The 144179-nt window shown below is 41.8% G+C and overlaps 5 protein-coding genes across 14 annotated transcripts; 1 reads left to right on the top strand and 4 right to left on the bottom strand.

Moving 5' to 3' along the window:
• Positions 1-2340: 2340 nt before the first annotated feature.
• Positions 2341-3517, bottom strand: LOC143327138 (somatostatin-1B-like). The gene is made up of 2 exons (XM_076741338.1): positions 3184-3517; positions 2341-2820 (listed from the first exon to the last, which is right to left on the bottom strand). The coding sequence occupies exons 1-2, from the start codon at positions 3286-3288 to the stop codon at positions 2593-2595; spliced, it is 333 nt and encodes a 110-aa protein (XP_076597453.1). The 5' UTR covers positions 3289-3517; the 3' UTR covers positions 2341-2592.
• Positions 3518-6487: 2970 nt separating this feature from the next.
• srm (spermidine synthase) lies at positions 6488-9745 on the bottom strand. The gene is made up of 8 exons (XM_076739992.1): positions 9521-9745; positions 9007-9127; positions 8807-8899; positions 8530-8683; positions 8346-8429; positions 7924-8069; positions 7641-7763; positions 6488-7529 (listed from the first exon to the last, which is right to left on the bottom strand). The coding sequence occupies exons 1-8, from the start codon at positions 9649-9651 to the stop codon at positions 7512-7514; spliced, it is 870 nt and encodes a 289-aa protein (XP_076596107.1). The 5' UTR covers positions 9652-9745; the 3' UTR covers positions 6488-7511.
• Positions 9746-11641: 1896 nt separating this feature from the next.
• Positions 11642-20860, bottom strand: exosc10 (exosome component 10). The gene is made up of 25 exons (XM_076742177.1): positions 20664-20860; positions 19916-20052; positions 19534-19657; positions 19339-19443; positions 18960-19119; positions 18732-18840; positions 18569-18644; positions 18369-18479; positions 18038-18181; positions 16799-16989; positions 16452-16608; positions 16107-16255; positions 15882-15932; positions 15635-15746; positions 15447-15494; positions 15280-15355; positions 15091-15200; positions 14907-14999; positions 14750-14818; positions 14548-14653; positions 14402-14475; positions 12293-12473; positions 12121-12185; positions 11957-12033; positions 11642-11866 (listed from the first exon to the last, which is right to left on the bottom strand). Exons 1-25 carry the CDS (start codon positions 20787-20789, stop codon positions 11836-11838), a joined length of 2682 nt encoding a protein of 893 aa, XP_076598292.1. The 5' UTR covers positions 20790-20860; the 3' UTR covers positions 11642-11835.
• A 5435-nt stretch (positions 20861-26295) lies between these two features.
• On the bottom strand, positions 26296-56731 carry cntn3a.2 (contactin 3a, tandem duplicate 2). Of its 4 annotated transcripts, none has more exons than XM_076740576.1 (24): positions 56484-56691; positions 56179-56262; positions 53297-53434; positions 52339-52474; positions 47991-48166; positions 46961-47056; positions 46612-46815; positions 45605-45707; positions 45081-45265; positions 43752-43888; positions 42157-42286; positions 41503-41653; positions 41069-41196; positions 39088-39257; positions 37574-37691; positions 33330-33488; positions 31846-31995; positions 31575-31645; positions 30700-30934; positions 30082-30191; positions 28424-28610; positions 28041-28153; positions 27725-27893; positions 26296-26543 (listed from the first exon to the last, which is right to left on the bottom strand). In XM_076740576.1, exons 3-24 carry the CDS (start codon positions 53349-53351, stop codon positions 26446-26448), a joined length of 3081 nt encoding a protein of 1026 aa, XP_076596691.1. In that variant the 5' UTR covers positions 53352-53434; positions 56179-56262; positions 56484-56691; the 3' UTR covers positions 26296-26445. The 4 variants fall into 4 exon arrangements, with proteins under 4 accessions (XP_076596691.1, XP_076596690.1, XP_076596689.1 ...); XM_076740575.1 differs by lacking the exon at positions 56484-56691 and adding an exon at positions 55045-55130 and having other exon boundaries at positions 56179-56412; XM_076740574.1 differs by having other exon boundaries at positions 56179-56731.
• Positions 56732-70746: 14015 nt separating this feature from the next.
• Positions 70747-120723, top strand: chl1a (cell adhesion molecule L1-like a). 7 transcript variants are annotated; one of them, XM_076741725.1, is made up of 30 exons: positions 70747-70838; positions 88213-88388; positions 88946-89054; positions 89211-89398; positions 89520-89642; positions 91928-92098; positions 92463-92501; positions 92700-92805; positions 92918-93099; positions 93218-93352; positions 93964-94104; positions 95372-95483; positions 96241-96407; positions 97204-97369; positions 97935-98059; positions 98292-98396; positions 100464-100661; positions 101079-101149; positions 101254-101476; positions 102377-102492; positions 103890-104094; positions 105073-105195; positions 108071-108253; positions 112773-112811; positions 113241-113303; positions 113758-113871; positions 114197-114358; positions 114744-114923; positions 116167-116239; positions 120210-120570. In XM_076741725.1, exons 2-30 carry the CDS (start codon positions 88307-88309, stop codon positions 120418-120420), a joined length of 3912 nt encoding a protein of 1303 aa, XP_076597840.1. In that variant the 5' UTR covers positions 70747-70838; positions 88213-88306; the 3' UTR covers positions 120421-120570. The 7 variants fall into 7 exon arrangements, with proteins under 7 accessions (XP_076597840.1, XP_076597841.1, XP_076597842.1 ...); XM_076741726.1 differs by lacking the exon at positions 113241-113303; XM_076741728.1 differs by lacking the exons at positions 70747-70838; positions 113241-113303 and adding an exon at positions 85938-86082 and having other exon boundaries at positions 114744-114875; positions 120210-120723.
• The last annotated feature ends 23456 nt before the right edge of the window (positions 120724-144179 follow it).

The following is a 144179-nucleotide window of genomic DNA, read 5'->3' as shown; positions in this document are numbered from 1 at the left end:
TGAAACGGTGCCATGACCTCGTGCTAACCCATGTCTTTGCACCTGTGAAACAAACACATTTCTCAGCCATTATCTCCTATTCATCTTGTTCGGGATGATAATGAGACGGTAACCCAGTTGAATAGAGCGTATGGGAAACCACTGAGTTTTGCCTTTCCTCTGGCTGCGAAGAATTTCTGTGTGCTCTGGCGGTACTTCATTATCACCGTGCGTCTGATCGTGTGTGTGTGTGTGTGTATCCGTCTGCAGCTAATCTCACATACTACTGGACCCATCGGCTCAATTTTTTTCTGCACATTAATGACTGTCTGCTCGATGGCCTCCGGTGATTGCGGTGAATCACAGTTTTTGAGAAACCTATTTTATTGACTGCTCTGTTTTATACCTGCTGACCTCTCATTCCTCTTAACCGGCTGGTCGGGGTTGCAGGTGATCAACAGCCGCTTCAGTCTGGAGTCTTGTTTCTGTCAGGACAGTGTGTGTGGCGGTCACGTTCGTGTCGGAGGTTTCTTTTGTTGGCATTTTCCATTAGAAACTGACATTCTCCATCGTTACTCCCTTTCATTCCACTACTCTCATGCACACATGCTGGACACACAGGCTGCACTGCACTCCCGGCTCCCCACCCACATGCCCCAGACACGCCTGGTGGAGATCAGCACTCTACTGAGAACTCTCTTCTGGTTGTAGGTTTTTTAAGAATTCACGCATTTGGTGCAGGTCTTTCATTGGATTATTGCCCAGTGCCTGAACTCTGCTAAGTCAAGGGCATTAATTACTGCTGGCAGGAAACCTAAAACAGAACATTTACCATGGCAGAAATTTGTCTTTTACAGATCTACTGTGAACTATTTTCTATCTCTCTCTCTCTCTAGTTATATATGTCTACACACACACACACACACACACACACACACACACACACACGTATATATATAAAAGAGGGAGGCAAAATCAAAGACATTTCACCTTAGCTAGTGTAGAACAAAGAATATGATTGTCAGCCATTTGCTTCCATTTACTGCAGTCCTCTATTTAATGCAAAGTGTTGTTTGCTGTTTTGTTAGTTTTTGCTCAGTGGTTTGATTGGTCATTTATTCACAACTATAAAAAACACTGTTTATTTGAACTGGCTCAAACAGCAGGATATTTCACCTGCATATAATTTCACACATGAAATCCATCAGTTCACAAGCAGGGAATGTGGCCCCCGACTTGAAAGTCGATATCTGATTGTGGCCAGCACCCACTCCACGCTCTACCTCAGGAAGTGGTTAAAAAACACACATATCACACCGGTCATACATGTCAGAGGGGCTACGAGCGTGTGCAGTAATTGTAGTGTGGCTGATCGAGGAGCGGGTAGCCGATGCAGGCTCTCGTTTGCTGCGAGAATCGAAGACCGGGTCAGACTTGGAGCACTTCATTATCTCCACATGCATCAGCAGCAGCTTCGTCTGTGCTTTCACTCTCAAACACTGAGGTCACGTTCACATCAATACTACACGTCGTTTTTTGACCAGCACTGATCTTTCGACCCGTCACTGTTTTCAGTCTTTAATCATACAACAGGGTCCCACCTTTCAGGCTACATTTACAGTAACTGCTGCTGAGGTCCACTGACAGCACTGAGTGAATACGGGGGAGGCTCGATTTATTTACTTTCCTATCTTACTGACATATTTAACAACCTGTGATTCACTGAGGTGTCTCCCTCAACTTGTGACTAGGAATTAATAAGGACCACAAATAAAACATGTACCAAGACTGCGACATCTTTGACACTGCAGACTCTCACCATCAAGTTGGGTTAAACAAATATTTTTATAGACATTTATATTAGTAAAGCACTGAGGCACAACAGCATGATTTTGATTTAGTTTCATAATTCAGTGTTTTTCATTAATAAATTAGTAGTAGACTATTAATTTAAGGACCTAATTTCAGCACTTCTAATGTAATTGTTTCTTCATTGGAATATTAGATGTGTTTTTATGCGATATTTCTTTCCCCTTGAGCACTTTCTTTGCCTATAAACTAGAAATTTATACAGCAACAAGTACAAAGCAGAATAAGTAAGATTATACATTATGAACGGAGAAACTGACTGATTGGCTTTTGATAAATTAGTAGATCTAGAAATATATTAGTGCAGGAACGGCAAACCATAATATATTTCCAGAATTTTAGAGTAGTAAATGTTTCAATCAACAACAAATATGCAGCCATCTTTTTTTCATAAAATTTGACTTTGCATTTATACTTTAGAAGCAGGTGGCAAATATGTCCTTTTCTTTTTCTTTTTTTTGTTGAACAAAAGCAATTAACTGTGGTACCATCTCAAATATTATATCCATGCTTTATTGTTGACCCTGAAAGAAAGTGTTACATACATAAATACGTACAGTGTATACATAAAAAGATACATAAATAATTAATATTCAAACAGACACACTGTCTCAGTGAAGTCCATCGATGCTGCATGTCTGACAGGTGTAGATGATATGTACAGCTGAGGTCTACTGCAGTTCATGTGGAGCTGGGAGGGAAGGAGTACAGTAGGCAGGCAGAGTCGGGCGGTTTTGGGCACTGTTAGCAGGAGGTGAAAGTTTTCCAGAAGAAGTTTTTACAGGGGGCTTTGCGGTCTCGCTGGGGCAGTGATAGCCTGTTGTAGACAGCCCTCTCTTCCAGACGAGACTCCAGCGGCTCCTCGAGATCCACAGGTGCCGCTTCCCTCGGCAGCATGTTGCTGTCCAGAGCTCCATCCAACAAGCCGGACACCAGCTTCAGGATCAGCTCCTTGCGCTCTTTGCTCAGTTCCTGAACAAAAATCAGAAAAGAAGAGAACATATTACTGAAAAGACTAGAACATAGAAAATGTTAAAATCTCACAGGGAAGCTCAAGTCTCAAGAATTATTATTTTTTACTTTACCATTTAAGACTGTATGCATTGACAAGATGAATTAAAAGATGGATTAACTTTCTCCTGAAAATTATTCAAAATACAGATGAGAAATATCACTGTTTACTTTTGTTGATTTCACAAGCAATCTTTTTAAACTTCTTATAATTAATAATTCAAACAATTTTCCCCCCCACACAAAAATGGTCTGTCAATCTTAGCAGTTGAAATGAAGTGCAATGAACTCTATATGAACAATCAAAAAAATCACCCGTCTCACCCTGTTCATATGGATGGGGCTCCTATCCTCCACAGGAGGCACGGCGGCTGCTCTAACGCTGAACAGAACCCCCATGAGAGCTGCTAACACCACCAGGAGCTGCATACTGTGACAGGAGTGCAGGTGACGGACCAGAGCTACAGTCACAGGAGCAGGAGGCTCACGGAGATAAGAGTGTGTGTGTGTGTGTGTGGGAGAGAGAGAGAGAGAGAGAGAGAGAGAGTCTGAGCAGCTCAGTCTAGCCAGAGATCCAGAGGAGAGTGGTGGAGAAAGTGCACTGCAGTTGGTGGCAGCTGGTCACAAGATATGGAAACCACTGATGTTTCTTCTGCTCTACCTCCAAAGTCCCTCACTCTTTTATACGCCTCTCCCCCTGTCTGCCACTGACGTGGAGGGTGGTGGGTGTATGACGGAGGGTGGAGGGTGTATGTGTATGCGTGCGTGTGTTGGGGCTGGGGGGGGGGGGCAGGGGGGCGTTGTATATGTGAGCATGGGAAGGAGGGGAGATGAAGGGTTCAGGACAGAACAAATGGAACAATTCAACAGTTAACCTTTTTGACAAATTGTGAGGTGGCTGCGTCCATGCGATTCACCAGAGGGAACATCTGCAGCAGACGTCGACGTCACTGGGCTAAAACCAGGCTCTGACATCAACAAGTAACTAATGTATCGACAGTTATGATAGACTATCTCAAACAAGACCTCTTCAGGCAGGTGGACAGACAATTCCACAACTCATCAACGGTGTGCAGGATCACCGGATGTAGCCTGACCGTCCTCATACTCAAGATCCTGAAGCTGCAAACAAAACAATCTAAAAGAAATACAAACAGACAACAAGCTGTTGATTAGTGTTTCACACCGTGCTCCTGTCAACATCTGATTCCTGTCACTGGGCTTCTATGTGCCTTTTTCACACCTGCAGATTACAATTGAGCTGTCTGACACTCGCCGCGACTTGAGGAAGTGTCTTCAGGAAACTCACACCACCAATCTACTGGAGTAAACGCCGCTCTTAAAAAAAGAAGAAGCAGTAATTCTTCTTCAGCAATTTAGAGCGAGATGTTTGTTGGCACTAATGGCTGGTCCACTTGAACATAGATTAAATAGAGTTGATTTTTATTTACTTGTTTGAATTAAAAGTAAAACAATGGCCTTTGGTTCAGGATAGACATTCAGTGGCAGGTCTGAGGAATAGACTGTAAACCAGTCCAAGAACCAGAATAATGAAAATATGTTTGTCGAAGCTGTTTAAACTATATCGCACCTGAATTTAGAGAAGAAGTCATATTCAACTGTGGGAGTACAACATATTCCAGTTAGAGACAGTTTAGAGGCTGGAGCTGCAGTTCAATTGAATTCACACCATATGTAAGCTGCTGAGATTTTCTTTCACACTCCCAGTGCACATTTAATACGACTAAATGACCTTTTTTTTTCTTCGCCAAGTCTTTCCTACACAATTTTCTTTGGAGCTTTGCCCTGGAAAGTGTTTATAAGATTCATATAAGATTAACTGAAAATATTAATGAAGCAGAATGCATTACAGTTTCTACTCCTTATGCCAGCAGCATGATGACATTTAAGGATTCATTGTCTGACATAAAACAGGGAATATACAAAAACATATGCTGCAGCTTGAGGACTTATTTGTGTGTCGTATTTCTGAGTATAATGGGCTGCGTATGTAGCCAAATAACATCACTAAATGTAACCACAGCTTAAAAAAAGAAAAGAAGTGAGTGAGTGACGTCTTAACTCCTGCAAAACCCAACTGTACCGGTCTGCAGCCAATGAAGTAAACTCCTCACCAAAACTGATTATGGAGAGCTGATTACAGAGGAAATTGTTTCAAGTGTTTGAGAGGCGGCCCCCAAATGTCCATGTTGCTGAAATAGCTCAATTAACAGAGTTTTCTGTTGTGACGTCTTTAGATGTTGCTACCGGCAGGGAACATACAGTACTTAAACTCCGTTAGGTCTTGGTAGATATGTTCAAATGGATTTGTGATGCTTTCAAAACAGTGTTTGAGCTATTTTCTTCATACACTGCTGATCTGAAGAAGGCCCGGAGCCAGTCCAAAGATTAGCTGACTGTTGAAACGGCTGTATATTGGCAATTCTGTGAGTTTCACGAATCTACAACAGCTCACCTCCTTAAAAGTATCTGCGGTCCAGCCCACAAGAGACTTCAAACAGTGGAAAACGTCAGCGTGACGACTGGTATAGGTGTCCCCAGATCTGTGTCAGATGTGCGTGCAAGTCTTCATTTTCACTACATCTGCTTCATGTATGGCCTCCAGCACTGCAACAACGTTCTACGTTCTAGAGGTCACAAAGGATCACATACTCACAGATCATCTTAGGATTTTGTGTTGAGTGTTTTATATATTGAAGAGGAAAATCTGTTTGACATACATAATAATTTTAAAGTGATTCATCGTCTTAATGAATGTTATAGATATATAAACATGAGATTTAACATTTCTTATTTCTCCTTCCGTGGACATAAGTTTCATTTCCTATATTACAGCATGTGAGCACATGAACAACCCTGTAGTGCAGCTAACAGTGCAGCCACCATAACACACTATAAAGCCAGTATGACAATAATGTACTGCATTGTTGCAGGTTGGTCACATTTTAATATAAAACCAGTAAGGACTCTGGTCTTACTCAACAAGAACTAGAGTTGATGCAACTGAGGGCAACAGTGACACTTCACATCACCAAACACTGACTGATCCAGACAGCTGAATGGAGCCGAGGGGCTTCAAGGGGCTTTTCATTAAAATTCAAAGAAAACCTCAAATGCTGTACAAAGATATATCCTCTGAATATGCATTTGGTGAATGTGAAGAGCGCAATTTAAATGCATTCCTCTAACCTCGACAATGTGTGAAACTGGTTTATACATTACAAATTAAAGGACGCCATCTTGTGCCTGAATACTGAAACTGCACTCGAACCTTACTTGCGTTACAGTGCCGCTCACACCAGCTACAAGACTATGTTCAGGCTTAAATGTTTGCAGTGAACAGCAGCTGAAACATGTCACATATTAACCTGCATTTGGTTGAAAAGTCATGCTGCAGCAGATAAAGATTAGCTCAAAATTGTAAGACGATGGACCTTGAACAGATGATCACTTCCTAACTTTAAGTGAAAAAAGCAGAATCCGTTTTTTAATTTTTTGTCACAAAAAGACATAAAACGTACTGCTGCACCTACATGTCATTTTGTGGAAATAAGGAAGCGTCTGCCTGAGCGAACCCGTCGGTGGCTGAATGCACATAGACCTCAAATAACCGTTTGATGTTACCAATTTATTACAGTTCTTATAAAAACACAAATTCATTGCACAGGTTTGACACTATTTCTCAACAAAGACTGAATGTGGATTTCCAACTAATAGGCAGTAGCTAAGATGTTTGATGATATAATGACTCAGCATACAGGCTCACTACAGTACAAGTTCGCACCGCTCGTCAGTTCCCAACACCGCAAGTTAGAATTGCATAATGAATTCACATTTTAAAGACATCTTTCGCATTGCAAATCTCCAATGCCATACATCATTTTATTTCTTAAACACCATAACATTAAAGTCGTTCATAACATATTGATGGTCGAAGCTGAGCATCAATTAAATTCAGCTGGTGAAATGGGACAATTTTCTCAACTGTTGAGCTTTCATCAAGGACACAATCTGCCTGGTTCACTATGAGAGATACATAACAGGTTTTCTTTTTCAACGATAAACAACCAATTTCAGGCACTACAGGGTTCATGTGTAGAGGACACATCAGTATTGTGGATATACAGTCATGACAGATGGCAACAGTGTTTCCCTATGAGCACAAACATTACAAATAAAAGTACAGCAATACATTACATAAACATACTCTATATGGTAGTAATATATTGCATAATGTGTAGATGCAGTGAATCCAATAAACAGTACAGTTTCAGAGTGAGGTCAGGTTTGATGGCAATGCTCTTCCCACAGCAAAAATGAAATCGTTCTTCACGAGATGCTGATAAGACAATTACAGAACAAGAATTAAAAACCAAAATATATCAGAAAAATAAACACCGAGAGCATGTAAGACTGGAAGGAAGGAAACAGTGGAAGGAACATGAACACTTTGTCTGTAGAACTCAGCAAGTTCCCACCCGCTGATTATTAGTCGCCCCCACCCATAAACTCCTTAGGCGGTTCAGTGGTGCTGAGCTGTGAGGAGAAGATGAAGAAGCCATAGAGCAAGGTTGTTTATTTGTGGTCAGAGGGCCAGGTAGAGGATGAACATGGTGGCCTGTTGGTGCTGGTCATGCTTCACTGAGCACCTGTCAATGGTCAGGAAGACACGAGTGAAAGAGTGAAAAGCAGCAAATATTTAACAGCTTTGAACTGCACTCCAGCATGCAAATCACAAACGAATCTAGTTTAACACCTACCTTTCTTGCGAACTCGGGGAGGACGAATGATGCTTTGTGAATTTCAGGGTTGTAATATTTAAGGTTCATATTTTCCATTTCTTCTTCTGACAGTGCTTTCACTGGTTCCTTGAAATGCGTTTCCTAATTTAAAAAAAAAGAAGAAGTAGAAGCGAAACGTCTGTCAAGCGGACAAGCTTCTGTGCTGGAAGGGTTTTTACAACAAGCCAGTCCCATTCACGGGCAATCTGACAACAATCAGATGTGTGTGGGATGGCAAATGGAGAACGACTCGCACACTTACGGGATTTTTACTGCAGAGCATGAATCCAATTTGGCCACTGGGATAAGTTGGGATGGTGCTGTAGGCATATTCCACCACAGGGAATAGAGTCTTGCAGAAGGTTCGCATCTCCTTTATCAGCTCCAAATGGAGCCATTGACACTCTCCTGTGAAATTGACATAAGCAGAGGAAAGGCCATGTTCATTTCCCATCTGCCTTTTTGTTGCCATTGTTGAGGTAGTTGGAAAAGACTGTATAAGTGGGACATAACAGCTCCACAGGAGTTAATAAAAGCCCTAAGTAATAAACAGACTGGAAAAGGGGCTGTAAATGGTTATTTAGAAGCACAGTTATGGCTTCTACTTCAGTCAGCACTTGACTAAAATTACTCATCAGCCTTTCTCAACTTTTAACACAAAACTGTTGTGAAAGATTAAGTTACCCTGGGAACAAAGAATTCCACCATTTCTCAATGCTGCCTTCATCAGCTGATAGTAAGACTCCTTGAACAAACTCTCAGCAGGTCCTGTAACAACAACAACAAAAAAAAAAACAGATGTCAGAGCAGGACTGCTTCCTCTGACAGATGGTAAAGAAGGATGCTACAATAGAAACGTGGCACTTACCGACAGGGTCTGAGGAATCGGTTATAATGACATCGAAGGCATCCTGGTTCTGCTTCATGAATTCAAAGCCATCTCCAACATGGAGGGTGAGCTTGGGACTGAAAAACCCTTTGGCCATCCCTGGGAGGAACTTCTTTGATACGTTAATGACATCCTACACAGCAGACAACATCGACACTGAGACGAGCAGGCATCACTCTGGCGCAGCATTAGGAACAGTAATCAGTATAGCTCTCTAGAGAGACGCTAGAATCCTTGACAGTGTTGTTGCTCCCACCTCATCTATCTCACACAGAACCACCGACTCCACCAGCGGATTCTTCACCACTTCCCTCAGCACACCGCCATCTCCGCCGCCAATAATCAGCACCTGTGAAAAGAGATAAGTGCTGACTGTCAAGACAGGAAACATGTCTCATACTGAGTGTGGCCATACTGCAGATGCATGAGTTTCCCAACAACATATCTGAGTGATACCTTCTTGGGAGAAGGGTGGCTGCACAGTGGAAGGTTGGCAATCATCTCCTGATAAGCAAACTCATCCCTCTCTGTGCACTGGATCACTCCATCCAGCACCAAGACATTTCCATAGGTTTTACTGGAAAGTGACGTTACAGCAAAGTATGAGTCACATTTGAAGGCTTGAAATCTCTGATGTTAAACTGACTCAGAATATCTTGACAGCATTCATTCATAGAAGTTGAACAGGATGTGGCAGCAGAAAAAAAAATGCTACCGTGATTTTCGTTAACCTGTCAGTGAGTTACAGTTAGGACTTATCTTTACTAACGTTACCACCTTGGCTAGCAGTACTTTATTCGTTACCTTGCTCGGTTGTCTGTGAGCTGAAACTTGACGCAAACGAAACAACTCACAAGCAGATACCCGCTGAAGAAACTTGTGAAGAGCCCAGGAGCCTCAGTTTGCTCATTCATTTCTAGACGCTAACAGCTAGCAACGTTAGCCAAGTTATGTAGCTAAAAGTACTCACCTCTTGAAAACCATAACATCTTGAAATTTGGATTTCTTGTTGTAGAGGACCTCTTCCACTTGGAGGCTCATCGCTTGCCCGGGCCATAACGTGCATTTCTCCGTAAACCATCCATCTTTAATGTGGTCCATGTCGGCTACCGACGGCCACAAGTAATACTAACGTGTTTGTAAGTGTGGCAATGTGAGTAAGTTACGACATAGATCTGACACTTTACCGTTGTTTGACAGCTAAGCTTGATGCCTCGCATTACAACGAATGGGAGGCTGCTGACGTCAGCCACTTGCCGTTATGTGAGCCAATTGGGTGGCAGAATGTACCGGTTCGTGTATAGTTTGTGTGACTTTGCACGGCGAGCGCCGTCCATGGCGCCGCCCTGTAGCGAGAACCAAGCATGAAGAGCTCGAAGCCGAGCGGCTGCCTGTGTGCTGAAGCCCACGTGAAGCTAAAGTACGGTGGCGTATCATTTTCACTGCGCATGCGCAGACCAAGAGCCCAGGCCGCCATATATTTATTTATTTTTAGGTAAGGTTTCATTGGTCCCTCTGCTTAATTAGAGAAAAAAAAATCTCATATCCTCCTAAACCTTTTTTAAACTGGCCTTTTAAGTACTTTTAAATCATCATTATCCATTTTTTTTAGCTCAAGTGCAGCTATTAATTAATTAGATTCTGAACTCCACTGTACATTATAGTTGACGAAATAAAAATTCATAACAATTTTACTCGACAATTTGAAATGACACATATAAAAAACATCACAGAAATATGGACAATTAAACAAAGTTTGTTAAGAAATTTCTCATGTGATCATTTTGATTAAGCCTGGTCTGTTAAATTTCTGAACACACTGCCTGTGATGAAAACATTTCTAGGTAACACTTTATTGGAAGGGGTGTGCATAATAAGGCTGGCATGGCATCGTGACTGAATGTTCACGTATGTTGCCTTTAAGTGACATTTGGTCTGTTAACCCTCATCCCCATTAAAATGACATAATTGACCAATGACATTTAATGACAAGTCATTAACATGCAAAAAGGCTCCTTAATGTTTATGACAGGTGTAATGTCTGTCTTGTGCACACGCCCTCAAATAAGCTGGTACCAAATTTTGACATGGCATGACTGGACTTTTGAAATCTCTACAAATGTAAATTTGACTTTGAAACAATCCGGATTTGACCTCTAATTTATGGCGCGTCATCCTCATGGTGAGTCATTTAGGTTGCTGTGACTGCCACAGCTGATTAAAAGATATGACGCACGCAACTAATGTGATGAGCTGGAAGGATGATTAATCACTACACCCTCCACTTTATATTTAGTTTGATCCAAGCAGTTTGCACACACACCAGTGCGTAAAGACCTGGTGCTGTTAAAATAAAGTCTCCAGAATGACCAGAGCCAGCTGACAATCACAAAGTCAAACTGAAACAGGTTACTGTGTTGAAAAAGCTGAGCTGAAAATCACAAGCAGCTGTTAAGTCATATGTTCTGTACAAATTTATAGCTGTGGTCCTAACCTGACTCAGCAATTCTGAATGGTGTTACACAGAGGACAGATCCTATTTAGGCTGTTATATTTCATAAAATATGCATCCATTTCTTGTTTGCCCAAGGCTGGCTCATGATGCTTACTGAACAGACAGGTCACAACCTTCCTGCAGTTGACTGCAACAGCAAAGAAATCGTAGGTAATTGTCAGACCAGAACAGAGAATAGTGGTTGCAGTCTGGTCTGAAACATGAGCGTCATTACCTTAATTGTTAAACATTATCACTATTAAAGGCACAGGTCGAGCAGACATGTTGAACATGCTGAGGTGTATAAATATAGCAGTTGAGAACTGCTCCAGGTTAAGTCAGTTACTTAAAATATTATTACATATTCAATACATTTGGATTGTTTAAATCATAGCACAGTATCAGATTTTATATGCTGATCAGGTTTTGTTTGTGAAACCTTAAATAAAAGCTCCAGCAGTCAGATAGATGTGGCAGAACACTTGAATAAATGTGCTAAGCTGCTTTCCAGCACTGTAAAGCATCAGATCACTGCACATACTTTTGGGACATATTCAGCAAATGTCCACATACTTCTGGCAAAATAATGCTTGAAACTCCTCTAAAATCATCTTTAATAAAGAGGTCTGTGCGTCCACATATTTACAAGGTAAACACTTTGAAACTCATGAAATATTGAAATACTGAATTTCACTGGTGAGAAGGAGAAACAGGGAACAATGTATCTGCAGGATGAAAAAAAAAAAAAAAAAAAGCTTTGAAATAAGACAGAAAATAGCATCAAAGAGATTTCATCTTTTGGGCCAGTTATGCCGGAATCCTCTGCAGAGAAAAGAAAGACAGGATGGTTAAAACACGGATGTTTGCACAGGAAACAAAAGCTCTTCTGTGTTTTGTCCACTGCGTGTTTACCTATCGGATTTTCCTGCCAGGAACGACATACTTCGGCCTCCAGCTCCAGAATTGGATTTTTGTCCCTTGGAAATTTTCTGTTGGACAAAAAATGTTAATTTACCAAACAGTAATAAAATAAATATTGTTTTAAAAAAAAAAAACAACAATGAGCAAACAAAAACCTTTTTCTTAAAATCATGGGCTTGCTGGTTCGGATCAAACTGTGTGCTCTCCTTTGATTTGGCACCTGTAAAGACAAAGGCAGCGCTTCATTAATGTGCGACAACTGTAACTGAATGTAAAGTAAGACTTGATCTGTCTGACGTGATTAAAAGAAAAACCCAACGCACATACCAGCAAAGACTTTGAGGTCTGACTGACTGTAGTCGAAGGGCTTGAAGCTGTCTTGGGGAGGCGCTTCTGTCTTCTGGGGCTTCTCTGCAGATTTCATCAGCTTCTTACTCGGTTTGGGAGTCGACTCTCCAACCTCACTGGCAACCCTCTCTCTTTTCTTTGCGCTGCCTTTTGCAGATTCCTAACGAAATTGATCGGCAACTTTATAATCAGTGCAACACTCAAAGCAAACATTTTAATGAATGAGTTCTTCACTGTGTGTATTTTTGTTTAACTACATAATGAACAGCGCTGGATGACTGTAACCAGCTATGGGACAAGTGGTGTGTGTGTGTGTGTGTGTGTGTGTGCAGTTTTCTTGTATGCGTAATCAAACAGCTCCCTTTTTATGAGGACTCTGGTAACCATTAAAATGCATGAAAGAACACATATCAAGGGAATCTTTGAGGAATTAAAGGAAATTATGAAGACATAATGAAACGAGCTGTGTTTGCCTTTGCTGCAAACTTAGCCAATATACTTCTTTGTACCACACTCACTCACTACGCAAGTCAACGGTTGATTCATTAGTGATGGAAACAGTCCTGCCTTTTTCTGCCATCTACAGGTTGAAATGTTTCCATGTTTGGACAAGAACTCCACTATAAGTGTCTCATCTGGTCAACTTGCGGTGACTCTGCTTCCCTCTGTTTGCATAAGACCGTGCTGTCAGTTATTTAATCCAGTTAAGGTTGGGTAAGTCGAAATAGCTTCATATTACATAACCACAGTCACGGCATAAGGTGTGAATGACGGCGGTGTCACCGCACAGAGGTTTCACCTTCAGGATTTCTTTGCTATTACAAACTTTAAACTAAGGTTTTAAACGGAAAACACGTTTTCTTCAAAGAGTTACCATCCTTATTTAGGAGTCTGAACGGAGGATTTTTATTTCTACAAGATGCTTGCTAAAGATATGTTTGTGCTTGCACATCAGACAAATTGTGTTTCCTTATGATATTATCTCCCTGTGATCTTTTCTGGTTTATTCGTCTGATTTGCTTAATTTGACCTGATGGCAGTTCATCACTTTCTGATGATTAACTGTCACTAACCAGTGATGTTGAAAACCAATCACAGCACACAGCCTTGATGATATCAGTCGTGATACCAGCGCAATAGAAGCTTTGGAAAACTGCAAAGCTTTCTTTCAAACTCAAATCAGACGAGAAATCTTCACTGCCAAGGCGCCGGCTGAAACTGACAGTCAGCCGGCAGAGCCAATATTTGCCTGCAGTTGGCAGGCTGACGAGTGTTACTTTCAAGTGCTGCTGCCAACACTTCTGACTCTAATGCATGCCACCAGACGGTGCCAACGGCAGGGAGCGCCTTAACACCAACTTTTTACTTAAGCCATCAACACACAGTGGATTACTGTGGTGCACGCCATGACAGTGTGCACCAGCGATTGATGGCTGACGGCTCACGCGGTGAAAAGCAGCGACAGGGAAGCGGGGACAGAAGAGACGGCGACCGTTCTTTCTGTTCTCGCACCGTGAACACAAGATGAAGCACAGGGACTATTGTCTCACTGAGCATTTAGAACAGAGAGGAAACACCATATGGCGGCGAGAACACTTAATAGTAACCAAGCGGGAAGTTGCCGAACGATACCCCAGTGAGATGGAGCTAACAGGAAGTGGGCTTTTGGGAAGACGGTGGCTGTTGCTGTTCCTCAGGAGGAAAAGAAAAGCGTTTGATGAGTGGAGGATGTGTCTCTAATGCTCCACTCCCACGCAGTGTGTTCTTCTTCCCCAGGCACACCATGTGACAGATATAAATATTAAAAGGCCACTAACATGCCGGTGGTTCACTCGCTTGTGAGTCACCGCGTTTATGCGCAGAAATGCCAGCCATGTCTCGAGAAAATGGGGGCCACTGCAGAGGGTTAAACTGGCTATTAAAGCACTATCTTTAATATGGTGTGCCAGGCTCTTGGGTGAATATAACTCATGTTTTTCGTAGATTTATACTTTCCCAATAGGGAATTCAACAGTGAAGTTGACAGAGTGCAAAGCCTATCTGAAGCGGCACAGAGGAAACGGAGGGACAAGAGTGCAAATGACTCACCGCTGCTTGCTGGCGAACAGTGGCAACGTTCTGGAGAGACTCCTGGTAGCTCTGTTTAGCCTTGTTTCTTTCCTCTGTGGAAATCGACACCATGAGGAAGAGTACTTTCAAAAAGTGTCAATTTAGAGCAAGTTAGACCCCATTACCTGCCACTTTCTTCGCATGATCCTTTGCTTCTTCCTTCACTTTCCTCTTGGTCTCTATCTCCTTCTGCTGCTGCTCGATGCTCTGCAGTTTCCATCTTTTACTGATCTGTAAGCGTCAGACGGCGCAGCCACGAACATTCGAACATGTAGTTAACGCAAATAACTCTGGATGTGCACGAACTGGATGGAGCTCTTTAATTACCTCGAATATTTTTGAGGATGGGTCAAACTTGGCATTCTTGCTGATATGCACATCACTGGAGGGTAAATACTGAAATCAAAAAGAGGGGAGTTGAAGGCTGAGTCCGGTTGAGTAAAATGCAAATAATACTGAAGGTTAATGCCTGGTCATCTCTCACCATTCTGAAAGGGTTTTCAAAAGACTCGATGATACGCCTGGCTTTCATTTGAGCCACAGGGAGGGACTCCTGGTCATTCCTTGTTTTCACCTCCTTCAAAAGGCAGCAGAGATCGCACATGAGGCGCCACCGACACGTATGAACTGACTGGCTGAATAAAGTCAACTCAAAAAAGGATCTGTACCTCAAACAGTGTGATTTTAGCTGCTGCCACGAGGCCGCTTGTTTTCTGTACATCAGCATCTATTTTGGGCTCATCATCTGAGAAGAGCACCCCTTGTTTCACAGGCAGCTCTGAAACCACATAAACGTGTTTAAGGCACTGATGATGTGTTTAAGCGTAATACACGACATGTACGATGATCAAGCTTACCATCAGGAGAAAAGGGGTGAAGCTCGCTCTCAGAGACCCTGGATGTATCGTGAGGACCAAACAAAGTGACCTCTGGCTGGAAAATGACACAAGACCACATTCATTACTGAACTACTGAACACACAAACTGAAACAAATCCATCTGGTTTAATCAGTTCTTGACCAACCTTCTTTATGGGTGTGAGTCCCTTCTTCTTTTGAGCTGCAATCTCAGCCTGTGTGAAGCGTAGAAAACATTGCCATGTTTGACTGATTTAAGCGCCTTTATTGACAAGTGACTTAACAACACAAACATTGAAATTCCATTGACAAAAAAAACATTATACCCCCTCTGCTGCCAGCCATCTTTTCTCACCTTAAGGAGAGGCATTTCTCTGGCCTGCTGCACAAGCAAATGGAGCTCATTGACCTGCTGCCTCACCAGCGGGGGTACAGGGTTACAGCAGGCAATGATGCCTTGAGGCTCTCTGGGAAGAAAAAAAAAAGAAGAAATATTGGCTTGGAGTTATGAATAAAAACACTAAATTCCAACTGCACTGAAGCGAGAACAAGTAACACTAAAAAACAAATGAAAATTGAAGTGGGAAATTGAATCCACTTACTTCGGCAGCTCCTCTGATATCTTGATCATCATATGAGTGGGCAGGACGTATCTGAACATACAAATAACACTTTATTGAAACAAGTGAAGGCAGATGTTGAAAGACATGAATGATTCTGAAATCAGGAGACAGTCATGAAAACACGTGGGTTGCAAAATCTTTCCAGGTGCGAACTATAAATAAGATTTCCAGAACAGAAAGTCCATCCCTTTCCAAAGAGCCTACCCGGTGCTTTCATCTTCCTGCCTGGCCAGCTTGTCCCTCCAGGCAAACAGCAGTCTGAAGGCAGTGAGCTGCTGGGTGTTAAAAGACCTTTTCTGCTTCCTCTGCAGCTCCAGATATGACTCCTCTGTGAATATAGGCTTCACATATTTCTGTATGGGGGGGGGGGGGCGGCACAGGGTGAATCGTGACAAATGCAGGAGATTGTGGTGTGGAAATGTAAAAATGTGAAAGCAATAAAAGAAACCGTGAAATTATTGGATAGAGAATAGTGGAATAGGAGTATAGAGGTTGATTGTGAAGTGTCAATTTAATCTTCATGATGTATGAAGTGAGGTTTGTGCTCACCTTCAGGGAAATGTCTTTGCTCTTGTTCCAGACACTCTGCAGAAGGCCGGGCTGCCCATGGTTAAAGTCCAACAGCTGCGCCCTCACACAGTCGTAGATGTACAGGAGGTAGTGGGTGTCTGTCCGGGCGTACTGCACCATCTCATCTGGCAAGGGGCTACAGGGCCAAAGTTATGTCACACTTTGTTATTTCAACGGCCCAAATCAATAATAATTCCAAGTATTTCAAGAGTAATGTTCTACCCAATCCTAAACACATGATGGGCTTTCTGGTTAAGAGATTAAAAACCACACAGTTCAACCTAAACAGTAATGAGCATCGAGCGGCCCATCAGTCATCTCCGTACCGAATCCTCCAGTCAGCCAGCTGGTAGCGTTTGTCTGAGCTCACATTGCAGAAGTGTGTGAGCAGGTGGTCGAGGGAATGTCTGGCCAGGTTCAGAGCTCGGCTGGCCTGATGCGTGTCAAAAAGTCTGACGACATACAAGCCGAAGTCCCTCTGGAGCCACTCGATGTCGGAGTCTGCGCCGTGAAACACCTGAGGCCAGGAAAGAAAGCACATTCGGCTGAGACCTCTTTGGTGAGGGGGCCTAAATTAAAAATAATAATCAAAAACTGGGGCCACACCATGGGAGAGTTTTCCATTTGGAAAATTTTCACAATCTCAGAAGTTCAAGCCCACACAGCACAGTTTTTCACAGGTATCCTACAGTGCGTGAGTCATAGCGGCTCCCACACACCACAGGACCCCTGCAGACTTTATTAAACACGTTGTGGGGCTGTGAGGCACCTCAAAGTTTTCAAGATTATATCTCTGCAAACTTCATATTACTCAATTGGTGACGATTTCTTCTCCAGGTTACTTTAGACAATCCAGATGCAACTGGTTCATACGCTATTCTGAGCGTCTTCAATTTCTTCTGCTTTAACAGCACATCCCCTCGAGGCCATTTTAATTAGATTTGTGAATGCCATGACACAGCTTTACAACACAGACCAACACAGCAAGGGGAACAAGTAGTCAGACAACCAGGCACGCTTTCTTGAAATACCCTCACTTAAATGATCTAAACCACTTATTAGAAAGTAAAACCCAAAAGGATTGCACCACAAATATCTGTCATAACTGTCTACTGCACTGTAGAACCGCCTGTTTTCTACATACTACTGTATGTCCACCTGGTCAAAGTTGAACCAGGGGTAACTCTGAGAGATCTAATGATTTTCTACATCTGACAGCTTCTGCATTTTCAAAAGAGTGGCTTATCTAATGCGATATGTGCTGATTTCAAGTCTGTGGCGTGGTTGCTGTGTGTGTGCATCTTGCAGCTGCCACATCCTCAGATTTTAGTGGTAAAGCTCCTGAATACATTGCTCATTCATAACGGAATGCACACAGGAAAGTTGGCAAGAACTATGAGATGAATCTAAGATTGAACAGAGATAAAAATAAAGCACATCCCTGTTAAAAACAGACAGTTTGCCCTTTCAAAGACAAATCTGATTAGATGTGCAATCTCATCCTCTCTTTAGACAGTCTATAGAACAGGATACAGGAACAAATGATTGGTATAGTGTTCCATTACCTTGACAATGGCCGGGTCAGTGAACGCCTCATTCAGGACATACATCTCACTGCGGAGCTCCAGGGTGTCGATGATGAAGTCCTCCTCTCTGGTGGAGATCTGCATCAGAGAGGTGAGGCCGAGGAAACTCCTGTAGGAGTGGTGCTGTGAGGGAGAACAGAGCGTCAGCAAAACATCTGCTTACACACTCAAGAACCCACAGGCTTTACCACAGCTTCAAATTGCTTGCTGCTTGGCTGTTGTATTGGATCACATTACATTGTACAGATACAGTCAATATCATATTGTGCCCAACCCGTTGTACATCTAAGAACTTCTTCTCATCTCTTACCTCAAGGTCCACTGCAAATTCAGACAATTTGCACAGCTTCTCATTCAGAGCCACCAGATCCTCCAGCGTGTCGATGAAGGAACACTTGGTCTCAGTCACTGGTTTGTACATCTAATGATAATAATAATAATAATCCACAAGCGACAGATTTAGTAGAAGCCAAAGCAACAATGAAAAATCATGAGATCACTGTGTCTTACCTGCGGCTCTGGCTTAGACAAAAGGCTTTCTGGTATTGTAAGATGGTCCAGCTCATACTGGTATGGGTGTGCAAACCTACATGGATCAGAATCATACATTTAGATGGACGACAAGAAACAGGAAAAGACAAAATGTTAATGTCGCACAAGGGACGCATCTTACATGTCTTCAACGTGTTCCTGAGTTCTCTGCTGGTGAATGAAGTCAGCCAGGGCAGCCGGGACATCGAGGTCCTCTGGTCTCTGTTTACGGATTTGTTTGTTGGTGAAGTCTACATTTGGAGGACAAGAGAGGGAATATGTTACGAATATGAGAGAGCTGAGATTATAACAAGTGACTGTTAAAACAACAACAGATGGGAAAAGCATGGGAGTGAAAAGTATGTCTTACAACAAGGAAGAGGCTTTTGTGCATTGGGCTTGATGAAGATCTTGGGAATAAACGGTGTGTTGCTGTTGTCAACTTTTTCCTTGAATTTCAGCTGAGGCCTCGCGACATTCTTGGCGTGGAGCAGCCGGAACATCTCTGATCGACTGCCAGAGCCCGTACCCTGATCAATAAAAGGATTGTTTACCACAAGGTGTGAAGCACTCGTGTGAATATTTATCAAGTGTTTAAAAAAACAAAACAAAACAAAACAATACAAAACAAAAAAACGCTCTAGTGCTTTAGTGCTTTAGTGCCAGGACTGGCACATAACGTTTCAGTTTGAACGCAGCCCAAAAAACTGGCATCTGCAGTATGAGAGCTGAGAGGTTAATTAGCCAACCTTGCGATTCCAGCTGGAAACGACAATCTTGGGCGGCTGAAACCCTGCAGGCATGACAGGCTGCTGACTCCTGTTCACCCCATCAGCTTCGTCAAGAAGAATCCCCTGGAAATCAGATCCACAAGATTGGTTAGTTTGCAAAGACTTTTTCTCCCACCCCCCCAAAGAAATCGGTACTAAAGCCAAAGGTCATACCACTCTTTCAAGGATGACGTCGTTTGAGTCCACAACCAAGTCAAACCTCTCCTCCAGCGCTGTGAGCTTGTTCCGGTCTCTCATGTGAGATCTGCAGCCGTGGTGCTGCATAATCTGACTCATGCTGAAACAACGACACAGCGACAAGAATCAAGCTACTCAACAAACCCAATCTTCTGTTTGCATGCGTAAGGCTCAGTCAGACTTGCTTCCACACTCAGCATCAAAACAGGATGTGATGTCATGGCTGTGATAAAGGTAATCAGGAAATACTTTGAGGAGCAATCATGCACAGGCTTTGCGTCTGTTTCATGGATGAGAAACAGGTGCAAGTCTAACTGAGCCAAAACTCAAAAGAAGTAACACACTTATATGTGGTTACCAGTGCAAAAGCCGATCTCCTTGACTCTCACAGAACTCCTGGAAGCCAGGGAAGCTCCGATAGAAATCATATTCATCTCCAGCTTGAGGCAAGGCGGCGGATGCTTTGGTGGCAGATAATACAGCACCCAATCCATACTGCAGAGGACAGACAGGCTGAGCTGTTAGTAAATACATCTTTCAATATGAACATGTGTAGTTTAATTATACATTTAGAGCGGAGACACACCGAATATATAATGCTGACTTGGCTTTTTAGTTTCATGTCATGTTGGGATTTTCAACACATGAAGGTTATTCCTGTACAGTGAAGCATGGCGGTAACAAAAGTTTACTTGTATGAATGTGATGGTTAAAAGATTAGCTAGTTCACATTTCACTAACAATGACATTCTTTTCATGGTGACTTGTTTTAGCTCTTTTAGAAATAACAACTATCAAGCTAGGTGGCTTTGAAAAGTAATTTTCGAATACCCTAATTTTCTTGCAGACCATGAAAACAGTTACTATGAGACAGGCATATTTTAAGCTAACTTAATTAGCTCTGCTCTCGTAATATCGACCGCTACCTTAACACTGAATTTGATAAATATCAACTCACATGCTGTACAAACATTTAGTAAGCTGTGTGTGTTTTCTATCACTACCTAACTTCTACTGTGACTGCAGCTCGAAGCCAACAGGCATTTCCACGTTGCTCACCTGACTGCTAGCCTCAACTCAGGCAGCAGCTACGTTAGTTCACTTACTTTAACAAAAGCATCCACGTCTTTAAAACCGGGACACAACTCGGTTTTTTCCTCGTCGGTGGTGTCTGAGGCGGTATCCTGAAGGCTACTGTTTGCAGAATTATTAGTCTTTGAAGAAGCCATCATCTAGTTTGATACTGTGTACATGTGAGCTACAGCGAGCAGCCTTTTCCTCACTGGTTCCTCCGGAGCTACTCGGAAAGCCGAAGCAGAGACAGCGCCACCGAACGGCTTGGAGTGGAAGGGCCGCACAGGCACGGCTATGGTCTGTACAATTTATTGAGATCTTATTGCAAGTATTGCAACATGATCTGATGTTAAATGTTTGAATCTACATCTGAACGTATTCCTAAAATCTTCTTTATTTTACATATCTACAACATTTGAGTTTTTTTTCCTTTGTTTTAATGTTTAATATGACCACTAAGACTGAGATTCAAGTCAAGACTGACCATGAATCTTGCCATTTTCCCACTGCATTGCAAGACTCTGGTTTGGCGAGTGTACCCATTCAATGCAGTGACACTGCAGACAGCCTTATCTCCGGTCTTGGCTCACGCATGGAGTGCTGCACCAGGACGCCGCTGCCATGAGGGGGCAGTATTGACATTTGCAATCTGCACCTACGGCATCTGCACTGTGTTGCGGGCATGTAGGGAGAAGTGATATACACCAATCACGTCTTAGCCAGTGTCTCTAGAAGAGCCGTCTAAACCATATCTGAAATCAAAGCATTCTGCTGTATTTCAGCGATAGAGGTTACGCTAAGGATATAAAAATCATGCACAAGTCCCTTGCCCTTTGTGTCTGGTGTAAAAAGAAGTAACGGTAGCCTTGTGTTGTGATTCAGTGATCAATAGCATGTGAAGAGGCATTGGTGGAGTATTGACACATCAGCTCATTATGGATGATCTGTGGTGTGTAGGGAGAAACCGCTCTTTTCTTCACTTCCCATTCCTATTGATCTCTTCACAGGGTCCTCTGCCTCTTATTATCTTAAAAGCATCTCTGCAACACTGGCTTAATCAATATTTCACAGCAGCTTCCCATGTCATTCCGTTGTTTTAGTGGAAAGACTTCAGCAGGTACATATAATGCAAGAAATGCATCAGTATTCTTTGCAAAAGCTACAGTGCAAAGCCAAATGCTTGATACATGTTAGTTTGAGACTCCTTCAGATATTGCAGGTAATGTTCATGCTCAAAACATCACATACTCTCTGGTGATAGCCCTTATTATAAAACCAAATGTATATGCTGCAAAAATCATTGCAAACGTGTTCTTTATCCACTGAATAGGACATTACTGTTGCCTTTTATTCTCATTTATATGCTTTTTCACAATATTATGCATTTTATAGCTTTGATGGCATCCCAAAGCACCACTCACATTCCTCCTGCAGTAAAAGACAGTAAAACTGCTGATGCTGAAAATGACACCGCACCACACACACATAATTCAAAAGAAGAAAAAAATCCAAGAGAAAATCCTCAGTGAATTGTTTTTATTAACTCCCTCATTTAGAAAACACGAATGCACCAAACGATATCATACATGCACAGCTTCAGCATATCAAGATCAGCTGATGACTTTTCAATGTGAAAACGTTACTGCCACGATCTCACGGAGATCACCTGGACATCAAAATACTGAGGAGTCGCAGCAGAAAGGCCAAGCGTTGTCACCCAGAGCAGTCCTTCATCAATCTCTGTGGAATTACAAATTTTGGGCAACTCGTTTATTCATTTTCTGATCAATTCTGCCCCTTCTGATCTTGAAAGCAGCATGAAAATTGTATTGGTATAAAAAGACAAAAAGTACAAGTAGATAGTGCTGCTTGTTCTATCGACTGTGCACTGGCCGACTACCCTGTAACAGGTAGTGTTTGTGTCATTGCACCAAAAGGCTGTGTGTGATAGCAGCTGCTAAGAAATGTTACTCTATGCTCATGTATTTTTCAGATTCTGGGTTTGACTGAGAATTACATTTGGAAGTAGGACACCACGGTTTGGTCTCCCAGTTGGGGGCACTGCTTCAAATCACAACAAAATACATACAGTATGTACAGTGTACTGTATGAAGGCAAGCGAGATCTCATCACACTGGCTCTTGAACCCGCTGACCCTGGCTCTTACAGGTTATTTTCAAGCAACACTTGACCTTTGTGCAGAATTTTTCGAGGAACCAAAGAAAAAATCAGGAACCATATCAAACATTAAAACAAGAGGAAATCAAAGTCCAAATCCAAACATCTCCACAGTACTGATACGTTACAAAACAAAGAGGTTGGCAATGCTTCTATGTAGCCAAGACACAAGTTCATAAACTGCAATGTTGTCTTTTTTCAGTTCAGTAAAATCGATAAATCAGCCAGAAAGATGCATTTCCCGTGTAAACATTTGTTATCTTAACAATGACATTCTGTGATGAAAGGATGTGTACAGATTAACCACACGTAAAGCCACAAAAACAATGTAACAGGATTCAAAGACTGCTTTCTGGAAGTTATTAACACTCATCGGGGAGGAAAACCTTTCGTCTTCACATTTAATACAAACTGTACCCTGCAAGGTGCACCTGACCTGGCCTTCCATTCTGGAGCTCCTTTGCACTGGCAATCCATGCAAATGTGATAGAAAAACAGAAATTTCAACTCAAACTCATTTTTGTCTGCCTCCCATACTGACCTTGTATAACTGCATTTGAATGTCTGCAGTGTTTCTGATGCCTGAAGCCCTGAACCATAGTACAAGAAACAAGTTTAAACTATTTTTTTTCCCCAAATAGCAGAACGTTCCTCTTGAAAACAGTTGTTCATGACACCATAAGGTAAGGCATTAACCACACAGACACACACATGCGCGCACGCACGCATGCACGCACACACACACACACCCTTGAATCTTCCTGGTGTCAACTTGATGGAATTGTCCTGATTTAGTCCTCTCTAAATCCTGATATATTAGTCTTGCGTGGGTGTCATTAGAACCATTACTCCTATGCCCTTTCCCATAGAATCCCCTCAGGCCTGCTCTAATTTACTAAGATATTTTAATGTCTGCTAAATCACGGCACATATCAGGCTCTCCATTCGTCAAGTCGGACTGTTAAATAGACCCTTGTGTTGGGTGCTGACAGATGTGTGATCTATCTGCTCCTGCCACTATAGGGCTATTGAAAGGTTGGATGAAGCAGGTCTGAATACCTGAGCAGTGGGGTTTCGCTGAAATACATAAATAAACAATGACAACACATACTACACAAAAAGCCAATACAACTGACAAGAAAGGACAGATTCACAAAGTATTAAATCACAGCTGACCATACATTTTGCCAAATAATGTCTAAGCTGGTGGCTAGATTTCAATTATCAGACTGGCACAATTGGCAGCACTTTAAGCCTCTCATCTCGACGGCGATGGCTGATGATGCGTGTTGACTGGCACAACTACTCTGTGTTGCCCAGATGGATGAAGACTAGGGCTGCAAACAATGATTATTTGCATTTAGTCAAGAAAAATGCACAATCTCCCCAGAGCCCAAGGTGCTTTTATCGACACTCCAAACTCATGGCCACTACGAATTCTGGATTGTGATTGGTGGCTGGGGACCCCTTTGAAACTAAGCACTTCTGACACAGGTGTTTTATAAATGAACGCACTAGTGTTGAAAAGTGATGTGACAAAATCATCTGAACTCAAGGTGAATGTAACATTTTCAGACCATCTTTCAAGCACATCTCAGTTTTCATCAGCAGATGGAGTCCACTCAGCTGAGTGACTGAAGTGAGGAACATTTGAGCAAACTCCATCTGCTGATATAGATGATGTCTAAAAGCTCTGGATAAAGCTAGTAAGTGGACATTGAGCTGAGATCATTTTGTGAAACTATTGTTCCAGAGGTCAAGAATGAATTTTCACACTCTAAAAGAATCACACTGCTTCTCTCTGCTCTTGTAGTTTGACGATTTGAGTGCGATCAGTGAAACTACCCTTTAAAGGAACATTTGAACGTTTTGGTAAATATGCTTATTTGCTTTCTTGCTGAGAGCTAGATGAGAAAGTCGGAAATGGGACACATTATCAGACAACAAACATACTGTTTCACTTGGTTGTAAAAACACGGATCTATAAAACCTCTGCAAGTCAGGGTTAAGCACCTCCACCCCTCCAGCAGTCAGAAAGGTGTGGGGGAGGGGGTTTCCGAAGCCGTTCGACTATCTGACATGCACCTCTGATGAATTATATCGCGTCCTTAGAGACGCACAGGACATAACTTGTTAATCAGTGAGCTTCCCAGGTGCTGCAAGGCGCATTTGTGAACGTTGGACAGAGCAGGGCTAACTGTTTCCCCCGTTTCCTTTATGCTAAGCTAAGCTAATGGACCCCTCCCTCCATAACTAACACACAGATGTGAGAGTGGCATCAATATTCACATCTAACTCTGCAAGAAAGTGAATAAGATTTCTTCTCCAAAAGTGGAGCTATTCCTGTCAACATGATTTTACAGTTCGTGGGGGTTTTGACTCTCCTGCAGGTCTGCATAATCAGACTTCATTCTACCGAGGGTCTGTAACCAAGCTAAACTCTCAGCCCAGCCTTATGAAATGAACCCCTTCCTACTATCCTACTCCTACCAGTTACCACTGTAAAAAACAGCACAAGTGGGATAAAACATGTTACTTACTCACTGATTGGCTTTTGGCACGTGGCCACAGTATAAAGTGGGATAATACCCTCCGAGTGGAGTCCATGGAGTCAAATGGATTGCAATCGAACGTACATCTTGTCGAGTATGTTTGGCATTTTTTCCTTGATAGATGACTTAAATGATACGCTGTTAATTATTTTCTGTCAACTGACTGATTGTTTCAGCGTTAGTGTTGAAGGAAATACACTGGCAGTTCTATACCTCTCCCACCACTGCTGTGTACAGGCAGATGTAAACTTTGAATGCAGAGAAAAGTCCAATGCATCAATCAGCGGCGAACACAATAACTGGTGTGAGGCATTAAAACCTGTCGGAGCCCTCATGGTACATTCAGCTCTCCACAATCAAATGATAAAAGTAATTGGCTAACACCGGCACCGTGAGCTGTTTTATGAGTTTCATCTGGGACACAACCAACTTTTAATGGAGCGCAGAAGGATGAAGGTGGCTGCAGTATGTGCTGAAACACTGAGTATCACTGACTAGTGTCTTTAAGTGACGGCGTTACAGGAATCTCCAAAGGCACGGCCACGGGTGAATGAACATGTTCCGACTCGCCAATTCAGATGTAGAGAGGAAAAGTGAAAATATTCCAAAATACAAAACACAACTTCTCATCACGGCCCTCTGCAAGGTACACCAAGACCTTCAGTAAGAAGAAACAGTGAGGAATAAAATGTTGAGGAAAGAATGTAGCTATCTTAGCAATAACAACGAGAAGGCTGAAACTACTTTGGCACATGAATGGAAGTAAGGCATCTGTATCATTCGAAAAAAGAGTTGAAATGGAGCATTGTTCCCTACCCGGCAGAAACGTCAAAACAGACCCGCGTTAAGAAAAAAAAAAAAAAAAAAAAAAAAAAAAGCCCAAGCCTTTACTGTTAACGAAGAGTCTCTGACAGCACGCTCCAACTTTGTGCTGCCTCATACCCGCAAACTAACACTGCAAAATAGTATGTGGTCACCTCCAAAAATGAGAGAGAGAGAAAAAAACTAAATCAGCGACTTTCACAAATTTAAGAAAAAAGAACCAATAAGAAGTTTGAAAAACACAGCAGAGTTCGTCATTGTGTCACGAAGTTGACCTGAATGTTGATATTGCGATGGCGAGGAGCAGGGAGAGGGGGAAGATGTCCAAACTCCTGGCTCTTGAGCCGCGGGCACTCATACCTACAACACACACACACACACACACACAAAAAAATGATAAACTACTGGTAAACCTGCTGGAAGAAGCAGACAGCTTGCAGCACACCAACACTTCGACCTGAAATACTAACTTTCTAACTGAAAAGAACGTCAAATCCTGTGCAGGGGTGGATGACCTGACTAAGCCGTTTTGGTGCCTAAACTTAACCAAACTGTGTCTGCTTTCAGGCTTTCTGGCAGAAATCCCCGAAGGGAAACTTTCCCATCAGCATGTGCCGCAGAGGTACTTAAAATGTGGTAAAAACTAATTTATGTCCCAGCTTATGACTGCAACTGTAAAAAATGTATTAGGGTTGTAAAGGGACTACGAGCTTGATGCAGTTTGCTCTCTTCACTAGTCTCTCATGCATGATTTAAGTGACTCACTTAACTCTTAGGGATCACTAAGTATTTTCCTGTAATGACATAATATCCATATGAAACAGTTTCCCTGGTAGAATATATATTATTGATGCACACCTGAACCACATCTGCACATCCGATGTTTCAGAGCTACTAGTTAAACACAGCGCTCTGTTTGACCTGCTAATGTGTTTTGCCCACATCTTTTTCTTTGCAGTATGAACATCTTGGGGGGAAAAAAAGCCTATTTTTCAAATGAAATTTAAAAGAAAAGCCAATGTGGAATTCTATCTCTCTCAACTGCTGTTTTCAGGGATTCAACACAGAATATCAACAATGCAAATTAGCATTTAGAGCAGAAAGAGGAGCCCCCTGGAGTCCCACAGGACAGTAATAGCATCTAGTAAAAGAGGAAGTCAACCCCTGCGACAGAGATGGATTGCACTGCATATTTCAGCAAAATATAAGCCTGGAGGAGCTGAACGGGGGCGGCTGGTGACGAATGTAATGGTGAGTCAACGGAGGACAAAATGTTTGTGTCCGGTTTAAGAAGTGCTAAGTGACTTAATTTCAGCATGGATAAACAATACAAAAGCACAAGTTGAGAGAGAGAGAGAGACTGAGTGAATATACTGTACATGTCAAATCTCCCCACTCCGCTGTGCTCCTCTTCAACATGGTGGCGTCAGCATATTTCAGTGATACGGCGTACAGAGGCAATACAGAAAATATATATAGCCAACCCCAGATTATTCCTCGAACTTTCCATTTTTAACCACGACAACCCTGAGCGAGCTTACTTAGTTGGTGGATGCGTACGGGGTCGGAGGCCGGGCCCAGCCCTCCTTCACTCAGCGTCTGGATGTGGATGATGTAGTCGTCCTCTTCCTCGGCGAGGGTCAGCTCTGCTGTTGAGTTGGGTGTTGTGAGTGTGTTTACCTCTTTGTGTCTCTGTCTCCTGTACGACAGCTGAATGGGGGGGGTGGGGTGGGCAAGGTGAGTGACACATTGTAAACATGCAGTCTAACAGGCTGGCTGCTTAGAGGGGCAGGGTCCACTCTTTCCCTCAGTCGGATACATAAGAGGAATAAACATAACTGACAAGCTAACACTCACCTGGTATCCTGTGACTTCTGCTTCTGATTCCATCGCCACCACAGGTTCCCAGTAAAGAGACAGCTGTGAGCCAATTAGGGTCCATTCAACATTCAGCGGCGGCTGGGCTGGTGCTGCACGATATAAAAACAATTCATGGCTGTATGTCAGCACAGAAACACGTCACTGTCACATCATTATGTAAGAATGATCACATTTCTCTCATGAGAAAAAAATGCTTCCAGGCTTCCAGGAATGAGACCAGAGGTAGAAATTGTTTCCTTTATCTTTCTCCTGCTTTGTAGGGGTGACTAAGAATAGACTTTTCACCTCTGAATTATAATCATTGAGGACAAAAAATCAAACATTCGAGCAGCAGGGCGTCCTGGGTGCTGCAAACTTACGGGGCTTTTTTGTGGTGACATTGATTGCGGGGAGGAAGGGGCCAGTGCCCGCTGTGTTGAAAGCGCTGACCGTCAGGAAATACTGCGTGTTTCCTGCCAGGCCGCTCACTGTGACCGAGGTCTGGTTCCAAGGCACCCTCACCTTCCCCATGGTCTCTGGTTTAGTGTCGTCCTCCCAGTAAACCACCTGTTTGACACGGAGAGCATGCCATCTGGCATTTAAACCCCGATACATGGCTTTGGATCAGAGAAAATGTTTTTCACATACAGCACAACAAAATATCTGCAGTTGTTTTTGATGTCTTGGGGGAATGCGATGTTGTTAAATGATCGCCGCTGGCAGAATCCTTTAAGGAAGATCACATTTCCTTTCCAGAGGGATATTTGATCTGACATTACAAAGTCTTTGCTAATGGACTTTTACAGCTCCTACAAATGTTTCACTGTTGTTCAGACACTACTGAAAGAGTGACACATCAGAGAAGCTATTAAGCATCCTTTTCCTAATCAACTAATCTATTGATTCTTTTCATCATTAATAAATGATTGAGTCATTATAATATAAAAAATACGCACAGAAAACGCCAATTGAAATTCCCAAAAGTGCACGATGACACCACAAAACCAACCAGCAGTCAACAACACAAAGGTACTGAATTTACAATCATCCAGCAATAAGCAGCAAATGCTCATATGTGAGTAGCTCGGACCACTTTGGTGTTTTTGGTTGATGACTGAATTGGTGGTGCGTCACACGGCGGCATGTACTATTTATTTTTCCACTAATGAAAATGGAACAGAAATATTCCTGATTGATACTAACTACAATTACCAAACCTAAAATAAGTGAAAATTTTGTTATCGCTCCTTCTACCCTTCAAACTGAGAATAAATGACAAAACAACATCCACCCCGCCTCCACCCATCTACTTTTCTATCATCATTATTCAGCGTGAGCTGATGTTGACATCGCCGGGGTAGCTCAGATCCGAAATGTCACGACGGCTTATTTTCCCTGATGGGAATATTGAAACAACTTTGATTTTACTGAGCAAAAGAATCACAACAACATCTTTGAGTAAAGCTCTTTGATCACCCTGATTATTAAGTGCGAATTATGCAGGTGAGGCAATCAGGCTGTCCCAGTTTTTGAAGGTAAAGTAGAATGAAATCTACTGTTTTGGGTTGAAAACGCTTAATATTCCTATTTCAATTAGCGAACAATGACTAAAGACTGAAGACTGATTCCCGCGGTGCTGCTGTGCTCCACTGTAAAAACACTTAAGTCTTAATCAGCTTTCAGCATCATCCCACGGGTTTTCGGTGCGGTACGATAGCGTTTCTTGGCGTTCTGACACGAGGTGTGGTATAGTATTGCAGCACAGACTATCATGCAGCTCTGCATCATGATACCCCATACAGCAACTGACAGCACCATGAAAAGACTTCTCTTGAAAACTCGGTGACATGTTTTCCTGTCGCCTCGATACAAAGAACTGTATAATTTTGGCTGTAACAGTCGCCCAACTCAGACAGCCATTTCCATGGCGACGGGGAGTTTGGAAGTGATGGTTTTGAGGTACAACAGGGGTGATGACAAGCATTTGAATTGTGTTGTGTGTGTGATTTCTATTTCCATTTAAAAGGGTAAAATGTACCTCATAGCCCAGAACCCTTTCAGGGGTGAAGGAGAGAGCCTGCCAATTCACCTCAATCTCAGAGGCTGAGACACTTCTGGCCCAGACTCCCGCTGGCATCCCACTTGGCTCTGAAAACAGACAACAGGAGACTGAGCATTGCTGCCTTCTTCCAACAGCACAGAGACGAGCAGAACAAATCTCTTCGATTTTTACATTTATAACAGTGTGCCATTCTTGTTGATCCCTACTTGGATGAATCATCACACACAGGTGCTGCTGGTAAATAGACCAACACTACACTACAGACTGACCCCCTCTCAGCATGCTGAGAGGCAGCATAGATCTAAATGCCAACCGGTTTTCACTGTGGCATAGCTATTCAGAAGAGCAGTGATATTTGCAGGCAATCAGCCTATCCTAACATAAATGTGCTGCAATCCTTTTCCCCCAAAGTTTCCTACCCATTTTTACTTGTAAAAAGATTTCCGCCGATTTATTTTCCGGCATGACTCTTCCTTTTCATGCAGGAAAATAAATGCCACTTCCTTGAAAACCATTTCCATGATCCTTGCCCTTTTCACAAACAGAAAAATGTTTGTAGCTTTTCAAAGATCCCACTCACGTTCATTCCCTTACCTATCTCTGCAGAGTAGATGGTGACCACGGGGCTGAAGGGACCCTGCCCTTTGCTGTTGTAAGTGCCAACTTTGACATGAAACGGAGAGAAAGGTGCGATGCTGTCGTTGCGGTACACGTAGCGCGATGCGCCCGGGGCAGAGGTGGCCACGTGGGTCCAGCTAACTTCTCCGAAGGCGCGGAAAGCAATGATGTAACCAAAGCTTTCACCATTCTGTAGTTCTTCGGGGACAGGCTGAGAGTGAAACACAAAACTATAGTGATATTAAAACATATACAAACCACTCACGTTCACCCCGCTGCTGGGCTGACACAATCACCACCCACTCACATGGTGCCAAGAGAAGAGCTTGACCCACAAATTGCTTTTGTGACCCACCTGACGAAATGAAATGAGCAGTAAAATGCCATTTAAAAAAAAATCTAAAGCTCATTACAGAACGTCCGTGCAGCTTTTAAAATGAAACGGTATTCCTGATTTTAATGAAATGAGAAAACTGAAATAATGAGATAGCTTTAGCCAGCTAATGACTTCTTTAATATCAACATGATTTTTCAACTACCCAACTTGTTTCAGATTTGACTAAACAACAGCGACTGACCGCAGATCAACGCCTCATAAGTGACAATAATTGTCAGACTCAGTGTTCTGCTTGTGTACACATCGCTGCTGCCTTACATGCAGACTCTGTAACTAAGAAATTACAACGACTTCAGCGCCAGGCTTCAATTGACCCAAAATTTATGATACCCACGAGCCAAAGAGAGAAGGGGTTTTGATTTAGTGAGAAATATTAAGCACCTCACTCAAGGATAAAGAAGATTAACTGTAGCCACTCTGAATCACAGGCTAGAACACAAGACTGATGACTTACCTCCCATGTGATGACCAGTTCAGATCTGCTTCCGCCTCCTCCACCCACGTCACCTGGCGCTGCATCAGGAACTACACAACACAAACCTTATTCACGCCTCCATATAAGAAACACTTAAGGCTTTAGAAAGTTGTGCAAAAAGAGATGGTGGGATGATCCGAAACCAGCTGTTTTATTTTTGTTTCTTTCTTTGCTGTTTGAGGTTTTGATATTTTCTATCTGATCAGGATGAATGATTCAAGGGGAAAATGGGGAGTTGCATTGGCTGTACCTGCATCCTCTGTCCTGGTCTTCACTGACACAGGGCTGGGTTCTCCAACCCCAACACTGTTTCTGGCCAAAACCCGAAACTCATACTCCACCCAGGCATTGAGGTCCACCACAGTGGCTGTCAGTGTGTTCCCATCAATTATCTCGGGGACTGGAAAAAAAACAGGGAAAACTGAATAGAGAAGACAAATCATTGAACACATATGTCTTAAGCAGCGTAGCCTGGTCCATAATTGCCCTTCTGAGGAATGTCAGAGGAGCTTTGGCTGTGAGTCTAGACTCCTAAAGGTCTGCTACACATAGAGAAAACAGGTAAGATAAGGCGGGGTTACCTGTCTGTGTCTGTAACACTGTCTTCTTTAATGTGAACACTGGGGGTGCCGGTCCTTATTATTATCCTTTGAAATCCTAAACAGTGACTTTAAACGTATGTTAACAGACTTTCTGGCTACTTGGGGGCAACTTAAAGCTATAAACACAACGCTGACTGGTGCTGGTATTATCTATCACTTTTATGCTGCTTTTTTTGAAGCTGCCAGCAAACAGTTGCCTATCATACATCCAGTGGATACGGAGCAACATTTCATTTAGAGTTGTGTTGCTCAGCATCTGCTAAATCTAAGCTGGACACTCTCTCCTTCGAGCTCTGTTTTTGCAAGTTGAAAAACTAAAGCGATGAGCTGAAAGCCTACAGACCTGCAGAGTCTGGTGATAATTATCTTTGGGTTCATCATTACCAGCGACCCCTTTCACATTACACATAGTCATTTGATTGTTTATTAAAATAAAAATATTCATTATAGCAACTTTAACTTGACCCAACTTTGCCCTTTTTTTTCCATCTTGTTTCCTAGGAATCACAGCTAACAACTAATAAAACAAAATAATTTACTTCATTACATTACATTCATTTGACAGCTGCTGCTGTCCAGAGCAGCTTGTAATATGCGCCTTCCACTTCCACAGGAACAAGAGCTAGATGCCATCCAAACAGACTTGACTTCTCTTAAGCCAGCGATTCTCAAACGCCCATTCAGAAGCCAAAGAAAGTAAATGTCCCCCACTCCACAATTTTGGTCACTCATTAACAACAATATGGGAAGCAACTAATAAAAGAAGATCCAAGTTGATTTTTAGTGAGATAAACATTTATTTTCCCTAAATAAATCCTATTAACTAACTTAGCTTCATGCCCCCAGTTTGAGAGCCACTGGTTTAAGCAGACGAAATGGATTCTGGGTTGAGGACTGAGGTGTAAAGGTCATTAAAATGGATTAAATGGGATCATGTAAAAGCAGAAACAATAACCTCTAGCTCTCTTGAGGAAGACCCTGAAACCCTCCCATCTCCAGAGCGTTCGCTCTCCAGCTGACCCTACACTCTGACCTCGCAGCTGTAAGAGAATTTCCCTGCGGGGATCCATAAATTATCTGAGTAACATCACATGTGGCATGAGATGAAAATTCATCTTCGAGTGCTGCCTACCTGTGTTAACCCTCTGCCAGCCCACAGTGAAGGGAGTCCTGGTCTGGATGAGGTAATTGGTAATGGGGCTGCCGTTGTCTCTGCCGGCGCTCCAGGCCAGCTGGGCTGTACTGTCTGTCACCTCCTCCACCGTCACAGAGTCTGGAGGGCTGGGGGGACCTGGCTCGATCACACGAACAGACACTGTGAGGCACTTGCACATGCAGAGACACAGATGAGACTACAAAATGTGGACGCAAGGGTGTGTACTCTCACATACTGCAAGAAAAAACATGAACAGCAAAGATAGAAGAACGCATCCAGCTCCACAGCACTGAGAGATTACTACGCTTAGCTGAGAGCCTCTGTATCTTGAAATCAACAATAACAGGAGAAAAACATTTTTACAAAGCTTTGAATTTAAGGAGAAGTTATGCCCTTCGTAAGGAATTAAAAATGTATTCAAGATTTATCCTCCAATATTCACCCAACTTATAATCCCTCCCTTTCATGATCCTCCTGGTAATTGATCGATGAAACAGCAGACGTAAGTAGATGCAGGGAATCGAATTAAAAGGTAAGAGATGAAAAAGGGCCTCATAGCCCTGAAGAACCAGAGTTTTATCATTTATTTTCATTATCCCACCAATTAAGCGGTGTGATGTTTTACTTTAGCCTCATCTACTGTTTCCTGTCCTAATGAATGTGTCGGCTCATCAGAAATAATAGACCACTAGAGAGCTGTGAGACAGACCGCAGAATAATAACGCCCCTAGCCCTGTTCACACTCCTCACCGGCTCTGTAGTGGCTTCTAATCTGAAGCAAAACATTGTAATTATTAAAGCTTTAAATGGTTATTTTCATAAACAATCAATGCTTTGGAGAAACAAACAAGTGCTTTTGTGTTTACGGCTCATGCACTATGTATGTGCAAATGCGTGTTTGCATAAATATTCAGCAGACCCTGCTCAGCATGCATGTTAAAGAAAATGCTGGACTACATTTTCTTGTTTACAGAAGCCTTTAATGTGCAAGCAACATACATTTGGCCTGAAAGCTCTGGCTTTAGAGATATTGATCTTTGTAAAACTCATTAGCAGCTCTTGATCAAAAAAAACCTTTAATACACTGGCCTCATTAATACATATTAATGGAGCACACAATCAAGGATCAATTCCTTATCCTCTTAATTATATTTCATTGGCGGAGGCAAGAGGGTGTTGTCACTGTCTTGAGGGTGTTCAAATAATCTGTTATTAATATGGACAGACTGTCTGGGCTTTTATTGTGAACTTGGCACAGGGCAAGTTAATATCTGGCTGTGTTATGAATACTTACAGACACCGTAATATTATTTTGATCCGAACTGAATATTACCCAAATTTGTAATATATGTCACACGTGTCAGAAGTGAATTTAAATCACAGTATGTGATAAAATTGATGCAACAGTAATGAGAAAACACATATTTGCAGAGTGCTGTGCGTTTCCCTACGCACTGTCTTCCAGGGTGATGAGGATGATGATGATGTAACTGTCAAACAAGCACAAGTGCTGGCCAAGTGGTTTGAATGCTAATGACCATGGTGTTATCTGTATAACATGACCTTCTCCATAACCACCACCACCCAGTGGAGTGTTTGCGAGGCATCATGGAGTGGCATCAAAAACATTTTCGACTGCTATTGTAAAAAAACAAGAACCCAGATGATCACTCAAGAGTCTTTGTGTCAGGAGCTATTATCATTGACCTTCAGTGCTGCGAGAGGAGTGGAGTGAGACGGGATGTGAAAAAGCACCCTGTAAAATGACTGAGTTACCATCACTGGCTAATATTACATGATTGCAATAATACCTCTATCGCCGATAACACCAATAATCAGCATCACAGCTATTATGATTGTAAATGACCGTGTATATTGATGCTATCACACTCGGTCCAGCTTAAAGCACAATCCCACTGACTCAATCATTATCACAGTTAAATGAGTCCTGCATTATTCACACTGTTGTCTTAACATTAAAATTGCATTTTTTGAGTGCACGTAAATGCAGCCACCGAGGGAAGCTGGATCCTGCTGTAGCGTATTCTCAGCTGCCTCTTACAGTATACAGCCATGCAGATAGTTTGGGCTTTATTTGTCAAGCTTTTTTAAGCTATCCATCTCCGAGATTTCTGCCTCCACCCAAAAATAAATGGGAGTGAACGGATTCTTTTTTTTTGTGGTGCAAACAGCTTTGAAAAATGACGTTTTAAAAAATTCAACAGCAACATCTCTTTCCAGTGTCCCCATTGCTTTGGGTAACACACACAACACAGGACAATTTGTCTGGTGGAAAGTAGTTCCAATGAAAACAGCATGTCCTGTTGATTAGCCACACAGGGACAGGGGCCCTTTTTCTGAAAAAGTACTGTACTGGATCACAATTTTAAGACAGTTTTTCCATTTTATCATTTTATCTCTATACTTCTACTCCACCACATTAAGATGGAAAAAGATGGAAGTATCAGTTACAGTACACTTCACAGATTAAGACTTGATGTAAAAAAAGAAAAAAACACTTTGGGGAACTACAGTTTTTTAAGTCCTGGAGGTTGTCGCTTAAGTTTTACACAGCGTTCAACCTTTTTGGAATCAGGTTTATCATTTGCGTGAGCACAGCTTGAGTCTTGGGTGGTTAATATGCAGCATGTGTTACATATGGTGTTGCACAATGAAAGAGCTACTTGTGTCCTTTATAGGTTATAGGTATAAAGGTAGTGGGGTTTTGAAACAGGATAATGACTGGCTGCTAGATTGGATAGTCAAATCGATGGTTTTTAGAGGTTTGCAGTTGTGGGCAAGCAAAGCCATTCTTCACCCTCCATGAGTGGTTTTCTATTCAGCTTCATGCTTTGTCGCCCAACATTTGAAGCTATTCAATCCAAGCAATGAGACATCCATGACAGCTGCCGTGAGCAGGAAGTGTAAATAATGCACAATCTGAGTCACAAGTTTCTCTCCAGTCAATACCAGGGCCAATCCATTTCTAGGGGCTTGATATTGCTTCTACTTGAAAAACAGTCTTATTTCCACTTAGTTCTTACCCATTTGGAAAGGAGCACTTATTAATGCCATTTGCTGAGAAGATCTTCAGCTGAATCACTGGTGGGCATCCTCACAAAATAAAGATCCAAAATAGAGATCCTAACCATTTCAAATCTTGACACTAAAATCATCCCTCACCCCATCTGACATTTAACATATTTGCTTAGTGTCAATTTGCTGGGCTATTCAGCTTATTGATCAGAGCCAGAGACATCCATCCTCCCAGCCTGCATGCAATACAAACCTGCCATTCCCCCAAACACATTACAAAAGTTGTTCTGTTTTGTTCTGCCCGATGTAATTCTTGACAATTGTGTCTCTATGGAGCTATACATACTGCACGAGTGAGCACAGACAGGCATCTAAGCACTCCACTGTCAAGTTCATTGCAACAATATTGGAAATTGGTCATTACAAAGAAAGAGAGAGAGAAACAAAAATAGCTGATATTCCTACAATTTCACAGTTTTGTCAAGTTCTCTACTTCTATGAATATCCCTGAAAGCAATCTAAAAGAGAAGCAAGCCTCCTCTATTTGATGTAATCAAGCGATTGCTAGTAGAAATAAGCAGGACATGAAAACTGCACACTCTCTGATGACATCTGGAATGATTTTCATGAGAATATGGGCATTTTGGTTGCACTGCAATCACCAGCTGAAACAAAACCCATTTCAGTTTAAAAGCCTAAATGAACATTGCACGCCCAGACAGTCATCATTTTTAATATTCTCAGTAAAGCATATCCATAGATAGATGTTTTCTTTTGCCTTTATTTATTTATTTATTTATTTTGGAAAGAGGGCTTTATTTGGTAACCTTTACAGAATACAGATATCTTTTTATTGTGGCTACATCCATCACCCACTTTCCAGCTATTACATGTCGAGGTGTCCTTGAGCAAGACGTTGAACCCCACACTGCTCTCAGTGCAACATACTGTGTGTGTGTGTGTGTGTGTGTGTGTGTGTGTGTGAGAATGGGTGAATGAGAGGCAAATTGTAAAGCACTTTGTCTGTCAAGGTAGAAAAACGTTATACAAGTCCAGTTCATTTGCCATTAACACTGAATTTTAGATTTTTAATTTCCCGTTTTTAAAAGAGAAACCCAGAAACAATCCTGGCTGTAAGCCCTGTTTTAATTAGTGACTGCAGAGCAGAGAGGAGGTTTTCTTACCTTTCACAATCAATACAGCCACGGCTGACAAGCTCTCCACGTCCGTGTCCACCACACAGATATATTTGCCGGCATGGTAAAGCTGAATGTTCCTGATCATCAGATCTCCTGCTGTTCTCTACCAAGGAGGAATGAAAGCTTTATGTAGCATGAAAGATAACACACCTTGTGACAGCTTATTAAAGAACGTAGTGAAGCATATATAAGGTGTAGTAAATGGTAGTGCCAAAAACGTTTGCAGATCCTGCAGTTATCTAGCTGGGACTCTGCAGAGGAAAATCAGGCCTTTTTTAAGAAGGTATTTTACACCAGTGATATTTTACACATATCTCTTGATAGTTCATGCAGCCAAAACCATAAAGACAAACATAATGAAAAATTTCTGAATATGACAAAACCTCTTAGTCACACACTGCTGTCCAAGATGAGCTCAGGTGAAAAGATCATGGCCAGAATTCACAAAAACTGTATGCAGCAAATGGAGTTTTTGTGTTTGACAAGGCCTCTGCAATTTCACTTGCTTTTTATAGAGGTCATCACCATGACCTTCAGGACCTGCTGCAAGAAAACTGCTCAAATAAGCCACTACTACTGAGTTCAGTCGGTTTTTGCTCAATTGGAGAGGGAAAAAAAGCCCTCCAGATTCTCATCTGAGAGGACACCCGTAAGCAGCAAATGGTAAATTAGTGGTGAAATCGTTCTCTTGGCATTGGCAGGGAAATGTGGCAGCACAGCCAGCGTGGTTTAATTATGGAAATTAAATTCCTTGAAGCAGCAAAGTTAAGTTGATAATCTCTTTGGACTGAGGATATTCTTGCATTGCTGAAGAAGTAGTCTGTTTTCAGATAAGAACATTGTCAGTCAAACAGGCACAGGAAGAATGGTTAATCTCGAAGGGTGTGAGGGTGTTCTTAAAGTGTTTTGTCATTTGGGGCTCTGCCATGCTTTCACTCCTTTAAAAGACACCTCTAATGATGTGTATCCCCTTTCTGTTATAAGGAGCGGTGCAGCAGGCTATGTCAAAGTAGGATTTGAAAAGAATTCAAGACCAGTCAAAAGTATTAAAAATAGATTACTTCAGAGGGCTGAGCTCTGGTAGGAAAAGGGTACTCAAAAAGATGACAACCTGTCACAATGGCTGAGCAACTAACGCATTACCTACATGATGATTTTTATGTAGGAAGTGTGTTTTGACATACCAACCGACAGGCTTCCATTCACAAAAGTACAACTGGAGGCTTAGAGGTGGTTGAATGATCTAATGGCGCTTCCTTCCAAAGATTTCCACATTCCCACCACTTATCATACCACCGACACTTTAAGAATTGCGAGAGGGATAGTGTCACACCCTTTGCAGCAAAACTAGCCACAGTAAATCTCTACGAGAGCCACTACGATGTCAACCCACAAGCCATCTCTTTTAACTAATGGTAGAGATAAAGTGAAGCAAGATGGGAATAGGTGCCAAGTGCCCATTCACACGTTCTGTAGAGGTATGACTGTGGGTCACTCACCCCACCCACGAGCTCAAAGTGACCGTCTCCCTTGGCGATGAGCTGTCCGTTGAAGGCCCAGGAGAAAGAAACGTCGAGGACGGGGTCACTGGTGACCTGACAGGGTAACACGATGCTCTCGCCCACAATGATCTCCATGTCCACCGGCCCCTGGGTGATTCTGGTTGGATCTGCAAACGTTGTGAGAGGGAGTCATTTCTGGCCCGGGCAGCTTCCAATCTCATCCAGAGCATGAGACATTTCATTGCAACACCTGGGAGCAGATCCCCTCCAACTTCTGAAAAACATGAGGTTTGTCTGCCCTAATAAGCTCAGCTCAGCGTTATTATGGATTACACTGCTTTTCTTGTCAGGACCCACCTTACTGTGCTGACTCTGATTGGCTAACCCATATTCTTAAACGAACCCTAACCAATCTCGTTAACCAACACAACAACAAAGGCAACCAATCAGAGGCAGAGTGGGGTGGGTCTGGCCAAGAATAGCACTGGGATCCATAATAACACAAAGCTAGTCTTGTGACTGATGCCTTTTAAGTGATTTTGTTCAACAGAATAGAAGGTTTAAAAACATAACCATTCATTCATTAACTTATCCCTGAGCCAGATTCATATTTAGAGGTAGCTTTCTAGCTTAGCTAGCCTGCTATAAAACTTCCAATAATAGCCCGGGCTTGTATTTGTTTGAACAGCATCCGGCCTTTGTGGTCGCCCCATAAGTTGAAATGAGATCTGCTCCCCTGTTGCAACGAGATGAGCGGTGCTTTGTTGATTTTCTGGAACAGAGGCAGACTACTGATACAGCACTTACTGGAGCACAAGAATGTTCTCTTTAATACACTAAGTTACAGGCAGAGGAGTATTATCTGTATAGAGGAAGGTCTCATGAAAGTCTCAGTCGAATAATGTGATAACATGAAGCCTGCCACCACTAAAATGGCCTAATACTCCAGGCCGACACAGCTAGAATAATCTTCTGAAATCCTGATAGCAATTACAATACACTGTGGATCAGATAAAACTTCATGTAATGGGCTTCTCTGTGCATCCAGAACAAAAATGAGGGGCACTGCTTCAAAGTGTACAATAGCAATCATTTGGCTAAGTCTGCTGTGCTTCAAAAGTCAAGATAATGAATCTGCTAGAATCAAATAAAGAAGGTACAACACAAAGGAAGAGGATTTGTACTCTTACCTTACGCACAGTGTCAAGGGACAAAAAAAGGGTCCCCCCCCAGTTCTTAAGCTAGTAATAATCAATGCCTGGGTCACGCCTCTGTGTCGCTGACTGCATTATGGCCTCGAAAAACAGTCATGTAAAAACATAACTGGCCTTGGCACTTACAGCAGCAGAGAATAGCATTCAGCACATTAATAAAACCAATAAGAGAGCTCACAACTATCACTCCACTGGAAACACACGCTCCACAATAACAGCATCTCTAACACCTCCTCGCTAACGCTTTCATTGCTTCCACTCAGGGCACTTTGGTTTGTTGCAGTAAATTGGCTGTTTCAGCTGCTTTGAGGAAAACAATGATCGAGTATTTTCTCAAACACCTTCCAAGTGCATTATTGCAGCCGCTGCAAAATGCAGCCAAACAAAACAGCTCAATAAAATAACTGAAAAGAAAACAAGAGTTTTTTGTTTTTTTTCTTTCAAGTTGCATTTGAGCATTTGTAAGGACAACACCCCCTGAAATAAATAAATATAGCAAGAAAATCACATTTAAATGAGTCTAAAAACATTTAAGGCTGTTAATTATGCAAAGATGTTTAGCCCCTCAAAGAGAGAGACTTGTTTTAGTTTTGATGTGGTCCTCAGAGCAAAACCCAAACTCTGTTTATATTTTCAACCCACCAGTTATTGACTCAAGTCCTCGCGGTACAGTAGCTCTCTCCTGTGTTAATCCATACAGAGCAATAAATTCTGCTTACTAAGTGGGACGCACAAGCTTTCTGCTATTTAACAGTGGAGCTCACCGGTAACGAGGAGCCTTCCAGTTGTACTTGACATGCCAAATCTATTCCGAGCGAAGCACGTATAGCTGCCCGCATCAGACTTGCTCACGTTGGCAAGCCTCAGCGTTCCATCCGGGGACAGTGTGATCCTAGAGGAGCGTACAAGCACAGACAGCAGCTTACAATCAAATTTGCAAGAACAAAGAATCATTTTAACATGAGATAAACTCTGTTTCTCGATTTGTCTACATGTCAGTGATCACGTATGTGACCAAATGAGGCTTGAAAAGGGCGCAGGTGGGATGAATAATGCACCCGCTCTGAAAATACTGAATTGATTGAATTATCTGTGTGCATTGCTGTCGCTACTTTGAACAGCCACCATTTTTTTTTTTGCTCTAGCATCATAAAAGCAGTTTCAGAACATGTGCAGGAACATCTCGTTCAATCATTACCTGTCATTGGTGTGGATGGGCAGGTTTCCTTTCTTCCATAAGATGCTGGCGATGGGATAGGCCTGGGGTTTACACTCTAATGTCACAGTAGTTCCTGCCTTGGCTTTGAGCAAAGCTCTGAGGACGTTCCCTGTGAAGTCTGGAGGAGAGGCTGATGAAGGAAACAGTAAACTGACTTTAGTACAAGACTGCAGCAAACCTCAGAAGGTATCTGAAGCGTGCTTCAGTTTGATCTGGGAAAATCATCAGATGGTAAAGAAATGGAGACTGACATTTTCAACAGCTGGAATGGGAATCAAATAAATCTAAAATCGAATCACTGCTGATGATTTTTTATTCCATTTTCTGCATATGAAATGGGTTTCTGAAGAAAGCTGAAAATACTTTTAATTGTTTCTTCTGCAGAAGATCACGTTTTCCGCTCAACTGGGAATTCTGCATCCACCACCCCTTCCCCAACATGACATCAAAATAAATCAGGATAACACCAAGGGAAAAATGATTTGTTAAATGTGTTTGGCCCCACAAAATCGTCCTCGCTGACCCCATTATCTGCTAATCCAGGCAACCTTTAAGAATGACAGTAAATTGACCTTTAAGATTCTTTGGCAACAACGATTTGAGGATTTAAGCGACAGATAAATGCCACCCTACCTAAAACCATTAGTTCAGCAGCAAAATATATGACGCCGTGTTTATTCTCAGCCACACACTGGTACATGCCAGCGTCAGATAGTGTCAGCACTGACACTGACAGGACTCCATCCTCCACATGGATTCTGTCCTGTGAAGAAAAGGATGAAAGAAAGCAATTATTGCTTAAGACTTAAAGGTAGCTTTCGCTTTGCTCAGTGCGCTCTGGCAAAGCTCAATAACCATCGGATTGGGTGAGAGGCATTGTCAATGGGTGCAGATCAAATCAGGATTATGTTGCAGAGAATGAATCAGTCAGAGCACAAACCACATTTTTGTTTTCCATTTACAGTATGCTTCCTCTCACCATCATGTAAACCAGTCTTACAGTGTGTCAGTTGGCCCACTCGACTGAACTGTTTCTAACTGGATGTTTTCAGGACTAATATCTGGCAGTGGAAACGGAGTTTGTGAAAACCATAAAACAAAACACAGCTTATACTGTTTCTGTTTTGCCTGTGAGGATCAAAGGACCAGTGAGTAGGATTTAGGGGGGTATATTGGCAGAAATGTCAGATAATATTCACAGTTATGTTTTGCTAATCACCGGAAAACAACACGTGTTTTCGTTACCTTAGAATGAGCTCTGTATGTCTACAGAGGGAGTGGGTCCTCTTCCATGGACACCACCATGGAGACCGCCGTGTTTCTACAGTAGCCCAGAATGGACAAACCAAACACTGACTCTAGCAGGCACCATAGTAGGAGGGTGATATGAGGCGTGTTCAGGTGGTGAATCAGGAACCTCAAAGCTAGATGCCACTAAATCGTACACACCTTTACGCTGTCACACTCATTCTCAAAAACATTTTCATTAAAGTATATATTGTAAATGTACCAAACAGCATGCTCATCATAAGCCATGTGTGACATATATGAAACAAAAATTAGGAAAAAAAGACAATATTGCCTTTTTAATTGTGCAACTGCCAATCATATTCTAAATGGTGAAACTCTGAATATATTCTTGAAATCAAATTAAAGAATGACATTTTAAAAAAATGTCTTCTTCATAATAAATTCAGACGGGTTATATTTGCAGTCCAACTCAAAAGAAGAAGCCTTGCCCCAAGCTTTATTAAATGCTGGAAAATTAAGTTTCAAGGTATGGATCTCAAAATACACAAGACGGCGTGTATTTCTCTGGTGGTCTGGAGTAAGGTGTGCTGCTATATACAGTATATTTCACAGAAGATTAAAGTCCATTGTCCCTAAATCTGGAGGAGCTTAAACATGCACCATGAATAATGAAAAGCAACCACTGACTCCATTCAGATGAAATGGAGCAATCTCGCAGGGACTACACTGATCCACTCTCTAAGACTGTGTAATCTGCCAAGGTAGAGCAGAATAAGAGACAGTTACATCCAAGTCTCATCACTGGCACACCTCTGCAAGATGTTTACACTCTCCTCTGATCTCACTCTAAATTGCACTTGGAAAAACAGCAACGTGTTTGAAGCCAGGCTCTCTAAAATGAAGGGATCAGCTGAAGCTGAAGATTAAGTCTTTAAAATGAAATATTGGTAGGTGGCAGAAGACAGGCTGTAATTTACCCCTGAGAGAAGCTGTTGGCCGTTCTTCAGCCACGTGTAGGAGGGTTTGGGCTTCCCATTGGCCCGGCACTCCCAGTATAGTCTCTCCTCTATGGCCAGGGCCGTGTCCTTCACGGCCTGGATCCACTGAGGCTTGGCTGAGGGAACAGAAATACACTCCAGTGAAATATCTGACGAGAAGCAGATTTTGAAGGAGCAGAATGATCTCATTAAATATGCTGCATCCAAAATAGTTCAAAGGAAAGCATGCGCACACTGACAGCTCAAATAAGAGCAAATCATAAAAAACGTTTGAAGAATGGGTTTGTCTTTAAAGGGGATAGAGGAGAGAGGAGCGAAGAGAGAGTACCACTCAGCTTTATCAATTAAACATGTCAGCAGCCCGTGGCCCCAAAGACTGCACCACAAAGCCAGAGCTAAAGCGAACGCGACACCTCCGCTCACCCCTACCTGTCACCTTAATTCTGTGTAGAATAAACATCACCTCTGTCCCATCCAGCACACAACTCATCCTGCATCTTACCTCTGCATATTTACAGCTTTTCAGGAATTTTCATGGGTAGAGTGTTGGGCCCATAATAAGCACAGCTCAGTTCACAGGCACTGTACATACCGTCAGCTCCAATTTCACAAGTGTCATTTTCCCTCTCTCACAAAAATTCACAGCTGAAGTAAGCCAAGAACCCAGAAATGTAACAACGGCAGTAAAACTATAACCAACAGCGTTTCTGATCCGGGAAGAGGATAATGTCTCATTCCAGCTTTGAATATTACAACAAGCAGTTGAAATCATTACAATTATCATGTTACCAAAGAGGGATGAAACAAAGATTATTTTCATTATCAGTTAATCTGATGATTACTTTAACGATTAATGGATTCATTGTTAAAAAATGGTGAAAATTCACCATCACAATTTCTCAGAGCCTCAAGTGAGATCTCCAGATTGCTTCTCTTCAACCAACAGTCAAAAACCAAAAAATTCTTCATTTGCTGTTGTAAATGACAAAGAAAAGCAGCAAATTGTCACATTTAAGCAGGTGGAAGCAGCAAATGTTTGACATTTTTCTTGAAAAACGACTGAAACGACTAATTATTTAACTAGCTGGTGACGAATATTCTTTAGATCGACTAATCAATGAATGGACGAATCATTGCAGCTCTGTTACCAAGTAACAATTCTTAACCACTTAAGCCAATTGTTGATGCCACATGCTGACAGTATTAAACGCAGAACAGGATGGCTGGAAGAGTTTCTAATTCTTAATAACTTTACAATTACAAGTGTTTTTCGTGTTATCTTAGCAAGCCAAACAAAGGTCTTAGTACCATAGAACGCCAGTCGACCGGTGGCCGTGTTCTTGCCCATCCTGTTCTCTGCCACGCACTCGTATCCTCCTGTATCGTCCTGCTGGAAGCTGGGGATCTCCAGGACGGCGTTGGAGTACTTCATTTTGACTTTGCTGGGGAAGGGCACGCCGTTAGCCCTCTTCCAGGTGATCTCTGGCACAGGGCTGGAAGAGACCAAGGAAGCAACCCTCAGCCGAATGTCGTGATTCACATTTAAGATTGTCGCTCAGGTTGCAGGAGCCGGTAATAATCCTGCAATAAAGTGCTTCATGGAGCTTAAAGCCTATTCAGTGTATTTTTTACGGATGAATGGTTTAGAGTTAGCTCAATCCAACAACAACAAAAAAAGCAGTCTCACATGGTTTTCAAACCAATCATGGCTCGATGCCACACTAAGAAATATAACTGCCGCTGTAACTTTACTATACAGAAATTCGGAGGTTCCTCATCTGGAATGAAAGACAGCAGAAGATTGAAAACATGCTTCAAGGAATCCGGCTTACTTCCCAAGGGCGAAACACTCCAGCGTAACTGTTGATCCTTTTGCGGCAGGCACATTGTCTGGGAAATTAACTTCTATTTTCGGCTCGTATTCACCCATCACTCCTATGAAGAGCAAGCACAAGAACTTGCTCAGTCCTCCATTATTCATGACTTACAAGCAATATGGCTTGCATTATGGACCAAACAATAGCACTGTAAAACTAACAGAGGAGAAATAAAAGACACATGAGCGTGACCATGAGAGACTGTTCTCTGAGCAAAGAACATTCTCTCATGGGTAAACTCAAAGTAGTACATCACTGAAGTGTGCAGTCGCCAGGGTGCAGTGAAACACCAGCAAGGAATACTTTAAATCTCTTCTTGGTGGAACAGATGAGTAGGAATAGAGTAGATCTGAAATCTGTTTTTTTTTGCAGCTAGTCAGGCTGTTATCTCAAAGCTTGAGTGGGCCGTTCCCAACCTCTGGTATGTTATTGTTAATATCAGTATTCAGGGAGGACAGTGGAGACAGGGATCTGAAAGTGATGCGATGGGATTTAAATTTATGCAGCTACATGTACAGTACACTGAGTGGAAACTAACTGGTTGAGCCACCAGAACACTCAATGTAATGGTCCAGTGACGTATAGCTTATGTTTAATTCATTCTGAAGGCAATTTTTATTCACTCTTTCCATGAAAGCATAACAGAAAAGAGAACAACAGACCACTGAGGAGCGGCCCGAGAACTCATGTGAAAGCACAGGGAAAGCTTTTAAAGGGAATGCGAATTATAAGAAAGCTAAGTCAGCAAAGATGGGATTTGGGTGCTTTGTTTGCTGGCCTACATTGAGGAGCAACTATTTATTTACAGGCATTAGCACTCTGTGACTCAACCACAGTGAGGCACGACAGGACAAAGAGCAACCATGCTAGCATGATGATTATAGGCACCATGAAAGGGAAGGTCCTCCATACATGGCTGAAAGGCACACTTGTCACATCACGGCCATAAGCTGTTGTCTTACCATCTGTCCGGAGGATCAGAGACGTGGGTGAGCTGTGAACTTTGCCCTTCGTGATGCTGTTCATCACGACACAGGTGTAGTTACCCACGTCAGAGGGCTCCACCTTGGCAATGTAAAGGTTTCCTGTTTGCTGGGAGACGAAACGCCGGTTGTCTTGTTGGACAAAGTATGGGTACTCATTGAAGACCCATGCATAGGTCAGGTCTGGAGGACAAACAAAGACGCAGATCGTGGACACAAAACAACGTGACATTAAATGGATTAACATTAAATGGAGTGTTAAACAAAATTCTCAAAAGGCTAATCAATAGTGGCAAGAGTATACTTTTATCTTTAACTTTAAGTTTACCTCCTGAGGAAGTGGGCGTCCCACAAAGCAACACCACTCCTTGTCCCTCTCGAACTGACACTGCACTTCTGGTGTGGACTTTGAAATGATCTAAGTCTGAGGGAAAAAAAAAAAAAACAACAAAAGATGACTGCAGGATCTCACATATCAGAGAGGAACAGAGCTGAGTAAAAGCGCTCAGCAAGACACCGACACAAGCCCATGAGGAAATTGTCACGAGAACTGCAGCTCTGCGATGTCTGAGACAGAGACAGACAGGAAAGAGCGAGGGGTTTTGTAAAAGAGCAAAATACAGCGCAGGCCCTAAATTAGATATCAGAGAAAGAGCAGGTTACAACTCAATCTATGAAAGCTTTGTAACCATGTGAGCATTGCATGATGGGATAGGGTAAGTATTTAAAAATAAAGATATACATATTTTCCCACTTACCCCCTCCTCTGTAGACTTTGCTGCAGTCAGTTTTCTGTTGGGACTCTTTTTGTAAAACTCTTATCAGTGAGGTGTGTAGATTATCAAGTGTAACCAGGACATTATTTCTGCAAAGACTCATTGTTGTTGAGTTATTACTAAACGTCATTATTTAATTTTCTCAGCCGTGCATATCTTAACAGCTTGTCAAAAAAACCCCAAAATACCCACACGGCAAGAGAGGGTGTGAAAAGATATTTTGTTGAGATCCTGAATAGAAGCCTTAATGAAGAGCACACAAGCAGCAGGTACTCGTTTCTTTATTGGTTTGAGGTCTTTGCTCAGCAAATATATGTGATGTGAAAGAAATCAAGGTTTATAAACAGTGCAGCGTGGCATTATTTTGTCTTTTTGTAACGGTAGCAGCATAATAGGCTCCAGTCAAAGCAAATGTTGTTGTCTGAAGATTTTCTCCACACACTGCATAAGCAGTTTAGTGGACTACTTTGCCCCAAAGCACATCCAATAAAACACCAACGATGCCGGATGGAGCGAAGTGATCAAAAGTGAAGTCGCTGGTCTTTGTGAGCGTGCATTCGACGTAGCTTCACGCCAACTTACAGGCAAACTGCAGACTCGCTCTCCTGCTGAGGATGGCTCCTACAGTGTTGTACGCCATACACTGGTACATCCCTACATCCTGGTAGCGGTCCAGACTGCTTATAATGAGGTTGCCCCCGGACAGACGCCGCCGGCGATCCAGGCCCAGATTTATGAGAGTCCCATTCAATGACCATCTGTGGGGGCAGAGACACCATCAGTCCCTGGCAAAACACACTGTCCATTTCTTTCTACCATCCAAGGTGGTCTGACAGGAGGTGAGCTGAGAACACAACTCACTGTACTAACTCACTCCAAGTCAGAATAATATACTGTGTGTTTGTGCTGGTGCAGAGGAATTCTCTTGGAGCGTGAACTTTACAGTTGGGATTTTTGCCAATTAATTCTTGTCTTGAAGTGCTTCAACTTCAAGTTTCAAACAAAAGTATTTATTTGTATTCATATCATAGTATTTATAATTGATAAATCTGTGCACATCTGCCAAAAGTACATGTAATGACAAGCATTTGAATGGTGTCTGTAGTCTTAGTTGCCTTTTTGTTGTCTTCACTGTCCTGTTTCATGATTGTGGATTTTGTGCCTGTAGTCTAATAATACATAAGGCTGTTATGTGTCCAAGCCATTTGTTTAACTTACACGTTATCGTGTTATTGTTTATGTTTCATGCAAATGTTATTTGTACTGTATGTTTCTGTTAGCTCCTATTTTTCTTTATTTTCCTGTATCACTTTTTGCTGCTGCAGCTATCCCGTTTTCCCCACAGGGATCATTAAAGTTTAATCTTGGAGTATCACACACAAAGCTGTCCTCTGCTATTTAAGGGAAGCTGAAGATAAAGGTTTCAGAAGCCATCCTAGATATTATCATCAGTCTTAGCCATAATCACCTCTTCTCTGCCACATTATATTTACATAATGTGACATTATTCCACCTTTGACTTCTCATTAGGACAAAACATTAGCACTTGGCAAGAGGTAACAGCGGGCTGATGTAACAAAGGATGCCTTTTACATTCCTTTTCACCATCCATTACATCTTTCCACACTTAGCAGGCGTGGGAATTTAAAAAAATAATACTTTGTGTAGCAAGTTCAGATTGCGCTATCACATAAATGAAGCACCGAAAAGAACTCTTAAAGACACAAGGTTAATTCATTGATTCAAACAAGTCTCATTATTTGGCAAAGAAAAGACTTTCTTTCTCCACCAGCACAACACTTCATCTATTTTTAAATGCTATTCAAAACTGGAGCATTGATGGGTTCAAGGGCAGAGCACTTTTCAAGAACGTTCCCGCGAAGCACAGAAAATAATTTGTTTCCTTCAGCCACATTTTTCTATTCTGCTCTCCTTGTGAGGAAATGAACGACGCGCAGGCCGTGGTGGGCAACTTTCCAAATGCTTCAAAGTCTAGCTTACTAAATCATTTCTAAAAGAATATATTCAAACCATTGAATGTTGCTTGCTGCCACGTTCTAGATCAGAGGTGCCCAAACTTTTTCCCCTGGTGAGCCAAAACTGAAACGCTATGGCGGGCCACGGGCCAAAAAGCAAACACCTGTATTGTATTGCATCTTATTGTTGAGATGTAAAATGCACTGACAGACTCCATGCATTGTGTCTCTCTGCCCGCCATGATCAGATTATGAAAAACAATGAATAATTAGGGAGCCTACATATTTAAAGATCATTTCTACCTTGTACAAAACATAACAGCATAAACAACAACATTTTGTTTTGCTAGAAATGTCTGCTGGGCCAAACTGAGCCTTACGACTTCATTATGGACAGCCCTGTTTTACACACTTGGAACTGACAGCTGTGTTTCTACATGCGTCGATATTAACCATACTACTTCTTAAGACAACACAGTTTGAGAGACCGTCTGCACGACGACTCCCTGAATGGTTGGAAAGGTTCGTGATACCTGCCTGTGTGTTTTGAGGTGTTTGTGTCCAGGTCTGAGTCACCATGTTCTCCTCTTTTTGACCTGCTCTGAAGTGCCTCTGCTGTTCAGTGCTACCCTGAACATCAGGCAGGTGATTGAAGAGCAACTCCAAAACCGAATTACTCTGCTTGAGACTCATTTTGTGAACACATGTTGTCTGACCATCTGACCATGGAGAAACTTGAGTATTCCAGAAGATCCTTCAGTCCAGAGCCACAGGCTCCAAACCTCAGGTCAGGTAAAGGTTAGGCAACTCACCCTCTGTTTAGATTTTTAAAACATTATCCCTTTTATAACCTGCTGTGAGATGATGCTTTTCTATATAAGATGTGGCTTTGTGCCACAAGTTTTTATGCCGCTTACAGTGTGCATACTATGAAGGTCTCATCTCTTTGTGAGTGACTGGAGGAAAGGAAAAGAAGGGGGAGGGAGCGGTGCGAGCCCATTTACACTTCAAGAGAGGAGCCAGAGAGGTGCTGAGGGCATATAGAGCCTAGCACATCCAGCTTGAGAAGACACCACGCTAAACATGCTCATCTCACCTTTAATCAGTACATGGAAATATCTGGTCTTGGGCAAGGAATGTGAAAAGGCTGAAATAATGAGCTATTATCATTCAGCTCGTCTGTGCTGCAGTAATTCCACTTTTGAACGCCAAAGACACTTGTAATCAATGCCTGTTGGTGCCAGCTACTTTCTAGCAACCTGCATTGGTCTCATGGCGTTTTTTAGAAGAGAAGATTTAAAATGCATTAAGATGCTACACGTGTGTCCCTGAGATAATATCTGGCGAGACAAGAGCCAGATTGGCAGCATGTTAGTCAATAGGAATTAGTAAAGCCATAATGACGCCACTGCTCAGAGTGTCTTAATGCGTTCTAGTCTAATTTGGAGAAAACTAAAAGGGGAGCAAGTACCTTCCAATTTCATGTGAAAAATCTTTACATCAAAATGTATACATGCTGTAAATGACTGAAATGGGCTTTACGTGAATGGACAAGACTGTCAGCAATATGGATTTTATTTCTGTATCTCTATGTATGTTTGGTTCTTAAAGATTTGCACTAAAAATAACATCCTTTCTTTTTTTAAGATGGTAGTTTTAAGCAGATTTTACACCCAAATGTTATGTTTCCTGCACTGATAACAGTGCTAACAATATACAAGGTCCTCTTATGACATTGGCGGCTCACAAAATGCTTTCAGCGATGAAAGCGAACACAAAAATAAAAGAAAGAAAATGCACGTGAGCTGCTGACTATCTGCCCAAGTCCCTCTAATAGTCCTTCTCCCATACACACGTGCTGGCTTGGCTTGGTTTGACTCGGCACAGCAGGGATTTGCATTTCCATTACAACAGGTGAAGGTGTGTCTCTCACTGAGGACACGCTTGTCTTGAGCCTACAAGCAGCGCCCTCGTAAGTGCTGCTTACTATTGCACTGTGCGAGAGTTGCTGGTAGCCAGCTGGATTTTAAGGCTGTTGCTTTGACTCTGCTTGGCACCTACCGCTTACTGCTTGATAAACATGTTGCTGAATCGTCCATGGATTATGACAAAGCCCTTCTGACGTCACCACAACCTACGTGGACGCAGTCGGCATGCACAACTTCTGGGGCTGAAAAATGAAGCCAGCATGAAAGTGCCAAAAACTGCAGCTCGAATGGCCACTTGAGGCAGGCTCCAAAACCGAGTCAATACTCAGTCATACAGAAATGTCCAACATGTTTACAGCCTGGTACAAATAACAGTTTTGGACTCCATGGCTAATTTCCCCAATTGTGACAACTGTACAGGGGGTGAATTTTGTGATGTTAACTTTGCTGTTAGTTATGCATAATTACGGGCATGACGCTTTGAATGACATCTTGTAGTTAGGTTTCTGCAACCAGGCTTCATTCAGCCCATCTCAGCTCCACCCATGCTCCACTTTTTGCCCATTTTTTTGAATGGTGCAGTCAGGCACTGCCAGGATGGTGATGGCCGGAGCCACAGCCACTGAGCTTCACAATGGCTGCTCATAAACATATGGGTTACATTACTGGGACTATGTTCATGTTGAGTCTATGGGTGCACTTTGACCTGAAAGGACTTGGAACAACCCAACACACTTGGAATGGAAACACAAATCAATGCAACATGGTTTGATTCTGCTCATCCAAAAGCAGCATTCAAAAGCCCTTTAAGATCTCACCAAAAAATCTGCATGTTTGTCTGAGAAGGGCTTGTTTTATATTCAGTTGTCACACAGATTTTGGTACTATTGATTTGTAAATCAGATGTTCACTTATTGTAACAGTCAAAGTAAACATAAAGTGACAGATGGTCTTTGAAAACCTCAAATAATGAGCCTCATCTTCATCTAAATGCTTATACATGCCTTAATTTGAATGTTCTCTTACCTGTACTGAGGAGGTGGGATTCCCTTGGCATCACAGGTCAGAGTAGCTTCTTCTTCTATGGAGTCTACAGGAATGAACAAGTCACCTGGCTCCATTCTCCATCTTGGACCATGGTATGATCCACTGTCCAGACAATCTGTCAGAAAAACAGTGACAGCCTGAGCATAGCGACAGAAAAAAAGTGTCATTTTAAAAGAGTACGGCCTCCATAATTTCCCATTCTTCTGGTGGAAATAGGATACTCAGGTCTAACGGGGATGTTCTGTCAAGATGGGAGACTGGACATTACTATACATGGGAAATGACTCAGTACGTTTCATATTATCTTGAGGTGTTGCAAAGTGCAGCTTCTCCCGAATGAATAAATTGAATAGAATGAGCACTTGAGAGCGTGCCACTGCAGCAGGATGCCATTCTTGTCACTTTGAAATTACACATGTTGCTTTTCCAGCAATTAAAAATGATTGTATTTTTGAAAGATACAAGAGGGAAAAATAGTGATTTTTAAATCATTCATTGTTAAACTGTTGTCCGTCACAAATCAAAAAACTTTCCAATTTATTGTGAGTTTAGAGAAGCAATTGCTCTCTGTTCTGAACATAAATGCTCCGATGAACATTATTAATAAACACATTTCTTTAAGCAACGGTAGCGGCAGTCTTTGCTCTGTGTTTCCTGTTGCTGAAATTTTACACAAAGTGCCGAGGAAAAGTGTAAAAGACGAGGAAACAACAGCAAATGTCTCCATCAGGTTACAGTCACAGAGCGGTGAAGAGGAAGATTGAGAGTATTGCACCTCTGCTGTGAATGGAAGTCAATACTGAGGAGTGTTCCTTTAAACCTGCGCCCATCCTATCATCTCTGACACTGACGTGATTTTCGGCTCTTCAGCTATCATCCTGCAACTGTAAATGTCCAAACGATAAAGACTCATTACTCATATAAAAAGGTGGTTTACCTGCCAGACAGTCGATGATTGATAACAGTAGAAGCTGTTTCCATGGCAACGTCATCTTTGGCAGCCAAGGGCAAATGAGACTTTCATCCAATAAGCTTTGAAATGGCACTCGTGTTCTCCGAGAGAGGGGAGCCTGACCTGTTGGAACAAGATTTTTGTTGTAAAACACCAGGCTAGGCAAGCTTTTTTTTTTATTCTCACTTTCCCGATACATTATCTCCTTTAATGATCAATCAGGAGACGACGGGGGAAGCGTGCAGTTTTAGTAGTGGAAGTGTGGTAATGATAAAATTGGATGTGGAATTTGATGCGGGATGTGTCACGTTCCTTCTGTCCATTCTCACATTTCTAATCAGTGAAGATCCAGGCAGTGTCACTTTCTGCCCTGCGCTTTGGCCGACTTGCACCCGGAGATGTCTGCGGATGACACCAGAGGCATATGGGAGGAAGCTCCTGCCAATCTATTAGGGGAGCGACCAACGCCTAAGCTCATCCTTCACTTGGACGGATTCACTCTGGCTGCCTGAGGAGACTTGGACCTGGGAATTGGGTGCCATCCAATCAATTAGATTCCCCCACAGCAGCATGTGTCTCCCCACATGCTGGGGTGAATCAAGACAGCCTGATGAGGAAGCCATTCCACCCAGGTCCATAATCAAGGGCAAGTGTCTGTCTGCTCATAGCATGTGTTGCAAATTGCAATGCACCCACTTCTTGCAGGAGGAGACTGAGCGAGTAATGATGCAATTATGAAATGTCAAACATACACACAGCGGAGAAGCGGCAATAACACAGCAGTTAAGAGAGCAGTCACACATACATACACGTGTTCAGATTGTATGCAGATTTGCGGACATCGGTGTGGACCCGCGTGAAAAACATGCACATGAACAAGCAGGTCTGCGCACACGGAAACACACACAAAACACAAATTTCTACAAGAGGTGTTCAAGATATAGTAAGGGCAAGCACAGATAATAACACCAATCTGCTAAATGTCACACAACCCACACACACCTACACACCAAACTCACTTTCTCACTGCGTACAACACATATAACACCCTTCCTCCACATGCACACACACACACACACACACTTTCCATTTAGAAGACATAAGCCGTGATGTGCGGCTCATTTGTGGCCTAATCCCAGGGCGAGCCTGGTTCAGAACGCTACTTATGGAGGGTCTAATTGTTTGTCAGCTGCCTGGATGTCAAATCAGACACGTGGGGTCTCAGCCAGGATTTTCTTCCCTACCTTTCATGTTTGCTTGGTCCTTTTTCTTCCCCCAAAGTCTGCAAAATTGGATTGGTACGCTTCCTCTCAAGAGGAGTCCTGCATGCCATACCTCAGTGATAGGCCCACAGTGTGCAAACTGCTGGCACCTCAAGACTGAGGATTGGTGTGTGGAAGGTACAGTCGGTATTACACTACTGTCGACTTTGCATGTTATGGTCTGAATTTGTAATGGGGTTTTGTCAGGGGTGGCATCGCCTAACAGCTGATGCAATGAGTTGGTTGCTTTTTTCATGCAGATCTAATAAATCATTTACAAATGCAAAATACCAAGTTACGGAATTCTGTCAGTGATATTACACACAGCAGATCAGTCTGTGATCCACATGTACGGACCGTTCGCACACACGCAGGAACACACACAGATACAAGCACATGCACGTACATACACACACACCCACATGCACGCACACACACTCAGTCACACACACCCTCTCAGCTTGCACTCACGGATAATGGTGCTAACGATGATGCCGATAAAAGGTGGTGAGAAAGCTTTGCAGGGTGAATCACTCTCAATCAAGGAGGGTGCCTTCCTGTAACAACACACCACTGGGTTAACTGACATGAAAAAATAATGTATAATCACGATATCTACCACCTCCATCACACTCCGCCCGCATCCAAGTAACACGCTGGTTGAACAAATAGCCCAGCTGGCAGAGTGGGAGTGTACTTACTTTGAAGGCCTGAGCTGCATTCATCACAGATATTCCAGCTGACATTGTGGCATACAAGTATGCAATTACCAGGTGAATGTTGCAGACTAGAAATGGTGTGTGTATGTGTGTGTGTGTGTGTGTGTGTGTGTGTGTGTCTGCACCTTTAGCACTTACTGTATCTCAGGAGGCATAAAGCAAGTCATTGCCATGACACTTCTCAAGGTTTGTGGAGGGTTTTTTTTTTTTTTTTTTTAACATTTGATAGCTTTGGAGGAGGTTTCTTGAAAACACTTGAATACATTTGTGTCTTCTTTTTGATCAGCCAGTGCACGCAAACACCATTCATGCAAGTCCATCCAAGGGTGATTTAGCCCTAAATTGTGCTGGTATTGGCCTGTAGCTACACATGTTACAGGGTGAGGTGAAGTGAAGCCGGGCTGCAGTGTGGCATCACACCAGGTGGGAACCACAGGAGCAGTTAGGAGGCAAAAATACCACCGTGTGAGCAATGCAAGAGCATCTCTCCATCAGTTTGACAAAGAAAGGCACGGCTGAGCCACAAAACAACTCCTCATTTTAAAGAGAGAAAGAAAGAAAGTGCCTGTGTCTGAACGCATGCCTCTCCAACACCACATAACTCAGTGTGGAGGAATTGGCTGCAGTTGGGAGGGCACGTCACGTTACTCCAGCCTAAAACAAATTATTATTATCGAAGATATCATTAGGAATTAATGGGCCAATTCGGGATAGCAGGCAAGACAGGCCGATGTGTGAGCCTGTCTGAGTGAATGAATATTTTAGCATATAAATATCACTGTGTAAATAATTTAGCGTTCTGTATTTGTGCACGTTCACAATTGCGAAGCGCGCTCGTGGGCTATATATTTGTGTGAGTGCGCGCGCGTGTGTGTGTGTGTCTTACCTCTTATCTTGAGATATCTTTAGACCAGCAGGCACCAAATTCAGCCCTCATGGAAGAAGCGACAGATTGATCCTCCATGGAAACCTTGTTAGGAAAATTTCGGTCACAATCGCAAGGTCGTTCATACAGGTGCAAAAACAGAGCCGGTGGTCAGTCAGAGGGAACGGGGAACGCAGGAGGCATAAACACACGCGTTTCATATCGCTGCTCTCCCCCTTCTCCTCCACTCCCCACAAAAAAAAAAAAAAAAACACTCACACACACACACACACACACACACACACACACACACGCACAACACCCACGTTGTTGGCTGCGCCGAATCACATTTGAAACATCCCCAGTTAAGAGGCTCGACTCTCGCCTGTGTTTACGCTCTCAAATCCAACACGCGTAGGTCTGAAATTGGGCTTGAAAAGGGATCTTGCGGAGATGATTTATTATGCGCATCAAGTCAGCTCCCCTGCGAAGAACGAGCGGGCTCCACGGCGGCGAGGAGGCGACGGAGCAGCCAGAAGCAGCAGCGCTGGGATGGGAAGGTGCGGAGGGAAGAGGACGCACCTGGCGGAGAACTGCACCCCCCTGCGTCTGACTGCAACACTGCACTGCAACGGGGTCATCGTTTTCCTCTGAAGGCTTTTGTCCCGGGTTTAGGAAAGAAAAGTTACAAAGATGGTGCACACGGCCGAAAAACTGTATGTCTGTCACCAGCGATCAACACAACTTTATTGTAGTTCTGGTCCCGATCATGAAGTGAAACTTAAAACCTCGATACTGAAGCAGAGGAAAATTGTGTTAAATTTGGTGCAAGCCTGCAGAATTATTAATGTATTGATAAATTCATCATTTTAAAGCTGCAATAAGCAATAATTGACCACTAAACTCACAGATGTGGAGTTGCAAACAAGATACTTCAGGTATAGAGGGTTCCTGAGGTAAAGGTCCTGTGACCCACAGCGTTTGATCAACAGCAGTAGGAGATATCTTTTTTTTTCTTTCAGTAAAAAGTAAATGCCTGTGCACATAAAAAGCTAAGAAGTCAACCACATCCAAGAAGAGAAGTTAAATCACAGAGCTTTAAAGAGCACTGCTAACCTGGGATGAACCTAAAGTGCTTTATAGAAAAAGAGTCTAGTGTTTCTGTTTTGACGAACATTGAAGGTATCATTCCAAAGGCTGGATTTCCAAGTCCAGTAGTTCAGTTCAGTTCAGAACTAAAAAAGGCCCTTGGATGAGAGGTGAAACGCTGTCAAGTTCCCACAGCCAAGTCCAGTTGCCCTTGGTTGAACCCTCCACGACCTGGATGACTGAGAATCTTCACAGACATTTTAAAGGCCTCATACCGTATTTTCTCTGATGGCCTCTTACTTTGAGCGATGGGGTCTTGCATGAGCACACACTTTTCTGCCGAACTTAGAGCCATTTTGGTCATTTTTCATGAGTCATTTCTGTCAGTGCAGTTTAATTTGTGCTCTTCTCGCTGATTTGAAGGTGGCTCAGTTGGACAAAGGTGGCAAAATCTGATGTCGTTATTTGAAGGAGCAGACAAGCTGAGTGTTAAACACTTAATGATACCAAAGACTGTTTTTTCTTTAAATTTAACTTTGGTTGTGTCATATTTAGTGATTAATATTTGAAATATAATTAAGATTTGAAACTATGATTTCAGGGCTGCAAAAAACATAATTAAAATAACAGAAAAATATGAGAGTGGTGTCCGTCTACTGTGGGCAAGAAAGCCAATAAGCTTATCTCCCAAAGTCCCAAACTATTCCTGCTGATAAAAAACAGAAACATGTAATACATAGTGTTTTTATCGCAAGGAAGAGTTTGGGTTGTCAGTGATATTGATAATATAAGTAAACCCTTTTCACAAAAGGGTTTTTGATGTGTCATATCAGGAAAAGCACGCAGCAAGTGCAGCTGATAAGATCATTAATAGCATGTATTTCATTTAGTTTGGCGATTTTGTATAGCAGCTTTTTCTCTTGGTTTTTCTTGACCATTTTAAAGCAGCATTAAGCTACTTCTGACCACTAGGGGGCATAAAGTTTCCAAAACTAACTAAAATAGGACTGCGTCGCTCTGGCTCAACTTTCTTCACAAGTCACTCGTTTCCTTCTCCATGCCTTAATTTCTCAATAGGCAGGCTGCATGAAATCCGCTTGGGCTTATGAGGTAGGAGTGGCTGCCAGTTATAATATGTGGGGTCAGTGAGAGCCATTGGGACTCAAGTATCCACGTAGCAGAAAGCCGGTATAATGAGCTGCAAGTGGCTGAAAACACCGAGCTGTGGTGCGGGGTGTTAAAATTACTCAAAAACGTGTGAGTGTGGCTTCTTCTTTGTGTACAAGTGGGGCATGCATGGGGGCTGAGTGACACCATGCGATTGTGATTGGAGGAGAGTGAAGTGTTGTGGGTACAACTGAACCTGTTTTCCACAGTACCACTCACCGCACAAAAAAATGCACCTGGTTGTCATGGAAATGTAATGGAGCAGATACCTACGGTTAAAACACACAAATAAAAACGGAGCGTGCTGCTGATATTGATATTGGTGACATTTCTCCCTTTATGGTTGGCCCTCTTCACTGAAATTTTGGCACATCACAGGAGGGAGTACATAGGAAAATACAAATGCAAATAATAAAATGAATGACAGCTGAAATCTACTGAGCTGCTTCACTTTCATCCTAGTATTGAATAGAACGGAGCCATCACTAATGTTATTAGTTACACCTGTGCTTTTTGTACTATGACTTGCCAGTATATGTCTGCTGGGAAATAAAGCCTGTTTATGCTCATTACCAGACTATTTAGTAACAGGAATGTGAGGTTTCACTTTAGATTATGCCATGGTCTATAGCTGATCAACCTGTTTGAAACACTTTTCCATTTTACCTGAAATTTACTTAACATTTATTATATATTTTTACATTATGCACTTGATATTGTCATTGTGTTTCTTCATGTTGTAATTCTGAAACTGCCACTTATGTCTACTCTGTACACATCAGCTATTGCATGTCTGTGTATACCCAGAGTCTTCCTTTGTTGCTCTTCCTAAATTCCTGCGTTTTTTATTTTTCGGTCTCATTTGAGATGTTTTCTCCCTCTTGTCCAAATCAAGGGTCTAAGGATAAATAGAGACTGCTGTATGTTGTACAAATCATAAAGTCCTCTGAGACAAATTTGTGATTTTGGGCTCTATAAAGAAAATTGACTTCTCTTCACTTGACTGTAATTCAAAACTGCCTTTGCTGACGGAAAGAAATTGGGTTGCTTTTCGTTCCGAGTTGCAGAAGGCTGACATTTCACTGTTTTTGATAAGCATCCGCTGACAGCTTGGGTTCATGGTGAGAGGATGTATCTCCCATGACAAGACTGGAAGGAAACTGCTTTCTCTTCCAACTCTCCTCCTCCCTCTCTCTTTTTTTACTCACACTCTCTCAGTCACACAACTGCCCTTCATTACTCCCTGTCTGTCTCTTTCTGTCTGTCTCTTTCTCTCAGACACAAACACTGAATCCCTCTTCTTTGCTACCGCAGTCTTGTTGCCCTCATGTACATTACCACCAGGTCAATATGTGTGCTGGGCTATGTGAAGCCTAACTATATTACCGTAGGTCTCGTAGTACCTCCGTCTGTTAGGATCACCATTAAACCTACATTGATCATCCTCATTTCAGGCCTAGGTTCCTTTAACGTGGCCAGGGCATCGTTAATAATGCTCCATACAGCAGCCATTTGACATTTCCTTTAATTATGCCTGTAATTTATTCATGCACTTGATCCTAGGAGCTTGTTGTGAAAAGCTTCCTCCAGGAATATTTTATCCTGCTCCTCTCGAGGCTCATGGATTAACCATCTTAATAGCAAACCCCTGAAGGTATTACTTCCTTCACTGTGTGTGTGCGCATATGATGGCAATGAGCATTGTGCCTTGAACGCGTGTGTTAAGCTGCAAAAGTCATTAGGTCTTATTTCTCAACCATTCAGGGGACTTAATGTAAATTCTCCTGTATTACTAGCTTGTCTAATTTTGGGAGAGCACAAAGAATAGTGCAAATGTTTGCAAGATCTGTGCTTATCGCACAATGCAGAGACCCCAATGTTTAACCCAGTTTTGCAAAGGAAAACATCACCGCTTAATTTGCTCACTCTGCAGGTCGGTTAACAGACAGCAAAACACAGCAATTTCCCTCAAAGTAGCGGAGGAAATCTCGAATGCACACACTTTGAATGGGATTTAAGATGTTAATTATGATGTTTCTTGATCACAGAACATTGCTCAACTCCTGACTGCACACCTGACAGAAATTCTTCAGGCTGTGTGGGGAGAAATGTGTGCATTTGAAGACTGGGAAGTGGAGGCTCTTATATGAAAAGGACACACACACACACACACACACACATACACACACACACACTCACTCACACAGGTAGAAACAGAAGGCAATTTGTCACTTGTAAATAGAAAGTAATTTGACAATTTGTCACTTTGTCAGCACTGGAGGAAGCACGCTATAGCCTACTTTATTATTTCATGAAAAATTGAACAGCTATTGCTTCAAATATGTAAACTTACATCACTTTCGCTTTTGTTGTAATCATTTTTCACAAAACCATAAATCCTCTTCACTTTTTTCATATCCCTTTGCTCTTGGGTGTAATACATCTGAACATAAAAACATCTCTCACCTACATGGTTGTCAATCCAAAAACGATTTGGGTGTTTTCTGCAGTTCACTTCAATCTATCACACAGAGGCTTCTAATGATGTTCTCACTCTCTCTCTCATATTAAGTCTGTACCACTGGTTGTTGTTGGCTTTTTGTTTTTTTTTTACATTTCTGGTATCCTTACTTCATTAGCCAGGCTGTTTTCAACAGCCTTGCATAGAAGACTAATGGGCCAGCATACCTTTTATTGCATGCCGCAGTTCCATGGCTGTGGAGGTCCATTACTTTTGAGGATCAAGAATTTACTCTCTACTGCTGCTGATACGGAGGCCTTGCAAGGGGCTAATGAAGGGAAAAGATCCACTTTGAGATAAATCCTCCAGTAGGTCAATAAAAAATTTGCTTGGCAGAGAAGAAACCTGTAAGTAGAAACCAGCTTGTGAGGTCTGAACTGGGGTGAGTCCAGCAAATTCAACAGGGAGAAGCAGATAGACAGATAGATAGACAGATAGATAGATAGATAGATAGACAGATAGATAGATAGATAGATAGATAGATAGATAGATAGATAGATAGACAGACAGATAGATAGATAGATAGACAGATAGATAGAGTACACAAAAATACACACCCTGATGCATCAATCAGTTGTGGTTGCAGTACAACCTCTGCTTTCTTATTAATCTTATGAAGTATTTGTATATAACGTGTATTGCATGTGTACATGTATTCATTCAATAATCATTTCTTTGCACTATTTGTATTTTTTACAACTTCAGAGTACTTGTCCTATATAGTATTTATGTTGTTTGTTGTTACTGTTTTTATATATACAGTGTACACCTTTTTGCCACATACCTGTGCACATTACAGTCCTGACTGTTTTTATTTCTTTACCTTTATTTTTTCAGCTTTTTTTGTCCTTGTTCTTACCTATATGTGTAGTCCTGTGTTAGTACATTGAGAGAAATGAAAAACATTCCTTGTATGTCTACACATACCTGGCCAATAAAGCTGATTCTGGTTCATGAGCTATCTTGAATTAAAGCTATATTTTCATGAGTTTAATGTGGGCTGTGCTGCTGTGTATAGCATTTCACCATTAACTAATTAGTGATGATTTGAGACGTTGATTACACGATACCTGAACAAACAAACAAACAAACGTGAAATTGGAAGCCTCAGCCTGCCTGTTCAGTGGATTTACATGGTGAGTCGCTGGGTACAGTACTTATGTATTGTACTGTATGTATTGTAAAGAGGTTCCTTTTTCCTTTAAGGGCCAAACTCTCTCTCACTGCTGTGTTCTCTAATTTAGGGTTTATTTCGACCAAATCAGATTTGATGATTGGAACAGCAGAAAGACAAACCAACGGTTTTGGTGACTTTCTGTTGAATGAAATGTGCCTCACAATGGTCTGTGAGGTTAAAATACTGTTTCTGTCAATGGAGTCTGGTGACTTTGAAGACCGCGATATGTCTGGTTAAACAAAACAGATCTTACTCTTTAACAAAAAGCTCTGTGTTTGTAGGGATCCTTTCCTTAATGTTGTCAGACACTAAGAATAACAATCTGAGCTGATCAGTGGCGAAACCGGGCACTTTTAGTGGATGTACACTGAGGGTGCGCAATTGCCCTGAAAGATTAAACTACAGCCGGTTTCACAGCTTCTGGCTAATTTCAAAAGTTGTTGGCCCCATCAGTCACTTAGACACAAAAACACAAGAAAATAGGGTCCATATTGAAAAATACTGAAATTCCTCTTTAACGGCTAAAAAGATGGACTTCTGGATGGATTTCTTGCAACAACAGATGGTGGTGTGGGTGAACGCCTGACTGTATCCACTATCGACTCTTATCCTTCTTGCTCTGTTAAACAGACTCATGCAGAGAGACGCCTGGGGAGCAAACAATGGCCCTCTTCTTTGCCATAGGATGTAATATGGCTTATTGGAAATGCGGTCATAATCTGGATCATAATTTATCAGCACTTACAATACCACTGCTGTGCAACAGAAAGGCTACTACTAATTATCTCTACCACAGTTTCATTAATTAAATCAAAGTAACTTAAGTAATTCACTGTAACGGTTGATTACAGTAAAATGCCACACAATAATAAACTAATATATTGTACAGTTGCGGCTCCAAATGATATTTATACACAAAATGGGCGCAGACAAATATTTGGTGGAGCTCATAATGGTCATTTGTGCCGGAGGCTGTCAGAGGTGTTGATACTCAATGGCCATTCAGAGGCTGCAGTTTGTAGTGTTATTAAACAAATGTCCGGTTAAGTGTTTTTTAGTTGGCGTTGGTGAGGGTCTACTTGTGACCAGTGGTTCTCTTTCCTAAAGCAGTTTTCTTGTCACCACCGATTTCAGCAGTGAAAACTACTAAAACAAAAAAGGCAGCTTCACACGAGTGAGTCATTCCAAAGTTGAACACCAACATGGCAGCTTTTACTGTAGAGGTCTGCGAGTAGCAGTTTTTACGATGAGTTTTCGAGTCAACATAAGGCAACTCTCTAAGTCCTCTCCCTCTCTGCAGCAGTGCATCACCCTTGCAGTAATTTGGGGGTTTAGTGGTTTACTCAAGGGATCTTTAGCTGCGTTTGTGGTCTGTAACAACACCCACCTTGCAGTTGATAGTGTGCAAATTTAATAGCCTCTGCTCCTCAGCCAGTGCCAGGAATCAACCCAAGAGTGTCTTACAGTAGTTTGTTGATAGTCAGTATCTCTACCTCTAGGAGTTTGGAGTTTGACAAGATTAAATTGCGCTGACATCATCATCTCCCGATGCCTTTACGGCCCTGGTAAAAGGTCCCTAAATCCTAAACTCGCAGTGCAGACAGAATTAGACGTTCTGCCTGTAGCCTTGCACTGCTGAGCGGAAAACATTGAGAAGGGAGCAGGTGGCAGCAGACATTACTGCCCACGTCCATCCTCGTGCCAATCTTAACAGACATTTTCAGTGTCGCTCATTTAGTTCTAAATTCTGCCAATGGCAACACATAAAGTGATAACGGAATCAAAACTGCTTTAATGCTTTCGTTTCAGTCAGGACGTGGGGGAGGGGAGGCTTTAAGTGCGGTTACGGATGGCAAGAGGAGATTGTTAAATGGAACAACTTGCCGTGTGTCAGGAAGTCTGTCTTCCTCTCATATTCAGGGATACTTTATTTAACAAGATGAAGGAGACATCCAGATTCAAATCATGCTTTTCGACAACTGACACTGTTTGTATCCATGGAGACTGACCAGCCTCATGTACCTCATGTTTATACTCATCTAGACATCAACAATGTTTAGTTTGTGCGGCTGTCCCATTTATCTAAGCAGCTATAAATATTTTAACTGTAAAACTGTTGTGGAGGGATGATACAAAAGTACTTTCAGCTGAATATTCATTAACTATAAATATTTTATCTCTCATTTCACCAGCTTTCCATTGATTCAGCTCGTCTGTGTGTGTCTGTGTGCGTGCATGTATGCGCACAAGTGAGTACCGTGTGTTGTTCTCAGGATTCAATTTTGCTGCCTGATATTAGGTTGTCTGACATCTGCAATCAATAAAGCTACTGAACCTACAAGGTCAGCCTACCTCACATGAGACTGGCAATTTTTCTCTTACAAGAAGCTGCATGAATCTACACAGTCGCACAGTCTTTGGTTTGCTGCAGGATCACATTTTCTTCTCTTGAATATTTCTGGAGTGGTGATATGGACACCAAAGAAAGATACCATTGTTAATATTCACTTAATCAGAGGAAGTGAACCCAGCAAATGAATGAATTAATATGTATGATTCCATATCAATGTACATGCAGATTAATTAGAATATGCAGATATCTTTCAAATACATTGCATATAAGGTCAGTGCTTATTCAAATCAAACACTGGGCTACAAAAACCCATCTATGCATGAACAAATATAATCTATTATTAGCAGAAAAGTGTTTGCAAAATTCTACAGCTTCACCAAACTTGCTTAACCCAATAAGTGCTGCCTTTCCCTGCGGTGCGTTACCTTAAATTAAATGTTTACCTCCTCCATGAGAAAATGAGGCAGTTGGGAATAGTGTTTACTTTCATTTTGAGAGCATTAGAGGCTTATATGTAAGTGAACCATGCAGTCGAATGGAACAAACAATGGGGATATCACCCAAGTGGCTTCTGTCCCATACTCTTCCTCTCCAGAGAGAGTTCCCTCCATTCTGATGTGTTCGATGAAAAGATCCATCCTGGGTGAACGGGATTTAGATAAATATAGATTCAAGGTGCAGACCGCTGTAAGGATTTTCAATAGTCTCTTCCTAATGAATGTTTTCACTCGCTACCTGTCAGTGGCACAACAATCCCATGCCCTTAGCATACATTAAAAGCTACAAGCATGTTAGCTTGTGTATGAAAACAGAAATGATCTTGGCTGATTTTTTATGTGATGTGCTTTAGTTACAATTAGACACCAGCATCAACATGCAGTACACAAAACAGTCTCATCAGCACACTCGAGAAAATGCAAAAACACAATCAACCTCAAACAGCTGGTAACGAGCAACAACTCGGCAGTTCTCAAGTGTTAACTTGCATGTTTTTTTGGTGACAAATGATGCAGAAATAGTGTGAAAAGGCGATGTTTTCTCATTATGGCCACCATGACAGCGGTAGATCTGCTTGGCTCTCCAATTTTCATGGATGATCATTAGCTGGTTAAGGGTGAGCACATCTGTTTCCAAATGCCTTTGCCTGGTTTAGCATTCAGGATGTCAAAGACATGAATTATTCAAAGATCTTGATTAACATAAAGGATCCCTTAATGGTCAAAATGCTGACTTATGAGTGTACATGAAACAGAAAATCTATATTACAAGTGTATGAAGACAAAACCTTGTTGGTGCAGCGTGAAGAAACTCGTGAAACTAAATGTGGTTGTGTCTTTTTGTTATTATGATGTACGGCCTTCGTTTAGTTCTGCACTTGTTTGACTTAATTGCTACTGTAAACTGAAGAAAATATATCTAAAATACACCAAAGTGATGTGATCTCCCACACTCATTGAGATTCATTATATGTACACATCTCAACTTTTATGTGAAGCTTTGGTAACAAATAATTCACCCTGTTCTGTTTGGTCAGTGTGATAAAGAAATAACATAGCAGGCATTGGACAGACCTATGATGACAGAGGCCTTTAGTTATTCCTATCAGCTGACACTGCACCTTTTTGAAAGCTGTGATTCTGAAACGATTCAGAAGAAAAGGGCATCATCTACCAGTTCAGACAAACACAAGAGCTTGTTTGAGCCACACACAATCCTGCAACCTTGTATCAACCTGTTTCTATTTGCTGGCAGCTAAAAACATACTGATTTTTTCAGCGCTGTATAAGGCAAAGCAAGTGAACATAAAAACACACATTCATACCCATGCTTGATCTCTCCCCGTGTCTCGCACTCCCTATATATCCGAAACAGAGGGCAGACCAACACAACAAGCCATAAATGCAACCCTTAGTCACATATTCCCAATGTGCACGTGTATTAAAGTCATTTAACATTTCAATTTCAATTCTTCCCTCGGGCACCAATAGTCTAGCGAGCCTCCTGTAACACTGTTAAGTGGTGATGATGTAACTTCTCATACTCCACTGCAACACTGATATTACACATACACACACACACACACACACACGCACACACACTCCTGGGTCTTCAGTCAATAAATGGAGGCAGCTGGCTTTGATTGCACTTATCAGTCAACATTTATTCCCAGTCCATCTCCATTTAGCGCCCATCGCAATGCTGTTATCTTGCTGGCCAGCAAATATGAGATCATTTTCATTGCCAGTACAGCTGAAATTTTGCATGAAGCGACTGAAGTTCCCGCTGTAGTCTATACAATACGACCAGTAGTTAAAAAATGCTTGCAGCGTTACGAGACATATTCTCTGAAGCATTGCTGTTCGGGGAGAGCATTGCAGAGCACGGCGTCACCTCCTTTCTTTCCACAACTCTTTCTTCCAGTCTGGCACTCTTTTATGAACACGACACTTAAAGGTAAGGTCGCACACCTGTATTCTGCACGCCAGGCAGATATTGAAAATTGTTCCGAGGGGAATAGATGCAGAGAAAGATCCCTGACATCTTCAGGTCAATGTGCCCACCTGCTGGGCCTCAACATAAAGAAGCTCATAATTGGATAATTTCATACAGTGAGCAGTAGTTCATCCTTGTACTATGAATAATCCTTGAAGCGCTGCTAATATTCACAGTCTGAATGATAGCCTTGCAATGGCAAAAGGAGTATCAGTCAAAAGTACATGACAGTGCAGATGCCTCTGAAATGTTGCTTTTATGGCTGAAGAAACTTTGGTGTGAATCTCATTGTCTATGATTCAAATTTCATCTGAACTAATCTTTTATCAAGTACAGTGAGTCGGAATTTCAGCCAGATATCTGTCATCTAGAGGACCCCACATCAATCCAATCTAGCACACACACACTTTGTTAACATTTCCGTTACACCAATATTGATATTTGACATGAGGATACTCAATCGGTCATTAAGAAATAGGCAACAGCAGACATCAAAATAACTTTCAAACACTTAGAAAGGCCTTTTGAAAGTACTTCCCACAAAATCTGTTGCTTACCCTTAAATTTGAAAAAATAAAGTCTGTCTTTTCTTCTGTGTTTTGTCCTCTTTCTGCTTTCTCTTCTCTAGCGTTCGGCCTCGTTCACCTTCCATAAACAGTTATCTGAAGGTCGATTTGGAGAAGACAGGTAAAATTTTGCCAAAGATATCAAATAAAGAGCAAAAATGTTTTCCGTAACAAATTGTGAATTGACGGTCACTGAAGTTCATCTTTCACCTAAACTTTGGTACTATGGTATGTACTGTGTGTGCATTAGACCACTAAGCCACCAGGGACCCCCAGTCCTTTCGAAATTTTGACAGCCACTCGCAACATCCAAGACCGTGGTGAAGACTTTGGATGAACTGAGGACTTTTTTCCTTTACTGCAAGGTCAGTGGATTTGATGATATGATACATTTATTTTAGGTCAAATCTCTACCTGTATCACTGAAATCACTACACAGACAGCAGTATGGAGACTACAGGGAAATGTACTTAGAAGCTTCCTCTAGTGTTTAACACCAATAAATAAAATATGTCTAGGGCAGACCCAGCAGTAGAGATGCCAGAAGAATATTTCTTCCCTAACCAACTGAAAAATTCACACAGATCTTTCACGTTCAACCAAGAAAAAAACACTGGGAGAGGCAGTTGTGGTGCGGGTTTGATGCTTAAATGCACCTGAGAAAAGATGGCACTGTCCACCTACTGCATGACATTGACACTGTGATATAGATACTTCACATATATCGTTCTCTGTAACACAAAATGGGACATAAATATAACCTTTTTTATTGTATTCATTTGGCTTATTCAGTCAGACATTTCCCAAGCTTCTCTAAAACAAAATGACACCAACAAGTGATGTTTGATTAAGCCCAGGAAACACTAAAATGAAAGCCTGGTTACATTATTTTAGACTTTCCGAGCATGCCGGAGTAAGGCTGGCGAAATATCTCTCTCTGGATTGTGTTGCTGCATCCTTGCTGTGCAAGTCTGATCTGAGATTTCACTAGGGGGCATTGTTATACCGCAGGAGGAAAGGCCGACCACCAATAAAACATACATCCATTACTATGGCAACTACATTTTCTACAGCACACTCCCTCCTCTGTGGAATACATTTTGTGGGTTTTCTCTGTCTCTAATTCATAAACATGTAGCAGAGGTCAGTGTGAGCCAGCCAGCACTGGAACTGTACGTATTGATTAAAGGAAATTGCAATGATGAGGGAGCCTCAACACTTGAATAAAGAGTTTTATTCTGCGACACAAACCTGGAGAGGAATCTTCAGATATCACAGCAGTGAGTCAGAGGAACACAACCTAAGGTCAAGCTTACAGGTCAGCGAAGCAAAATGGCCTCATAACGGGTGAAAATGTGTGAACTCCAAGCTGTGCTCTGGTGTCTGTCTCTTTCTGTGGAGGGTAATGTCAAGGTTCAGGATGCAGCGTTCACTGCTGGTTCGAGTGGTAATTGGAATGTAAGATTCTTCTCAATAGCCTTACAATTAAGTTTGGACCTTGTGGGAACGGAGCACGGCATGGACAACTTGACAGGGAAGCATTTCTTAGGGTCTATACATGTTAAGAAAAGTTTTAGTTTTCTTGCAATCCATGAAAAACTCCAAAGTCACTGCAAGATTTTATACGGGTAAAACATAAAAAAAGAGTCATATCTAAGTGGATTGACTAATATCTCACATTTGAGCCACATTAATGTCACATACTACATGTTATGTTGTTTACGTAGCAGTTGTGCTGTACACAAAACACCAGTACATTTAAAGGCTTTCCAACAAGGACATATCTGAAGGCCTGTGTAAAGTCTGTGATAAATGTATTGTGCCTGAATCCAGATCAGGACAGAACATGTATAATTGTCACTCAGTGAGTTTGCTTTGAGGCCTGTATCACTGTAGATATTATTCAACATCACTCAGGTTGTCACACTCTGCAAATAAGATTAAAAATCTGAGAATACATTCCTCAAGTTCTTATTCTGGTGCCAAAACCCTCTGAGATAGGCCTGCAGTAAATGCTGATTTTCATTAGGGATTAATCGGACAGTTATTATCTTGATTTATCAATCAATCGCAATTTGCTAAATTTCAAGTTGATATGTTCAAACGGCTTGTTTTTCTCCAACAAACTGCATTTTTTTGATTTTTGGGGCATTTTTTTCCTATAAAAATGTGTTAAATGATTGATCATTTGTAATAATTGTTTCAGGACTACTCTTATTTCCAAATGTCCCAAGACAGTGTGCCTGCAGGGCTCCTCTGTGGATGGATCCTGGCTCAGGCACAGATAATTAAAGCTGCTGATGTGCTCAAACGGTCTGGATTTGTATGATCAAATGGAACACACTGTAAATGTGTTCATGTGCAAGAACGTGCTCTCTTCACATCCCTGCGCCTCACATTCCCTCAGAGACAAACACTTCAGGTGACAGAGCGTCTCAGCTCTGGGACAGTGGAAACACACCATTCATTTTTCATGCTTGGCTCTGTTAATTGTTTGTTTGCTCAGAGAGCTGATAAGTCTCTGGAGAGTGAAGTGAACTCAGATGGGAGTGTCGCCCTGTGCAAACACTTTCATGCGTTTTCACCTTCTCTTTCTAAGTGGGAATGAAGGATTTATTGTAAAGTAGCACTTGTCCATTATAAGTATGAGCTATTCTTCAGCTGTGTCACCTTTAAAGTTGAGCCGGTAAATGCAGCAGGGAGAAGGCAGGTCCGCTCTGCAGCCATTTCTCCTCTTTGGAAGTGTATGAATTAACAGTGATTGCCCTTTGAATCACCTAAAATAAACAGAACTTCACGCGGAGGCTCACCTGTGTTTTTGCACTGAGCGCGAGTCTTTCTGAATCAGTGGGAATCTGCTGGCGCCGCTCTCGCGCCTCCGACTCCCCCCTGATTGACACCCGACGCGCGCGCACACACACACACGCGCAATGAAATATTTTCCCCGTGTTTTGTATACGCGCTTATTTTACTCAAAGCTTATGGCTGCCTGCCGCTTATAGCAGCCTCTATGACATCAGCCATTCCGTCCTCAGAGTCACTGCGTGTCCTTTGACCTCTGCCGCTTCGAAAATAGGGAGACGACCTTGTGGGGGCTTGACTCCAAGTTGCAGTTGTTGACAGCGCAGTTTTTGGCCGAGAGCCAAATAGTTTCTCACGTTGGGCGTCTGAGGTGAAGGAGTAGCTGTAGGAGTTGGGGTGTTCGTCACTGCCTCAGCACTCTCACACACGCCGCGGACTAAAAGTTGACATCACTGTAAAGTTTTGGGACTGTTCTCCTGGTAGGAGTCACCACTTCAGTTGCTCGTCTTATGCGTGAGTTGTACAACAGAATGTACCTGTAGGCGCAGTTCTCAGGTGAGCTGTCCGATCCCTAACGATCAAATATGAGTCTGCAGACATGCGTGCTATTGGAGCCTAAGAGTAAAATTATACAGTGAAAGATATCAGAAAGTCAGGAAGAAAAAGACTGGAGCAAGTTAAGATTTTTTTTTTTTTTTTTTTGTCTTGGCTAGTCACTGCCTCTGCTGGAGATTCAGTATTTTCTCTGTTTCTTCCTCCCTCTGGAGATCAGGCAATTTTATGTGTGTAGTTTTTCTTTTCATTCTCACTTTAGTACATGAACAGGTGCAAAACATCTCCCCATGAATATTTAATGTCATATCACAGCTCTGTTTTAGAATAGTCCGTCATCTCTTTCATGTGTTTCACATTGACTTCTTCTTTCTGCAAACTGCATGATGTTGCTCTTCTTGGTACCCGTTACCCGAAATCATTCAATTGACTTGCACATTTAACGCGTCAGTCAGTGACTCAAAGATGACTGGAATTTGTGGCATTTGTAGCACTTTTCACCAGCAGATATTCCCATTTCTCATGCTGAGCAGCTTCTATCAATACATCTCCTACAGCAGATTTAATTAGAGTGTTAATTAGAGTTTGGATTTTCATTGACAGTGTTCTAGATTTTCAGATGCCGATTTTGCTGTACGGTCATGTTAAACTCACTTTCTCACTCGCTTTCTTTGCCTCTTTCAGAAGTTGGAATACTTGCATGAATGGAAATAGTTTGCAGTGCGATCACTTCTCCCGGTGTCTGTTCCTCCGTCTGGTCTCTCAGACAGTGAAGAGGAGTGGTGGCGGGTGCATTGCCCAGAGTGTTAGCCACGCTGGGTCCTGTGAAGCTGCCCTATTCAGTGGCGAAATGGGTCGAGTCTCCCTCTTTGTGTGACCCAACTTTCTGAATCCTGGGATCCTCGCTCCCTGTGGTGATGGTTGGGCCCAACTTTCAATAAATTCATTTAGAGTACAACAAGTTGCCACATGAGAAACAGGTCAGCTTTTAATTTAAACTTTGAATCACGTCCAGTTATGTGTTCATTCAGGCGCGCTGTTTCTCTCGGGCAGATCATTTCTTTGATGATTCACTTGAGTTCAAGCTAGAGTTCGACAGATAGGCCGGTGAGATGATGATATTTTGGAGCAGGAAAAAAATCCCATACCTGATTATTTGGCCAATGCTGAACACTTATATCAAAGTTATAAATACATGAATAGATATTTTATATCTGGAACTGAACATCAAACTAAATGTAAAAAACCTAGGAGGGAGAAAACCGTGAAAAATGCTCATTGCAGTTTCCCCCAAACAGACAGTAATGGTGGATGTTTGGCATTTTTGCTTAAGAAATCTGAAAAAAGGAGAGATTCCATGATGAAAATAGCTGCTGATTAATTTTCGGTCCATTGCTACAGCTTCGCTTGGATTCAGCAGTCCACTTAAAACACACAAACATTTCTGGCTTCGTCTTCTTCAGTGAAAAGATTTTTTTCCCTCTCAGAAAGAGTGCATCATGCAGGTTGTTTAGGCTAAAGGGTTCTCTGCAAAAATGGATTGAACCTTCCAAATCTGTGGCTCAGCAGCATTTTCTGGTTTATTAGAGGCAGAGAAAGGATGATGAATTCTAAATGTCAGACGGTGAGTGGTTCATCTGAGTGCACTTCTATGAGGCGAGCGCTTCGATGTGAACTGACAGTGGATTCAGGCTTGAAATGTCATCATGCTTCGACACCGTGAAATGGAAATCAAAACTTTACAAGGCAAATAGCTCCTCAGTGGCAACAATGAGAGAACATAAATGGAAAAGTGTCCCTGTAAATCGCTGCCTGTTTCTTTTTCAGAGGTTGTACTCACCATCACTCTGGGACAGGTATATCCAGCATGTGTTGCCACGCGCCAGCCTTGCTGTCTCCATCTATCTACTCTGCCATCTGGACAAAAGAAGACATGATAGTCTCTCAAACACTTCTGTAGTTGTATAATTGGAGCCTGTTGGAGAAGTTTTACTCTTAGCACTGCAGTTCTTGGTTAAACCCTGACTTAACAGAAGTGTTGAACTAAAAAAAAAACCACAATATTTTGTGGAATCAAATATTGTGTTCTTACTGTATTGTTATGAGATGTTTTATGTAGCGCATTAACGCAACGTCCTCTCACTGTATATTGCGTCGAATGGGTTTGAAATGCTACCAAATGTGCCGTGACAGAAAAGAGTATGTTTAGCTGCTGTCAGCATCTGAGCAGCTCATTGTTATCCATTAGGAGCAGCTAGTGCAGAATAAGAGCCTTACCAGGCAGGGGGCGAGTTTCTCAGCCACTTAATCAGTGACGCGCTGGGAAGAGTAAAACCCCATGCAAGTCACTTATAGTCAACAACATTACGCTATCAACATGCTGCCGCCGCATGAGCGACTATAACATAACCCAATAATCTAATTTAGTGGTGGAATAAACTGTCCAGACTGCAAATAAGTTGGTTGTCTGTCCCTTCCAGAGGGATTTCAGATGGTTAAATGAGTGCATCTGTTGTTATCAAATTCTGAGAGCCACTGGGAATCGATCTGTGTTGGAGCTTTATCGATGAGGCAGACGCAGTTAGAGATTCGCTTAATTAGAAAGAATAGGAAGGGAGGGATCACACGTACCAAATTATAAGATTTTACGCCATAAAGACTAACACCAACTCATAACGTCAGCCTGCCACTTAGCTGCTCAGTATGAAGCAATTAAAGGTTTCTCAACTCTGTAAAATATAAAGGTTGTTAAACAGGCATAAGATGCTCCATTATTCCATGTGAAAAGCTCTGCAATTGCAGTAGGAGCAACAACTAAATGTAAATGAACATATTCTGAATGAGACGCCGAGATTTCACCATCAGATCCATCTTACATTACTATAATCAATTCACGAAACTGTCTGCAGGAAATAAAACACAAAGAGCACTTTGAAGTAGATGGCAAAGGCTGCAGAATATCTCTCAGTCCTGAAGCAAAGAATGAGTCTCAAAAAAAAAAGAAATGTGATCATGTCTGCTTTTCCAGAGAAGCACAATAATCACATGCTTTACATATCAATGGAGTCGGAGAAAGCATTCATGTGGATTAACTGTTTAAGTACTGTTTAAGAAGATAATCTGAGAATACTGCATACATGAATAAATTTAGCAGTCTGTGTACTTGAGGAGATAACAGCTGTCAGGAACATAGTGTCGTAATTGATCTTTGCATGTTTAAATCATGTTTTGCACAAGCTGAAATTGGCCTAACAGCATTGTTCTGAATGAGATCCAGTCTTCAGTACTGCAGTGTGATCCATCATCTCAACCAGCCCCCGATACAAAGCTAATGGATAAAAAGAAGTTAAAAGGGGAATTTTTATGTGTGATAAACACAGGTTTCGGTCCCGTGGTCTTTCCTGCTGTGAGCTTTAGTTTTTGTAGTAACTCCCTGCTCCTGTGCCAGAAAAGGACAAGCAGGAATCCCTTCCCCACTTCTCGCTCAATAATTTAATGATGCTTGGTTGGCTTTGATCAGAAGATGGCCATGAATGAGAAACTAAACGGCTTGAGCACCGATGTGTGTATTTGGTGAGGGAAGTTATCGCTCTCCTCTGAGGACAGCCAGTTGGGAATGCTTGTGAAATATTTACATGAGTCACCGACACAGAAGCTCACCACCGTCAACACCGTGGTTTAAAATAGAGGGGTCACTGTCAGAAAATGATTGTGTCGTCAGCCTGTCTGTTATGTCTTGACAGATTTGTTAGCGTCATACGTTGACCCATCCTGGGATTAAGCTTGTATCCTGTGGAAATGTCTTTTAAAGTTCCCAGTAAATCTTTCCAGCGTGGATACCAGCAGTCCTGTAACCATGGTGTCTGGCTTGCTGCCTCTCAGCTCTGGCGGTTCCTAACAACCAGGAGCAAAGGTCATGACCGCCCCAGTCGACAACTGTTTGGTGAAATAACTGCCTCACACAGGGGGCACAAATGACTTTGCGCTCCTGTCTGACTTGGAGCAACTGAAATGTCTCCAGTCAGCGCAGGAGGAGCGGGATGATTTGGCTCGGAGGGCGGTCACGTATGCTGGCCTCAGCCTCCCTCCACCCCCTGTGCTGCACATTCAGGAGCTTTTGCGCAAGTTCAATTGATAATAGGCTGCATTCCTCCAAGCAAGTGAGGAACATGGTTTCTGGCACTTGAAATGCTCTTCATGGCATTCATCTGGACTCCTGCTTTTGAACAGTGCCCTCACTGTTAAGACCCCTCTTTCGACACAAATGCTCATTTTGAGACAGAAATACCAAAATAAGTTGCGACATATACAGCACATTGCCTTGTTGACAGTGACAGCATGTCGCAGTTGCCAGACTGTGAAGTAAACATCCTCTCCATGTGTGGTCACCTTCTGCAGATTTCTCAGCGGATCAGTGCAAACTCTGTTTTGTTTTGGTCCTGGAACCTGCAGAGAGGCTTAACCCTGAGATAGGCTTGTTCAAAATCAGGGCATGTCACTCGAGAAACACTCTATCTGACTGTATGGTAGGCAAATGTGTGTGTAGTCATAATGGTAAGAGGTCTTCTGCGTTTGACAGGAGTAAAGAATTTGGCTATGACTCATGGCTTCCATGTTCATACATGTTGGCTGGGATGATCTCCATGAGCCACAACAGCTCCACAACACCAACAGTCAGCTCAAAATACATCGCTTTTAGTAAAGTCTGTTTGTTAAGTAAAAATGGTGTCATGCTTAAAATGTACTGAAAGCATCAGAAGTACTCGTCCAAGGTTTGTTATGTTATTATAGTTTATAACAGGATGAGGGTGTTATACACACACTTTTTGATTACTAACAAATTTTTTGGCTGTTGCTGATTCATTTTCAGTCAGCCAACTAGTTGATTAATTAGCTAAGGTTTGCAGCTGCACTTAAATCATGAAAGTAAAGAGCAGCAAGGGTAGTGGTGCATGAGATGTGATTTAATTACCACATGAGTTGAAAATATTACCTCAGAGGCTTCTTTCATAATTATTAGAAGCACCGGCCTTTTTCATGCTCGGCGTTTCACCCCTGTGGTCAACATGTTGCGCTCGTGTTGTACAAGCCTGTTTGAATTTGTGCAGTGTCACAGTAATATATGTTGTTTTATCTTATTATCACATTTTGCCCAGGCCTCTGAAATCCTTGGCTCTATTTTTGTAGCATACCGTGGGAGGATTAACTTTGACCCTTGCACTCCAAGCGCAATGATTTTGCTCATCTACTGTTTGTATTCCTAACAACGGGCTCTGAACTGAGTGTCTGTCTTTTCCTGTGGCTGGAATTTGATTCATATGCTAATGAGCTGAATTCCCATGGATTTGTCTCTCCTGTGGCATAGATATCACCCCCAAAACTCTCCTCGTCCCCCTCTTTCTGCCTGTTTTTCTTTCACTCACGCTCCCTAACTCCCGTGCTTTCTCGAGGTCACAACCTTGCTCGCTGTAATCTTAGACATGTCTCTTCATGTGGCAGTATGGAGTTCTACCTTTGTTGATATGCAACTGCACTGCCATCAGGCCATGTAAAGGTTCAGGCAAATCAGCATGCAGCTCCCTGCTCATCTGAAATGCTTCTTCCATTGAGTAGATAAAGATGAGGCAGCTTGAAATTTTCCCTGATAAACATTTTCTTTTTTTGTTGGATTGAATGGCTGACTTTTTTGTGAAAAGACTCCCCACATCAAAGTGTAAAATAGTTTGTTTTTGTGACATGAAAAAGTGAAGGATGGGTAGCAGAAAATACTTGTTTCTGATTGCCTCATAGGAGTCTGTTTAAATTGTATATGAGGACATTTTGAACACGCTTGTGGTAAAGCAGCCGAACCAATGTCATTAATCTGTGTTTAACATATGTTAGGTAACCATATAGCAACAATGCTTGTGCTTCCCTGAAAGTGATGAGTTCTTACTGGTGAAACAAACTTAACCATTAATTATAAGTAAAATGAACTATAAGCTAACTTGTTCTGTGGTAAGTGACAATGGTATAATGGTGATAATGCACTCTTAGAAGTCCGTATATAAGAGATAATGGACTCTATGTCACAGCGGTCTTCTTCTCCACTGTTGCTGTTCACGATTTTGTGAGGACCTCATCATATATTATTGCCTACATACACTCAGTGGCCACTTTATTTGGTACATGTGTACAATCTAATACAAGTGTTTCTTTATAAAGCCTTCTTATTTGATGCCTGTAACACCTGATGTCATCGTGGTGTTCATTCAATTATATATTTTACAATTGGATTCAGAAATTGAATTCAGAAAATGCCATGCCTTGTTTCTTCTGAATGTGTACACATCAACACATTGTGAAACAAGTATTTAATGACAGTGGCAGTGGTACTAACATCGTTCTTAAAACATGCTTGTGCTCGTGTAGGTATTGATCATAGAGGAGAAGGTTTAGCCCTTCTAATCGCTTTAAGTACTGTTGTGCCCTTTGGGGGAGGACTGACCAGGTTAGGGGGTATGGTGGAACCCTTAAAAAATATAAGAAAAGTGCACACACCAGACTGTTTATGGGCAAGTTTTGCAAAAGTGTAAAAAAACCATGCTGCAATACACAGTTTCGTAGAACAGCATTTCTTCAGACTGCATGTTGCAAAGCTAACTGCTTGAATTTCTGTATCCTACGTAGAACCAACACAGCATCCTTGCTTTGTTAAGCGCACACTTGTACACATATAAAAACTGACCTGTTGTTATGATGATTCCTGTGTTGTCCCAGTCATGTGATGAATAGCGAAATTGAGACTCTCACAAGAATCCAGTGACCAACATGTTTCTCAGTGGTGGTCTTCACCGTGTGCCACAGACTTTGCTCGCTCAGGTGCACAAAATTACAGAACTAGTTTTGAGTGACTGAGTAAAACTCTTCTTCCACGCTGTTATGCTGAAAAACACTGAACCAGATGTAATGAACAACAGTAATAACAGGCTGGTTTATATTTATTTATATGTATCGATCATGCTGTTATTCACCTGTGTAGCAGATTTGTGAGGGAGCAACTGTGCACGGTGCATGGAGGATACTGCACGGCCAAAAGCTTTGCAACAGGCTCTCAAGCTTTGCCACAGTTCTTGTGTTTTCTGCTGCTGGTTGACTTGAAGCAGGAGGAGTTCAGTCAACATTCAGAGTGTGGTCATTAGAAATGTTGCTCCTCTCTCTACTTCCCCATGGTAACATACATTTTGTGTTACTTTGAAGTTAAATTTTTAATTTAGGTGATTCTGCATTTTTGTAACAGCCGGATGTCCTCCTCACTCTGAGCACTGCCTTTGTGTGAGAAAATTAGGTATTTGATAATTGTTAGTCAGCAGAGTTCCCGGGAGCGATGTTGCAATCTCTGACTTACAGTAAACAGGCTTCAGTTGATACTTGGCGCTGGATGTGAGACCAGCCACCCTAACTTAAATCACAGCCTGCCAACTTGTTCAGTATCTGTGTTGAAACATTTATTAACCTGACTGATGCTGTCACTTGTTTTATGGCCCACCTGTTCACACGCTGAAAGATGTCAAGCAGTGTATCATCTACATACAGATTGATCCGGCCCACCATGTCCTTCAGAACATTTATCTTTATCTTTTTTTTTTTTTTTGCTCTGGCACTTTCCTCCATACACCAGCTCTCAAACTTCCGACCCAACACAGTGGAACCCCTAAAACACTCTTTAATGGACCCTTTCAATTCAGGCGCACAGACCAGAACAAACACTTTCATTCATGGAGTTCCAAAAATGCAAATGAGGCAAGGTCCTAACACTTTCACAGAGGTACTCCTGTCATGGGTCTGTGTTAGACAGCAGTGAGGCTGTCACTCACGCAGGGTGATGCAAGGTACAACTCCTATGTTTTCTGTCTTGAGAGTAATGTAGAGCTCATGAACCTCCTCGAGCGCAATTGGCTTTGAGCCATAGCATTGTTGTAAAAGATTAAAGGCAAATCCGGTTAAAACAAGCAAAAATAGCAAATAGCGTCGCAGCACATTTTGTCCACCGTGTCATTCTTACAGCAGGGTGACCCTGATTGTGTTTTTTTAATTGACTATTCTCACTGATCGAGATAATATGACTCAAATTAAGCTTCAGTTGTCTGATTTCTTCATCGCACAGTGTGGTTTTAAAGGCTTGAATTTTATTCAATTTAATTTAAAATAAAAAGTTGTACTTATCTGATTGACTTTGTGTTGTGAGCCCTTGTCAGAGCTTGCTTCACATGTAATGATGTTTGCTTTGAGGGTGCACTTTGAAGTGACTCATGGGCCTTAGTTTCTTGACATGTTGCAGCAGATGCTTCAAAACTCACTGACTGCCAGCTCATCATGAGTAGGCGGATAAGTAACTTGTTTCTGAAGTGTGATGATTTTCTAAAGCAGTAGATGCCAGATGCATTTCCAATGCTGATTTTTTTGGATTTATCTGTCAGCACTGTTCAACATCATTATCCCTCTTCATTCCATCTAAAATTGCTCAGAAATTGTGTAGAGTTATGCATTTAACTGTATTATTATTCCCCATATGTCAGCGATTAAAGGGTATTATATTTTGGAATCTGCACAGATTATGCATGATACCTCTTAATGTCAAACACACTTATGGGATTGGAGTCCTGGCTCAGACTCTCTTCATCCTGGCAAACAGATATTACGGCAGAAATGCTGCTCCTGACCCTTTTGTGTCTTGTTTGAGGTGAGACTAGGCTGCAGGTGCAAGCCGTTTGAAGACAGAGCCAAAGTGACAGGAAAATGGCTCTTTTCTCCTTTTCGTCCACCTAAAGCTTGAGTAATGACATCCTCAAACCGTGTTTTTGGTGTTTAAAAGGAAGGGTGGAGGTAGGAGAGTAAGAGTGTTCACAATGGTGTGTACATGCTACAAGACCAGGCAGGTCCCACCCTGAGGTGAGGCTTCATAACTTTCTGTGTCTGAGCCCTTTGGAGATGAAGGTTAATCCCCAAGATCTAAACATTCTAGCATCATAAAATGGTGTTTACCACAACTTGTCACTGAGTACATTTACCCTTTTTTTCTTCTTCCTTTCTTTTCTTCAGGTTTGTCTCCATGGGTGGTTGTTATTGTCAGTTCTTTTATTTCCTTCCACCAATGAATAGTGAGATGAGAGGAGTTAAGTGTGTCAGCAGGTGTATTCACTGTCCGTGTCTCACTTGGAATCAGAAATGTACTGCCATCACTTACGGACATAAGAATTTGAATTGGGTGGCTATGTGCTGTTGATGGTTGTTATATATTGTTTTAGCTAAATCAATAGCCGGAGATCGATTTGATTAATACATGAAAAAAAATTTCTTTACTTACTCTCACACAAGCTTTGCTGCCAAAGAGAAGTAGATCCATCTTCACCCACTTCATCCACTTAACAAACATTAAACGACCAAGGAATGAAAGTTCCCCAACGTTTCACTTCCGGTGTATTGTGTCATTGGAGCTAATCCTGCACATAAGTAGACACACATGCACACACATGCACACACATGCACACACACGCACACACAGTTGTGTTTCCATCACTTTTGGGGACAGTACATAGACTTACATTCATTTCCTGGAGACTTACCTGAACCATAACCATAACCACTACTTGACTAACCCTAACCTTAATACAAGTCCTCACTCTAAAAATTGAATGACTTAGATTATGGGGACCTGCATTTTGTTCCCATAAGGAAGGTAAGTCCCCACAATGTGACTGTGTAAACAGATTTATGTCCCCACAACGTAAGGAATACATGGCCACACGCACCGACACACACGGTGCCAGCACTGTATTTTTAGGTCATTTGACCTGAAGAAGTAGACATACAGAAATCCTTTTTAAATTAAAGCCGTGATAGGTATGAACAAAATGGTCTCCATGTCACCAAAAGTCAGAACACAGGAGTGGAACCCACCATGACACCTAAAACCGTTTTTTAATACATGGATTAATGCTAAAAAGGGAAATATTGAGGCCATATTAAAGGTAGTTTTTCATGGTAGCTTTCATTAATAACTAATGCTTTTAAACACAGCGCTACAATATAATCCCACAAAATGTTTTATGTCAAGGTTTTGCAAACTTTGCTTTGGTCAAAACACTGAGAGAGTGATACAAATGGTGATTTTGAAGCACAATTTCTTCCATTTGTTGGACTTCTTAAAAAAGACTTAAGCAACCTAACTAAATACCACTTTAGGCCTTCATGATTATCCCATAAACTAATTACCAGCTTAGTCCAGACCATAGAGCACAGCACTGCTCCCTTGTCTGCCTGGCTGCAACAGTGTTGAACAATGTGTCAGGGTGAAGGAAGGTGTGAAGAGGTCTTCTCGTGGCCTTTGAAAGGGAGGAAGTTGAGTGTGACTGCTTGTCTTCACACTGTCTCTCCCTGCACTGCTAGCTGTGGCAAACTGATTAAGCTCCTGAATGCCACTCTTTGTCACTCATCACGTCTGCTGGGGACATGTTTCCATAGTGAGTCATGTTGTTTTCCAGCCGGTGTCACTCAATAGACTTCTTTTTTTTTTTATTACTTTGCGATACAAAGTTTTCTGTGAGGGAAAATTTGTGCAGAAAGCTGAAGGGGAGTAGAGAATATGTTTGTTGTGGAAGTGCCCAACCTTAAGGGCTGTGCCTTGGTATCAGGAATTTAAGGGTGTAATAATGTGCCAACTGCTTGCGTGTCAGGCTAGCATCTGTTTATAGAGACACCTCTTCACATGACATTAGACGAAGCACCGTGTGCCTTGAACCAGAAACTTGGCTGCACATAATTGAGTGATGCACCTCCACATACAACCACAACGAGCATGTGCTCTCCAGAAGTAACATTTAGATTAAAGGATGGAGGAATGAAACCACTGTAGTGGGGTGGATGGCCTGCTGATCAACCGTATGTGGTGTTTGAACTTTTTCAATGGAGGCCACTGTCAGGATTGATCGCAGACAAAGAGTACAGACCAGTGTATGTGTCAAATAAATTATCTGCTCGTAGAGTATGAAATAAAAAGTTATGCGATATTCAAATGCTAATATTTTTAACCTCTAAGTCCACGTGTATATGCTCTGTTCTTGTTGGAGTGCTCACAGGTTTAAGGCCACGCCACGCTTTTGCTTTAAACCTGTTATGCATGTGTACAGTGTAAAAGTGTAGCACTCGTGCCTTTCTACATAATACTGGAAGCACAGGTTTGTTGTGGATGTGTTTGATGTGTGTCAGAGAGCTGTTTGTGTGAATTCCAGACTTACATGATTACTAGCTTGTTGGAAGCACTCCAGGGACTGAGACAGAGACAGGGCACACGTTACTGCACCAAGGAAACATGATGAAAAGATGCCTTGACCTTAGAGGTGAGGGGATTTGTTATTTTATGACTATCTTAAAGTCTTGATGTGTTCAGAGGGAAACACGGCTATAGGTTGTTATTCTTTAAACTAAATTCACTGCAAACAGCATACGTTTTCTCTTCTCATTGGTGTACAAAAATTTGAATACGATACGATATACTTTTTTCTTTTTACTATCTAGTTAATCTGCACTTTACCATTACTGATAAGAATTGATTACTGCCCTGAATGAGTAGGCTACTGTATCTGACTTTGAACAGTGTTTTTGACACAGATACTCACTGCAAGACTATTGCGTCAGTTCAGCGATTTGCATTGTCTTAATCTCTGTGTGCAAACTAACTAACTACAAGAAAGTGTCATCTAGGGATACGCAGGCCAGTCAAAGAGCATTGTTAACAAAGTCTAGATAATAAAGTGTAGAGAAAGAGAAAGTATTTGCTACACAAACAGTAATCCATCAGTATCAGCAGATGTCCCTCCCAGGTGTTACTCATATGCCAGTAGAAACGTTTCACTTAATACAAACACATTCCTCAATGCTGATTTTCTATTGTGTGTCTTTTTTAGGTTTTGTTCTTCTGTTGCTAACTCTGTCCATCAACCTTACTAATAGTCAAAACTAATTTGAAATTAGTATCTGGGTATTGTAATGGTTTTCACTACAGTGTGAACACGTGCATGAGGGGTTCTTTACTATCGTGTGACGTTGGTGTTTGACATCCTGAATTTTAAGTATGAGATGTTAAGTAGCCCAACCCATTGAGTTTAAAGTGGTTTGTGTACTTTGCTAAAAACAAAGATGACAAGGGACTGCTTTTGTTTGCAAAAACACTAGTATTTCTTCTTGAATAGTGTGTCTGAAGGCTGTCTTCCTCCCTGTCAGTCCCAGCAGATGTTTGTGGCCATCTGAAACCTCCTCAGTCACTGCTGTCATTGTCTGAGCTGACGGCAAAGCTCGCCATGGTGCGTGTCTTTTGTTTGTGCGGTTGTATGTCTGCTTATGTTTACATGTGGTTTTACATGTATTAACACTCACTGGAATCTTTTTTATTGTGATTTCAAACAACGTTTGAGAATGTGATTGAATCATGAATGGGTCTCAACCTCAGCTCAGCTGTTGTCATTGATTTATAGCACATACTTAGGTGTGGCTTTTTCATCCTTTCTTTAATTACACTCATTACACACATGCACTTATATTCCTCCAGTTATTTTGACCCAGTCATCTCATGTTGTAGTATGTTAAGCTTTTCGTAGGTTTCTTCAAAAGGTATTTTCTAATTACTATGTATTGGGGAGCTTTGCATAAAGACAGAAGCAAGCAAGTCGTAATTATCAGAAAGCACCAGAGGCAAGGAGTGTTGTGGAGGAAATGCATCATGACAAAGGCACGGGGCAGGGCAACCTTTTCAGTTAGTCACCGCAGGGAACTGAGGTGCTGGTGCAGACGTGAAGTCGGAATTCACAAATGAGGTTGGGTCTCGTTTGTTTTAACGTTCACGTTAATTTAACGAGCACAATGAAACTGCTCATGCGCAGAGACCCTGAAAACACTTAGAAGAGTCCTGTGTTTTCTCTCTTTTTATTTCATTCTGTGAGCTGTGAGTCAAAATAAGATCAGTGACACTTTGAATGTGAAATAAGTTGCTATATGTATTTAATGTCTTTATTTTGCTAACATGCTTTATCAGCAAAAATTAAATATTGAATCCTGTCCAGTGTGGTATGACTATGGCAGACACAAAACAGTTTTCTTATTTGACACACAGACAAAGAAGAAATTGTTTTCACAAGTCTGGTATGGCAGGTCAGACATACAAAAAAACGACCCATTATTTTCTTTATCAGTTAATCAGGAGATTATTTTTGATTAATTGATTAGTTGGTTGGTCAATAAAGTGACAGTTTCTCAGAGTTTGAGGTGAAATCTTCCAATGTCTTGTGTTGTCTGCAGTCCAGACCTCAGAATATTCAGCTTCCAATGATATAACACAGAGAAGAGTAGAAAAACCTCAAACTGGAGAAGCTGGAAGCATCAACTTTTTTTCTTCAAAAACAACAAGTTGTTGTCAAAGTAGTTCCTGATTGATTTCTATCAATTGCCTCAAAGTTGTATGTATTTGACTTCTTTATGCATCTATTTTGTAGCATTTTCAGTCTCCTTTTCTTTTGAAACTAACCTTGATTACGGTTCCCACAACATACAGCTGCCAGGTGACTCTGATATATCTATTTACTTAGACCTGTCAATGTATGTTTGGCGGTACTAGAGCTATTGTCTTTTGATTTACTTTAATCTTTTGTGTACATAGTCCCATGTATACATAGCATGTCAAGCTTTGAGTGAACATACATGTCCATTAGGCTTTTCCTCTCAGGTTTTTTCCCCATGTTTACAGAAGCCATGCTCTTTTCATCATGGAAAAGGTCCTTGTGAAGGGATGACAACTGTCTTAAATGGACTGTGTAACTTGTCCAGCAGCAGTGGCTTTAGGTTGAATTGTGGGCAAGTCTAAGTCCATCACTGCTTTAAAAGTTGGACAGTATAAAAAGTCTCACTTCCTAATTAAGAAAAATAAACAGAAAAGGAGGATAGATGTTTGGAAGAGGCTTCTAATATCTTTATTAGGCAGAGTGAATGAAGTTAAGCTACTTTCCCCTCCAGAACTGCTCACTTAAGCTTTCTTCAAAACATAAATCTGCCTTTCTTCACTTTAGAAGAGATCATTTCAGGCTAAGATGAGCAGGGAGCTTGTACTATGTACTTTCAGGCTTGAATATACTGGGACCTTGAATGTCAGCTCTTTTTCCTGCTGGTTGAATGACCCTGCAGGGCAGTGTGAGCATTGCTTACCCAATTGTTGTGGCCATTATGTCTTTATTAAGGCTTAGAAAATGATGTTGTTGATACATTATCCTTCTGTAAACAAATTAATAGTGTCTGTTGTGCTAACTGTATAGCAAATCCCTGCTTTAGTCCTTGAATTATAAATTGGGCCTGTTGAGAGAATTACGCCTCTGCATAAAAGGGATATTCAAGCTGTTTGAATAGATTCAGGAGAAATACAGATTAAACTGAATCAGTTCACCACACATCTCCAGATAAGAAACTATGCTTGCACAATAAAAACCTTTAAAAAGAAAGAAAATGGAAAGAAAGAGCCAAATCATGTGACCTGCTATCAACAACATCATGTCTATTTCAGGCATGTTCTACATTGCCTTCATCTATCAATACCCCGGAGCAGTGCATGGAAAGGAACGCACACTTCCACAAAAGCTCTGGTCTTCTGAGAGAAGATGACTCCCTTCTCCTTTCAATGGAGCTGAGACACATTGCATTAAAGTCAGTGAGATGAAACCAGGTGTAAATGGGTGTGCATAGTTTGTGGAAGGCAGGATGGAGGGATCCAGGAAAAAGGGAGACAGAGTTTGAGAGGGAGAGACATGCCTGTACGTCCTCTCCGCCCCTTCTTTAATGCTCACTGAGTAGCCCCGCAGTGCAGGCTTTGTCCCAGTCATTGTCACGGGCTTAGAGAGCCTCTTTGCCAAGTGAGAGGCTTTGGCGACATATGTCACTTCAGTGAGTCTGCTGTCGCTCCTTTAGCCGCTTGAGTGGAGGGGCGGGCAGGGAGGCGTATCTGTGCACCAGGACAGGAGCAACGTGAGGTGGAGGAGCAAGGACATGTCAGAGATGTTGGTTCAGAGAGAGTTGTTGCAGTGATCCCTTGATGGTCCTGTCCTGCACTTTTTCTGTGGACTTGTAGTGCAGCCGCCTTGGGCCTCGTCTGGAGGTGGACTTAAGATGTGGAATGACTCAAAAACCAGTGAGTATAGTGAATGAGAAGTGTTCTGGTTTTAGTCTCTGAGAAATGTTTTCTTTATGTATTTGATTAGTTTTTATATGTACCAATAATTTCTATTCATTCATCTGTACTTTGCAGCTGCACCAAGGTCGTCTATAGGGGTGCTGGTTTGTCTCAGGGAGGTTGTACTAAGTTTGAGTTTAAAGGAAGGGAGGGAGTCATTGTGTACGGTGTGTGTGGCAAGGATTAGTCATGTAGTATTCACACTCTTCCAGCCCTGGTCAACTATTGGTTTAGGAAACAAAATCCCTGCGGATTTGTGGCTATGATCTGCCATGTGTTCAGGTAATAGATCCTCTACTCCCAAAACAAATGCTTTGTTATGTGTTTACATAGGGACTCCACCCCATTTTATGCTCTAAGGATTTTTCCCTTTTAAAGTGACTCTGTCAGCTTTGTTTGAGTTACTTAAGGGGCAGGTTTGCAGAGCTTCACGTGCATATAAATCTTAGTAATTTACCTAACAGAAAGGCTCCTCAAGTGTGCAGCAGGCAGTGGATTTGCTGCACATGAAAGTTTCCTGTCAGGTTGTTACCGTGTTGCACGAATCTTGATAAAAGGTCCCACTTCTCATGTTGCTGGTGTATTCTGGGCCTCCCACCCAACGAACACACAGCGTGCTCTGCTGGGCTGATGTGGTTTTCTGTCTGTGATTTCAATCACAACTCTGTCTCTAAAGTTTTTACTTACGCCCGCACAATAGTACCGTAGGTGGTCTCTAATGCAAAGCTCTATCTGTGTGTGCAGGCATGCGCATGTGGGCGTGTGTGAAATACAGTATACAATAGCATTAGACCAAGAATGAGAGAGGCTTACAGCTTTATTACAACATGGAAATGTATGTTTACTCCACTGGAACAAACATCTAACCAGCTTTGTTTACCATTCAATCTGGCAGAAGATAATCACAAAAAGTCCTTATTGCGAATAATACTGTGCCGCAATCTCTCAATTTCTTTAATTGATTCTAAATTCAAGCAGCTTAATTCTGCAGCTAGTCTGCAGCAATTACCACATTAACCTTTCTCACTAAGAAGGGACAACTCATGCAGCTTTGCGTCCTCAGAAGAACCCTGAGTAGCACTCAGTCATTGTTAAACAGCGTACTGTATGACTGCTGGAGCTCCCCGTCTTCATTCTCCTGATAGCAGGATTAGCTAGAGGGTGAACCCATTTGGCGTTGCCAGTGCTGCCGCCACAGTCTCAGCGCTGTGAGAACTAAGCCGTGAAATACTGAAGGGCTTAAACCAATTTATAGTCTGCCATCTTGGATCTAGCAATCGTAGCAGACAGCAGCTTTGCGCCAGTCGGGTTTACTGTAAGCATGCCATGCGATGCCACCAGCCAAGCTTTACAGTTCAAAGGGTAATCTCCAGACAAGCGCTCTGCTGTGTTGTGCTGCGACATCACAACAATGAGGGACAACTGACTTTGAATGGCCAGTGTCCTCAATGGCAAATTTTGCATTAATTGAGAACAGGTTTCTTCAAATGGGCCTTCATACAGATCATTAAATTTCCTCTTTTATATAAATGAAAAATCCAAGATATTTAACGTGTACTCTAATTTGAAGTTTAATATTAAGGATTTAAAGTATTAAAATTATTTAATTCATTGCCGATACTCTCTACTCCTCCTTTGTGACTGCTCTGCCTTTGAGTGCTTAGCCTTCAGATTCATTCAATAAATGCCCCTTTGGTAATCTACATTTACTTGCAGAACATCATGAAGAGCATTATTCTTACCCTGAGGCACAGCATGTTTGAAATGAAATGATCAAAACAGAGCATTCTTTAATGTCTTTTGATTGGGATTATCACAGAAAAACACTGCTGTTTGTGGGTTTGATGTGTTTCTGTGTTGTCAGATCTTATTTCTGTTTTTCCTTCTGGTTTTCTTTAAAATGAAGTGCCTGTTTTCAACATGGCCACCCGAAGTGTAATTATCTGCAGCGCAGTTAGAGCGAAACAACTCTCCCTCTGGGACGTTCATTCAGCCCTGAACTTCTGTGATCCTAATCTGACCACTGTCAATCAAACTTATGATTTTTTCCGAGATGAATAAGTCGACCATGTTTTTTGACTCTTCCAGGTCCTCCGTGCCTCACGAATTCTAAGTGACGCTAGTTGATCTGCACCAACACGTTCTCCTGATCTCTCCGGTCTCCATTAAGCAGTAGAGGGTGATGAGGTCAGTTTGGATCCTGCAGCTTGTTCTGCTTTTGGCCTTGAGCTCCCGGGCCACGGACCTCAGTATCCCTCTGGAAGGTAAGAGTGTCATGACACTGATTAAAGCCATGCTTACTTAATCAGTGCTTAATCTCCAGTAAATATGAAGAGCTGATTTACAAGCTTTGATTGACATCTTATTTGTAAAATGAAGTGGTTGTTCAGTGTGTCAACTTTAATTTCCTCTCTTTCTACTTGGAGAAACATAACGTGTCAAAAAGGAGTGTTTATACTTGGAGTTGTCTATCCTGCTTGAGTATAAATGTTTGCAGCTTTTTCAAATTATGACAAACAAATAGCAATAGAGAGTAAACTGTTTAAGTGTTGCAGCATGAGTTTATTTGAGTAACGCTAAGAATACTTTGCAATTAAGTCCTGGTGTGCTATTTTAGTTCAGTGTCTGCGTAAGACACCTTCTTTCCAGATCATGTGCTGCTGTTGGCAAACAACTTTGCCTAACTTCTGAGCTTCAGACAGAGAAGCAGGAAAGAAAAGGACAAAGACTTTTTTTGCAGTGTAATCTTGTAACACAGTAATCATAAATTTTTCACAAATTTTTATCAAAAATTCTGTGTTTATGTGTCTTCATATTATAGTGGAGCAGCCTCCAACCATCATAAGACACACATCTGGTCGCCTTATTGTCCTTCCTTTTGACAACACGGTTAAGATCAGCTGTGAAGCCAAAGGCAACCCACCACCAGAGTAAGTGACAATGATCACTGTCATAAAAAAACAAAAAATGCCATCACTGATTAAGATGATTTATGACAGAGGATCATGGCTCTCATCACTTGCACAAAACACTCTGTGTGTCAGTGATTACTTGGTGGAAACCGACTGAATATTTTGTTCCAACAGATACAGATGGACAAAAGATGGCAAAGACTTCATCCCTCCACACACCATGACAAACAGCACAGCCCACACAGATGGCACTATTGTGCTTTACAACAAGCTCCTCGTCCAGTTTCAGGGTAAATACCGATGCTATGCTTCTAACAAGCTCGGAACTGCCATGACGGAGGAGATTGAGCTGATTGTTCCCAGTGAGTAACCTTTACAAAAGAAGCTCATCTATTATGTGAAAATGACAGTCACCATATAAGTACATTTTCTAAGTTTTCATGAGAAGGTTTTTTTAAGTTTTTTTTTTTTTTTTTTGATTAGGTGTCCCCAAGTTTCCGAAGGAGGACCTTCCTCCCACCGTTGTTAAGGAGGGAGAGCCAATCATCTTGCACTGTAACCCTCCAGAAGGCGTGGCCCCACGTCAGCTCTACTGGATGTCTATTGGTAAGCCAGGAAGCATCTATTCATGCTTGTAATTTATAGCATGATTTGATACCACTGTGTTGGTGCTGTACCTGCAACATCGTAATTATGTTGCTCCAGGACCATCATTGTGTTGCGATGTCTCAGTTTTGCAACTGGGGAAAAAGACCAAAGACATGGGAGAAGTTAGCCTTTCTAACACGCAGTTAACTAAACCATCACAACCTACTAAACTTGAATTCTACCTTTTGAAGAATGCACTAAGCAAACTTTGTGCTATTATTGTCACCTTCAAGTATACTTAAGTGTACTCAAGTAGTCCTTGAGTACAACTTGAGCAATGCTGGAGTATACTCCAAGTGTAAATACCTGCTTAATTGGCCCAACGTTTTACAAATCTAAAGTGACTTGCATCTAAACACTTGCAGTACATTGTATTATATCACCAATGTGATATCACCAGAAGCCTCTCTTGTGATGGAGGCACAAGAGCTTTTAAGCACTTTAGTCCCAGATCAGGTGCATCATTCAGCAATCAGATGTAGCACACCTGGGCAGAGCTACAGAGGACAATAGAGGAAAAGGGGCAAACAGCACAGTGAACACACAGCCGTAACACCAGTACACTTTTTCACACCTAAGCAAGGAGTTTTGTTGCCTACATGTAACCAAACTGCAACAGACAACTGGAAATAATAAGGAACAACATGTTCCACACAGTCTGCTGAGTGAAGGTCTGATGCTCGACCCACTCATCCACCAGGACCTGCACCCTATGCAGACTTTGTTGCCTTTTGGAGCTTGCTTGTCTTGGAGCAGCATTGATTATGATATTGTAGGACCAAAAGGCGGCAGTATTAAGGCTTTAAATGATCTTACTCATACAACATGTGGCCTGGTAATATCTACAGGCAGAAATGGCATCATTTTTGAGAGTTTCTGCTCAAAGACATTCCTGGTTTTGTACTCTGGTGAACACTTGGAAAGTGATGAAAATTAAAAATTAAAAGGAGAGTATGAGATAGATGTTCTGATCTTTGTATTGTTCACTCCTTTATATGGAAAATTTTAAAACTTGTTGAACTCAAGATTGAGTGTTTCAGATGCTGTTAGACCGACAAGCACTTAGTGTGAAGCATACTGATTATGAGTGAGAAACCAATACGGGATCATGTCCATGTCATTGCGGTATTGCCGGGCCATGTTCTTAGGTTCTAGGTTTTAGTGTAGATAGTGTGGAGGCCTGCATGCATCACGCCTTCATGAAGTTCCTCACAGATGAAAAGAAGTAGCTGGCGACACCATGTGCTTTAGCAGAGGCACGTCCTTCGGCTGTCCTCAGCCGCCGCTGGCCCTCAGTGAAGTTAGCAGTGACAATAAGAAGAAAGGTACACACTTGAGACCCACAGGTTTACCTCACATCAGGGCCCTTTTCCCCACCACTGCCAGGGAAAGTGATTTACTCTGTAAAAAGTCACTTCACGTCTGTCTGAAGTGCTTTGTCAGTGGGGGTTGAGTTTTCTCTACAGCCCCTTGAGAGCTCCTCAACCGCCTCCAAAAAACCTGACTGATGTCAGAGAGAAAATATAGGAGTTTTTTAGGTGCTCAAAAGGACAAGGCCTAGAGGACAGAGTGAATGGAAACACTTGACAACACAATTCTTCTTTTAAAGTTTCTTTAAATTCTTTGTTTTTTACTATATTGAACATGATAAAAGACACATAAAATATATTGTAACTGAAAAACACAAACACATCAAAGAGAACGGTGATGATGTGAGTGTCTACTCCCAGCAGAACGCTGCACTCTCTTCCTGCAGTCCAGTGTTAGAAAACTATTGTTGGCTTTGTGTTGGTGACCTGTCTTTCCCTCAAGTGCTTTGTAACATAAATCAGAACCAAATATGTCCTTTTTTGTGAGTTTGCTTTGAACATTGACAAAGCACCCAATGACTTAGGGCTGTGTCTTAAATGAAGCTGTTAAGCTCTTTGAATGGGCCGACCGAGGAGTGACACAGAGCATCACTGACCCGTGACTTAAATATGGCTCTATGTAAACCAAGTATGATGTCATAATGTAGTTATGAGTTCAGTGGCTCTAGGAAACTCTTTGGGGCACTTCCATTAACGTCCAGCGTATATGAGGCCACACTTACTATCTCCTATCTTATGACCTGAGTCTCATCATTAGGTTGTTGTTCACATCCATTTCAGCCACAATTAGTCTCAAAAACGCAGGCTGACATTGTGCACAGCTGTTGTCTGCATTGATTGACATTTCATTGATACCAATATGCTTTCTTCCAGATCTCCAGCACATTACGCAGGATGAGAGGGTTTCCATGGGCACCGATGGCAACCTGTACTTCTCTTATGCCTTACAGAATGACAGCCGTCAGGACTACTGTTGCTTTGCTTCCTTCCACAGAATACGCACCATTGTCCAGAAATCCGCCATGGCTGTGGTGGTCAAGAGCTGTAGGTTTACAAAACAGTTTCTTTGTGGCTTTAGCTTGTGTGACTGTAGCTTGTGTGTTTATCATGCCATCAAGGACAGATTCCTGAGAAGTTAAAATACAAAGAAATTATACAAATCAGCACAGCCCATGTTTGCTTTTCCCCCCAGAGGTGTAAAAAGACGGCATTTACGTGTATTTTCACTATTTTTCTTGTTATATGTAGTGTGTTCTTCTGGTGCATACCAAGAGGCAGGGCTTGCCTTGTCATGTTTCTGCTCTATGAAACTCTGCTATGATGCTGGGTTGAGCAATAGCTGTGGGTTAAGACAAACGTCACCGCCACTACCATTGTTATCCTCACAGTATTTTCTTTTTCGTTCCAGTGAAATCTGACAATGAATCTGCTGACAGCACCGATGCCAGTGAGTGATAAAAACACATCAAAGGCTTGACAACATAAATCAAAGCACATTTCATATTATGTGAACAGGCAGCACAGTTGGTTTGCATGTTGCAAACAGTTGCAGATAACAGATTGACTGTAAGATTGTATGGAGATGATGTGATTGTTTGAAATCGTATGTACTGTTCGACTGAGGAACACTGTTGTGTTCAATAAGCCCCCCCAGTGAGGATACCCAGCCTGCTGCTGCCCTCTGGTGTTCAGACAGAGAAAGTGCTCTTGAAGGGAGAGAGACTGCAGCTCGAGTGTATACCACAGGGATAGTATGTATACATGCTGTATCATCACAACTGCAACCACGTTGTCACTGTGCGTGATCTGTTATCATATTCATCTGCCATTATGGCTCATAAATGTCATTGTTTCATGTCACAGTCCCACCCCGAAGGTAAGATGGATGAAAATGGGAGAGGAGCTACCTCCACGAACAGAACTGAACAACTTTGGAAAGCTGTTGACCATATCTGCTGTGGAAGAGAGGGATGGAGGCAAATACATGTGTACAGCCAAAAACTCTGCTGGAGAGGCTGTCCACTACTTTGATGTAATAGTGGAAGGTAGGTCAACGCCAGGAGTTAATTGCGCATGTATTTGTGTTTCAAAGAGAAAGCTGTTGACACAGGGATTGCAGTTGTTTTGACTCAGACCAACACAGCTCTTCTTAACATCTCCCAGAGCCGCCAAAGTGGCTGACAGAGCCTCCTCAGAGCCAGCTGACTGTGATTGGGTCTGATGTTCACATCAAGTGCGCGGTCAGTGGAAAACCACCGCCAGACATAACATGGAGGAAGAACGGAGAATTGTTCAGAGGTGAGTGGGAATAATTTGAGCTGTGGTTTTATGTATCTTTTGCCACTGGGCAGGAGGACGGCGCATCGAGCAGCTACTCCAAACTTCAACCACACGACCCTGAGTTCAAATCCACAAGTAGCCGTTCCGCTAGGTGTTCTTCAAAGCTCATGAGACAGGCTTGATTCTTTGACAGGCAATGATTTGCATATTTTCATAATTTCAAATACAGACCACACTGAACTGGAGTATATTAAAATGAATAGCACTGTGTTCTTTATTGCTTAAAGTATATGTAAGAAAATTTATTTTACAGTGTCTTACTGCAGAAATATGTGGTCTAAGAATGGTTTGTTATAATCATTATGAAATACAAACATGACATGCAACACAATGTTGCAGGAGTGGTGCAGTGGTGGTTTTTAATCTCTGCTCGAAAAATGCCTTATACAATTAACTGATTATCAAAATTTTGCATGTTTTCTGTTGATTGACTAATTGATTAATCAACTAAGCATTTCAACTCTCATTTTTATCAGATTTGTTCTGTGTTGATGTCGAAAGTTGAAAGTTTTGCTGACAGATGATGCCGTCCCTGTGAAATGATGCTCATGTCTGTCTGTTGCTGACAGATGACCCACAGAGCAGCAGGCGAGTGCTCGATGACACTGTGGTGCTTCATAACGCCAGACCAGAAGACACTGCAGTCTACCAGTGTGACGCCTCCAACCGTCATGGCGGTGTTCTGGCCAACATTAACATCATGGTCATGAGTGAGTATTACTGCAAGACTGAAGCTCTGCACTGGCAGCCAGGACAGAGTTATTAGCTAATAAACGCAGTCGCCACTTTATGCACTGGGGTCTGGGAAATGTTGTGTAGTTTGCGTGGGCTCAAAAGCATTTCACAGTTCCCTCAGATTTTGAAGTGGTTCATTCTGTCTGCAAACATTGTTTTATCTGATCCCAAACGTTCTCAGGGCTCATCGTCATCCTGGAAACATTTGCCTAAAGATAGATTAAAATCATGTCAGACAACGCTGGGTCAGCAGCACTTTCAGTAATAGATCCCAAGATTTATATCGGCTACAGCAAATTTGGTCCTCTGGTCTGGTCGTCCGTCAGGTCTTCCGCTACCGTAAACAAAAAGAATCACAAACATGTAACTCACAAGATGTTCTGCAACTGCTGCTGCTGTATCCCATCTGTCTGACTAAGCTGTAGCTCTCATTCAGCATTTCTTAAAAAACAGGGGTTTAAAATCCATATTCTAGCATAAATGTGTTAATTAGTGATTAATGTGTTAGCATGCAAATAAACTACAGCTCCCGTGAAAATTGCTTAACATGGCAATGCAAATAATATGGTTTCTTCCATATCCATGAAATCCACCATCTCTGCTCTTGTTATTGTAGCTGTGGTCTCTGTGGTGTAAGACAGCTAAACCGCTCAGTCCTGCTGTGATGGCAGCAATGCAGAGCTGCAACGTTTGACTACTTTCAGTATCAACCATCAATTAGCTTATTAAGTCATTGCTTTCTTGATTAATTGATCCATTGTTTTGACTACAAAGTGTTCGACAATAATAAAAAAAAGATTAGATTGCTGGTTTTGTTTTGTCTAACAATGTACTTTATGTCAATTAATCAGTTAGTAACATAATTTCAGCTCTACAGCCATGTTTGACCTACATGCAGGTTAGAAATGGTTAAGAACAGTAATATTAACTAAACATTGGTCCTTATCAAGACATATTGAATGAATCACGCGCCATACTGTTGAGCAAGTTTATGTTCCTAGATGTTCAGATGTATTGTAAATGTCAGTGGGATTTCAGATGAGGTTTTCTTGCTCTGGCACTTTAGCTCTCTGTAAGAAATGTTACGATATAGCTGTTGAAGAGAGACGAGCGTTTCCTGTCTGTGTTTGAATTGTGTCTGTATTTTCAGTCTTCACTTCTTCATGTCTTGTGAAAAAATTCTCAGAAAGCAATTTGACATTTTTAGCAGCTGTAATCTCTCGTCCTTCACCTTCTTCTTAGATATGCCTCCTCAGATATTGACAAAGGACGACCAAGAGTACGATGTAGTACTAGGAGGAGACATTGTTATGAACTGCAGTGTTTTCAGCTCTCCACCACCAACCATCTCTTGGTAAGTGATCACCAGGGCCAACAGGTATTAGTCTTGGTGACAGGTGTTGTGATGACAAAAGAACTTGGTTTTATTCATGTCTTCACATCTCTGCATTAGTCAGTTATGTGTGGTTTGCAGATTTCTGTGCTGTGGTCTAAAGAATGAAGCAGAGCACATACACTATCACCGCAGTGAGTCATACTATTAATCCCACACTGCTGCAGGTGTCTGCATGACATGATGTTGACACTTATATCTGTTTAATGAGATAATCCTCTTCCGTTCCTTGAAATTGGGCTAATTAAATCCTATTAACTACCACTGCAGCTCTGCTGCAGTTCTACAAAAGGGAAATAGGATCTGAGACAGTCCATGACAAAATACTCTTAACTTCACAAAGACCCTCACAATGTCAGCATAGTTCCTCTGTTTGTATTGGATGATAATCCAGCAACACTAACCATGTCTTGCTTGGTTTTGGATTAAGCCATAACTCAAACCTGCCTAATTCAGCCAAAAAGAGAAGCTATACATCACTGTTTTTTAGAAAGAAAAAACCCTGAAATAGAAAGGAAAAATAACATACAATATACTGAAGATGACTTACTGTAAGACTAAATAGACGTGGTTCACTTGGCTCACATCTGACCTAAACCAAATACTTATAAACTAAATACTGGAATTGGCACCAAAATGACATACTATGATGTGCACTTCTGCTGTCGGACAAGTTGCACAAATGCTCTAAAAGAGGTGTGAAAACTTTCTCTCCCAGGACCAAAGATGAGACTCCAGAAACCATCGAGGGGGAACGTTTTGTGACTCTCCAGGACGGATCTTTCCGAATCACCAGCGCACAAAAAGACGACAGCGGGAAATATGTGTGTTCTGCCTTCAACACGGAGGGCAAGTCAGCTGTCAGTGCCGTGCTGGATGTGAAAGGTATCTCAGCAGCACCAATAGTTTTGACTTTCTTAAGCAGGATTAGGACCAGCCTCTGCACACGACTATTCATTAACGGGCCAGCTCACCCAAATGACAGTTTTCAGGTGTTTCTATCTGCTTGGCTAGACTAGAGCTGTTTCGTGTTGTTATTCAGGTGAACTGACCCTTTGAATTGAAGTCATTGTGGTTGTGTACATGGTCTGGCACTTTTATAACTGAGTTGTTGCAGGTCATTTGTTCCATATAAGGGTCAAAATGAACCAAAAAAATAAAAACAAAAGCAGTGTTGTGTTGTTTTACATGGAGTTTGAGATCTGGAAGGTAGAATCCTGTTCATTTCTTTGCCCTGCTTGGACTGATCAAGTTGTCTGTCTCTGTGAAGCATGCTTGTGCTGAAAAGCCAATAAAAATGTTAGCATCTAGACTTTAAATCCATCTTTCACTGATGTTGTAAAAAGATGCAGCCTAAATAATAATGTGGTGGAACATATTTGGAAATCTATTTTTCATGGACATTTCATAAATGCAAATTATCATGGAAATTTATTGAGCAATATCAGGACATTTCCATTTTCATTACGCGTTTCACAAATCAAAGAGACAGTTACTGCAAGAAAGACTCATTTATAAAGTAAATAATTTGGCTGAACTTCAAATATTCACATCTTAGTTGAAGCATGCAGGAAATATGAATAATTCTTCCTCCTGCCTAGCAAGACAAATATCATTATGTTTTAATCTTATCTGTTTAATGTATGCGCCTTTGTCCCTGGCTTTTTCTTTTAATCATTAGACCCAACGAAAATAGTAGCTCCACCTCAGGACACGCAAGTCATCAGTGGGACCAGAGCCCAGTTGACGTGTAAGGCAGAGTATGATAAAAGCCTGCGGGGCTCCTTTGAAGTGGTATGGAGGAAGGATGGGGAGGAGATCCCACCTCCCGTTGAGGAAAATTCCAGGTAGGTGGCTTTGGTTTGATAGTGTTTCCGTCAGATTTCAGGTGTATTTGTGTTTAAGATGGCTTCGTTCAGTGTCTTTATCTTTATGCTAATGCTCAGGGAGAAACAAAATGAATGAAGAATCCCTAGAGCTTTGTTCCTTATCCTAATCAGTAGCAGTTCAAAGACTTCGGGATTTTGTTGGTCTTTTGTCTGCCCAGAAGGTTATTTTTGTTTGTTGTGTCTGGATATTAGTAATTTGTTATCTAACACCAAGCCACAGTTTTAGTAACAGTTGTTGGAGAGTTAGGCCATAGCACAAACTGCTACCATAGCAGAATCTGGTCTAGAATCTGGCACCTATAAACCGTGATTGTCTATCACTTTGTGCGTTTCGGTGCAGATCCAGACTGAGCTGTGCATGAAAAAATTTTTTTTTTCTATTATTTCCTATTATTCAAATCAATAACAGTGTTTGTGCAACTTTGGTGGAGGTGCTGTACATGCTCACTGAGAGCTCACTGCTTGATTGACTGATTGAATTTGTATTCTGGCTTTATACTAATAAATGTGCTTATATGTTCAGGTACTTTGTGGACGATGGCATGCTGCAGATCATGAATGTGAACCTGAGTGACCAGGGACGATACAAATGCACTGTTAGAACCAGCCTAGATGAGGACCATGCTACTGCAGTACTCACCATACTCGGTAAGAGGGTTTTGTCAATAATAAGTATAGAATAAGTAATAAGTATAGAATATAGTTAATTATTGATGATGTGTTCTTTGAAAGGACTTGGCATACTGTGATATAAATAATTTAAAACCAGGTGCTGCATTGCGGTTTGATGTTGCTATCATGTTTAGCCCCTCCAGATGTTTTGGTTATTAAACTGACGACGCCAGACATCTAATGTTGTTTAATGCAATTTGTGTTGCAGACGTTCCCGATGCTCCAAAAAATTTAAAGATATCTGAATTCAAGAGTCCAAGGAATGTCAGCCTGTCTTGGGAGCCCGGGAGTGATCACAACAGCTCTGTTACAGGTAGATGTTAATGTAGAAGAAGCAGAAAATCTGAAGTCTGAAGGGGGGGGGGGGCGGGGGGTTAGTAGTGGTGCTAAATAATGCAACATTGAAACTGCATTTACTCAGAGATCAACAGTTGCTTGTATACTGTGCACTGCTGTGATTGTCGGTCGTTAAACTTTAGTTTACAGGTTACATAATGATGTAGTTACTATGTAATTATGGTGCAATTACAAAATAATTTATTAGGAGTGTGGGCCCATGCCAATTCTGGACACACCCCGGCTGAACAAATAAAATAGAACTTAGTAGAATGGAATTGATTCTAACTTTATGGTACAACCAGAGGTGGAAGTTTTTTTTTTTACTCACTGTAGAGACAATGAACAACATAACAGTATAGATAGTAACACATAAACAAATTATACGACTCAGGAAACTGGCACTTGAGCCTTACCTTTTGTTCAGCTGTGTTTCTGGAAGATAACTTACACAGAATTAGGTTGAACTTAATCACCCAACACCTGCATTAGAAGTGTTCTTTGATGCACGATAATTCAGTTACTGCACAGGACTAAATGTTGTCATGTCACCTCTTAACAGAGACTGCAGCTGCGATCGCTGTTGAGTGCAAACTAAAGTTCTTTCACAAGTGACGGCTGCAAATCGCTGTGAAGCGCTGACGATCCTGGCGGGGAAGCTTGTGTCTCATTTATGCTTCAAAAAGCAACTCGTTTATTTTTGGAACGTACTGATGATAAGAATTTATATCAGTTGAAAAGCGTATCCTCATGTTATGTTTATTAGCTGTGATCAGAAACTAGAGCAGACAAGCCTGAAGAAGATCCTTTGTTAGACTGAAAATGTGTTATCATTTTAGTCGTTTAATTAAACATCTCAGAACAAGAGGCATCAGTAGTAAGGTCAGTCCTTCTCTAAACAATATCCATGGATCACACGGTTTGGCTCAGCACCAGGTGTGTGTATAGAAATATTCAGTTAATGTCATTAATTTGCCGTGGAAATTGCTAAAAAGCATGACTGTGTCTGAAATTACTCCCTCATTTACTATTTATTGAGGCCTGCAGGATAAACAGTGAGTCGGGTACTCTCGGGGAGTAGTAACCTGAGACTTCGGACACATAGGAATCATCCTCAATTCCAGCACGTTCTCAGGTGTAGTGTTGCATAACTAATGGAATTTCGGGAACAGGGAGGAAGCTATGCATTAGGGGATTTTTTTTTTTGGCAAAAAGCAGTTACAGTTTGCAATAACTGTTTTCCTTTTCATCATCACCTTGCGAGCTGATATTTTCAACATGTCGAAACAATTCCTCCTTTACACATCTAGCAGTTACAGAGTGACATGAGCGCTCATTTGAAGTCCCATTTCTGGCCATTTGATGAATTTAAGACCAATATTCACTGTCTTTAGCTCTGTTTTTGGCCTCGACCATCTCCCGAGGGATCTGGCTCTTTAGCTGCTAAATGTTCCACTATGTTTGCCAGCTAGTCACTTTGTCTGTGTGCTGTTTGGTGCTGAGCAGGTAGTGTACAGTGGGTTTTTAGAGCTTTTTCACTGAAAACAGCTGCCTGCTGCAGCCGAAAATGACCCCTCTGATGTCTGATGTCTCTGTGTTAAGCTGAAGTCAGGAGGCAATTAACCAAGTTTAGCTTAAAGACTGGAAGGAGAGTGAAGCGGCTAACCTTTAGTCCACAGTTTAAAAATCAGCCTACCAACACCCTTTTAGCGTTATGCTAAGCTAACCTAATCGCCTCCAGCTTGTACTGAATGAACAGTGACGAGAGTGGTATCAATCCTCACAGCTCACTCTCAGAAAGGAAGTATATAAACATTTTTACCAGGATGTTTATCGTGTGTCCTTAATTTATTCCTTTATGGTATTGCACATCTGCAGTGGTCTAGATGGTCTGGTGAAAGCTTGAAACAGGTACTGTTTAACGCTATCAGTCGTATAATGGCCTGTACAGTGCAATAAAAGGAGTCTAATGAAAGCTTTTTCAGCAGTTGTGATTATAGCTATAACTGAATGTGTATGTCTGCTGTCTCCTCCATGAGCACAGAATTCATAGTGGAGTTTGAGGAGAGCCAATGGGAGCCCGGCAGGTGGAAGGAGCTACAGAAAGTCCCCGGTAACCAGGCAACAGCCGAGCTGGCGCTACACGGCCACCTTAACTACCAGTTCAGAGTGTACGCTCTTAATGCTGTTGGACCCGGACCCCCCAGTGAGCCCACTGAGAGATACAAAACACCCCCTGCTGGTGAGACCCGCTCCCTTTAATTAACATTTTCTGCTGTGGTTATCTGCCCGTTGTGACAGCATGCAGAGTTTTAACATTTCATTTGAATGTGCAGAGAGGCTCTGTGTGGAGGGGCCAGCTTTGGCCACAGGACTTTGTCTCAGTAGGGGGTGTGGATATTTTTGGGTGTCAAAAGCCCTTAAAGTCCTAAAGTATTAGCTGCAGCACATGTTTCTGCTTAACCTTGGCTGTCATTTTAATTTATGCGTATGCATGAAGTGAGGATAATTGTGCCAAACTGTCCAAACACTCTGTTCTAGCTGAACAATATAGATATTTGCATTTTAGCAGTGAAAGACTGTCGCTGAAATTAGTAAGATGAACTCCTTTGTGCTCCTTTTCATTTTTAATATACGATCACACAACTTCTCTTCAAAGCTCCTGATAAGAACCCAGAAAACATCAAAATTCAAGGTCATCTTCCTCATCAGATGGATATTAACTGGGAGGTAAGAGAAAGAGAATCTATCTGTAAGACTGTGCACAAGAAACCATTAAAGAAGGGACACATTCCTCAGGATTTCTAAATCTTCGGGTTGCTGTTCTGTTGTAGCCTCTGCTGCCTATTGAACACAATGGCCCAGGTCTTGAGTACAAGGTGAGCTACAGGAAACTGGGGGTGGAAGATGTCTGGAGGGAGCATCTGGTCAAAAGACACTACTTTCTCGTGAGGAACACGTCCACCTTTGTTCCCTACGAGATCAAAATTCAGAGCAGGAACAGCCACGGCTGGGGACCAGAGCCTAAAGTTGTTACTGGTTACTCTGGAGAAGATGGTGAGTTATAGACTAAATACATCCTCTGTTGTCATTAACACATTCAATTCAGCGTTTCCTGTTTATGTGCAACTCACTTCGGCTCTTCTGTTCCATTTAAGCATACCCTGAGGCTGAACTAGCACATGTAGCTGTTGTTTTTGCTCGTCACTTATTGTGAATTTTTTGTGTTATGGCGTCCCTCCCTGTCGTCAGCCGTCTTTTGGCATTGTCTGCGGGAGAATGTGTCAGGTTAAGTTCTTTCCTTTTTTTCCTTTTTCCCATGGTTTTAACCCCGTGCAGGTGTGCAGTAGTGACTTTTCCTCCCCTCTGAAAAAAAAGGGAAAACTCCTTTGCTAAATCCAGCAGGTGGCAGATAACCTTTGTAGAGCAGAGCGATGTCAAATTTCCACTTGTGTCTCAGAAGCTGTGGGAGATTTGACAGATCTTGACGCACTTTAGACCTACTGATGCACAATGGCTGCTTCTCTCTTTTAGTGTTTGATGTGCTTCCATCCTTTCCTGCTACCAGCACAGTGACATGTAGAGCAGAAAATATTTAGAGCATTTTTATTCCATGATTGGTGAGGTATTTGTCCCTGCTGAAAGACGAGGAAAAAAACAAAAAAACACTGCTTTGAACAATGAAGCTGTCTCATTAGTATGTGTTTGTGCACATTTATGCTGATCCACCAGCTTCACTGTTTTTATTTACCACCTTCACCAGCAACACATCATTTCTGCACAGCCTAAACCAAAAAAAAGGCGATTTTCTTTCTTTGACAGCTCAGACCGTCGAATTAGGCTGTTTTCCTTTTAGTTTTCTTTCTTTATACATGTTTTATGGTAGTTTTAAAGAGTCTCTGCAATGCTGACCTGTTGTTGTCAGCGTGTCCTGACCTCCCTCTATGTGTTCTTCAGTCCCGACTGCAGCTCCACGGGATGTAGCAGTGGAGGTGTTGAACACCACTGTTCTGAGAGTTAGCTGGACCCCAGCTCCACCTGCCACAGTTAGAGGTCATCTAGGGGGCTACGATGTAAGTTTTCATGGTCCTGATGCACGATTTCTTTCTGCCTATATTGTGTAACTGAAGACTTTCAAAGCAACAGAGAGACTCTAAGCAACAATGATTTTGTAGCACGGTATTTTACAATACAGGCAATTACGTGTACATGAGGTAGGTACAGTTATTACCATCAGTTAGTAGATAATACAGGTGCCAGCAGATAATGAGCTGCAGTTGGTGCAACTTTGCTCACTTACAAAAGAATCTGTAATTATAGGGGCAAAACTGCAATTGTAGAGGGTCCTGAAATTATATACTTATTATTTACTGAATACTCATATAGTTATTAATGTCATCTAACATAAAGTGCTCCAGTAATTTTTTCCTGCAATGATGGAATGACAGCAGGCTAGAACGTGTCACTGGTTGATAATACTTGCTTCAATTTGGAAGGTTAACTCCACCTGGATTACCTGCTGCAATTAGATCGTTATTCAAACACATTTTCTCATCAATCTCGTTATATATGAGACATTTCCTGTTTCATTCCTTTTCACTGTCCTCAGTGTGTCTTATCCCAAGAGTGTCAGCCTCAGCCCTTCCACAGACAGATTTATATACATAAATGCAGGAGAAGTGTCATGAATAATATGTAATAAGCACATAGAGAAAGATTATTCTGAAACTATTGGTTTCAGATTTTGTGGTTGAAGATTTTGTGTTTGTCCAGCCTGAATCATTCTCGCTGTCTGTATTTCAAACTCCTCTAATTGCCCTTTTCTGAACGGTGCACCTTTTCTGGTGGAATGGTTTTGTCATTAGCCAGCTAAGAAACAGCAGCACACCCCCTGTTGAGGATGAACTCAACGATGAGATTTGAGCGTGCTCACAGAGGCACCTCAGTTTAAAGAGAAATAGGCTTGTGAATTAAGCCAGAAATAAATTCACAGATTGCATTTTTGCAGCCTTCTTTATTTTCACCTTTAATTAATGTGTCATCTGATCAAAGCATTTGCGTATCTATAATTCAATGAAGACATAAATGTGATAATATTGTACAATATTTGTAAAAAATATGCTTTTTGGTACATTTTCCCTTATTGCACTCTGACACCTGTATAGCTGTTTCCGTTGAAAGCATGTAGGCGGCACAGTGTTTGACAGTGTGACAATCACAATGCGTCTGTGTGAAGAAGCTATTTTAACACACACATCACTTGAGGTTCAGATTTGCAGGTTATATGTGATGTCTGACTTCAGATAACTGCCTCATTAAAGGGGAAGACAGACTTTAATTGCTGCGGCTCAATATATTGTATCTCACTATTCTGTCTTAGTGTCTGATTCCATCTTTCTCCTCCTCTCTTTCCTCTCTGGGGTCTGTTCAGACTTGTTCCTCACCATTGTCCATTACTTCCCTCTCACAGGTCCACTGGACGAGAAAACGGAGTCTGCTGAATCCCAATAAGATTTTAGATGAGCGCCAGTCCATGTCCTTTCCTGGGAAGAGGACTCATGCCATCGTGCCGGGTCTTGAACCTTTCTCTGAGTACAGACTCACTGTCAATGTTTTCAACAAGAAAGGCAATGGGCCCAGCAGTGACCCGGTCTCCTTCAGCACTCCAGAGGGAGGTGAGGTGGCACAAACACACACCATAGGGATTCTTCTCACACAAATAAAAGATTGCGGAAAAATCCATTAATGACATGGTGGACATTTAAAGTGAGTCAGACAACAAGACAAGGGATTGAAACACAAGCACACATTTCATTTACATCAAAATCCCCCTCCACTCACAAAATGTGTTTTGCTCATTGTTACATCACTTGGATGTTTGCGCTTCACTGTGCAGAATGATAAGTGAGCACAGTCTGACACTAGAAGGCTGTTTTGACTGTTTTCAAATTCATTTGTGAGGCAGGAAAAGTTTCTCCGTGCTCACCTTCACTCTGAGCTGCACCTACAAGCATGAACTGTGACATCACAACGCGTCTGGAAGTCAAGCACGGTTCAATCTGATGTGGACACTTGAAACCTCCAGTGCACATACACTGATAATGGACTGTAATGGAACCTTTTGTGGAAAAAACATCAGATCCAAATTATAATTCTATTTTTATACGTCTCACAAAATGTTTGGAGAGGATCTTTGAATTTAGCAGATACAGTGAAATGTTTAGCCTTAAGACCAGGAGAGGAAAGAAGAAGTCATCAAAGGTGACCCGATGAAGTTTTCCATGAGAGTACTTGTTAAAGGCACGTCAGCCTTGTGAAACGACAAAGCTGCTTGAAACAGACAAACTGTCATGTGCTACATCAGTGTGGTTTTTCATCTGCTTAATGAGGAAAGGGTAAAGAAAGCTCTTAAAAAAGTTTCGAGCACGAAAGAATAAATATCAAGCATGAGGAGACACTTGACACGAGAGAAAGAAATCGTAACTCATTTTGACGTGACTGACTGTCTTGATTCAAGCATCCTAAAAATATTCTTTCACACTGAAACAGACTGGCAGTCAGATGTAACGTTTAACCAGCTCCGAATAGATCACAAGCTGCCTGAGAAACATGTCTGTACAGTCGATCCATTAACATGTGTGTGTCATTCTTAGTGCCTAAGCAAGTGCCCATCCTGACCGCCTCCAACGCCCAGGAAGACTCCGTTTTGCTGGTGTGGGGCCCACCGCTGGAGACAAACGGCATCCTCACCGGTTATCTCCTGCAGTACCACCTCCGTATGTACACACCCCGTGTTCTTTGACTTACACAGTGTAGACCTTGAGTGTTTTCATCAATAGATCCCTTCATGCTGTAGCTTTGCCTGTTGTGTCTGGCGTTGTGGGTGACGTGTGGAGGGGCTGGATGTGGGATACTACAGCTTACCTTTGAGCCTACAGGCTGATGCTCATCTGATGAACCTGAAAACACACTACATGAACTATCATCCACTCCCCTCTCCCTTCCCTATCCTCTCCTGTGTTATCATAGCAGACACTAGGTTGCACTGTTTAACGCTGAATGCTGCACAGTGGTCTGCAGCAGCCTCGCTGTTATGTATCTGGACATGCTGCATATCTTTTTTGTTTTCTGGGGAATCTGCGCTGTAGGATTATGAGATGATATTGCGTACTGAGTTATTTCTACACTATTGCTCATGTATATAAAAGGTCATGTTTGTATGAAGCTCTTGTGATGACAGACATACCAGCTGTGTCTTGAGGCTGAGATATTGTCATAAAGGTAAGCAGAGATGGAAAGAGTACTAGAATGTGATACTGTAATAAAAGTATTGTTGCTTTAAAGAAACTTTACTCAAGCAGAAGTACTTTTGTAAAAATGTACTGAGATACAGGTAAGTTAGATTTTTTTAATTATCGTGGGGTACTATTATAGTAAAAAGTAGTAAAACATATAGTAAAAACATCTTTAGGCTACAGTTGCATTGAATTTCAATCCAACAACACTCGTGAAACAACATCACTTGATATGTCCAACCCAACAATAAATTCCAAAAATCCATCTGTAAAGACAGGTTTGGCAGCCTGTGTGTACACCTGATCATCAGCTATAAATATACAACGGCCTCCCTCCTCTTGTGTAACCTCACAAGAATTGAAAGAGGACAAAACTCAGACAATAAGCGACCAACAATGAATAAAAAGAGCTTTGGACACTGGTCTGTACGACAAGCAGGTTAGGCTACAAAAATGAAATAACTGCCACTTGAACAGCAGAATAAACATCACCAGAGATTTTAAACAGTATAAGCTCCACAGACACACATGTTAAAGAGCTGCACACTGCGCAGCACGCAGATGCCAGGCTACATCGCTAGGCAACACAGTGGCTGTTGATGTCCCTCTCCGTGGTTGTTGTCTTCAGCTGTCTCTGAGCAGCAGTCTGTGAGCCCCGTGCACCATGAAATCCACAACAATCCGCTCTTGGTTCAACTTCTCCACTCAGCCTCTCTGTGTCTCTCTGCACTCTAAAGTTTTCAAACATTTTGAGCTGAACGAGGCTCTGCAGTTACGACGTGACAGAAATACAGCAGAAAGGCCTCACGCACCGAACGAGGAGGTTCCTCAGCAGTGTAGTATCTGTCAGACTGCGTCTTGAAAATTCACATATAACTATCGTCGTTCATGAGAGCAAGTGCCGATTTGTCTCCGATCTGGGATCTGGGACTGTTGGCGAGTGGAAACTGTCAAAAAACGTGATTGTTTTGTATCCTCGTGCATGATTGAGTGGGTTCTGAAATCATGGAGCTGTCCAGCGGGTATATGGCGTTTACCTGTCTGTCGTGCAGAGCACTGTGGAGCCCCCCCCCCCCCCCCCGGGGTCCACTGAGAGAAAAAAGCCATGCTTAAATCTGTATTCTCGGTTTACAAATGCATGTCCACGGTTTGTAAATGAGCTCTCAGATTCATGATTTGCACACCGTGTGCATGTATTCTGTGGGCAAAATATGGATTATGAATCAGAGAGCATGGTTTATAAATTTAATTTCTGACCCCAGGGGGGCTCCGTAGACTACGCCACTGGGGATTTTGTTACTCTTCCTCTGATTTCAAAGCCTACACTCTCACTGGCTGACATTTCTGAAGTCTTTTGTGTAAAATGTGAGGGCAGAGACAGCCCTTTGCCGCCTCCACCAGCACCCACGGAGTCTGGCCAGCTCTTCAATACACTCTGTCCCCTTTTCCTTTCTGCCTTTTCCCATATCAGATGTCAGACTTTACACAGATATTCCAACACAATGCAGGCTGTGGGTGTTGGAGGTTTTTACTGATTCATCATGTAACTCAAAGATATTTCAAATTTAGGCTGCTGTTAATTCATTGAACATCATGCATGTGGTACTGGATGCACAGCCCGTTGAGTCATGAAACTGCTGTGTAATGTCAGTAGATGATCTGAAGCAGCACAGGTGTGGCATTATATTCAGATCTCACCTGCATTTCAACATTGATATAGTAATGATATCAATGAGAGGGTTTGAGGTGTCTTTTCTCTTCTTTCTACGTCATGCACAAATGCTATACTTTGATCTATAATGCGCGTTTGGTAATACATCATGCTGCTTGTGATTGTTACTCGTCTGATTTCCTCTGCTGCCTCTGCCTTATGTTTAATTTCTTTCCCTTTGTTTCTTTGTGTTCCTTCTGCTTTTCCCACCTGTTCTTGTAGTTTTTTTTTCTTCCTTTTACACTACTGTTTTGTCAGCTTTTCCCTCATCATGTCTCCTCCATTTGCTCCTCCTCCTGTTTTTCCTTTTTCCGGCTCTCCTCCTCCTTTCATCAATTGCCACTTGTTTACAGCCTCCCCTCCTCTTGAGCTCTCTGTCTCCTCTTTTCATCTCCTCACGCCTTCGCTCATAATGTATTCCTCCTCAGCTCACCTGTCACGACATGTATCTGCTACATTCACTTTCTGCATGAGCTAGCATGACATTTCTTCATCTCCTTCCTCCTGCAACCGCTGACCCTCATTATAGCTCTGTCCCATTAACATACAACACGAGCCGGCAGTGATGACTTTTTCTGTGTCTATCCCTCGTAGGCTCACTCATGCCTTGTGAACTGACCTGACATCTTTCTCCTTCCTCTATAGTTAATGAGACCACACTGGAGGTGGTTTATTCCCGGGAGATAAACATCAGTGTGGCTGACACCACCCAGTGGCAGCTTCAGGGCTTGGAGGAGGGCAGCCTGTACCGCTTCCACCTCAGTGCCTGCACTCGAGCAGGTTGTGGACCTCCGCTGGCCCAGGAGACCAGCACCGTTGCTCAAGCACGTGAGTAGATGAAATCATTTGCATTGGTTAAGGTGTGAAAGCCCCACCAGTGTTTTTGAAAAATGTTGCCACACTCTACAGACATGGTAGCTGCAGTGTAGTAATTCATATGAAGTGGAGATGTTTATATTAATGATTAATGGTAGTGTACCATAGTTACAGCCTTTAATTGTATATTGTATAATAGCTCCGGGGGGCAGTCTGTGAGAGAGTGTGAGAGTGTGAGAAAGTAACCCCTGATGATGTCATTAGGGTTATCTGGGCTTGGAAACAACTTTTTACATAAAAGCCTGTGTTACACACTTGAGTCATGGATTTTGAAAGAAGTGGGTGTTTATAAGGCATCAGTGGTCGACTGAAAGGGCTCTTTTCATTGCATCCCGGGAATTGTGGGCTCCAGTGTTTTGGAGCTCTCCCCACACTGAATAAAAGTCAGGACATTTTATCATCTGATGTGAAGATTTTGATCTTTGAATCCATTACGTATTCCTGCCTCTCTGGATTTTCACTTGTCAAAACAGTTTGGTCTTGAGCCATTTAAGGCTTTAAATAAAAGTCAAAGGACTTTCCTTTAGACATCGTCAAAAATGTACAGGGAGCCAGTGTAGCTCATCTCACGCTACAGCACTGTGCTTCCTCTTTTTCATTGGGTTTTGAAGTCAGGCAGCAGAGCAGTGAATGATTTTTATCCACCTTTAAAGCTAAATCATGAAAGTCTTGGTATTATTTGTGAATTGGCATCCCTACAGTTTCTTAATGCAATTCACCTATACACCAATGTGTTAATATGGACTGCAGTACTGTGCATGTGTTATGATTAGTTTGCTAAGACAGCCAAAAAATAAAATAGTCATAGTTTTCTGCCTTTTGACAGGGTGAATACAGCAATTGCCATCTTACCAGTCTACAATACCAGTTTTGATGGTAACTATATTTTTAAAGTATTTTGCTAATTCCTCACTTTTTGAGTCTGGAAAGTCAATGTCAGAGGTTGAGGAAGGTTTTAACAGCTGATCTATTGTTGAGCACAATACTGTGGAACTTCTGCTGTAGGACTCTTCTTTCAGTGCACACGGCCTTATCATAAGAAGTAATGGGCTCTTTATCAATGAAACATGAACCAGCGGACCAACATGGTCAGCTTTTCTGCATTTCTTTACCCCGCCTCTACAGGATCTCTTTAGCGCACGAATAGAGCGCTGCATCAGGGTGGTGTTCTGCCAAACACCCCTTTAATGACCTTGAGTGTTCATCAGGTTGTTGTTCAGGGTATCATCCATTTCAGCCACAGAGCCGTTCTCACTGAGTGAATTAATGAGCTGACAAGTTCAGAGAACAAAACCTCTGCTGTGGATCCTATTCTGAACTGTGATCTGTCTCATGTTTGTGTTTAAAACTGCGTAGAGCGAATTCACAACGGCAATTAGAAACGGCCTTTATCACCGGATATTACCTGATCACATGTTACTGTTAATTCTGATAGGCTGATGAATTCGGCAGCATGAGGGTCAGCATTATCACAATAACAAATGCACAAGTGCACGTCCCCATTTAAAATGATTCTGTCAAAACTGGTAGAAAACCAGGGAATTTTGACCCAAATCTGTGGGTTCCACCATCAACTAAACTAAAGCTTAATGTTCTTTATTACAACATAAATAGATTCAGTCATTTTCTTAATCTACATTTTAATCATTTGTTGTGTTTTTGAGGATCAATAGACAAACCCTGGTCAAAACCACTGCAGTCTACTGTTTGTGTTCTTTCAGCCTGTGAATTCAACCACTAGGGGTGTGCCAAAACCAAAAATGTTCAAATTCTACATTCGTAAACTAAGGCCATGCAGATTCTGTCTATTGTGGTTGAACTCTTAGCGAACACTTTACACTGGTTGTCTGTCGAATCACATAATTTAAATTCAGCCAGTTTGGCAAGTAGATTGACAACATTACCTGCCGCCGCTCAGATTTAGCTGCATTTGGCAGGTGTTCATTACACGATACTGAAAATGTTTTCAGAATTTCATGACAGATCAAAGTTCCTGGAAAATTCCTTCCTCCATTAGTTGGCAGGCAGAAAGATGTGAACGCATGAGAAAATATGTGTCCTCTATCTCTGAATGTATTAATAAATGTTATTCAACCCTCTCCTGGCTTTTATGTTTCCTTTGAGAGCCATTGCATCTTGTAGGTGGATGTCCAGCCTGAGACCCATTAGGAGCATTGTTTGTAAATGTGGTTGAGTAGAGGCTCAGTGGGGAGATACAATGGTTCTTTTTGGAGCGCTGTCCTCAGGGCATGTTAGTCACAATGCAGCAGAGTAAATCAGTGGATGCCAATAGCGCAGAGCAGGGGCAGCATGAATTTAGAAATGTTGATGGGGAGTGATGGAGTGACAGTGGAAAAATGAATGCATGTGAGTGAGCGAGCCCAGGCCACGAAGTGTGTCCCTTTTAGATTTCACCTTTGTGACTGCTTTTATTGTTTATCCCCTTTTAGTTAGGATAAACAGTCTTCTAGCTTAAAAAAATGTCTGTACAAATTACAGACTGGCATTCCAGAACATCAACAAAAAAAAAACCAGTATCAGCAGATGCATGTGTGTGTATGTGTGTGTGTGTGTGTGGGTGTGTGTGTGTGTGTGTGTGTATGTGGGTGTGGGTGGGTGTGTGTGTGTGTGTGTGTGTGTGGGTGTGTGTGTATCTCGTTTGAAAGATTCGTGATGCGAAAGTTGAAGGAAAAACATGGATGGGGTGAAAAGTCTTTGAGAGAGAAGAGCAGGAAACACTGAGAGGGGAACAGCTAACGGACAGCCATAGCAGAAGAGCGTGGCAGGCAGAGAAATATATTTCTCCATTATGTCTCATGAGATAACAAAGAAGAAATAAAGCGGACTGCAAGCATAACACAGTCACCCAGAAATAACCATCTCCTCCAGAGATTAAATTATTTGCTCCCTGCCACAGCATTGAAGACCCTTGTTGTTATCGCTGACATATCTGCTAATGGCTTGAGCTTAATGTTTTCAAAATGTTAGGTTAGAGTTTAGAGCCGCATTCGCCTTCACTGCAGTCAGCTCAGGATTCAGCAGTCAGAGCAGGACAGGCCAAGTCAATGTGCAGCAGTGTTAACTGTTCTGTATGACTTCAAGTTACACACAATATTCACACTAGACGATGTGAGAGCTTACGCAGACGACAACATGTTAAATGATGTGTGTGCCACATGTAGTGAAACGGTTATACCAATGACTGCAAATTCAGTTCATGCAAAATCAATGTGACACTGGAAAATGACCAAAACTTAGAAATCAAACTGTGACAATAAACCAATAATAATAATAATAATAATAATAATAATAATAATAATAATCACTTATCATATTCAGGGTAATCTGATTCAAATTTTTCTTGTCCTTGTGTGTTAAAGTACAAATCCTCACAATTGTTGAATAATAGAAATACATTGCAGTAATGATGATGTAGGTACATCTGCTGTATAAAGCACATTGTATTCTGCCCTTTGTAAAGAAAAGCAAAGAGCAATCAGCACTGTGATGAGAAGCTCCAAACCAATATGAATACTATAAACCACACGTGTCTTGTTTTATTGTTTGGCAGCTAGTATGCAAGAAATGAATTTAAAGTGGCTGTAATCAATATTTTGATAATGACAGCTTATCAAAAGAAGATGTGAAGAGTACGTGGCAATGAGAAAGGAGTCGCCCGTAGTGACGACGCTCCGGAGAATTAGCATCTCAATCTGCAGCTCCCCTCGGCTTTACGGTGTTTTATAACCACTTTCAGCTCATTCTGCTGTTTTAGTTCACTCTCACTGGTCCTATAGTGTCATTTTCAACCAAAGCAGGCAGCTGTTTCCAGTGAAATAGCTCCAAAACCCCCCGTACACTGGCTGCCCAGCGCCAAACAGCAGACAGACACAGTTAACACAGTGGAACATTTAGCAGCTAAAAACCAGATATTTCCTTTCGAAATACTTGATTTACATTCATCAGGTGGTTAGGAGCATGACTCAAAATGAATAATGTGTACTGTTGATGAACTTCATCGCAGAACAAGTTTCCAAAACGCACACCGAGTAGCATATTATGTGTCCATCAACACAACAATCAAGCAAATATGTTCATACTTTACACGACTGAGTACACCGTGTTTGTCTTCAAATACATTTCATACTCTATTCCAGTTTATTGGGAGGACAAAGGGCATGATCTTTTTTTTCCCCCATAGCGCCCTCTGGTGGTGCAGCTCCTGCTCGTCAAATCCAAAGCCCTTCTAACAAACAGATGTCTCATGCAGGCATAAACCTGCATGTGGTTGCATTTGTGAGGATATACTGCCCACGTATTTGCCTCTGTTGATGTGTGTGTGTGTGTGTGTGTGTGTGTGTGTGCGTGTGCGCGTGTGTGTATTTGTGCCTGGTCTATAAAGTGTAAAGCTGGCTTTCCATATATCTGTAATCTTCTGCTGTATTTCATTTTCTTTTTTATCCCTCTGAAGATTTGTCTTCGACTCCAGCTGTGGCCCCTGTTCAGAGCAGTATGTATCACTGCCTGCAGTCGCTGCTGATCACTGACACAAAGTAGTGGTAGAGATAGACGTGGTTGTTGATGTGTTGATGTCGTGAGTAGGTGGTCATAGCCTCATCCAAATGTCCTTTGTAGTTGCACAAGTATAGTGTGGGTCATTCCTGAACACCAGAACGTTTCCTTGTGCTAGCGCGTTATCACAAAATGAAAATTGCTGTTTGAATTTCAATTCAGATGTATAACATAGACCCTGCTGCAGTTATAGTGGTTTACTATCAGTTATCACTTGAGCAGTTACTGCCATTAATCCAGTTTCCAGTTGCTCTGACAATCCCGCCGTCTTGTAGTCTGTAGCGCTCGCTTGTTGCACAATATAGAATATCAGATCTGACAGCATTGTTGCAGGAATCTAACATCTGAGGCTTCTCTTTCCTTTCAGGCCACAACTGCTCTCTCTCCTTTCCCAGCTCTATCCCAGGCAATTCCACTCATCCTCCTTTAGGTATATAGCTCACTCTCACACATGCACAGCCAGTAATACTCCTGTGATCTCATCTTGATCTACCTCAACTTTCAACTAACAATGGCATTGGAGACATGGAGTCGTTTCAATCTATTCCGATATTCGCTCATAGTGGGGGGGCGTCAGGAAATGCCAGCTTTGCTTAAGAGAGAGTGAAGACTGGATGTCACTCACGCCCACGATCTCTGTATCTACCCTTTATGAGCCAAAATCCAGCTCCACTCAATTAAGTCTGGGGCCCAGTGTTGCCTTTTGAACTGTCTTCTTGAAGGGTTTCCGCTTGCTGCACTGTTCTCGAGCTGCGGGGGGAGAACCTGTTTGCTTCAGCTAATCCTCTTTTCCTGCCTTCTTTCTCCCTTTTTTTCCCCCCATGCCTGTCTGTGTTTTCTGTTCCTCCTTATTTTCCTCCTCCTTTTCCTTCTCTCTTTATCAGTTCCAGCCCTGTTGAACATAAGCTCTTACGTGAGTGACACCTTTGCCAAAATCAGCTGGACTGCCAGAGAAGAGCAGCAGGACTCGCAGCTTTATGTGGCTTACATGAATAACCGTAAGCTCCTTTTCCTGTCCCCGCCTTGCTGAATATTTACATGAATTTTAGGTGGCATCTTGTTTAGGTGTAACTGGGAAGTTTTTATATATAAACATCTAAAAATATATTATAAGCCTAATGTCTGCGTGGCTACTTCCAGCATGTCCGTGATTGCCTCAGAATGTATTAAGATGTATTTAAAGTTATATATAGTGCAATAAATACGTTTAACAACTTAAGAACCATTTATGACTTGGCAACAGCTCATCCTATCTTCTTCTTCAATAGCATGAATGCTAATACAGACTTGCTGCTTTTGCACTTCCTGTGCCTGGCTGTGTAGGTGATGGTAACTGGCGGATTTCAGAGGCTGTAAACACTTCTCAAAGTTTCCACGTGATTGACGGACTCAAACCCGGGGCGGTGTACACTGTGCGCCTCATGGCCAAGAGGCTGCTCGATAATGCTAGCATTTTTGAAGACGTTATCCAGACTCAAGTCAAAGGTGAGAGGAGAGAAAGGTGTCGCAGTCGATAGAGTTTAGTGATTTGACTCCTAACCTGCCATAACAAACAAACACACCATTGACAAAGTGATATTGACTGTTTTGAATGTGTGAGTTTATTTTTTTTTTCTTCCGTCTTTGCGCATTTGTTTAGTTTTTCCCTGTTTAATATTCTTTCAGAAGAGATAGAGTGATATCGCTGAAGGGAATGTGAGTCAAACACGACGTGAGAACATCCTCTCAAACTAGAATCCATCCTGTTTTTCTGTTTTCAGTCAAATATGAAGGTGTATGAGGAGCGCTTGAGGGGACTGTCATACTCAAACACGCCGGTGTGTAGAGTCGATCCTTGAGCTCTCTGTCTCTTTGCTGTTTTTGTTCTCAGCTGTGGGAGGTCAGCGGAGCGACTTTTCGACCCAGGGCTGGTTCATTGGGACCATGTGTGCTGTGGTGCTCCTCACCCTTGTTGCGCTCATGGCCTGTTTTGTGCGGAGAAACAAAGGTGGCAAGTATGCAGGTACGCCGCCGCCGCCCCAGCGACAAGACATGTTCTCCATGGAAAAAGGTCAGTTAGCCTTTGACCAGGGTTGGGTCTCTTTGCTGTTTCCCTTCAGGAAGTGAATCAAAATTCAGCTCATTAAATGTGCAGTGCGCGTAGAAGACGCCAGTCTGACTTGTTATAAGCAGTTTATTATCTCTGCATTTTCACCAGTTTTTTTTTTGGATGATACTTTGCTTTGACTTTTGATATGAGTTTGGTTGACCTCCTGAAAGAATGAAAATGTGCAATGGGCCTCAACCCTGACCCCCACCCTGATTGGAAATGCACTATGCATGCATGTTGGACACCTATGCATGCTAACCCTGTCAAGCCCCACATCATTAACCGCACGTGAACTGTCTGTGAGACGCTTGCAGTGTAGATTTACTGTGTGTAAAATAATTTGTGTGACTCTGTTAGTTCTGCCTGGTACCTCTGATTACATTTCTTGTCAAGCCAGACAAGTGGGAACCAGCTGGCTTTGTTCCACACCTCCCACCCCTCACATGTGCAGAACTTCCTGGCTCTTCTCCTGCACCTTTGTGCTGCCTTGTATCAGAGCCAAATTCAGTCTCACTATGGCACCTACCTGCAGTGTCTCCTCACTCGGTTTCTTCCTCTCAACCTGCTTTCCCGTCGCCTCCACACCACCTCACTTCTTTGCCTGCAGTAGCTTTTGACATGAAGCACTGAATATTTCATCAGCTCCTTTGGATTCCCCCTTTGCCCATCCAGCTCTTTTCATGAATCGCCTCTTTTGTCTCTCTTGAAAGCATCTGGTATTTTTTAAAGCATATTTATACAAAGAGCTGATATGTAGCACTTTGTGCAGACATACAGAAGAGAGGCTCTCAGTGTACACACTTGATATAATGTTTACAGAGTCACATTTAGTTGATCTCAGAAGCTTTCGGTTGTTTTTTTAATTTCAACTCTTATATACACTCAAGCGATGTAAAAGTTCAGACCCATTTATTCCTGTACATCTACTGAGCATCGATGTTGAGTTTGCTTTTGCTCCAGTTTCCCGGAATCGTCTGACAGAAAATCATTGAGGTTGATTAAAATGAGCAAAAGACAAATGTTACTGTTTGAGTTATTTCCCTTTGGAAACTTTAAAGGTAGGGCCCTTTATAGATATTCAAATCTGAGGCATTACAAATGATTTTATGTCCCAGCAGTGGAAGAAATATGCAATTACATCTGTGGATGAAAGTGCTGCTCTTGAACAGTGGTGCTGAAATGTCTGTCCTGTCGTCCTCTGCAGTGAAAGAGAAGGAAGACCTCCACCCTGACATGGAGTCACAAGGAATGAATGATGACACCTTCTGTGAATACAGGTGAGCTGTACTCCTGCTCCGCGGTGCCAAAGCGTGCTGAGGAAATGATATTTTTTATCTCCTGGAAATGCATTGTGTTGTAGCAATATTAATCTAACAACCATATGTTAAATATTTTCTGCCTGAGAAACTCATTTGTCATGTGTCACAGTAATGTTTTTCTCTCCCATCCCAAAAGCAAACCGCGCATTCATGAGCTGTACCAGGATCAGCCTAGAAGCCATTGTTCTCATCATTTTATGGGTTAGGTAATCAAACTGTGTAGTTAAGAGTAGTGCGTAACAAACCTTTGCTCCCCTGTGTGTGTGAGTCAGCTTGGTTCTGTCTGCAGCAGCATATATGTCTATATATAGTATATGACAATGAATGAATGAGTGTCACTGAAAGGGGAAAAGAATGTGACAGGAAGTTAAACTAGGGTGGCCGAAGACGTCTAAAGGAAGGGTCACACCAGCCATTGCTCCATCGACATTCCCTTGCTCTCTGCACCAAAAAAGGATGAGATGTCAGGAGTCCAAAATTGGCCTGAATATAAGATGACCCCTTTGTTCCAGCACCTATTTTTGGAAAAATATTACTGATGTAGAATATCTGATGATTTGAATCGGTTACTCTCTAGTCTTATAATATAATTTGACCCAGTTTGTTAGTTTCCTGGAGGGCTGGAGCTCACACCAACACAGGAATTTTACTCTTCAGCACGGGCTTTGGTTGAAGTGAATGGTAGGATGGAGCAAAAGATTGGTGCTAGTGTGACCCCACTTTGCAACCAAGACATTTCAACAGCTGTAACGCTATTAATTATTGAAGCTCTTAGATCAGCTGCCTTCTGAACCTATTAAGGTTAAGTGTCTTAGCTACCTCTACTGAGAAAAATGTATGCATTTGCCGAGATGTTATTGAAACATGAAATGTTGTCGCAGTGCCTCTGCTTATCTGGTGTTCACGCAGACTTAGATTCAGACCCTGATTCACATTGTGAGTTATTAGTATAGTATTAGTATTCAGTGGAATATCATCAATACAGTCCACATTTTCAAATTTTTCCAATTGCGACAGAGGAAGCGTCACCCACAGATGCTGCAGACAGATTGATTCTAGACGTTCGGTAATTGTTGATGAAAATGTTTTATATTCAATGAAACAGGCGTAAACTAAGCATGGCAAATGGGTAGAAAACTGAGCCTTTAAGCCCAAAGCAGACAGCTGTTATACTTTATAATAGCTGTTGAATTTCCATTGTTTGCATTGTTTAGCTGCTACGGTGACAGTTTAGGGAAATCGACTGAATCCTATTTTGCTTGACAGCGCTGCAGCAACTGTGTGACAATACTGTGTTTGTGCACACGCAACAGAAATCACCTAAAATAGCCTCCTCCGTCCGCTTTGATTCCGCTCGTCATCATATTATTCAGAACATGATTACTCACAATTGTGTGGTTGCTGCCAGTTGCACTCCTGAGTCTCTTGCCAAGACTATAATTCTGTTAAACAGAAAAAAAGCATTGTCTACAGTCCTGTTTATAGATTACGGACTGTATGACTGATTATAGAGCATTTTAAAGATGTCATGAGAAAGTATTTACTGCCACATAGCTGCAGATGACTGCATTTGTTTGAATGGATAGGGCTGTCCATCAGCAGTGCCGTACGGATGCTGAGGCGGCTTTCAAACACACTTTAAGTGTTGTTTTCTGTTTAACACCGATGGAAAGTACCAAGCAGTGCCGGGGCGATAACTCAATATTATCAACGTTGAGTGAAATCATGTTATGATGATATGATTATTTTCTGTTATTGTTTTCTAAAATCCTGCTGTCCAAATTAATGGTACGAAGCAAGCTGCAAATAAAAACAAAATTAAAGTGACGCATGGTTCGTTGTACTGAACATCAGTTTTATGATGTTATGTGTAATTTCCCGTGTCGTGATATATGTATCTGTTATCAGGCGGTATTAGTTTTGTAGTATTGATTTTAGCGCTGATGCTGAAGTTTATTTGGGAGCTGATCAGGCAAGAGAAGCCGTGGTAATGTATGGCTCGGTGCAGATGTTTGGCTGCGACTCTCTGCTTAGAATGCCTCTCATGGTTGGTTTCATGAGGCTGTTCTGACTGCTGCCCCCCCAGAGTGCCCTTAGTCTTACTATGATGTTGTTTTCCTGGCTTTAGAGCTGGATTCAGGGCTCTCTTGTGCCCTTTGAATCTCTGAAGGCAATAGACCACCCACTGGTATGCCACGTGTCTGGGGAGCTGACAAGTGGTAATTAAGCTTCAGACGATTTCTCTTTGGAGACAGCCCTCTGCCGCCTTGCCCCTCTGTCCACTGCAAGAACAGCAGGTGTCATAGCTGGAGTAGGCTGGCCAGCAGTGTGATGCAATTTTTTCCTCAGCTACTTTATCTTTTTTTTTTTTTTTTTTACCCCCACTCCTTTTTTTCCCTCTCATCTTCTCATATTTTTCATATGCAACTTGGGATATGGCAGCAGATGTGGTGAAGCTGTCCTCCCGACAGCTTTAAACTAAAATAAATACAACTTCAGGTGCAACGAGGTGTGTGTGTATGTGTGTTGGGGGGGGTGCTGCCCCCAAACCAAGTCAGCATGGGTCAATGGCAAGACAAATTCAATTACCTCCTTCCTGGTGACGTGCCTCCATCGCTCGTCTGTTTGTGGGGCTTAAGGAAAGCCGTTTCACGGTAACAGCTGAGACTGAGCTGGATCCCTGTCTTGAATGAGAGCTGGGGCTCAAAGCACTCAGCCCCATTTTATCACTGCATTCAAAGTCACTGTGGGCGGGCTGCAGCGGCTGTGGCATTCCACTGCTCTTAGATAACAGCCACTTATCTTCGGCGCTCTAGAGTCGTCAGAGAAAGAGGGTTTGATAAGAGCTGAAATGCGGACCTTATGTGGCTTGCATGGTAAACGGCCTCATGAAAGGCGATAGATAAGATTGGTTATTAAAAATCCCCGTGAAGGAGACCCGATTTGTAATCTTAACTTGAACCATTTCTCTGCCCTAAAATGCTGCTCAAAATGTTGGGTTTGTATTTGACACAGGTGTCAACCACAGTACGCCTCAAATGGCGCTATCATATAGCAGCCACCTGAACGTCTTTGAACGCAGACGCTCTGTGTTATGAATACTAAACCAAAGGAGTGAGAGAGGTGTTACCAAACATGGGTGGTTTAGAGAATTAGAAAAGAGGACAGGGAGGAAAAATATCCTCAGTGTTTTGAGGTGACCCCGCGTCTTGTAGCGAGACACCTGCAAGTTGGCCGGTTGCCCAGCCTTAAATTGGCATCTAATCTCCTCGGGCCGCGTGTGGGCCCCTCGGGAATACCACGAATGACAGGCTGTTTGTCTGGGATTGCATATGCCCCACCTCTTCTCCCCCTGTTCCCTCTCCCTTTCTCAATCACACACACTCACACACACACACACACACACACACACACACACACACACACGCACACACACACACCTCCCACTCGACTTCTTTCTCACTGCACTCTGGCAATTTCCATCGCTGGTTCTAAAGAGATTTGAAATTGCCTTTGGTCCTGACGCCTTGGCAATTAGCAATTAGTGAAGTGATTGTAGCAAGCCCTCCCCGCCTCCCTTGTGCTCCCTTTCCTGCTGTGCAGCCGCTGCATCCGCCCCTGCCTACCGCCTGTAGTGATGTATTGAAACCATAAGAACTGAGGGTGAGTGTGTATCTGTGTGTGTGTGTGTGTGTTAGAGCAGGCAAGCATTTAATAGTCTGCCTGTACTGTACAGGCTTTGTAGGCTGGTATTTGCGTGTGCATATGCATAACTCTTGGTTTTGTGTGACATTGTGTGCGTGCCTGTGCGGCCTTTTAGGGCCACGTGTGTTGCCACCGAACATCTGCCTGATGTAGTATACAACGTGTTTGTTTATGCGCTGCACTGCTGACCCTGGCCATCCTTCTCTGTTGTTGTTGATGGCAGTGACAGCGAAGAGAGGCCACTGAAGGGCGGAAGATGTTCCCTGAATGGCGATGACGCGATGGGGGACGGCGTCAGCAGAGACAGCCTGGTCGACTACGCTGATGGTGGAGGAGAATTCAATGAGGACGGTTCATTTATCGGAGAATATTCCGAACGCAACCACAGAGGCTCTGTTAGCGAGCCCAGCGGACCCAGCCGAGTCACTGCATAAAGCCAGGCTCCAGCTGAAGCGGTCTACTTCACATTCTTTCAAGATGCTTTTTAGATTCAGCTTCCCTGGCATTAAATATAGCTTGAATAGCCAAATATGGGGGATTTAAAATGACTCAAATGTGCAGAAGTTTTTTACAGAAAGGAGAAGTTTTGCCCAGGGACCAGAAAAGAAAAAACACACCCACCAGACACATCAGTGTGAATACCATGTGAGTCTTTGTACATACTGTAAGAGAGTGACCTGTATCATTTGAGTGTGTCATGATTTTATTAATGATAATAAAGTGTTTTTGTACCTATCAGCAGCAGTCCTCGGTGTTATACACTGCTTTTGTTCCTTCACAATGATTTTGCTTCCACAATGTAGAAAACATTGAAAATGTCACCAGAGATGTATTGTTTTTACACAGTGGATGAGAATAACACAAAGAGTAGACACACATAATGCGTCTTCAACAGGTAGATATTCATTTATCACATAATACAGGATGTCAGCTTCCAAGAGATGGAACCAATACCTAGTCACAAATGCTTTACTGTATATTTTACGTATATATTTTGGATTTTTATTAGAATGTAAATGTATGAAACCTTTTATTTTACATCAGATATATTTTTTGCACTGACAACAACGTAAACAACATGAACCCAAGAATGACTTCACATCAAATTAACTAACCATTCTCCCGGTTTGCAAGGATCTACTCTTTAAGTTGTTTAGCAAGGAGGCTAAAGTAATTCATCTCTAGAGCATAATCATTAATACATTTTTTTAAGGAACTCATTTGTGAATGAAGCTTTCACCTGAGGGCCTCCCCTGTACTGAAGAGGATGTTTTGAAGCCATTTTAATCATGCGTCTTTTATTCTGCTGGAGAGAGTGTGAATCACTCTACATTCCTTTCAAATTATCAGCCGGTGGGCTATTTGTTATCTTGAAATTGTTAATGGTGGATACTTCCTGTTTTTTTTTTTTTTAACTGGGTGAAATGATCACTTTCTATTTGCTGCTGCTTTTCTGTAATTTAAAAAGCTCCCACTTACACTGCAAACAGACTTTCATGTGAAGATGTCCTTCCACTGATCATGGAATTACATTATGAGAAAAATTCCGTCCTTGGTGCTTAGCTATTTCCACAATTATGCAGCAAATTTTGTTCACAAATTAAGCACAAAGTGATATTGGAATATTGCAAACATGGCTGAATTAAGCTCGTTGTCCTCAAAGGTCAAACACATTGCAAATCCCGAAAATATTTTCCCGTTATCGCCACAATACACGCAGTGAATCCTTACATGCATAATGCATGTTGCTAAAATATTCATCAAGGATATAACTCAAATAAAGTTGAGATTTGACCTATTCAACAATCTTTCTTCAACAGATGTATTAAAACAGGATATAGCAGTGGTGCAGGCTACAAAGTACTAAATGTTTCATTAGCCACAGGCGTATTTTGATGTGCAACTCTCACCACTGAGCTGTTTTAAGATACAAAGACCTCTTTAAAGGCAAAGAAGATTCTTGAAAACCAAAGAGATCAGTTAGATGTGCAACTTTGTTGATTTAAAAAAAAAAAAAAAACTTCAAAAAGAGCAAAAGTGGTCAGGTGGCAGAAAGTTTAACTATAAAAAAAATAGCCGACATTGTCGTCAATTTCTTCGCCATTTCTGGGAAGTCTGCGTCCCATTATTTGGTTCAGATAATTGGAGCCAGGTCCCATGGCTCCAATTATCTGAACTGAAACAACGCTCACTCTCCTCTTCAGTTTCTGAGGGGAAAATATAGCACCTTTGATGAGGAAGACATCCCGACTAACAAAGAGGGGAGATGATTGAGTCATCTGTCAATTGGTGGGAGCCTCTTTAAATCCCTCAAAAACAGCCCAGCTACCCCTCTGATTCACTCCATTATTTTTAAGCCTTTAAATAAAAAGCTCAGAGGTTCGAAAGAAAGTTTTCTCTTTCTTATTTACCATATTTGTTGGTCCCAAAATGAACCAAAACCACTGTGATTGAAATTGTAATTTATAATTTAAAGTGCATTCAAAGACAGGGGGATGCACAAAGTTACAGAATCTCCTCAGTCACACTCTGAGCATTTATTAAAGGACAAGCCATTACAGACCAACCATGTTTTTTTTACTATATTTCAGCTTCCCTGTGCTCAAATCCGCTCACCTTATCTTCCATTTTAAATTCACAGCCTCCTTGCCGCTGTATAGTCTGTCCATAGCCTGATGATGATAAATAGGCATTGTAGCCGTAATCAAACCAGACTTGGGACAGTGGAGTTGAAAAGCACTCCATGCCTCATGGCAAGATAAAGGTCATTTAAAGAGATAATCCCTGTATTGTAGGGGATTATGCCCTCATCCGTTTTAAAATTGCTTTCTCCGTGGAACGTTAAAACCTCTAAACAACAACAAAAGATTACTCTAGTCAAAGCCCCCCTGAGTGTCACACAAGCCGCTTTTTTGCTCCACTAAATCTATTTTGAGGGCGTGCAGGTGACCCTTTCAGAAGTCTTAATAGCCTTGTTTTGGACTGAGCAAAGGTCAGGATGTTAATATCACCTGAATCCTTGTTGAATGGAGCAGCCTTGTTTGTTGCATGATGTTTTGCTCATGTTATCACTGGTGGATGCTGCACGCTCGCACATAATCTCGCCTACCCGAGCTCAAAGCGGATCGCTGCCTTTCAGTCGATTTGATCGGGGCTGATATTTAGGCTAAGTGCCCTGGAAATTGCCTGGTGGGAAGAAATCGATAACATACTCACACATGCTGTGAGTTCAGCCCAGTAACCACGGGCTGTAACCACTCAGTGTTGCATCAACTTAAAACCAACTGAAGACGCTGCAAGGACAGGACACTGCAAAGACTGTAGCACGCAGGGAAGATTTGCAGTTTTCTCAGGGTGTGAGATATTGAGCCTACGCTGTAACTACCCAGTAAAGGAGAAGAGGTAGCACGGTGGCCAGGAAGATCTCATCAATAATGAACACTGCCGGGTTCACCGAGGGGGGAACCGTGACAGGTGTTTCAGGAGATGCTCTTATGAAAGACCGCCGTCTCTTTGGCGGCTTTTGAGGGAATGCCGTTAAAACATTTGCAGCGGAATCATAACAGCAGTTAAACCAGTGCCACGACTCCTGCGTTTTTAAAGGGACAGCAGTCAGTCAGGCCTATTGAGAGCAACACACATAAACTCTCTCAAGGACAAACTTTGAGTACTTCACCAGAGAAAGGGGTGATGGGTGGGTGGAGAAAAAGGGGGGGCTGAGTATTGAAGGTTACTTCATGGCACACTATTCAGCAATGCTGCTGATAAAGAAAAAGAGCTGAGAAAAACGGCCTCATGACCTTGACACACAATCAGAATTAGTGTTTTATCTTCCACATTCTTCCAATGGCCTTCACCCTTTGTCTGCTTTTTTTTAATAGTAAGTGGATGTGGGATGAATGCCCGGGCTTACCTTACTTTGAAATCCAAAGCCAACCAACAAGAAAAAGACACAGCTGTCGAGCAAGACATCAGTGTCTAGACGAGTATTCAAGATGTTGGAACAGGTCTAAAATGTGCTTCATCTGTCTTTTTCCATCTTTCTAACGCGTAGCTTCCATTGATTCCAGCTTTAAAAAACACAAAATGAATCTTAAGGCATCTCAAATGAAACTTACCCCAGTCACAGTAACACCCTGAAAAGTACCATCTAATTTACTGTAGGTCTCAGGCGTCCCTCTCCCTTTTCTGCTCATTCTTTTGTCATCCCAACATGGTACTATACTCACGTTCTGCTAAAATTTAATTTGTCTCACTAGAATGCAAATGGAATGGGATGATTCTGCATACAGAGAATCCTTTTAGAGGGCTATTATTTCCCTGGTAAACTGCTTTAGATGCAAGCCCAGACACTCTCAAATGCCAGCCAGCAATTGAGTGAATGTTTGTGCGAGTGTGTGTGTGTGTGTGTGTGTGTGTGTGTGTGAGAGAGAGAGAGGGAGAGATAGAGAGAGAGAGGCTATGAGTCGAGCAGGAGGAGGCAGAAACACTCAGCCATGGCAGAAACTAATGAGACATGCATTGGTAATATGATTACAAAGTCAGCCTGGCTATGTTGGAGAACAGGGGGGCGCTTTAGAGACATCTGCACAGGACAAAGTGGACACTGGGAAGTTCAATTGCACTGCGTCTGCATTACATTGCTGCCCCTGTGAGTGAGTGGCAGCCTGTGCAGATGATGAAAATGATGCTCACACTGGTTGCCATCTAACTAAAATGGAAGGAGTCTGTATGTATGTCTGTGCTTTGATTTTCTCTACAACCTTTCATCCAATCCACTTTAAAGTGGGCGGGTGTATTGCTGAGAAAGTGGGAGCCCTTGAGATCTGTGGGACATATTTGTTATCAGTGCGTCACGACCATGAGAGGTACACACTGTGCAGTGCATTGAGAGGGGACCCCTCCTGTTACACCACCAAACGGCATGTTGAGTACAGAAATATCCGGGTCCCAAATAGTGAATGGTATGTTTGCTTGAAATGTCCATCCCATCCTGGGCACCACCATTCAATAGCTCTGACTCTGCTCAATCAGGGAAAGTAAGATACTTCATGTGACAAGCAATTGGCTTAACAAAGAAGAAGAGAAGGAGACCCTTCTTTTCAACTCAGACTGTTATTGGCTTCTCTAGACTTCATATGGCAGATCGTGATTGGTCAACTTAGGTGTCATTTGAAACCTGAGTCTCTCAGTAACGACATGTTTCCGGAAGTTGTAATGGGTAAAACACAAAAGACAAGCGGAAGACGAGCACATCGCCTGCTAATTTGAAAGAAGAAAACTTCCTCCTGTGGATTATTATCATGTTTTGGACTAAATATCTTTACTGCAGTGCATTGTGTGGACCCAATCAGTAAGCTGCCTTAATTGTTATCAATTTTAAAGATGCCTGTTTGTCTGCTGCTGGTGTTATGTGTGATTGTATCTTGTAGTGGTTTGTATCAATTGATTCATTGAATCTTAGCTTTCTAATGATACGTAATATGAGTGTAAATGTAAATGTATTGTGTGTGTCAATACACAGGAAGAAAAATAAACAACAATAAATTATCTGTCGGCCGCCCACGGGTCCTAGAAACCTTATGTGTGTGTGTGTGTGTGTGTGTGTGTGTGTGTGTGTGGCGCATGGCTTCTAGCCAGGTGAGTGGTTGTGTGTGTTGTTGTCATTGTTACTGTTGCAAGTGACATTGCCACAGATCACCTATTCGCCACTAAAACTACATATCATCACACTTGTATATTCAGCTGGAAGCCCCGCTTACTTGAAACATCCTCCTGCAAGTCGTGTGCCTACCTGCTCCAAGGAACAACACCACCTCACTATCGAGGTGTGTAAAATCCGGGGTTCATCCACAGACATTGAATGGAGCTTTGACTTCACTGATACCATAAAAAGAGCTTTTGCACTGAAATGACCTACGCTCTGGCATGACTAGGAGATGCACATATGTCATGGCAGGCGTGTTGCTCAGGATCCAAGGAGGTGCAGTGTTAAGTGTGAATTGTTTAGATGAGTGGTGCTCGAGAAAGCTGCAAACAGCAATACTGGAGGTCAAGCATTTCCAGACAGGCATGTTTTAAACAGGCATTGCACTAGTTCACCTAATGACAACACTTCAGGTAAATGCGTCTTGATGAATGATGATTTGAAACAACTTAGGTGTGCATATCGTTTGGGCCCTTCTAGGTCAACACATCCTGAGTTTGATCCAGCAAAGGATTTCATCTAGACTATTGCTGGAGGATTAGATAAGAGACTTGTAAGTGCTGTGTGGGCGGCGAATAATTCTCACCTTCCTTTCTTAGCCTGGGGCTGTCAAAGCAACAACTTGGCACAAATCACAATCTATACACAATACGTGAGCCTGCTCAAAGTCTCTGCGACAGAGCCATGTGAAAAATGGCATCCTTAACTCGCACAGCTGAAGGAACATAATCAAAAATGGCTTTCTTATTTGTTCGTGTTTGAACACTCCACCTGCTCACCCGCAGTGATGTTTTTAATGTTATTTTTAGTGCATCAAAATCGTAGTTAATAATGATTCAATTGGTCTATTTTAAAAAATGTCAGAACTCAAAGTGCAGCCGAGTGTGTTCCTTTCTTTCTTTTTCTTTGTAGGCAGTAATCAAACTCTGGTATTGTACAAACAACCCCCCGAAAAGACAAATTGAGTTTGAAACCTCACCCTGATATTTGCTTTTAGTCTCTTTATAGAACGAAAGGCTGGCAGCGGCAAGAGAGAAGCTGAGTGGACACAGAGTGCGTGCATCTCCTGTATTTTACAAACTAATTAAATCGGTTATTTCAGTTTACTGACATTTGTTAATAAGCAAATGATGAGCAGCCCTGGATATCAAACAGAAGGGAGAGATACTTCAATGTCAGTTTTTATTTTTCCAAAGCAATTCTTTTTCTATGAATTTGTTCCTGCGGTGCGTTTCTCGTGGAACACTCCTGAATTATTCATGATGCCTTCATTAAAACACCTCAATTTGCATAACACACAGGGCCGCGTAAGATGCATTAGGGCTTTTGATCCTGGTGTACATGTCAAATAATTTAACACAGAGCTGGACTGCCAAAAAGCCCAGCAACATGGAAAACTTAAAATGTCTCAAAGTAAATTGATAATAAACCTAGCTTGGCTTAAAGTTTGAGATGAAAAATTATCATGCAGAGTTGTAAGTGGGTCAGATTGGACCCCTTTGGTGCAATAACCCACTTGAAGAAGTAAATAAAGTATGATAAAAGAGTCGTGATTCTGGAGGACATTAGTGTTCCTCTGGAGGAGCTACAGCCTTGTGATTTATTAGAATCATTATTTGGATGCAGGCAGTGATTGTCAGTTGTGGTTTTCCAGGTGTAACTGTAATGATTTTGTTGCAGTGTTATTTCAGTCACACAAGTTTACAATCTTACTCTGATCCAACACCCACGCACGTTCATCTGCACATCCATCATATTTAAAATGCTGTCCTGGTTGTTCCTCCCTGGTTGCAGCAATCAGCCTAATGAGCACAGATTGAATGATAAAAGCCGCATTGGAAAGACAGGTGTAACCACCGGCCTTTGTGTCCAGATCACAGTTACAGCTGAACTTCATTAGTATTAGTAACTCCAACTGGGAACATGCGTCCTGTTACACACACACAAAGGGCCACGTTCTGAGGCAGAGGCTTTGTATGTCAGAGTCTGAACACTGATTTCACTTGCCTTATATCAATAGCTGTAGGTTCAGTGGTTCATGGGCGTCGACAGTAGATAAATACTGCAGGTAGCTGTGTTACTGTGATGTCTGTCTACTCCACACAAACGCAATAACTTCTTATCTCCTGTGTGAACATGTTAGCACCGTGACACGTTGACCTTCAAGCTACATACATGATTTACAAGTATTGCGTTCCTATCATAACAATGAACGCCACCATAGGAATAGATGCAGCGTTTTTTTCCACACAACACAATGCAGAGTGGAGGGGTTGCTTAACAAGCTCATTTAAGTGGTGTCTGGCTGAGTTAAGTTAGCCTGCATGCAGTGTGCAGGCTGTAAAAGATATGGTTATTTTTTTCCTGAGCAGGTACATCACAGACATATAATCCAAATTATTATCTTATGCACTGTCCTAAAAAAAGACAAAGAGCTCAGAGTGCCTCAAACTGTCTGCAACAAACATTGGTTAGCTGTAGTGTGTTTACATGCCAAGTCTTAACTCTCTGTTCTGACTTATTGCTCCGATGCAGACACAGATCTAATCACGCACCAGTTCAAACCAACAATACCACCTGAATAACACCTGAGACACAGAAGCTCAAGGATAAAATTGAGACCACACTGACTTATCACAAATGGTGCCCTCGTGGAGCTCCAGTGGCTCACAGCTGTGTGTATCACATGAAGAAAAGTTGTGTAGGAAAAGCTAATTATTTTACTCAAGTCTTTAGCTTCTTTAATGTATGTCATGTGGTAACTTGCCACAGCAGCCACCCAGACCCTTTGCATTTTGATGATGTTATACACCATTTTTGAAAATTATTTTTGGTTCAATATCAAGTGGAGACTCAGAGTCTGCAGCCATGCTAGTGATGCCGCAGTACACAGAGGTGCTTTCACTTAAATGCTAACATCAGCATGCTAACATGCAGATGTTTGGGAGATATGTTTACCGTGTTAACCTTCTTAGTTTAGGGTTTAGCATGCTAGAATTTGTTAGTTTTGCAGGTATTTGGTCATAAACGATTCGACAAACCACCAGAATAAAATGAAGTTAAATGAAAGACTTTGACACACCTTTAAGAAGTCAACTTCAAAAATGATTAAAAAAAAAAAAATTGAAATTAATATTCTGCTATGAAAAAGTCCCATAGAGCTTTAACTTTCATATCACGATCACATTCTCATGTGGCCCCGGTTATCTATTCTTTCAAACACACACTGATAATGTTTTTTTCAGTTCTGCTTTGGTGAGCATCACAATTATGATTATAATAATTACAATTATAATTATAGTCCAACACCTCATGGTCCTTGTGCTGTGCCAGTCGACAGCAGTTCTTCTTCTCTCCAGAATCAGGGTGGAGGGATGAAAAGCTTAATGTTGGAGCGATTTGAAAATCTGAAAACATTCAGATTAATGATGTTTGCATTGCCACAAATTCTGCATTTTGAGCTGTAAATTATTTGATTAAATATGCATTTTTCGCACTCTTTTTCCCAGTCTGAATTTGGGGGAAAACATCTGATTTAGGCCACTTTCACCTGCAGTCTGACCACATTGTTCTCATCTGATAGCTGTCATTGGATTGTTTAATTCCGATTGCTCCCTGAGCTGTCCATGTCTGGCTTTTTGCGAAGCATCAATGTTAACCCAGTGTGCTTACATGAGGTTTCTATTTTTTTTTCCCCCACCGCCAAATTTGGTTATCCTCTTTACATCGCAATTTGTTGTGAAAAGGTGAGAGAGTGTAATGGATGAAAATGGCAAGTAAAACTGGTGCAAGAGGCATCATTTGGTCACAGATAATCACACAGTCGACTCTTAAATCCTGGTGGAGCGCTAACGTGAAAGCCTGCATATTAGATTCTTTCAATTCCACTCAACACAGACTGATTACTGTAATGGCTTTGTCCTGGGCTACATCATGAAAATATTTGATCCTTTTGTGCACGGTGTACCATTACTGCTCAACATTCAAACACACACATGCACACACCGGAGCAATAAGCACAGATGGGTATTATGTGTTTAGTGTGGTTTTCTATCTCTCACTGTCTTTCTTTATTACGGTCTTTATTATAATCATGTGACATCCCCTCAAGGCACAGCTCAGATATTTCTATCTGTTAAAAGCTCAGGCTGATAGGGGTAGCAATGAACAATGTGTTGCTGCAGCACTACACCACGGATGTTATTGCTTAGAAAAACTTGATTTCTCTTTAAAATGCTGCTGCACTGCCGCCACTTGTACATAACAATTTTGTATTGTTTTGGAACAAACTAAATTAACTGAACTCTCAAGCTAAATGGCAGCTGCTAGCAACTGTTGACTGGGAGTTAGAGCGCAGACACCATCTGATGTCTTCCATGATTCAGAGAGGAATTTAATGTTCAGCAAAGCACTCTGGGATCTGGGGGGATTTAAGCCGGGTGTCAAACTGCTATGTTCCAATGATAGATCTTGTATTTAATTCAAATCAGTATGTTGTGTTTAAGTAATTGACTAATTAGCAAAACCGTTTAATGTTGCACTGCAGATGAAAGAACCCTGTCAACAGATAAGCGTCATCTGAGATGATGAGCTAAAAATGCCTTCATCTACATATTGTTGAAATAAAGTTCTGGCAGCTGCAGTTACAATTGTAGTAATGGTATTAATGCTCCTCAGACCAGTTGTGTCTTCTCTACTACCACAGTTCTATGCTGCTCCCGTCTCTGTTTGGAGGTGCTTAAATGTGTTTCCATCCACCTGTTTTATGAACCTCTCCATTCATCCATAAAAACAGGTGAAGAAATGCCTTGTGTCCTCTTTGAATGGTTTAATGACACCCAACTGGAGAATTAGCATCATCAGCAGTTTATCTCAATGAGCCCAACTCCTAATATTCTATACAACAGTAATGGATGGAAACATGCATTCATTGGAATGTTCTAATGCTGAAGTTCTGGACATTTTTTTAATTGCTGGAGAGTCTTGTATGAGGGCAAAGAACAATCAGGCAAGTGGTGAGAGTGGGAGAGCCATTTAAGTACTGCACTGATTGGAGATGAGTCTCAGGTGTGTGCTCAGGTGATTGGGCATGTGGGTGTGGCTGAGTGGTGAAGGGTTCTGGCTGAGCAGGTGTGCAGATGAGGGAGAGAGTGGCAGCAGGTCAGGAGCTGGCAGACTGTGTGTTTCAAGCGCTAATGACCTCCAGCGGCCATCGAATTATGACTGTCGTTCATCACGATTGTTTCAGGTTGAAGTACTCGTCACGTCCTGATACTGCACTGATTGGACTAATTCTGAACTTCTTGTATTGGTTTGAACACATTGGTATTTGAACTATTATCATCCTATTTGATTATGAAGCATTTAGAACGTTGTACTTTGTACCCCCTTCATGCACACGCGCACACACACACACACACACACACACACACACACACACACACACACACACAGAGAGACAATCCTTCTTCCTTCTTTTTCCCTCATGTGCCTTCAAGTTTTGTGTGGGTTGAAATCTGTTGCTGTTTGAACCAGTAAAGCCCACTGAGACATTTTTGGGCTTTAGAAATAAACTTGACTTGACTTTAACAGGCACTATGTACATGTGCAGACACACACACACACACACACACACACACACACTCACACATTCAATGGCATATTCATGGCTCACCCTCCACATTGCGTGAACTGGCTTCCATGTCAAGCCTTACCTGTAATGTTGGATTTGACATGTCTACTGTCCATGATAAGAAGTCAGGGACACAGTTTGACTTGTCTAGGCTCATAATACCTAAGTTCTTATAACTTTTCACACCCCGGTAGTTGCGAGCTCCCCGAAGGAGTTGTATCCTCTGCATCTCTCAGTCTATATCACCTCATTTCATTTGCTTCTATTATACTCCATCACACCTTATATCTCCCGTGTGACTTCATGAAACCTAATTTGCCCCCCATTGTCTTGGCGACATGCAGTGAGACGCAACATGAGTGCCTCTTCCTCAATTAGTGGTCAGTCATCCTCCTCTGGAATCCATCAAGTCCTGCCTACCTCGTTTATTCGCACTTCGCCCTTCCTCTTAACTCCGCATTTTCTGCCTGAGAGAAATCTCCCCTGACATGCATGATTACTAAAAAGCCTCTCACTGTCTTTTCCCATCATACTTATTCAGCTGTGATGAAGCCTAATTCTGCCCTATAGATGGCAAAGTGTGAAATTCTGTCTTTTCTATATGTCATTTGCTGTGGATGGATGTAGCTGTGTGCCCGAGACAGCGGTTCTCAGTCAGTCACCCCCCCCACCCCCCACCCCTCCTTTATTCACTGGTGCGTAGACAAAAGGGCCCTGAAGTAGAATGATGAGTGCACATTAACATTTAATGAACGTGATGTTTTGGTGGCTCTGCGTCGGTTACAACACACGTAAACCTCCACGCTAAGACAACAGACCTCTCCAAGACAGTGTAGCATCAAAATGAAGGAAGAATCGTGCAGCATACATTCAGTATCATTAACCTCTTGCCCCCCTGAGCTCCTCTTGCTCCAGTAAAAAGCTCCACTCTCACACCTAACTGGTGTAATCATTAATTAGTGATGATTCCTGGATGGAGGGAGCATGTTCAGACATCATTCAAAGCTCCAGGAGGAAGCACTCGCTTGGCATTAATGTGGCATTTGCTGCTAGTACCTCAACAGGGTCACGTCTTCATATAGGAACTTCACTGTACTCTACACCTTTTTTTTAGTTACACAACATTAATGTGACTTTTGTCCTTAGAGACCAATTTTCTCCTGTCTGCTGCTGAGTGCTGTAAGAAACAAGATGGGCTACCGTGGTGGCATTGCTCTCTGGCACCACACACTGAGAGAAAAATAAGCTCAGTTTGCAAAATATATGGAAGCACCTATTTTTGCTTTATTGTGTAAGCATGCAGTATATTGGATTTATCATACAACAGGTCTATTTGTTATACAGGAGCTTCTTTTCAAGGGGAGTTCTTCAGAGATTTCGCTGTATAAGATTTTTTCACAGAGGAACTCATAAGGAATAGATTTTATAACTCTTATCAAAGACTGAATAAGTAGTAGCCCTGAAGCACGACTGCAGTGTAGCATCCTATTAAATGTAATGAGTTACCAGCTGCCTTACATAACCACTATTCCAGTAGGACTGGTGGGCTGGTGAGGCTCGTGGATTGGCTTATTCCCTGTATCTTGAAGATAGTAATGAAGAAGATGAATGAAGATGGTAAATCTTATTGTCATTTCTATTATCTTTTATTGAAGGACCATGTGTTTCTCTCTCCCCAGACAGTAGGTAGCTCAGTGGTATATACAGTTTTTGGAAAGCGTCCATGCCACTGAGTGGGGTATAATCAGAAAACAACACAGTGGGACATAAAACCACACCGCTATCACAGAGAAATGTGATGTCTGTACTGTGTGTGTGTGTGTGTGTGTGTGTGTGTGTGTGTGTGTGTGTGTGTGTGCTGTTCTGCAGAGTAGAGGGAAAACTTTCCAGAGCTTAAAACACAATTAAAAAAATTTCTTTACTACTTTTGTCACAGGGGCATCATGTAGCCCTGCACCTATTGTGTCAACAGCTGAATTGGAAATCATTTTTGGAATAAAGGTACAGCGACAAATATGAATTTTTCAAAGCAGAATGTTTCAATATTAGTCACTAATTGGCACACGGTGCGAGTGGTTCTCCACACAACAGCAGAGCACAGTGAAAAGAGCTGAACACCCTGCTGAGGAGTTGGAGGTCTTCCTGCTCCTTCTTGTTCCATTACTGCCTGCAATATTTAAAAGTGATCCGAGGTCAGAAGTGTGACAAATATGTCTTTTTTATGTAGATGCATGTTTTCTCTGTGGCAAATACTTTACTTGTCCTGTGCCACCTTGTGCAGCAGTAGAAAATATTGTTTCCCAAGTCATCGTGTGTAGCTAGGCAGGGCGGCAATGGCGGACCCTGCCACTAACATATAACACAGAGAGCTGATCCCAGGATGTAAATACATTGAAAAGTTGTTGATTAATCTTAAAGAATTCTGACTTTAATTCATAGTTTTCAGTTTGTCCTGCATCTGCATCAAACAGACTCTTCAGATGTCAAAAATGATTACAGAATTTGGGGTGGGAGACAGTATGTATCAGAAACAATTTGGTCATGATTTTTCAAGCATGGCCGCTTGGAAAACAATTGCGAAAGTAACAGAAATCTTAGTGTAGATTATGATAAAATATTATCTTTCAGCCAAACTGTGTATACTGTTTTTCACTTTTAAAGTGAATTACAATCATGTAAAAATATTGCATAATGAATTTAATTACCATTATGCATTTGATATGTTCTTTTAATATGTAGGATGCCTAATTATTATTTGTTATTATAATTAGAGAACAGCAGGCAGTCAGTCAATTCAGAGCATTTGGGATTCTTCCATTTTGCATCTTAAAAATATGGCACAATGTTTAATTTTGGCCCATGGCCCTCCATTAAGTTTCACTTTTAGTCCTCCAAAGGAAAAAGTTTGGGCTTTCTGGGTCTGTAGTGAACAAGGCAAACAGGTTGGTTAAATAGAGAGGAAATGCCTGCAGCAACAATGCATGTATGTCGTCTGAGTGGTTATTTCAGGCTTTTCCAAAGACATTATTTCTAAACCTCACACTCTTGGATTGGTGGAGTGTGCAATTTCCTCTTGCAGTGCGACCATAGATAGAGGGACTTTTTTCAAATGGTGACAAAGCAGAATCTCTTATCAGGGTCCTCTCCGTGACATCCCACTTTTTAGACAGAGGGAATTATGGGCTGTGATCAGTCGGAGGGAGAGAGAGAGAGGATGCCCTGATACAACAGAGGCGGCTATCAGAGCAACTGTAATTTCAAGCATGCATTATTCAACAACGCTGTAAGATCTGTGAAGCTTCAAGATTATTTACACTTTGAAAGGCATTGGCAGGGCAATTCCAGGCATTTCCTATAGAGCCCTGAGGTAATATCTCAGCGTTTAAGAAGAGATACAAGTTTTGCAAATTTGAGCTCACACAATATACATTTTACTCTTGAGCTTTTCCATCATCATTAGTTTAAACAACTGACCGTGAATAATACACAAAATGTCAATAAGATGGCAGAATTATTGAGAAGGAATCTGCGTACGCCACATATCAAAACCTGACTAATGTGTATTTCAAGGAGACAGCAGTCAGTATTGTTCTTCTGAATATACGTGTGGGCTGTTTTTTTGCAGGAGCATCTGTGTGTCGGGGCCTTTACATTCATTATGGTAATCATCCATGGCAGCCAGCGATGACTCCTGCATGCTCTGTGTCCACTGAGCTGGCGTCACAGGAAGGGCATGGCCCACGCACTGTGGCCTGTATTTACACGCACTATGTTGCCTGTGTGTGTGTGTGTGTGTGTGTGTGTGTGTGTGTGTGTGTGTCTGAGTTTATTTGTGTCTATGTGCAACTGTGACAAGCATTCCCTACAAATATAACTCAAGCTCTATGTTCTATTTCCAAGTCTTCCCCTCGCTCTCTTTGTCCTCTCTGCCTCTGTCTGGGTGTTGGGTGTGATGCTCGGGCTCTGTAGCTGTGAGCATAAACATCTCTCCATCTCCACATGAAGACAAACAGGGGGGCATTATCAGGCAGAGGGACAGACCCTGCATTCAATCTTCAGATATAATATAACCCCCCACCACCTCCTCATTGACATTCATGAGGTGAAATAGCAGCTTGCAAAAGAACAGATGCTCTGTTTGCAGTCTTATTCTTCTCATTTGTTTAATCAAACATCACTGCGTACAATTTAGCACACTTTGTCACTGTCCTTCTCGCTGCCTCATGTGAGCTTATTCACACTGGACAATTCAAACTGCACTCGACATGAAGAGTTCAGTTTTCAGTATGAACCACATGAAGGTACAGTAGTTTGCCATTTTGGGAAACTTGCCAAGAGTGAGATGAGAAGATCGATGCGACTGTCATGTCTGTACAGTAAATATGAAGCTATACAGCCAGAGGCTGGTTAGCTTAGCTTAGCAAAGACCGTAAACATGGGGAGACCAGTAGCCTGGCAACAAAATCCATCTCCTAGCACCTCTAAAGCTAATTAACTAATTAACATGTTAGCTTAATCAGTGCAAAAACAGACAGACATGTAAAAACCACACCTTGTTGTTTTACAGGGGGCTGTGTGGCCGACTGTTTCAAGTGCATAAACATGTGTCACACTGAACTACAAACATTTTGCACTAATTGTTAGCATTTCACTACAATTGCATGTAAATGAAAGAGGAGGAAACCACTTTTCCTATGTTCTGTTCTTTATAACTAGTTAAGGCCTGTCTTCATCTCCTCAGGCTTTCTTTCATTAATTGGCAAACTGAAAGCAAGACTGTGCACGACGTATTTTTTACTGAACAACTGGGCATGTAGAAAAGTTAAACAGTCAAAAATTATATATGTGTAACTTTGTTTCTTGCTTTGAATGTTTTTGTATGTGAGTGTATGTGATGTAGACAAAGAACATATTCTTAGAAGAAGCAGGCGCGGCGCCAGGATTTCAATCTTGAATGGGCCAAAGTAATTTTGGCTGGATCTTTTAATTAAAGAAGTTAATACTGTTTGCCTTCCTTTGACAGTTTCCAACTGGTAATCTCACTGAAACAGAAATGACTGATATCGTTCTGTAGAAGGCAACTAGAGCGTCTGGTCCATTATGACATGTTTTAAATCTTTGCTCAAGTATATGGCTCAAATTGTGCACATCTCTCATGCTTATGTTTTGCTGTGTGGACCAATACATCCATTCATTCAAAACACTGATTTTTTAATTCTATTTAAGGAAATCCCATCTCGTTTGGATGATCCGGCTGGATTATTATTTGTTGAAGTTGATTCTGGCAATATAGCGGCAGATCGACTGCTGGGTGAGCTAGATCGACTTTAAACGGGAGAGAGCAGGACACTGAGTCGATTCAGAAGTTTGTCTCAACAGAAATGGTCTATGATTCTACGATTCAAGGCAATATAGAGACAATTAAGTCAGGCCAGAATCGGTCTTGCCTACATTGCTTTCTAGTCTCAGCAGTAAATGTATGTCTCCTGCTGAACAACATCATACCATGACGGGCGTGAGTGGGCTTAAAGGCCTGGGCCGATGTAAAAACACCTGCTGTGATTGATCCAGACTTCACACGTGATAGTACCCTAATAAAGGGTGTTTTTATAGCCTTTAGGTGGTGTCAGTTCTTACATACTGCACCTTTAATGCTCACCAGATATGCATTCCAGTCATGATCTCCAGTCGTGTTCACCAGCGACCATCAACCTTTGGAGACCTGGCTGGTGGAAAATGTGTCACGCAGCCACGAGCGCAGGAGAGGAGAGGATGTAACAAACTGACATGTACACAATCTGCACCGTTCTATATTTTTTCATTTATGGTGTTTTGAAAACATTCACACATTAAAAAAATGTGTTGCTATGGTTGCTATGGAAACTGTGACTATCAGCGTGTGTGACTGAAAGTCTGTCTTGTAGGCATAATGGCTCAAACATCACTCTGGAGCTACATCTTCTCACGCTCTCATCACACTTGCTTGTTAAAAGTTTGTGCCTGATCTCCATTCTTCTTCTCACTTCCAATCAATGTGCTTGACATTTATTTTCAGCCCCTGTAAGACTTTCATGGACACGTAGAAGTCCAGGAAAATGTGTCAATTAATACCTTCTCCAGGTCACGCTCATATACGTTGGTCGAGTGCTCACTTATTTTACTGTTGCACTTATTGTAAAGTGCTACAGATTTTGACTAATTCTAAATGGGTGTATTTAGAGAGTCAGCTCTAAATCAGATGCATAATTGCCTCCACAGCTCAAGCTGAGTTGCTGTACATGCCTTCATGAATTAAGTTGTGACTACTTATGGCATCGAACAGTGCAGTAGTACTGTTGATACTGCACAGATAACAGCATCTTTATGTTGATATGTTGTACAATGGCCTTAAGTTTAATTAGCTCTGGTATCATCACACATCATCTCAGCCACAAAGCGTTGGGAGTTCTGCCCACTGCAAACCTCAGCGAGGAGTGTCGGAGCTCTGAGACTTGTCTGACAGTGAGTCAAGCCGGCGGAACCACGAGGTTCAGAGTGAAAACTCACACAGGGGTCTTACATATTGCCCATTAGCTTCCAGGATGCTGTTATGAATCAAGCTTTTTGTCTGCTCGAGCGTGCAGTCCTCAGCGTTGGCTACATGCCTGCATAAATCACTCAATTTTCATCTGGCCTATGAATCTATTTAGCGGCTCCTTACCGCTTTGAGAACACAAAGTCTGACCCCAAGACACAAGAAAGCCACTGCATTTTATCATTATTAACCTCGGTTTACCCCAGAGGAGATCACATCTCTTCAGAGCTATTGTGTTTCCAGCTAACTCCTGCTTGAAACACAATCTTTGCAACGATGAGCTGTGAAATTTGCTACCTGTGAACCCTTGGTCATGCAAAATTAATAGGGGACTCAAGTATTGACCAAGGCAGCCTACGACTTTGGAACATGAAGAAATCATAGAGTACGTAAAGATGTATTTATATACGTGTAATCGAATATCCACACGTCGTGTTTAACTTCTCACTTTCTTGTGTGACAGTCTCATTTTTAGTGTTGCTCTGAATTTGCAGGGCAAAAAAAAGAGCGTCTTTGTTGTTCTCCTCACACAAAAATAGAAATTCTCATGAATAAGACAAAAACATATTTTTTGTTGAATATGTAGTGCATGGTGTTCATTATGAGTATTCATTTTGCTCTGCAGTTTTCAAATAACTACACAAAAATGTTCTCGACTCTGGAAAAAAGACAAAACTGGCATGAGGATACGAGCAAAACGCCTTTGCTCTGTCTGCTTTTGAATCTAAGTCACTCTGTTCGTTTGATTTTCTGAGAAGCAAGGTCAGAATTGCTGCCAGAGATTCCTGTCTCCTCTATTTATGCGTTTGTATTTTTGTCAGGTCTTTGAGAGCGGATGACTAACGACACAGAAGGATCGACAAGCCGCAGCCTCCAGCTGCACGAAGGATATGATTTATCCCTGTGATTAACCTGTGCCATTTCCCTCCACACTTATTCAAATTCATGACTAAATCCATCTCTTGTCGCGCACCATTTTTTCCATCAGTGCGCTTTTGCATTCTCCCTCTTTTGATCTATATTCCATGATAAAGATTTGCTGTTTATACAAAGGAACCATTTAGATGGCACCGCGGTCGTGTGAGAAGGGAATGAATATGAATCTCATATGACAATGTATTCCATTAAAAGCAGCATGAGGTGTGAGCTCGAGAAGTGCTTGTCCACAAACATGCACCGACACATGTATACAGGAGAGTCTTCTCCAGGTGGCTAGCTTACCGCCGGCAACCCGTAAGCCCCTCACCACATTAACACTGAACCGGCTCAAACAAAAACCTGCAGTTTTGTTTCAATTGACTTTCACATCTTTGTAACCGTGATTCTCAGTGCAAGCACACATCAGCACTGCTTTGACAGGTAGGCAGCAGGTCAACATTTACTGTAGTGTTTGATGGGAGGTGTACCAACATCTCTGATCTCTCCCACCACTGTTTTCCACACTAAAGTTTTTCTTGCTCTAAGTGATGAACTTGATTCTGCACAGCGCAGAAGGCAAGTTTATTTAGCACCTTTCAAACGCATCAACACAGAGGCAATTCAAAGCACTTAACACGAGGAGGAGATGATTTGAATAACATTTAAAAAGAATAAAGAAGGAAGATGAAACCAGTTGAACAAAGTTCAAAAAGACAAGAAAACAGAATATCAGAGCTGCTCCAGATGGATATCTGTAGAAGTCTTAAATGTATGATATTGATTTGAAAATCCCAAAGAAAAGAAAGCAGTGATGAAGGAAGTATTCAGATCTTTTGCTTAAATAAAGTACTAATATCACACTATGAACGTAGTACATTACTAATGAAAGTATGTTGTTTAGTAAAAGTTTGGAAGTATATAGTATCAAAATGAAAATCATCTGTGGCTGTTACATTATCATATATTAATTATAACATTATTACTACCAATGCTATTACTTTTACTCATTTAACCTTTTTTTATAAGGCTTCAAACAATGATTGTTTTCAATATGGATTAATTATTTTGGACAGATTAATATGGATTAATCTGTGTCTTATTTTTTCAATTAATCTGATTTATTGCGATAAATCAATAATTAATAAAACCCACAGACAAAAAAACGACACCTTCACATTAATTGTTTTGGACAAAATGAATTTAAAAGGGAAATTAAAATAATTAATGGATATATAAACCTAAAGTAATCATAATGAAAAGCAGCAAATCTTCACGCCATGAAATGAATTTTTGCAAAGTAGTTGCCAATTAATTTTGTTGTCAGCTGACAGGTTGGTTAATCATTTAATTGTTTCAGCTCTAACTGCATTTACTGTTGGGTATTTTACAAAGCATCATATTTTAAAAAAATCCTTGTGGGTTTTGTGTCTTAATTCATAAAGTAATTAGAAGCTATAGCTGTCAGATAATCACAGCGGAGGAAAAAGTACAATATTCCCCCCTGAAATGCAGTGGAGTTGAAGTATAAAGTTGCAAATTACTCATGGAAAGTATTTAAAGTTTTCACTTAAGTGGAGTACTTGAGTGCTAGGAGAGTAGTGAGAGAGAGTCATACTGTAGCCATGCAGCTGAAGAATTATTACTGACATTAAAATATACTGATGAGCATAATGAACACATTCAAGTCACACTATCAACAGATTATTCAGTAATACGCAGCACAAGTGCAGAATGATAAAAACTGTTGCAGTATATATACTTTTTATCTGCGCCCATCCCTGACTTTAGAGAATCTGACAGAGTGTAATGTGTTTTTACAATGTCTGGGCTTCAGACAGCACTGCTTTTTGGAGAGACAGGTTAAAAGAATCATAAATCCAGCCGTGAAACCAGTGGTGATATAAATAGTTGTTTTATGCTGTTGTCGGTCTAACAGCTCCATTTCTCATCCACCTCTTGGCAGCTGAGGCATGTTCTTAGTGACTGTAACAGCCAGAAAAATCCATTGCAAGCATGACCTGAAACCCAAAGCAGCAATTCGGTGCCCCTGAAAGATCCAGGAGGAACTTTTCTCGGTTTTGGACTTTATCATTTGAGTTTCACGTCTTTTTGTCTCCATCACACATTTTTAAACTACAAAGACATTTTTTTTTTTTAAGTTGATCACTAATTACTTACAAGTCCTCAGAGTCCAGTGGGTACGAGTGCAATGCACTGAAGTCACCCCATGATTCTGACTTCGCTCTAGTGACCTAGTTGGGATGTGTTATGATATCCATACATGAAATGAAAAACAGTGCAAAAACACAAGTCAACCACAAAGGAAACATGTCCTTGACACAGTTATATTTATAAATGATGCCATCTCTCCCCGGAAACCTTTTCAAAGAGTGTTTTTGAAGTCATTGTATACATGCAGTACAAAGCATGGTCGGATAGAAAAAAAACCCCTCTCGCTTGAATTTTTTATTAGCGGCCGAGAAATTGGGTAATTGCTGTGCACCCTCTTTAATGTGAGCACCAAAGGACGCAGCTGGACACCTGAGATGGAGTCCTCTGTGAAAGTTCCCCGCAGGAGAGGATGAACGATGGAATGCAGTTCACAGCGGGGGTTTTCTCCAAACCCACATACGCATATCAAAATCAGAGACTATATTTCATATGCATCACCATGCAGACCACAAGACTGAGTGATAAAGCATTCATTGCCATGCTCTGTTTGTCTGCTGCCATACTGAATTCAGATTTTGATGGTATTTGTATACCAAAGCATAGCGAGTATAATCGACTGTGAGCAGGCTGATTTCTAGCCTACTTAAATTCGATTTAAAGTCATTAAGCAGTATTTGATTTTGTATGTTGATTTGTCAAGGGCTAGCGAAGAGAAAAAGCTTTACTCCTTATTCATTGTGAGCCTCCCCCGCCCCACACACACACAGTGAATAAAACTAACAATTGAAAACGGATTTAAGTTTCCACGATCAGCTCCTCAACTGCTTATTTTAAACTCTTCTGAGGCATGAAGGGTGTTTTGACAGTCATGGTGCATTTGCTTAGGAGGCTAATTGACTTGCAGCAACTAATTAATTCAAAGGTTGCAAGGTTGCGATAACAGTGTAATGAGAGAAGGGAATGTCAACACTAGTTGATATTAGTCCTGCTAACTATAGATGAGATAATGTTCGACAGCTTTCCTATAGGGAACTGGGGCTTCCAGGTGTAAAAACAGATGGCGATGACACAATGTGGAGATAACAGAGATCTTCATGCTGGAGCTGCAAAACAGATAACGAGCCCCAGAATTCAGATTTGTGGGACAGTAGTTATAAACAAACCCCTTGTTACTGATTAAGAAGCAGCTTTATAGGCACAAACGTACATTGGAATATGGTGCCATGGTAATACAGTTACTTTGGTTGATTGATCAGAAATAATAACAAAGCACTACAAGGTGCTGTACAGCAATAAAAACATTTATAAAAAATATATTGCAGACGTTTTAATGAAACAAAAACTTATTTGAGTCTCAAATTGGCTCTTGTTTACTTGTAGAAGTAGAATCTGATCTGAAGTTTCCAATGCTGAAAGGTGTGTAGCTTCTTTCTTCAACAAACTGTGCACACCTACACGTGTCTAAATTAAAAACCAGAATTGTGCTGTCTTCAGTCAGTTTATTGTCACCCTGACTTGACATGCAGTAGGTGGATGTGGCTCTAAGTTTGGTTGTAATAACACCTCTCTCCGTGGACTACACCTACCCGTTGTAATCCAAACTGTCAAAACCCCTGCTGGCTCGCCTCAGTGTCGAGGCAGGTATTTCTAACTGAAAGGCAGCTTGCCTTTTAATAATCCCTCTCTACTGAAACTTGGCTATTCAAGCATTCACCTGTATGAGAAAGTTACAAGATCACGGAGATTCACAGAGTTGGACAATGAGAAAACAAAATTGTCAAACCTGTGACACTCTATTTGAATATTTCGCTGTTGATGCTGCATTCATTACCCGTCAGGGTATCGCCTGACATTTTGCTGTATTTTTTAAATGATGAAAGTCTGACAACTACTTTTCACATTATTGCCAAAATCACTCAAAAAAAAAGGAGCTTTTTTCCAAACATATTAGCGTCACTTGGTATCTGCATTTATCCTCTGCTGCTTATAAATTCTAATGAGGCCAGCGTTTAAGATAGGTGCAATGTGTAAGATATGGCCAGAATTTAAGTTTGAGTTGTTCAAGAATTGAACTAAGGTTATGAACAGAATGTGAAGAACAAACAGTTCTGACATTACATCTAGGTGTTGCGTTGATATCTACTAAAGTTAGCATGTTAACCAGCTTGCCCCAGCCTGTCGTGTGATACCAAAACAAAACAAAATAAACTCCTAAAATGTCAAGAAAGCAAATATTCTAATACCTGTTTTCCTTAAAATACAAACATGCATCTTCGGAATTCAATTTTCTCTCTTTCAACAAAAAAATTCACTTAATTCAAACTTGACAGAAGTCAAAACCATCTCGTATTTCTACTATCACAACAATTGCCAACTCTGGTTTGGTTGAAATAAACCCTTAATTCGTTAGATGTGGAGAATCCTGCTCGTGAAAACCGATCTTCCTCCTCTCTGCTCCCGCCTGCTGTGTCTGAGTCCTCTCTGAGAGCTGCTGTAAATCACCTCGGCACTGTTTTCTCTGTCGTCAAACTGGCCCCCATCATCTCGGAGGCTTTGTTTTGTCCTGGTCAGGCTGTGCTCACTTGGAGGCTGCTCAACCCGAGTCCGTTGCCTTCGGTGTAAACACCATCACTCCTGCGGTGCTCTACGGTCTCAGTCGAATCAGCTAATTGGGTCACTAGCTGCATGGCTAACGGAGCTAACTAATTATGGCAACTAGTCACTACAGCCAAAGATTGCTGCGGCAAAGACTATAGTGAGCAGCAGTTAGTTGTTGATCAGGAGATATGCGGCCCCCTATCTGTTTAGAGTGACCCTCCACAGGTGACCAAACCTTGCGTATTGCACCTTTACTGGATCACTGCCACTGTAGTCTGAAAACAACAAACTGCTAAATTCAATTGGTCTTTCTGCTCAACCAAAACAGGAATCAATCTGTTTTAATGGAGACAGTTGGGGTCCTATTGGTTGATCACGTAGCAGGGTTGACCAAATTGCCATGTCAATGTCTGTTACCAAGAAAATAAGTATTTGTCTCACTTAAGGTTGAGATGAGTCCTCGAGGGTGTGAAACGTTGTTGTGTTTTCAAAAAGAAAAAAGGCTAAACAGACCGGATGATCTCCCATCCAAACTGACTGCTTTTTGAAACACAATGCTCCTTGAATGTGTCTTGGAAAGAGGCATCTGTTA

This window comes from Chaetodon auriga, chromosome 10, assembly GCF_051107435.1.
Source record: "Chaetodon auriga isolate fChaAug3 chromosome 10, fChaAug3.hap1, whole genome shotgun sequence".
NCBI lineage: Eukaryota > Metazoa > Chordata > Actinopteri > Chaetodontiformes > Chaetodontidae > Chaetodon > Chaetodon auriga.
Note: the sequence above shows the minus strand (reverse complement) of the source record. Positions and strands in the feature narration are given on the sequence as shown.

Excerpts from the sequence above, each read along its gene's own strand:
- LOC143327138 (XM_076741338.1), bottom strand. The coding sequence starts at position 3,288 with ATGCAGCTCCTGGTGGTGTTAGCAGCTCTCATGGGGGTTCTGTTCAGC. Across the intron at positions 2,821-3,183 it reads GCCCCATCCATATGAACAGG|GAACTGAGCAAAGAGCGCAA; the intron begins GTGAGACGGGTG and ends ATTTTTGTTCAG.
- srm (XM_076739992.1), bottom strand. The coding sequence starts at position 9,651 with ATGGACCACATTAAAGATGGATGGTTTACGGAGAAATGCACGTTATGG. Across the intron at positions 8,430-8,529 it reads CGATTCCTCAGACCCTGTCG|GACCTGCTGAGAGTTTGTTC; the intron begins GTAAGTGCCACG and ends TTGTTGTTACAG. Across the intron at positions 7,764-7,923 it reads TGCTCTGCAGTAAAAATCCC|GAAACGCATTTCAAGGAACC; the intron begins GTAAGTGTGCGA and ends TTTTTAAATTAG.
- exosc10 (XM_076742177.1), bottom strand. The coding sequence starts at position 20,789 with ATGATGGCTTCTTCAAAGACTAATAATTCTGCAAACAGTAGCCTTCAG. Across the intron at positions 18,841-18,959 it reads ACAAAAGCCTCTTCCTTGTT|ACTTCACCAACAAACAAATC; the intron begins GTAAGACATACT and ends CTCCAAATGTAG. Across the intron at positions 15,000-15,090 it reads CTAAAATCACACTGTTTGAG|GAGGTGAAAACAAGGAATGA; the intron begins GTACAGATCCTT and ends TGCCTTTTGAAG.
- cntn3a.2 (XM_076740574.1), bottom strand. The coding sequence starts at position 53,351 with ATGACGTTGCCATGGAAACAGCTTCTACTGTTATCAATCATCGACTGT. Across the intron at positions 41,197-41,502 it reads CCCATCCACACCAATGACAG|GATCACACTGTCCCCGGATG; the intron begins GTAATGATTGAA and ends ACGCTCCTCTAG. Across the intron at positions 28,611-30,081 it reads AAAGGGTTCTGGGCTATGAG|GTGGTTTACTGGGAGGACGA; the intron begins GTACATTTTACC and ends CGTGTCAAACAG.
- chl1a (XM_076741725.1), top strand. The coding sequence starts at position 88,307 with ATGAGGTCAGTTTGGATCCTGCAGCTTGTTCTGCTTTTGGCCTTGAGC. Across the intron at positions 96,408-97,203 it reads TGCCGTGCTGGATGTGAAAG|ACCCAACGAAAATAGTAGCT; the intron begins GTATCTCAGCAG and ends TTTAATCATTAG. Across the intron at positions 97,370-97,934 it reads CCCGTTGAGGAAAATTCCAG|GTACTTTGTGGACGATGGCA; the intron begins GTAGGTGGCTTT and ends TTATATGTTCAG.